Source organism: Neopelma chrysocephalum, unplaced genomic scaffold, assembly GCF_003984885.1.
Source record: "Neopelma chrysocephalum unplaced genomic scaffold, ASM398488v2 Primary Assembly neopelma1_43, whole genome shotgun sequence".
NCBI classification, from domain to species: domain Eukaryota; kingdom Metazoa; phylum Chordata; class Aves; order Passeriformes; family Pipridae; genus Neopelma; species Neopelma chrysocephalum.
Genome location: NW_020897702.1, coordinates 5,106,736 through 5,250,914, shown reverse-complemented (window position 1 = coordinate 5,250,914; position 144,179 = coordinate 5,106,736). Strand labels below are relative to the sequence as shown.

Sequence of the window (144,179 nt, the reverse complement as noted above, 5' to 3'; positions counted from 1 at the left end):
AAACAACTCTTAACTCCCCTAAGCTGTTCTTTCCTGGGCACGCAGTACCTTTATATCTTATTGACTGCACAAAACCAACCCTTTACTGAACACATATATTTTATACCTTTAAGAATACTGCTTGTGATGTAGTTGGTAAAATGGAGCAGGACTACAAGTGAATTATGTTCTTTTTCCCTAATGAGTACAATTTGCTCACTGCAAAATCCTGAGTACGGCTGAGGAAGATTACAGATAAATGCAACCAAAGTAATTCAGTCCCCAAAATTTAAAAGGTTTACAGGAATATGCACCCAGACTGCTGGCTGTTACTGACGAAAAGGCTTTTGTCAATAGTGTGTGGCTTTGTCCCATTAGTTCCAAATTTCCTGCACAGAACTGTAATTTCTGCAAAGTGCAGGGATTTGTACTGGTGATACAGCAGGGGAAGCTCAAAATTGTACTAGTCTTTCAAACATGCAAAAAAACCAATAGAGCCCTTTCCTGGTCTCATGAAAAAGTCACACCTTTCCACATTTTGAAGAAGGATTACTGTAGATAGCACTCATTGAGGCACACTTTTCTGCAGAGGCTCAGCCTCCTGAAGCCAGACAAACCCCTTTGATCAGCTCTGGCCTCACCAAAATGTGACCCTCAGCAGCCAGGATCAGGTGCTATGCAACCCCCTGTGCTCTCTGGAAGCTCCTAAAGGCTTTGATTAACTCAGGCAAAAAGCAAGGCTGCCTGGTCCGGCTGACAGGCCTGGCTGGTGCTGATGCTGGGATTGCTCTCTGTTACACTATGCTTGTGTTTGCCCATAATTCTGTGCTTTATGTAGGTGGCACATAAGACAGTGGACCATAAGATCTGGATGTATGGAGATGTGCCAAATCCAGCTGAAGCTTTACCAGGGTAATGATGGGAAATACACATCCTTCTATTTCCTAACGCCTTTTTGGTAAATGCAAAAGAATAAATCTCTCAACCTGAACAGCTTTATTACTAATCAGAATAGAGGAAACAAGCTCTTCAGAAGAGCAGACAGACTCTTGTGTTGGAGATAGATATCCATGTTCACTCCTTTCCACTCAGTGGAGGTGTCTCCTCTATAACATGGCTGGTCCCCTTTCTTAGAATTGGTGCAGAGGATTTTATTAAGTTTCTGGTACTGAGAAAAAGGAACCATTTTCTTCACTTATGCCCTCTTGGGAACAAAGAGGAACTTCCCTAAGTGACTGCGTGATCGTGCACGTATTGTAGACTCACAAACCCATAGGGTGGTTTGGTTTGGAAGGGATCTTTAAAGATCATCTATTCTATTTTCAGTAGCAAGGCTTCTGGGTTTGAACTCCTAATTCCACTTCTTTTGTGTTACTTTCGTGGGAGTTGAAGCAGATGCCTACCCTGAGAGTCACTGACCAGAAATGACGCACGGGAGTCAGCAAGATTCTGGCCAATCAAAATGATTGACAAAATGGTTCTGATTCCTCTTTGGTTTAAATTATTTACAATTTAGGAGAGCAGGAATAGAACAACATTTAAGTTCTTGAATTAATTCAAGCTTGAATGAACTTCTTGCTGAAGAAGTAAAGACTTCAGGAAAAGCTTACAGAGACCTGGAGGAAAAAAAAAAGTAGAAAGAAACGAAAGAGGAAAACAAAAACAAAAAGAAAAAAATGGACTTAAACAAAGACCTCCACAAGAAGTCTTTTCTGTATGCATGCATCTTGTAAGATTTGAGACTGAGATTTCATGTGTTCCCTGAAGATTGGGGCTCTCCTTGCACTGTTCCTTTTTACCCAACTGCTCTTCAGTCCCAAATCCATGTTCTTGCAAATACCACATTCACATGACCTCATTATTATCCAAGGGAAATTCACCTGATTGCTTCCTCCTCACCCTGTGTCCCTTGGGCTGCCCATTCCCCCTTGGATGATGGAAGCAGGAGTTGCTTCCTTTTCCCAAGAAGTCAAGAAGTACAAGTGGGCAGTCTTGCAACTCTCCGTATCACTGAGCTCTGAACCACGGCCAGCTGGCTGCCTGTCAGCACACAATCCAAACACTGGCCAAGGCTGTGCTGGCTGCAATAAACCCTTCAGGGCTGCAAAACAGGTCAGAGATCTCAAAGAGTACAGCTCTGCTTTGATAATGATTAACAGGATGGTGGCAAAAGTCCCTGAGGCTTTGGCTGGGGGTGTGTGTGTGTGTGCAGACACACATGCGCACAAGTCAATGGGAATGTTTATCTGTCCTAAGCCCAGAAAACCCTTTGCACGGGCAAAGCTTCTCTCCCAGTGGGCTGTTTGCTCAACCCATACTATGGCCCAGTATTCCTGATTTTCTCTGCACTGGAATAGAATTCCCTACTGGTGCATTTTAAACCAAAAGCAGAAATAAGCAAAAGGAATAAGTTTAGCATTTCTCTAACTTCTGTAATGAACAAATATGCAAGATCAGATTCCGGTCTCTGGTTCATGAGTGTAAATCTGAAATTGGAGACAACTGGAGTTTTTGTTTGGACCCCATGAGAGTAGAATCTGCAATACTGATCTGAATGGACGGAATGTTATCTTGAGTGTTGTTTTCTGTGCCAGTGAATGTCCTTCAAGCCAGGGGTGTCTGTTAAATTGTGACTTTCCTACGTGCATTTTTTTCCCTTGTTCCTAATTGCTGCTTGTTATTTTTTAGAATCATAAATTATATGTGGGTATTTTTTCACATGTTTTACGAAGATGGACGATTGTTGTTACAAAGAATAACACTCATAGTGAGATCTGAATCATCAGAAGTACCTATTGTCACTCTCTCTAGGCTTCATTATATTAAAAAAATTGTTCCAAAAGGTGAAACACTGGGGCTGGGTGATGGGAGCATGGTAGAGATGTAATCCCCTTCTACCCTTCCTGGTTTCCCTTTGGCCGAAGGGAGCAAGGGGACCCAGCAAGGACACTGCTGTTATTCACTATGAGCTCTCTTCTGAGTGATCAGGACCACTTTGACTGCTTTTTGCAGTTGAAATTTCCCAAGCATGGTCATAACAGACAATCTGCAAGCTACACCAGACTTCTGCTGCCAGCCCTGGGCTCCTCACTGCTGAGGCACCTAAAGCAGCCAGCAAAGTGGCAGCAAGCCTTGCAGAGGGGCAGGGAGCTCTGTGAGGAATGCCAAATCAGGTCCCTTGTAATCAAGGGCTGTTTCCTTCCTTTGTCAGGATTGACAGGCAATCTGATTTTTACATGACTTTCCCCTATCCCAATCCAGTGTTAATAGAAAAGCAAACGGATAAAGTGTAAATGGAGACCACAAAACTCCTGGGTAAAAGCAGATAACACTTCTTGACCTTCCCACTCATAAAGCTGCATTACTTCCTCCTCTACAATGAAGATTAGTTGTTGTATAGTATTTACATTACTTTATAAAGCTACATCCTCAAAGCCTTTATTCAGCTACGTAAGGCTCTGCCAGAGCCCAGGTGTGGATTTGCAGAGGCAGTGGGAGTTGTGGCCTCCAGTTTACACAGCCAGCTCTGGTTCATGCTCTCGCTCATATGCTCCCTGGAAATAAATGCCCAGCTATTGAACATTAATTGGTGAGCTGGGAGAATTCAGACCTGTGAAAGGCCACTTCATTTAGCTTAGTCAAGGTGCATGGGGTGAAGAGAATGGCAGCTGAACCCAGTTTCAGCATCAGAATATTTTTATGTGCATTGTTAAAGTTCTTTTGTATGCATATTGAAAGAGGAAGACCAGAGCTAAAGGAACAATCACTGGCATTAGGAGTCCAGCTCTCCAGGTGCTTACACCAGCTGACAAAAAACAAGCTTCTGAAAACAAGGGCTGATGGTGATGTAACATGGGAAGGAAAAACAAGCTTTCCAAATGAATGCAGCCCTTCTCTTTGTTCTGTGCTCATCAGTTGCAGAAATATAAGGAAATTTCTTTATTCTGGAGAATTAAACACTGTAATAGTTTCCCCCTTTAAATAACCATTCTACTAAAGACCTGATTTTTTTTTAACTCTACCTCCTAGTTTATCTCTGAGGAGATAAACAGTTTAATTTGATTTATGATGTTACTTAGATTAATTAGCTGGTGATTACATGGCACGCTAAATATGTAGAGTACTATAAATGCTCATACCTTTTGTAGATGTCATTGCATGCAGCTCAGAGCACCTTTGGGGTATTTGTTATGAAAGGTTACAATGTTCTGGACTCCCTTCTTTCCTTTGCTGAGGCTCAAACAGATGTTTCAATGACACTTCACTGACCTCTTCGCATTATCCAAGAATAACTCAAGAAAAAACGTAACAGTGCCTTAGAGAGACTCTGTCCCATGTTCACCCATCTGACTTCTCTCCCCCAGCCTTCCAGGAAGGTCTGAGAAGAACCTGCAGGCCCTATTGAATTGTTTCTCTCAGTTACTTGCTAGTTTCTGCTTCACTATTAAAATAGTCTTGATGATGACACCTGGCAGCTATGCCTTCAAATAAAAATGGCTCTGGGACCTTTCTAAAAGCCAGGTTTTAAACCCTGCAGTATCTGGTGCTAGGGAGCTATGAGTAACAGTTTCTTCCTTCCTTCCATAGCAGTGCTTGTGTTTTCCTTTATTGCCTGTATTTCAGCCTCTTCATTGGCTTCTTAGCAACAAATTTTCAAGACAACAGTGCCTACACTTTTGTCTCTAAGCCTCAATATTCATTACATAAAGACACAACCACACAGTTTTTGATTCAGCTGATCTTGCTGTTGCAGTAAAGGAAGCAGCCAAGGAGGAAGTAACAGCACACCAAGGTGCCAGAAGGGAGAGAGGCACGTGGCCAAGGACCAGAAAGAGTGTCCTTGGCTTGTCTGATTCCTACCAACCATCTACAGTGGTGACCTTTTCCTCTGTCTTCCTTAAAGTCAGTCCACTGGGGCTCTGGGGAAGGGCTTGCCCTGCAAGACGAGGATTCTGCAGTGCATGAAGAGAAGCAATCCCACCTGGAGTACAGCTAGGCTCTGCCCAGAGCAAACATCTGCAATGGGTCAGAAAAATCACTCCCAAAGAAAACCCTTTTCCTCTTCAAATGCTCAGATGACCTAGAACTGTATTTTACAGTCTTTTTCCTTCTTACGTACACTGGTTAGCTGCACAGCAGGCAATACAGACCTCTTCTGGCAAGATGGAGACTTGAAATGGATTGAAATGTGTTCAGGCAGGGACTGTACTCAACATTCTTGAGGCCTGTGCTACCCACAGAGCTGGGCAGGCAACGTTAGGGAAAGTGTTAGAGGAAGGTGCTGTGATGGCTTGGTCTGTAGTTCATTAATGCTGGTGTCACCAGCACATGGGGTCTGCAAAAACACCCTGAGCAGCAGATGCCACTTCTAGTTCTAGGAGGGGAGAGAAGGGCTATGGTTTGTATCAATTTTAATCACTCCTCCAAAAACCATGCTAAGAATCTGCAAGAACTCCATGTTAGGATTCAGGCTGCCACATCATATGAACAGTGAGACCAGACTCTACTTCACACACCTGGAGACTTTTCCTTGTATAACCCAAACCCTGCTGTGAATTTAAGACAAGCACTTACCTGTACCTGCCAGCACAGGCTCTTTGCATTTCATTGCACACACCTGGATACTGCAGTGGCTTAGTTCTCTCACTCAAGTAGATCTCCATTGCTTGGTTCAAGGGAGATCCCGAAGTGTGGTTTGTCAGTCTAAGGATATGCCCAACCCCTCCCATGTTTAAAACATCTCCTCCAGGGATTTAGCAGGCATTCTGCTGTGTTCAGTATAGAGAATTTTGCATTCATTATCAGCTATTTGAGGCTGTGGCAGGATGCCATGTCTCTGTAGGGATGAGAATTTCCTCACTCTCTGGTCCCTCAGATTTTCCACCCTTCCACACTCTGGCGCCCACTATGTCCTGTCGGCTCTGAATCCCCTCTCCCATCCACAGGCCCATGCTATGTGCACCTCAGTGCCATGGGGCACATACACCTCCAAAGATTTCCCTTGGGCTTAATCATTGGCATACCTTGGCTTACTTAGCATTTACACAGCGTTATTGACAGGTGACAGGGCATATTACTTTATGGCTCAAAAGATATAGAGAAAGCTGACAGAGGTGATCAAAGGTACAGAAAGTACCTTCTGTGTGTGGATAAAAACTGGTAGAGATAACTCCTTAGCCCCCCAAAAAGACAGGAGGTTATGCTAGCAGGTTATAAATTACAAACAACATGAAGAAGAAGGAACCATCCATCTAATACAGGAGCTAAGGCAACTCACACAAAATCAGCAGGCTCCAATTTCAAGAAAAAAAAATTAGATTTATTTTTATACAGTGCAGATTTTATGCAGTTGCACAATATTTAAATCTGTGATGCTCCCTGTGAGAGGACTTTATGGTAAGGTAAATGTGCATGGGTTCACATGTGTTTGGACATCCTCAAGGAGGTGAAAACCACTGAGGTGTCTTAGGCCCCCAAGCCGTGGATTACATGGATGCGGTAGAACAGATTTCTTGGAAACTTCTCGATGTACTTGCTTGGTCCTTCTATTTTCCCTTGAGCCACTTCTGTTCATTTTCTCCATTGGAAATGGGCATCAATACAATTTCACCTAGACTAAATAGCCTCCTTCTCTCTTCAGCCATCTGCTGGGGAGAGGGTGCTGGGCTGGCTTGGTGCAGCTGCTCCTATGACCTCACCATCATCCTTGTGCCATCCTGGTTTAGTGACTAGCAGTACTTTTCCAAATACTTTGAGAACTGCTCAAGAACTGAATCAGGTAACTCCCATCATACTCCAACTGCTGGATTTACACACAACTAATTGCAAATAATCACACAGTTTAACATGGAACTGAGTTGCTCTCTTGGAGCTGCTCTCCTACCAAGGGTCTGGCAGTGCTTCTTGAACTGATGATGCTGAGGATCAGAAGGAGGAATGCAACCCCCTCAACCTTCCCTTCCACCTCCTCACCCCAGGAAAAGGAAGGGTGAGTTTCTGACTATGCCATTTCATCTTTGCCACTCCATCACCTGTTTTTCTCATCCATGTTGCATTTCAAAACAGCTAGGCAACAGTGACAGACATGGCAGAGGTGGTAGCCAGAGGTAGGCTGGTTTTAGGAGCAAATGATCAGTGATTCGTATTGGGAAAGATAAAACTACTCTAACTCTTCCCAATTGACTCATCACCACAGAGCTGAGTGGTGTTTTCTTTCTTTCCCATTTCCCTTGAAAGCTGATATCTCATTACAGCACCAGCAACAGTCAGCAACCCTTTAGTATTTTACCCTCATAGCAACCCCTGAGCACAAAGTTTCCGATCATTAAGGCCACTTGAGTCTGGCCTCTGGTCCTGGCTCTACAGTCCCACTGTTTAATACAAGTGATCAGATGTAATCGCTGTGGTGCCCAAGCAATACCAGCACAGCTCTCACTGCAGCTGCACAGCAAATGATTGCAAAGCAGTATAGCAAAAGCAAGGATGACTGCTCTGAATAAAAAGAGGGGTTGTGTCACAGCAGCTACAGCACAGCTGGGAGCATGGAGGCTTACTATATCATGGAGAATTGGGCAGGAGGATGAGAGATGCTATAAGAAGGCAGTGAGATGTGCTGTGTGCTGGGTGACCAAGAGGGATGAGGCTGGAGCACAGATTGCCATGGTAGTGCAGTTTAGGGAGGCCTTGGCTGCAGTCAGTCCCCTGGCATGACAAGGTGCCTCAGCATGAATGCTGAATGCTTTGGTTGGACTGTGGTGGGCAAGGATGTGCTGAGCCAGACAGAGCCCAGACCTTCTCTCTGAAGGGGTGTAACAGCCCATTAGCCATCGGTGGTGGTATGGGACACAGCCTGGGCTGTGAAACAGCTCTTACTCATTCACTTGGGCATTATGTGGACACCTCAGCAGCAGAGAGACACAGCTATGGAGCTGAGTTTTCTTCCCTTAGGATTTGGTTATGATTTGCAACACTGGCCACCCAGCAGCCCACACGCACTGGCCAACAGAGCCATCAGCATCATTGCCTTGTTGCAGGATGATGCTACTTTCTGTTCCTCTGGACCAATAAGCTGCTTTTCACCCCAGCTGAGCTGGGGTTAACCCAGCAAAGGAGGCAAAGTGGTGGTAAGGCAGATGAGGAACTGCCTCAGGAGCTGTGCTCAGTCCTGTGTCTCCAGAAGCCTGCTTGCCTACAGACCTGCCTTGAGGCTGACTTCAGCATCAATGGCAATAAAGCCTGACTCCAGCTCTGCTTTCGTCTGGATGGTTCACAAGAGCTCTCACTTGTGTGGGTTCCTTGGTGTCTGGCAAACCACAAGGTCAGCTACAGCTGTTTGCTCAGAAAAGTTACTGAAAAGGGTCCTTGTCTCCATCTGGCTATATCCACTTTCATGACATTTATACAGACACAATTTTCTTTGAAAGCTCTGTCCCGCTGCCAGGTCAGACTGAACTTGGACAACATTTTACAGTCAACGTGGAGGGGACGTTGCCAGCTCAACCTCCCTGCATGCTCAAGCCAAACAAGGCAATAAGCAGTTACCAACAATTAGCTTCCCATCTTGGAAGACATGGGGAGAGAAGCCCAATATGGGTCTACTCTGATTAGATATAATTCCATGGGGTTGTTTATAGGGCAAGGTGTAACAGTTTTAAATTAAAAGAGGGTACATTATAAGAGGCTAGATATAAGCAAGAAATTCTTTATTGTGAGGGTGGTGAGGCACTGGAACAAGCTGCCTAAATATCTGAGTGCACATCCCCTTCATTCCCCGAGATATTAGTTTTGGAAGGATGGCCAGGTGCAAAGGACAGGGTTGGAGATGTTACATACTCCAAGGGCTCCTGTGGAGAAGGCCCTGGCCTCACTAACTCCTACCCAGCCTGGTGCACAGTGAGGCTTTTCTGCAGAGCAAGTTGCTTTTGAAAATAAGACACTTTTTCCCAAAGTACTGATAGCTACAGGGAAATTGTAGAATACCTACGTAGATCATAATAGGTTAATTTGAAAATTTTCACCTTTGAAAACCAGGCTAGACAAGATTCTGTCAGCAGGCAGACAAGCCATTCTGTCCAGGCAGACAAATTACACTAATTAATCTCCTTCAGCATATTATTTTGATCTCTGATTGATAAAAAACAGAAATCTTCACACTTTCTTTTTTTTTTTTTTTTCCAGAAAGGGACATTTTATTTATCAACATATACAAAAAAATCCAACCCCACTTCTTTCAACTTGACTTTGACTTCAGGAAATCATGATCATGCTGGGAACTTCTCTGATAATTCTGTCAGTGCTTGGAAATCAAATACCCTGGGGCCTTAAAAATGCCATAATCAGATGGGTTAAACAGGTAGGCAGACATTCATGAACCAGAGAGCTGGCAGGATGCATTGGGTAGAAAAGTCTTTAAAAGAGATTCTCTTAAATAAAAGACAATTATAACAATATGTGACCATAGCAACAGTGAAGCTGGATGCAGAATGGAAGAGGTAAATATTCCCTTTAGCAGATGGATATCTCTCCTGTCTTCCATTGAAATTATGTGCTGAAAGGCTAACATCAAAGACTTGTTCAGCAAATTGTTATCTCCAAATGCTCTGCATACACACAACTTCCCTGAGCCTTGGAAAAACCTTTTTTTTTTCATTTTACAATGCAAATGCTGTTTCATGGGATGCACTTGAATTAGTTTTTAGAGACCAAGCCTGGAAAATCTACAGAACAGCAAGGTTCTCTCCCACTGGATCCCCTTTGGCAGTGATGCGGATCTCCCTGCCATCCCTGAGGAGATCCCTGCTGTTCACTCCTTCAAGTAGTTTGGCCCCTCTAAGCTGTTGTTAAAGAATAAGGTTATGAAAACAGGGACAGAGAATTCTTTGAGAAATAAATAACATAGCTGCCTGTTTTTCTTTGTGCTGCATTAGTTCCTCTTGGAGTAACAGAGGGCACAAGAGTTTCTCTTCCTTGTGAGATCCAGAGCCACCACCCAAGAGTCTGGGTCCACCATGGCCACATAAGCAGAGAAAAACCGTCCCACTGGCAAAATGAGGTCCTGATGGTCTTTTATTTCAGTATTTACTCTTCCCTTTCGATTCCCTGCGTGGAGTATTTCCAGGTGACCCTGTGTGAGTCAATAAATAATATATCATCCCTTGATGAAAAAAAACTGGCTATGTCAAAGGCGCCTTTCAGTCTGAGGCTGGCTGTAGTTTATCTCTTACCTTCAACTGGCAGTTTAGAAACATTACGACAATCAGATAACCAGAAATGAATAAGCACTTCGATGGTTCAATATCTTACTCCACAAGTGACAATAAAAAGCTCATAACTTTTCCAATGGCATATTTGTATGTGCAGCAGGCAGGGCAGGCAGAGTTTCAGGGTCTGCTGACACCAGAGAGGTGGTATGCACTGCCCACCTGCGGGTCACACGTCTGCTGCTTAAAGAAGAAACTACAAGCACAGTTCTCCACAACGTGTTTAGGACTTCCCTGTAGAGCTTCAGACCACTCCTCTATACAGCCTAAGGTTATTTTTCCAGGGAGCTCATTAGGCTGCAGACAAAAAGCGCTCCCTTTGTCTTAACATTTTCCAGGTAGAAAAAATGAACATGATGTACAGATGTGGCAGGACAAGGTTAGAACCCACAATTTGTGAGCCCTTCCTGATGTCCCAAGCTTGTCCCTCTGTCTGACCAGCCTGAATTCCAATGGGACATACAGCAGAAGTTTTATAAAGCCTCAAGGAAAATGCATGTCTGTTTCTAATGGAAAAGGGAGGTGGTGAGGTGCAATAGGCTGCATCCCTGATATAAACAAGGCAACAGATCTGCAGCAGCTCTGCAGCGGTGATTTTAATTTGCCTCTGAGTGCAAATGTGGTGCATACAGACAGCAAGACTGGAAGCAGAGGAAGTGGTAATCTCACTGCTCTCCAAGATGCCTTCCCCAGAATTGCACAGCGTGTGACTTCAGCCAATTTTTCTGGTGGCAGAACTTAATTGATGCCAGAGGAGCCTTTCGGCTGCGTTATTGCTCATTCCATGCTAATCCTCCACTGAGCCACCTGTATGGAAGGAAACACTGTGCGTGTTCTGAAAGCAGAGACATTGTTTTCCAAGATTTTTTCAAGGTTTTCAGCCCTTTTTAGTCTTGAGGGGTGGGAGAGGTTGGTAACTGCTTGAGAGGCAATAGACCGCAGATCCAGGGAGGAATGAGCAAGCAGCAATGCAGGGCTTAATTGCCCACTGGGGGTTAAACCAGGACACCCCACAAAGCGTGCCAGGATGGGATTCATTCACCGGTGTTTGCCGGAGCGGGGAGGGCGCGGCGGGCGGTGCTGGCAGCGCCAGGCATCTCTCGGCTCCATCAGGTGGCGCTGCGGCACCGGCGGGAGCCGCTCTCCTGGGACGGGGAGAGGCGGACACCGCGCACCCCCAGAACTGCGGCTCCTGCATCGCCTGTATCCACAGCTAATGCGAACCCTCAGCTTTTGCCGAAAGGGAGAAGAGTGAGGGAGACAGAAGGAAAAAAAAAAAAGGAATTAGGAGAATGTGACCAAAGGAGACGTCAGAAAATGTTTCCCAAAAGTACGGGCTGTTGACGAGGCTAGGTGGGCACGGGGAAGCTGCAGGAAGGGCGAGAGCTGGAATTTTTGAAAAGGGGTTTCCTAGGGACTGGGGGGGGGAGGGGAGGAAGCGAGTGGCTACTGTTGGTAGATCTACCCCCTGCCAAAACTGTGATGCTTCTTTGGCAGAATGAAGTGCCAGGGTGTGGTAGTCTATAAGGGTTGTGATACTCTTCTGTTACCCTGGACAGAGGTCCCCATGCACCCATCTAGGCTGCACTGGCACAAAATTAGACCAACACAACTGCAAGTGGGAGTGCTTGAGAGCATCCGTTTTTCATTCTCAGAAACTGGAAGTCTTTTATTTGAAATTGTAAAATCTTATTGGAGAGAAGGACCATAGATGTCTTCCTGCCCGTGCTGAATTATTCTTAGTGAACATTCTTATAGCTTTATTTAGTTATATTGTATATGGCAAATAAAACAAATTCACTATCTTATCCATCTTCCAGAAAGCTCTGTGGATATACAGCTTAAACCCTCACAAACATTTCTTGTCGTCTTTGACATGGTTTAGGCTAAAGTTTAAGCAAAACAAGAACAAAAAATAGTGGGCTCATAGGTCGCAGTCAGTTTGGACTTTTAATATTGGCAGTAGACTGCTGCTGTTTAAGTTCAGTCTTGTGCAATAACTCTAGCTGACATACAGTAATATCTCTAAAAACATTCAGCGTTACAAATACAACCAATAGAAGAACAAGCAACAAACGAAATCAATCATACTCTGACTGGCAGGTTGGTGCTTCTTTGGGGACTCACCTATTAGCATAGAGATTGCCCTTTACATAGCATGTGATGTACCCCAGACTTTGAAAAGCCTGAGAATAAGTGGACTTAAAATTGATAAATTGAGGCTAGCAATCAGAATTTGAAAAGTGATGTGAGAAGTGAGAGCATGGGACAGAGTCTTCCTGGACAAGCAGTCTCAAGCTGATGACTTGAATGACTTACAGAAAGGATGAGGAGCTTGCCAGCTGTGACAGGAGGGGATGTTCTGTAAGACTTTGCTCCTGGAGCCTCTTGGTTTAGCTGATTAAAGCATAGGGTTACTCAAGTGAGGAATAAAATATGAAAGGATTGTTCCTACTCTCTGACAAATGGAGAGGAGACTGCATGGGTGGTAGCATTTCCCAGTGCTCTCAGCATTCTCAGCAATATCTACTCTGTCATTGCCGAGGGTTTGTAGGACAGCAGTGTGTATACTCCACTCCCTCCTCTGTCCCTTCCTTCCCTCTCCAGAGCACGAACAAGCAGTAATTCCCCTCCACTGAAGCCCAGGGACCTCACTCACACAAGCTTTCTTTGGGTATGTGGCAGCTGACTGCAAGGATTTGTGGCAAAAAAGCTGCTGCAGAATCCACAGGGATGCCCATGTGCCAGTGCTCGTGCATCCCGACTGCTAACCCCACACCTTCTCTACCAGCTGATGGCAGAGATGTTGCTGGTTGCAGAGGAATGTGGAGACCTGCCAGTGCTGGGTTCTGTTCCAGGTTTTAAGAAAGGAGTGTGCTGTACTGGTTACAGGATGTTCCTCATCTGCTTATCCCCTCTGAGCTAGTTTGACCTCTTCTGCCCCTGCTGTCTCTAGTCTATCTGTCTTCTAAGGCCCTCCACCTCCTCCCCACATAGCTTTTATCCTTGAATGAACTTAATTCTGTTTGGCATTCAAACAAAACACTTCCTTTCCTTCCTTGCTTCTCTGTGCCAATGGGAGAAGTATCAAAAGCAGAGGGCTGAGAGGCTTTCTGGCCTCTGTTCTGTGGCAGACAGGAGCTGAAATAAACTATTACTGAGAAATTTCTGCTGTGACATTGATCTGTGGAGGAAGCATGGGTCATTGTCCCCTAGAGATGGCCAGTGTGCAGGATGGGTAGCACACCGTAGATGGGCCAGGGCAAAGCAGGCTCAGTGCTGGCATAAAGCATCTGCAGAGATGTAGAATTTGGAGAAGTCTCTGGGGAACACATGAGATATGAGAAAGCAGAGGTTGATAAATTTCAAAAGCATTGATGACCTGTGGTGTTTTGAGACCAGAATATCTACTATTATGTCCTGCGATATATAAAACAGTGATCTGCAAAACATTTCTGCCTAATTTAGTTCTTGGAAATAGCTGAAACATCACAATCCTGTTACTAACAATGAGCTCAAGACAGAATATCTGCATGGGGAAAACTCGGTTCAAATGGTGCCTACTTGGCAAAATTGTGAAGCCACCAAAATCAGAGGGATGCCAAAAATGAAAGCCTAAGCTACAGGTGGCACCACGTGGAGCATGTTTTGAAGTGATAGCTACAGTCTGCTGGATAAGCTGGAATAAGTAACAGCAATTCTTTAAATTTAAAAATCCAAAAATTAAATCACGTTTTATTTATTAAGTCATCAAAAAAGCACATTTTCCCAAGCTGAGTCACCCCAGCATGACTGTCCCTCCGACTAAAAAGGTTTTTACGCCACAGTCCCTGCTCCACTGATTTTTCTGCTGCCTTACTCATTACTGCTTCATCCTTTGCTGGCTTTCATGTGTAAGGATGACTGAAGCAAGGCAATGATCTGCCTGCATTTAACACTAAACATGGTGTGCTTTGAGGAGGTTCTTATCAGTCAGATGAGCTGCACCCAGATTTTCTGGGTGTGACTGAGAAAGAAGCAATAGAGAGAAAATAAACCTAGTGCAAGCCTATGTCTGGATACTTCTCCAAGATGAAATGCATCACGGTTAATGACTTCAACCAAGGAGACAGCAGAGTGGCATTGCTCCATATGCATCAGTGTACTTTACTTATCTTCCTCTTGCTCATTTATGGAGAGGTGCTCCCCAGCTCAGGACAGTCCTTTTAGAGAAGGCTGAGCCTTTCCCCACTGTGTAGACATTTGTTGCAATTAAGGGGTTTTTTTATCTCTAAATTTATCATCTTTAACTCTGTGTTGACTTTTCCAGGGTAGGTATGAGATTCAGGTGGACTTGAATGGGCCAAAATTGCTGTGCTCCACTTGCAAGGATGAAATAAGGGGTACTACCACAGCTTACAGCATTAGTGGCTTCAGAGTACCTGCTTCTTGGAGAAATCTTTGCATCCCCAAGGCTGCTGGCTTATGTGACTGGCGTTTGGAGTTCTCACGATACTTTTGAACCCTGTGTAGCTTAGGCCAGATTCTAGACCTCAGTTTGCACTTACCCCTATCTCCTTCTTTTCTGAGCCAGCTATGTTCAGACACTTCCCTGTGCAAAGCATCCTCCCACATCCATTCACAGCTCCAGTCTCCATTCCACATGGCTGGGCTTGGTCTCTGAGCCAGCAACTTCTCCCTAGCCATCCATGATTCTATTAACTGCTGCTGCCAGGAGTGAACTGTCCCAACACTAAGAAGGACTGCAGGCAGGGATTAGAGGACAGCCTTGGAGACTAAGGTATAACCATTAACCCAGCTCTGCCAAGTCCACTGCTAGACTGTGTCCCAATTGCCACAACTGCATGCCTTTTAAATACCTCTAGGGATGGTAATTCAACCACTTTCCTGGGAAGCCTGTTCCAATGCTTGGTAACTGATACAGGAAATAAATTTTTCCTGATAACCCAACTGTGTGCAACTTGAGACTATTTCCTCTTGCCATATCACTTGTTATCTGGGAGGAAAGACCAACCCCCACCTCACTACAATGTCCTTTCAAGTAGTTGTAGTGAGCAACAAAGTCTCCCAAAGCCGCCTTTTTTCCAGGTTAAACACTCTCAGCTCCCTCATCTGCTCCTCATAAGACTTGTGCTCCATATACACTTGTGCTGTGGAAAACAGTGTCAAAGGCTTTACTGAAGTCCAGGCAGACAACATCCACAGCCTTTCCCGCATCCACTAAGTGAATCACCTTTTCCTAGGAGGTGGGGTTAGTGGAGCAGGACCTGCCTTTCAAAACCCCATGCTGGCTGAGCCTGATCCCCTCATTTTCCTGCATATGCTGCATGATGGCACTCAAGATGATCTGCTCCATGACTTTCCCCAGCACCGATGTCAGGTTGACAGGCCTGTAGTTCCCCTGATCCCCCCTTTGGCCCTTCTTGTAGATGGATTTCACTTTTGCTAACTTCCAGTGCTCTGCCACCACCCCAGCTAGCCAGGACTCGGACAAATGATGTCCCATCATTGGAAGTGTTCCAGGCCAGGTTGGGTAGGGCTTCGAGTCACCTGATCTAGTGGAAGATGTCCTTGCTCAAGGCAAGGGGGTTGGAACTATATGTTCTTGTAAGGTCCCTTCTAACCCAAACCATTCTGTGACTATGGTTCTGTGAAAGTGTTTCAGTGAGCACTTCTTCCTGCTTTCTCAGAACCTGAGAAGGGCAGTGGCACTGGGTATATCTGTGGGATACTGAAAAGGATTGAGAGGCACAAGGAAGAATAGGAGCTGCCAGGAGCTATTAGTATAGACAGCACTCAATGTGATGGCTGCTGACTTCTCAAGAACCTGAATGTCCTTTACCTTGAGTGGGTTTAGTACATGTTGTTTTTGCATAACAAATTTTCCCAAATGACCTCTCAGGGTATTTGCTGTCAGGCCTGAGTGTGGTGGGCTGAGTGCTCTTTAAGAGGACCAGCTTTTTAAGGGATAAGATGTACTTTCAACTAATTGCCTGTGTGTTCAGGTTCTCATTTACCAACTTCCTGAGCAGTGGCCTTAGCAGGAGGGCAGAAGTACTTGTTGGAACTTTCAAGGAAACAATACAGAGAACAGACTGAAAGTTACCATCATAGAGAACAATCTATTTAAAATAACATTACTAACTATACTTTATTAGTTGGTAGACATGAGTTTTCTGAATAAGTAGCATATGTAAAGCTACTGCTTATACCAAATCCACAGCATGAAGTGTTTCTTCCAATGTTGTGTTTTGACATGAAATATATGGCTGAAGGTGGTCAGTGGCTACTGGAAGTGTGTCCTTTTCTGAAGACAGATAAACCTTCTTGTTCTTTTTCACCATCTTTTCCCCCGTGTAGTGGAAACATCAGTAGCAGTTAAGGATACAGACACTGAGGGCTGCCTGAAGTATTGGAAAATGCTGACTGGTGCAATGGCTGGTTATTGAGCGTGCTCTGTCCTTGTATGAATTAATAGTATTTTCCATACAAGAGAGAAGTGTGCATCTTGCCTGTTGTGCAATCCCAGGCACTCACATTTGTTTGCTTAAGGTTGTGGAGGTATGGACAGGCTACATCTCACACCCTTCACGGGACCTGTGTCTGTTAGTCTGTGGGAAGACTCCTGTGTGGGGGCTGCATTCCCTGGCTGCTTGTGCAACCCTTACCTTCTCCCTGTGGGCTCATCTTGTGGGGTGATGAGTGGCAGCAGCATGGCCATAAAGGTGGCTCTGGTTCCCAGAACCTGGGAGAGCCTTATGGGAGGTTTTCCTTTCCCTGAGGGGATGAGGGAGAAGGTGGTGTGGGATGAAGAGAGATATGCCCTACCAACAGCCCGTGGAAATCCCAGCCCTTGCCCACTGAAGGCTATTCCCCATCCTCAACTCCCTCAAATATGTTCCCCAGCATGTCCCTCACACTCCTACCTCCCTACTGCCTGCCTGTTGCCTGCAATAGAAATGGGTTTACCTGTGCAGCTTTGAGCAGCTCTTGCATTTCCAAAGCTACTGAGAAACCATTTCTTACTGAATAGACGTGCTTATGAAAGCAAAATTATTACCTGGTCCCTCGAGAGCTGAGAGACACATGCACAGTTTAAAGTCCACTGGCTTGCGCATGATATACTTTGCACCCCCAAAGGATGTGACTTTAAGCTTATTTCTGAACCCAGGAAGCCCAAAGGAATATTTTCTCAAAGGAATATATTCTTGAAATATCTACCTACCCCTCCATCCTGGTCTTTGGTAAATCTCTTTCATTCTGCTGGTGAAAATCATTATTTAAAATGCAGTTCAAAAAAACCTCTAAACAGATGAATGGAAGGAAAAAGTACCCATGATGTCAGCAAAATAGATACTAATAGACAGATATCAAAGGGATACTGCCTTCAGCTACACACTTGAAATACTGATGACGTCAATCTGGGGCACATTTTAGCCTCCTATGCTTTGCCTTTAGGAGGCTGAAGTACATTACATATAATTGGTTCCACCTACATAGAATTTGTTGAGGAGAAAAGCAACAAGATTGCAGGTTCTCACCACGTCTATAGGCACAAGACATATTTCTGACACCCCAGCAGCAATCCTGCGCCCACAGGGGAGTACTGGCAGGACCTACCACAACTCCCAGCTGCCACCTCCTGGTCCTTCTCCACCTGAACTGCAGACAGGAACTGGTTATCGTATGTGCACAAGAGAGACCACAGTCCCATACCGACGTACCACATAGAGCAGATGATGAGGGGAACATAATGTTTTAGCAGTGCCTGTAGTGACAGAACAAGGGGGATTGGCTTTAAATTGAATGAGAAGAGATTTAGATTAGATATTAGGCATAAATTCTTTACTGTTGAAGGTGATGAAGCACTGGTTCAGGTTTCTCAGAGAAGCTGTGGATGCCCCATCCCTGGAAGTGTTCAAGGCCAGGTTGGATGTGGTTTTGAGCAACCTGGTCTAGTAGAAGGTATCCATGGCCTGTCAGGGACTAGGTGAGCTTCTGACCAACCCATTCTATGGCCCTGTGTACTTTCACTTGCATTTTCAGCCCAGGAGCTAGCAGCTGCTGTCCTGGATGTTATAGGTTGCACCAGAAATAGTGATACTACTGAAAAAGGTTTTTCTTCACAGCTGTCCCAGTGCTGATGGCACTGACATGCTCGCTCACCTGGGTGGCAGAAAGCATCTGCAGTGGACACAGAACCAAGAAAGCAGCAAGCCCAGAGCACTTGAGCATGGATCTCAGGTTCCTATGACTCAGCTGGCAGCATTATCAATTGAAAAAATATGTTGAAGCCCATTTCTGTGAGATGTGTGACTGCTGGCTTGATTGCTTTAATCAGAAAACAGGTTAATTGAAATAAATGATATTGGTATTGTATTTATACCTGCACTAAAGACATCCAAACTGGCAGATCAGGATCCCACATGAGCTGATGGGAGGAAAGGGAGGCAGACAGGAGCATGTTGCTCTTTAGGTGGAGAGGAGTAGGCACTGCTTCTTGGAAAGAGCCTTGCAGCAAGAGGCTTCATCTTGTCAGGGAGCTCTGGCTGGCTTGCCAGAGCCACCACTCTCCTAGAAGATCAGGGCATAGATGTTTTCGCACCCCTCTGGCACGGTGCAAAATCTCCAACCCTGATCCTCCAGCAAATTTATGTAGCAAGAATTACTGGCTTGCTGTGCTGTGCTGTCCTGTACTCCCCCATCTGGAGATGATAACATCAGGGGGTTTCCCAAAAATCTTCATGATTATCTCCAGATTTTAAAGAAGCAAACACTCGGTTCTCTGAGGCAGTCCCACCAAAGTCATTCCCCTAGGCAGGTAGGGGATGCTGAAGGGCACTGTACAGAGGTAGCACGAAGACTTTCTGTCTCCCACTGCTGTGATGCTCCTCTGAAGGAGATGTAGCAGGATATTCCACTCATGTTGTCTCATTTTAAGGCATCCCTTCTCTCTTTCCTCTTCCCAGTTGCTGTTTTTTCCCAAGAAGAAGAGCTCCCAGGGCCTCTCCAAACTCCCAACAGCAAGAGACTTTCTTGGAGAAGACACAAGCAGGGTGACTAATGGAACCCCTCAAAAGTAGCTGAACTGACCAGACAGGCCCTGGTGTCTGCATGCTGTTTCTCCAAGTTATTCTGCGATCTTCACCAGAAATAACCACAGAGGCCCATGATTGCCTCTCACAGCACCAACGGCAGCAGAGCCAGCTGCTCCTTCCCTTCTCACTCCCTTTCCAAGCAGCTGCACACAGGTGAACACTCCTCCACCCTTCATATGCTTTAGTGTGGCACATCAATAAGAGGAGGAGAACAAAGGACAGCACTGAACTGGATGAACCCTTTGCTCCATAGGGATTTCACATCACAAGTGATTTCAGGTTCTTGCAGACCTGTGTGTACGATGTGCCAGGGCTCTGATTTTTCATTCACACCAGGAGCTCCCGAACTTTGCTGGAGGCAGCAGGTGGTACAGAGAGATTGGACCTTTGGAAAACAGATCTTTCACCATTCGGCTGTATCTAAAAGGAACTTGGCCTATATCTGAGGACAGCAGGCAGAAGAGGGACAAATGAAATTATATTTGAGCTCAATGTGACCTACTAAATCAAATAGACCAATGGAAGTGTTGCAGTGTAACATCTTTGCTTCCTACAGACTTGGATTAAAAAAAAAAAAGGCATTTTGAAAATCCTCCTGTAGGTCTTGCTGAATCTTTTACTTGTCTGTGCCTTAAAATAAACATGCTGCTTTAGCTAACCCATGCTGGATCTTGCTGTGTCTTTGGGGAAATTCTAGCTGACCCTTTGGAAGGACATGTTACTGCTCCCCTGTGTGCTGGGGACATGAACATTCTTGTCCAGATTAGGCTACTGAACTGTGGACGACTGGGGCTCTGCAGAGCCACAGGGGAGATGCCAAATAGATTCACCCATGGCTGGCCCCAGCTGCCCAGCATCGAGCTCTTCAGGGCTTCTGTAGAAGCAGGCAACACCTCCTGCCCTCCCCACAGACATTGATTGCTGTACTGTCAGATCTCTCATTCTTTAATTACATCTCACATAATATACTTGAAATGAGAGTGTTTCATGTGAGGAGAGAATAACTCACTGAAAGGTCTGGTAAGTGGCTGAGACAGTTGCAATGCAGATTTCTAGCATCTGTCCCTTCTAGCATCTCACCCCCACTGGAATAAAATACACTACATGGCAGCTGGATAGAGTAGGGAAAAGACTCTCAAACACGGAGTGTTGCCCTCTGAGAGGGACCTGCAGAGAGTAAGCAAGCAGTAAATGCTGCAAAGAGCAAGTGACTTAAACCTGCTATCTCTTTTCAAAGGTCGTGTCTCCAACCTGCATGGCACGTGTCAACATGTGGATTGGCACCCACAGTGAGGCATCAGTCAAGGGATGAGAGGCTGGCTGAGCGTATGGCCAGCGCACTCCTCCTGCTGAACTGGGGCATCAAGTAGATACTGAGAAAGGGGAAATCTTCTCACACCCAGCTAGTGGTGTCCTCTAAGACAGAGAGACTGTAATCTTGTTCCTGATGTCTTTGTATAATTTATACATCATAGACTTGGGTAAAAACAAAGCTGAAAGGGAGGAAATTGTTTTCTTTAACACTGCTCCCTGCAAAAAAACTTGGCAAGGCTCTGGGCATTGGTTGGGAGCCCTTTGAGATAGAGGCCCTCTTCATGTCCACCCCCAGGGACTTTTCATTCCAGATCAGACATATCTCTGCTCAAGTTGCAGTATCTCTGTTAGGACTGATTGCAAGCAGTTTTTAGCATTATCAGTACAAGTTGATTCTCACAGAGGCCCTAACTACCATGGGAAAACACAGAGGTCAGCTGCTGTGTGTTCCATACCACCCACTGCTCATCACAGCCGCACATACCCCCACTGCTCACCACAGCCCAGAGGCCTTTTCCCACTTTCTTTCTAGTATTCCTACCTTGAATAACAGAATCATCTTTATATTCCACCAATTTGATAAACATCCATCGATTATCTAAGAGACTGGTTAACTACGTGGACCTGGGCCATCATGATGCCAGTGTGCCTGTCTACTAGGGAGACTGTTACATTGCTGCCTGGAGAACTTCTCCTCCTCTCCCTGGTATCTCCCTGCAGTCACTGATTTTCTAGAAGTATTTGCCAGAAGAACAGATTATTTTTCAGAGTTAAAGAAGGAGGAGACAGTCTGTTTTGCTAACAGCAAGTAGCACACAACCCTCAGATGCCTTGGGAAAGGGGAAAGGCCCCAGTCCCCACTCTCTGATGCACCAAGTCTCCCTCCTCCCCACTGATGACAGCGAGCTGACAGACCACTCCCCTTTCTCTTGCCTTGTCAGACATACTTGAGGGGCTGACACAAGCACATCACCAAGATGGCTGGTATAAACCATGCTGGGAGGGATCCTCAGACATGGAGAGTGAAGATTTATGCCTGGAACTCCAAGTCACTGCCTACTCCAGACAAGGAAACTGTGGCAGAGTGGGTGAATAACTCTTATTAAGTGGAAAGATATTCACAAGGCAAATACAAAACCTTTTCCATGGGTTTCTCATCAGGACTAAAAATAAGTCACTGCCTACTCAAGTTCTTTCTGCCTCTGATAACAACTGAAGTATTTGTGGGACTTCAACACACGTCTAGCCTCAGAGCTAGTGCAATTTAAGGGGTTAAAGGAACACCTGCAGAAATGTTACTAAGAACAGGAATGGCAACCATCAGGGTTTCCATCATTTAGGGATTTTCGATCCAATGGGAATCAAGCATGAAACCTTTCCCTGTCATTCATGGTTAAGTCTCTCCCAGGCTGGGAGACTCAATTAGCCAGGACAGGCCCAGGCCCTTGGGGCTGGCAGAGAGGGTCCAACACAGCAGAAGCCAAAGGCCAGAAGCCTCCTGAGCATCACCAGTGCCTCAAGGACAGACCTCATATGCTGAATGGTTTCAGTGCAACCCAGTACCTCTGTGCAGCCCTGCATTTAGTGGGTGTGCCTTCCTTCTGGAAACACAGAAGATGGGAGTGTGATCTAGAAAAGTGAGGATTTCCTAAAGCAAAGCAGTCACTTTACCTCTTTCCATGATCTCAGCAATAAATATAGTCTGCAACCTTTGCAACATGGCCTGCCAAAACCATAGGATTCCCCCTGAGATGGAAGACAGGGATGGGGAGCAGAATGAAGCCCTCATATTCCAAGGGGAAACGTTTAGTGACTTAGACCTGCTACACCATTTAGGCACAAGTCTATCGGGCTGGCCAGGATTCATCCAAGGGTGCTGAGTGGCCTGGCTGAAGTGTTCACTGAGCCATTTTCCAACAGAGGGTAGGTTTAAATTAGATACTAGGAAGAAATTCTTTGCTGTGAGGCTGATGGCGTGCTGGAGCAGGTTGTCCAGAGAGGTTGTGGATGCCCCATCCCCAAAAGAGTTCAAGGTCAGGTTGGATAGAGCTTGGAGCAAACTGGTATAGTGGAAGGTGTCCCTGCCCGTGGCAAGGGGTTGAAATGAGGTAATCTTTAAGGTCCCTTCCTACCCAAACTATTCTACAATTCTGTAATTTACCAGCAGCCTTGGCTAACTGGGGAGGCCCCAGTTGACTGGAGGTCAGCAAGTGTGATGCCCATCTAAAAGAAGGGCCAGAAGAAGGATGCAGAGAACTACAAGCCTGTCAGCCCGAGCTTGGTGCTGGGGAAGGTCATGGAGCAGATGACTTTGAGTGCCATCACACAGCATGCACAGGACAACCAGGGGATCAGGCTCAACCAACACGGGTTTGTGAAAGGCAGGTCCTGCTCAACTAACCTGGTCTCTTTTTATGACAAGTTGACTTGCTTAGTGGATAAGGGAAAGGCTGTGGATGTTGTCTGCTTTAACTTTAGTAAGGCCTTTGTTTTCCGCAGCATTCTCCTGGAGAAACTGGCTATTCATTGTTTGGATGGGTACACTGGGTAAAAAACTGTCTGGGTGGCCAGACCCAGAGAGTGGTGGGGAATAGAGATAAATCCAGCTGTGGCTGGTCACTAGAGGGGTTCCCCAAGGCTCAGTACAGGGGGCAGAGCCCTGTTTAATGTCCTCATCAAAAAGCAAACCAAAAGGCTGCTAAAGGTAGAACCAATGTCCACTATCTTCATTCTCCCTACAAATTACAAAGTGCAGTTTGCTTGTCTCTGCTTGAATTAATAGCAGGTAATTAGCACATCCCTACAGTGATGCTGCTCAGGCACCAGCTGGGGGAATAAATTACAGCTTGGGAGCTAATTTCCCAAACAAGCCATGGCAGGCACACAGCATAGACCAGGGCTGGATTCTAGCCAAGTGAGGAAGTGGCACTACTGCCATCAGCTGTGGGGAAATAACAAGTGCAATTTTCAGTAACTTAATAAAAAAGATAGCAATATATTTTCTTGTTTCAGTGTAACTGGAATGAGTCCTCTTGACTTTGCCAGAGACTGTTCTTAGCTGTGTAACAGCTTAAAGAGAATGGGGTTTGCCATAACTTTATGTGATTACAACCAAATGTCACTTTATTTATTCATCAAGGGGAATTTGGAAAGGGAGAAATGCGACATTTTAAATTATCACTGCGGACGGAGGTGCTGACAACTGTGCTCAGGTTTTTAGAGCCTAATTAGCAGCATGCTGGAACTGCACCTCCTCTCATTACTCTTGATTACGTTTTGTAAAGAATTAGTGCAATGTTTATAAAACACTTCCCCCAGAGTTTGTTTCCGCAGGTTTTTGTGTTGCTGCCAAGCTGTTCACCTCCCCTGGGGTGACAAGAGCTCATATATTGACAAGGAAAAGGAAGGAGGGTGCTGGGGAGCCATGCCCCCCAAGGCGGCAGCTACCTGTCCTGAGGGAGCCACTGGAGAGGCAGCTGCCACCGAAGGAGGGGATCAGCATCATCCCATCAGCAACCCCTGCTCAGCAAGTGGCTGGGAAACTCCATCTTTCTTCATCAAAAACCAATGTGTAAAACTGGCATGTTGTTTGGATGGATGGCTAACAACTTACTCTCCATCAGAAGCACAAAAGCACAACTTCTCAGGGGTCCATCCTGCAGCTGCTCATTACTTGTTAACAGAAAACCAGAAATTCTCAAGGCTGGTTGCACATTCTTTAAGAGGCAGAAAGCAGTCCTCCTGCAAACTTAGTTTATTGCAGTACTGATGAGACAGACCTGCTGCTAAATCCAACAGCAGTAAGACAGCTGTAAACAGAAAGCTGTTGTAACACAGAGGTTGTTTTATTGCAGCTTTTCTTCCTCTCCTTACCCAGAAACTGCTGGGTTTCAAGGTGATGCAGTTTAGGCAAGCTGCCCTGTTAAGAGGCTGGGGGTCTTTGCAGGGCAGCTGGAGCACTGCACTACACAGCTGCCTCCCTGGGATGCCCCCAATGCCCTCCACCTCCACTACCACGGTTTAATCACAGCAGCAGGAACCCCTGTCCCTGCCCACTATGCAGGACAGAAAATTAAAATGGCAATGCATTACATGCAGCTGAGAATAAGAAATCTCTTGGCAGATAGAGATCTCCACAATCAACAAAGGAAAAAAAAAGGAATTAGAAATAGTACTGAACTAAATTTATCACAAAAAAAAGTTGCTTCCATCACTATCGCAGGGAATACAAGTATAAATCTGAGTTCAAGGGTAATGAATGCCTCTTATTTGAGTGTCTAATACCCTCCATAAATAACAATTGCTATGATTGACCTTCCCCAGCACATAGGGTCCCAGCCCCACTGGACTCATGCTGCATAAACGGGTAGCAATGGCCTGGCCCCCCTAAAATTTCAGGATAACACAGTAACTCACTGAGACCTATAAATGGATATGAACGGTGCAAAATTAAAATTAGAAAATGAGACAAAATAGGATATTATTAGCAGCAGGCACAGTACATCAGATAATTTTGCAGGTGTTTCAAGGATAATTTTTCTTAAGAAGGAGATCATGAACTGAAATCACTGCTTTTAGCTTACAAATTACTAAACTTTAAGCAGAGCACTCATATTATGCGTAAATGGAAATGAAGGATAAGGTATTGTGACTCTGTCAGGAAAATTAAGCTGACATGGTTGTCCAAGCCAGAGTGCAGATAGAGATGAGGAGAAGACCACTGACAGGTAGGAGATCTTGGAACTAAAGCATGTAGCTTTGTATAGCACAACAAAAGCACTGCACAGGACAGAGTTTCCAAGCTGAAAACAGAGTAAGTGGTAGTATCCCCTCTGGCAGGCAGCGTTTCTCAGGCTCTGGTGAAGGGTAACCCTATGTTACATGGACTACCTTGAGTCAGTGAATCTGCAGCTCTCACAGGTGGAACTCATGAGTCACAAGCTAAATGCTGAGGTTAGGGTTGGGAGTTAGACTTGAACCTGCAGCAGAAGCATCCTGCTGCTGAGCTTGAGCAGGGAGAGGCCAAGACCTTCTAGTCTGAATGCAGAGGAAGCAAGTCTCAGACCCACCCCAGAGGAGGAGGGAGAGAGGGCAAGAGGAGAGCAGGACTGGAGCTGGTGGGATGAATTAGGCTGGTAGCTGAGGCTGAGGAAGGAAGAGGGAGGAACAGAGAGAGGAATCATGTGAGTGCAGACATCTGTCCCGAGATGCAGATAGAGTTCGGAAGTGGGAAGGTGGTCATATGGAAAAATGAGACTTACACACAAAGAAAGAAATTTGGATGAGAGTCAGGTAGCGTGAGATGAAGGCAAACATGGGTAAGGAGAGATTAGTCATATGGGAGGGAAGGAGATTGCTGGTTCAGACTGACCATACACGAGGTCATGAGAAAATCCTGAAGGTAGATGAATAGAAGGGTAGTGAGTTCCAGTAAGTAGCCTCATAAGAAAGCCAGCAAGAGGCACTTTAAATGAGGAGGCATGCACCACTTACAGGTGTCCCACAGGAGCAGCAGGATGAAATTTATAACTTTGTGATACATAAGGGGTCACATTAAGTAATAATAGGTCTTTGGTTTTAAAACATGGAAAATGGAAGCCAGGCTATTGTCTGTGGTATACGGTGGGAAGATGATTGATCATTGTCATAAACTGAAGAGAGGAAAGTTCAGACTCGCAAGGAGAAACTCCCATGGCAAGTACAGTTAAGCAGTGGCACAGGTTGCCCAGAGAGGCTGCAGCATCTCTGCCTTGGGCACTTTCAAGACCCAAATGGAGAAAGCCCTGAGCAACCCAGCCTGACCACAGCAACCCTGTCTGAACACAGCTTTAGGAAGGGAATAGTCTTTGCTCTTTCACTAACAAACTTTAATTCCCCAAAGTTAAAAGCAAACAAGAGGATGGCATGGGAAAGCAATTCAAAAAACTTGCCATGGGCAGGCATGAGAAAAGAGGGTAAAGTGGGAAACAATCTCGTCCAGCCTGGGGAGGCAGATCACTCCAACACCTATTTTCTTCAATAAGTCTCTGTGAAGCTCACATGCTATCTCATATGACTCATTTCTTTTTATACCAAACTCTTTAGAAGTTAACCATCCAATCTCTGGTTCTGCCCAAAAACCCTGGCATTTGAGCTAACAGAGCAAAAGTCCTTCTAGATACTGATAAATTATCAGCACAATAAACCACCTCTGCTTCTCCCTATTGCCTTTCATTGAAATCCAGAAAGCTACAGACAAAGTCAAGCATGCAAAGGGTCGAACTCGGAGGCAGCCTTAGTCCAGCCTCCTCATCATCATGGCTAGGCTTCGTGAACAAAGATTTGGGAAGGGCACTACCAATGTTTGTTGCAGGCGCATTGGTGGCTAAAAAGGCCAATACGAGATAGACACGTCCCATTGCAAAAGGCACAGAAGAAAGACTCCTTAGGAGGTATATTCTGCAAGGCACGATTCTTTCTGCGTTGTCTTTTCTCAAGAGTGAACCTGCGTGCTTTCTCAAAAGCATCAGCAGCGTTGAAGGTAGTGTGTCTCCAGACCTCCCGATTGGAGGCCAGAGTAGATCAGTGAAGATGATCAATATGGCCAAGGCTATGTTGTTTCAGCCTCCTAGTGCATACACATATCACCCAAATGCTTAGGCTGAAGCCACTCTATCCTGGGGAGAACTTAAACAATCACAGCAGTCTCAAGATATTTATGTTGTCTGAAACCCTCATGACTACCCTGTAGTGCTCCTAAAACCTGGGCTTCCCATAAACCCACCCAATGAGCTGGCAGGCAAGCAAAAACGTATTGCTGTCTTCACTCTGCAGCTGTTTCACCACAAATTGGTGAATTACATTCCCACAAATCGTTTCAGTTTTCACAAATCTGTAACAAAATTATCTTTGCTGGAAAATTCCTACCCCGTGTGTCTCTGAAGATGCAAGTGCAAAATAGGAGCAGAACCTCTTCAGAAAGTGCTGTACCCCATTAGTGGATTTCACCCTGGCCCTTGGTGGTTTGGTGATTTCAATTCCATCGACTCTCAGAGAGAGAAGGATGGACTTTGAGGAAGTTGAGACACATTCTGTTGGTGCTCTGAAGACCAGGAACAGCATGATGGATTTGAGCCAGTATCCTACTGGAAGCTAGCACAGGGCTCAGAGTGCCAGGATATTATGTTTACTGTGACAAGTGCTGCTTGATAGGTGGCCCACTGCATGCTCAACTGCATGCAAGCTGGAATTCCTTCAAAGCTCCCTTCTGCAGTCCCATTGTTTCCCAAGCAAATTGCTGGGTTTAATTTTTGACATGGAAAGAGAAACATGTTTCAACAGAACTAGATTCTCTTTTCCACAAAGCTGGTCCTGCAGCCCTGCTTTTAAAAGCGTGTATCACTGACATGAATGCAATTTCTTTTCCTCACAACAGCACTCTAAACCAAAAAATCCCTAATATACCATTAGTCATCAACAAAATTCCTGACGACAAGCAAATATTTAGCACATATCATACATGGCACTGCCTTGGGAGGACTGGTTTAACAGGAGTGTTTGAATTCTGTAGCACAGTCCAATGTTTGTCCTTCCACAATACAGCCAGAGCCAGTCTTGGAGTCCAGGTCACAGGAAATCCTAATGGGACCACCTGCTTTTTTCAGTCATAACTGAAACTGACCCCATGTATTATGCACAGTGGCCAGTATTCCTCTTTGCCTGTCAGTTCTAATCCAGCAACAGGAACACCAGATTTAGATCTTATTCTCAGGGCACAACAGAGGCATAGGATAGGTGCATATTTTTATCCACTAACCAAAGCATGACTTACAAAATAAGAAATCCAAACCCTTCAATTAGTTTGCCATTCTGTAGCTCAGAATTGCACTCTATTAGTCATCATCATCATCATCATCATCATCAATATTTATTCCAGTAGTTTATGAAAGACATACACAGTTTTACAGAATTGCATGTATATGTCTATATAACTTTGTGATTTAGTTTATCACTGGGGAGGGCTATTCTTCTCAAATACTTGGATGCCTATCAAAACAAAAGAACTTCAGGTCAACAGTATAAGAAAACAGACGAAGCACAACTCTCCACGGCTCATTAGTTCAGTTTTGAAGACTTAAAATTCTATATGAAATAAATAGGCTATTACTGACCTGTGAATGAACTAATCCTAATTATGTTTAGCTGCATACTTCACTCAGTTTTAGTTTGAAACTCATTCATTTGAATTTATAAAGGCCTCCAAATTTATTGTGAATGTTTTCTCCAAGCCCCAAATGGTATCTGAAGGAGACTAGATTAAGTTCTGGAGAAAGAATTGTCCAATTAGCTGAGCACAGTAAAGTTATGAGCAAAGACTGCTTTCCAAAGACCCTTTAAAGTTGAACTTCTCTCCAACACTTAGTATGTGAAAGCTCCTGATGTTGATATTAGTCTTTTTGCATGAATAGCATTAGTCATCCATAAACACAAACCTGTGCTCACATAGGTTTGAATATGCTATGCTGTTATGCCACACTTAGAACACTCCTAATACTTTGACCATTGTTATTACTAGCTCCAGTGATTTAAAGAAAATAAGGATTTTATAATGCAAACATTTACTTTCAGTCCTGTGGCCCTGTAGATTTTCATTACCTTCCACGAGATGGATTCTTTACTTTATGTGAATCTACTGAAAATTTATATTAATAAGTTAGGCCAAAATTGTCCACTGTATAAAAAGTTAGGCTTCCAAATGTCTACTAGGCACCCACATTGTAATGACCTTTCCAGAGACACTGAGATTATACAGCTCCTTTTCATTTCAGGAGACCTTTACTGTTAACACTGAAAAAATATTCAGAAGACAAGTAGGATTTTAAATCGTATCGGGATGATTAGTTTCAGGCACTTTCATTTCAACAGTTTTTGGTTTTTAATATGTAGTCTGATTTCCAGTATAAAAGGAGCAGCTTGAAAACATCCACATTTAGATACCACACTTTAAGCATTTGCATGTCTACATTCAGCTTACGTTTGCATGAATATGTCAAAATGTTTTTTTAATTCCTCCTCACACTTTGGGAGGAACATTCAAGAACTGACAGATTTGTGGGAAAACCCCTCAAGCTGGCCAAGAGCAAGAGTCAGTGTTTTACATTATCATTACCTTGAAATCCACAACAGAGCAATCTGCCAAAGAAATGGAATGCTAATGTGACAGCTGACTTCTAATCTCCACATCTTCCTTACTATAATTAAAAAAATAACAGCAACAATGGGAAACCAGCCATGATACCAGGAGACTTAGAACTTTAATTCAACAAGTTCAATCACCTGTAAGAAGGATTCCAGTAAATCAATCACAAAATATAAAAATAATTTTCAGTGAAAAATATCTCGAGTCTCAAAATTCCTGTAGACCTTGCCAGCAGAATGGGAAAAATGTTTCATTGCTTTCCATTTCATGAGAAAAGATAAGTTATCTGCATTGAATCAGCATCTTCAAGACAATGCTTAGACAGAGATGTTGTTTTCTATGGGTCTGTATGCTCTTAGGGAGCACTAAGGAAGGTTTCTTCTCTCAGATATTCAAGACCAAAAACTTTCAGGCACTCCTTGCTTCCACATGAATTACTACTCCTTTACACTACATGATCTGTTGTCCTTATCAACAAAAAAACATAACTCCTATTTAATTTAATAATTGGATTTTTGTAACTTTTCTGCATGCTCCCCCCTACAGTCTTACCCAGACCTTGAGGGAACTAAACAAAAAACGCAGTGTTGCTCTTAGTACTTATGCAAACAGCCATGCAACATCAGGAAACGTTTTCTATCCATGCCCTGCCAGCAATGGAAATTGGAGTCAGATCATGGTTTAATGAGATAATCTCCATGAGCAGATGCTAAATGCCCCTCAGTTAAAAACCACCAAACAGAGCAAGTTAGAACAAGGATGTCTTTACTATGAAAACCACTGAGGATACGCTCAGTCCTTGAAGCTGCTGTGCCTGTTGCACACTAGAGGAAGAGGAGGCAACCAGCTTATGCAGCTTTCTACACAAGCATACCACTAATTTGCAAGGAATGTTTTATAAGATGGAATTTTTATCTACACTTCACGTAGGTGGCTGCAACACTAGAATACAGCAGAACAAGTGGCAGGCAAGCCATGGTCCTCCTGAGATTTGTGGCAGCTCTTTGAAACACATTTTCTTGATGGGAAACACTGAAGTGGGATGGGATTACTCAGGAGTCAGCAACTCCATATAAACCCAAGATTTATCTTTTTTGGGGCGACACATGGCAGCTGTGTTTTCACATTGTTCCTTCTCAGTTTCCAAAATGGAAGTTGGTATTTGTGCAGTTAAAGAAAAATATTGACATGCTGTTATTATTATCCCAGGTATGTTCCTTATGTAAGTCTTCAGTTGAACAAACAGCTGTGTCTTCTCATGGATGTAGATGTATCTGATGTACAACGTAAACACCAGGAGATGCCGTTTTTTGGACACACAAGCTCACAGTGCAAGCCAATAATCAGTATAATACACACTGCTTCACCAGCCAGTCTGGTGGGATGGTCATTGTTCTTAGAGATTTCAAGCCTCTGAGGCTTTTTTCATCTCACTCTAAGCTTTCAGTACGCTGTTGCTTTTTAAAGTTATCAAACTTGCCCAAAAGCAACATTCCACTGTTTCACATTCTTTAGCAATTTCTATTACTCACTGAAGCACAAAATTATCATGCATTCTACTTTTTTTTAAATGCCCAAGTTATTTTTTAACCTGTTTTTTTTCCCCACAAATATATATTACTTTGCACACAATCCCATAATGAATAAAGGTAAAAGACAGCTTAGGAACTATAGTAATTTTTCTCTCTTTTCTCCTCCGGTGAGTTATGAATTCTTCTATATGCAAAATATGGAAAAAAAAGAGGGTAATTGGTGTTGTGATATACATATGGAACATACTTTTTGATCTAACCTGCAGTGCCTCCCCCAAATACTCTGCAGTTCAGTGAAAGTTACTAGAGTTATTTTGCAAGATAAAAAAAAAAAGAATGAATACATAGCCTATACACATTGAAATTGTATCTTCAAAGTGGTCTATCTCCCTTTTACCCAAAAAAAAGGGAACGAAAAAGAGCAGTGGCCAGTCTCAGAGACCTGCATATGCACAGCAAGTATAGTCCTGCTGAATGGGATTTTTCTCCTGATGTTCACTGAAGGCTCTTGATGGCTGCTCTGCAAAATTTGGGTCCTGCTAGAATACACTGGGATTGGCAATTACAGTGAGATTCCTTTGTATCTAGCTCCTAACAGCTCTTCTCATAACGTGCTTCTCATTCTGAGAGACCCCTGTGTGACATCACCATATCTTCACGCTGAACCATAAACAAACTCAAAAATAGTCTAAGGTCATCTTCTGTAAAACAAGCATTTCATTTTTCAAATATGTTTCTGATTATGTAACAACCTTAGGGAGAAACACTGCATGCCTTTTACAGTCTGCTTAAAAAGAGGAGGAAAAGGGTACACCAAGGTCGTATTTGTTCGATCCCATGATTCCAATTTTTTTTTTAAATTTTTCATATAGAAGAGTATTTTCACCACAGAGGCATGAGGATTAGGAAAGAAAAAGCTTCAGGTATTTCTGATGCAAAAATCTTAAACATTGATGTAATCTCTGAAATACAACTCAGTAATTTAGCAAACATTGTCTGAGGGTGCATATTAGTAATCTTCCTTGACATGGAAGATGCAGAGAGAAGACTGATGTGACATAACATTAGGATAATCAGCCTCTAGAAACACAAAGGAATGTGCATGCATGAAAGTAGGTAACTTGAGCTGAATGTCGTTAGCACATCTCGTCAGAGCTGATTAAAGCAGCCATTACAATGAAGAGACAGTCAGTGAAATAGAGTTGAAGTAACATAACAGTCACACCTCAAAGCAGTTAATGTCTATTAACCTGCCTTACGATGTGATGACATACAAATTCAGCTGATACTTGACAGCAGAGATTTTGAGTCATCCCTGGATATTGAATCACTTAATAACAGAGCATGCTAATAAAATATTTGGAGATCTTCAGTATTTGTTTTCTAAAATCAGTAATGGAAAATACAAAAATGAGTCCAAGTGAATAGTCAAAAATTCTTTTAGATCAGACCATTAAACGATTACATTCCCTGTGATTCACATATATACATAAATTGTTTCTGGAGGAGCACTCATCAATATAATCATATCCACCTAAAAAATCTGTGTTCAGATGTAAATTTCAAATATAGACTATAGACTAAATAGCAAATTAAACACACACACACACACAAAGGCATGAAAAAGCCTAAAATGGCAGGATGTTTTGAGCACCTCCTAAATTCTCCAAATACCATAAATCTGCATTAAATGTAGTATTTTGTCTTTTGGGAGGATGCTGCTTTCATATCTAGTGTGTTAATAAATAATTGTAAAGCTACTTCTTTCTATTTCCAGACAGATTCCTGCTGTGCACTCTCTCTCCTGGATAAGGTAAGCTGCAGAATGCAGATCAAGGACACGACTGATGTGTAATTAAAGCTCCCTAATGATGCCAACACAGGTTCTATAACAAAGAGCCAGGTACAGAGTACCTTGCTCTTTTCTGAGCCCTTGAAATCTCTTCTGCAAGCAGCAATCACAAGCCACTAGAGCAAAAGAATGTAATTTATTTGTACTTTCATGAAGAAACTAGAAGCTTTTACTCAGTTCATTTCAAAACTAGTGATGTCTGCAAATAATCTTCCTTATATATCCAACGCATTCTTACTAAAGTTACCCAAAAAACCATTTTTTAATATAAACAAAAGAAGGTTCATTTCTGCCTCACCACACTCTATCATTAAAATTGGAAACAACAGATTTCAGAGATCTCTGTATTTAAAAGATTAAGCCTGTGTTTGTTTGCATGGTAGTTGACTTGCATAGTTCATTTATAGCAATCAATCAGTAGCAAAGCTGCTGCGAAGTGAACAACCCTTGAATAGAGATTATGTAGAATATTCATTTCAGCAATAATTGAGTAGTTGGAGTCTGACATGTAAAGAGACTAATGTATTAAACATCTCACATTGTGAGAGGTTAGAGGACTTTGAAGCCTTACAAGGCCAAAAACAAAAAATGTGCATATCGCACTGTCATGAGAGAAAAAAAACCCTGAATTTCAACAGAGACAAAGATGGGGGAAGAAGTGGACATCTTATACAGTAAAGCCACTCTTTGAAAGCAAACAAGCCATACCTGGATTGTTTAAACTTTCAGAAAAGTCACAAAAGTATCTTCAATGTAATACTGCAGCCCACAGATAATTAACATGCATGATAATTAACTGAAATGAAGTTTTCTTCTCTACAGGTAAAGGTAACTGAAGAAACACATGGAGCGCTGGGTTCATCTATGGATACAATTTCAAATAAATGCTCTCAGACAACTTTAAAAAACCCAAACAAACCCAAAAATGAAAACAAAAAACCAAAACCACAAACCCAAACACCACCCAACCCTTTTTGGCATCCTCAGTTGTTAATGCATTTTCAACACTTTTTCAAAGCCCCCACTCTCCATCTTTTCAGCCCAAATTGAATTCTGTCACTGAACAAAGTCAGCAGTTAAACAGAAAAAAAGATGTCACCTCTTCATGTGTATAAGTACACAAAGCTTTGTGCATAAGAGAATTCATCCCTCTTCTTTTATAATCCACATTGTGGAGGTATAGTATGCTAAGAGACAACTATTAGTTTTGAATGAACAGTTAGAGAGCTAAAAAGAAGTAGTTACAGGGAATTTATGACATAACTGCACACAGTTAAGATCTTTCTGGTAAGGGCAAGTGGAAATTCCTGTAGGAAAAGGTAAGAAGAAACAAAGCTAAATAAGTTCTGGTAAACAAAGACTGAAGATTTCATGTATTAAAATTTCTTTTACTTACAAGGATGACCCCAATAATAAGACTATACCTTAACCTAGAGCTGAGAGACCAGATCAAACAGTGCAAGATAACGTTCCTTTAATTTTAATAAGGGAATTAGGAAAGTAACTAGAGGCCTCAGATATTTCAGGTTTTAAACATTACAAACATCACCCCCCAAAAGTAGCTAAGCAATACAGACTTTCATCTGTATATGATCCAAAAAACTGCACATGCAATAGTGCTTGTCAAACACTGAGACAGACATGGGGAACAAAGCAGGATGTCAAGCTTCAAGCTGCTGCTCCAGAAGGATGCAGATCTTCTGTGGATCTTGTGTTATACCTGCCAGTCCTATGCAGATGTCAAAGTCTGGCAGAGTATCTGAGGTGGCACCAAATCCCTACGTGCTAACACCTGAATGTCACCTAAGCAGATGCCATCTGATTTATGACTAACTTCTGAAAACACAATTCATTTTAAACCTTCATACAAGTAGCTGAACGCCTAAAAGTCACCATTTCTATGCAAAGAAAGGCCATGGATGTGGTCGTCAAATACACAAATATGTCAAGGTCTGAACTGTGTACTCCAAGTGAGGAATGATACCAAATTATACATGGATACCGTAACCAGCTGCACCTTTTTCTTCTGATGCTGGACTCCTGTTCGTTGTCAGTCTCTCTCTATGTTAGTGCTGGAAACACTCCTATTTTTCTTTCCTTCTGTTCTTCCTCCCACACAGTGGTGATCCAGGAAATCTCTTAGGTAATTTGGAGGCATATTTTGTAGCAAGATACACTTTTTTTAAAGGAAACAGAAGTGCAGAAAGAACAGTATTTCGAAACACTCCCTTCTCCTCTATCTCAGAAACCAATGACTTACTAAAAAACTAACCCTAGAGACTCACATCACCCTGCTGATGGCTGCCATTGAACGGTTTTCATAACAACACATTGAGTAAGATACATAACGCAGAGTATATAAACACACTTCGCCTTCCGTAGCTCAGGGCAGTCAGCTTAATACAGGAAGTTCCAGATACTTTTTTGGTTTGAAAACACTGCAAAGCACAAAAGGCAGCTGACTGACTATTAGGGCTCCACAAAGGATACAGTACGTATCTTTAGAGAACATACTTTATTTAATAGAAGTTTTTTGCTCCAATATACAAAATAAGGGACTGTAGTCCCAATTAACATTTACATAGTTACACAGCAAATAATTTCCACCATTTACAACAACTGACAACCTTCCCACACTCCTCACTGTATTACAGTCAAGAAAAATTCCTATAATGTTTTACATACCAATCAGTTATATTTCACATTTCTCTGTCTCTTTTAATTTATTTTTTTTTAACTTGCAGTTTCTGATACCAGTTAAATTAAGAACTTACAATTATTTCGGCTGCACTAAAAGAAAAATGAAATACATAATTTGGAATACTATCTCAAAACCCTATATAAAATAAAAGTCATTATCTTATAAAAATACATAGCAGGAGTAAAACCAGTGAAACAACAAAAATGCTTTAAATTTTGTTAGAGTATAAAATATTTAACAACTAGCCTCAGTTTCTAACTACATTAAAATAAACAAAAAAAAAGGAAAAAGAAGATAAAACATTTTAAATTAGCAAAAAGTAATATGACAGTTCTTTTGCAATACTGTACCTTAAGTATGCAAAGGACTTCATCCTTCTAACGTGCACCGTTATCCAACTGATTTACCCCCTTAACCCTTTTTCTACTGAAAGCTGAAAAAAGGTTTTAACGTTATTTGAATCCTTCAAGAAAATTCAATCATATTTTTCTGCATCTCCCACAATATTTAGGCTTTACTTTACAATGCTGGTAGATTAATCATGGTACATTATCTTCTATAAAAGAATTCTAGCCAAACCAAGGCATTAGAAACTCTGCATCTTACAAAAGCAATTTGTTACAGTATGACAGTTGCTAAATAGCCCAATTTATTTAGTGACCCTGTTAAAATTTGTTCAACTGAGTGAATAGGTGAAGTCATTTCCTGAGCTAAAAGATACAGGTAAGTAAATAGTTATAGCAGCAGACAGGAGACATTCTTTTTAAAAGTTGTAACAGTATCAATAAAATAATGTTAGAAAATTACAGTAATGTAAAAATCACAAGCTGAAGAGGGAGTGACAAGGACATCCAAGACCTGATTGCCATAATCTGGAATGCACATCCTATGACCTTCCAGAAATTACATTCAGCTACTGTCAGACAATGTACTCCTAAGTGAAGAATGTCAAATCACAACAGTTCACATTTCTTACAGATCAGGTGTTTTGTCAAGATTTAATTGTTAATGCTGTTTCACAAACCTAAAGCAAGGTAAACTGCCTAGTTTCAGAAATTTTCACTCTACAGGTCTTAAGTATAATTACTTTTAAAGGAATGTGGTATCTTCAGGCTCATGAAATTCCAAGCCTATTTCTTCTTATTACTCAGACGTAATTTAATGTTTAACAGAAGTTGATCCATTTTTTGGAGAGGAAATAATATTCTTAAAATTGTTTACTTTGATCCAAATCACTCTACTTAGTGTATGAACCATTTACAAATTATCAAAGAACTATAAAGACCAGTATACCACCACTGCACCACCATTTTCTTACAATATGCATTCTTAAAAGTCTTCTATGTCATAGCTTGATCACTTTTTTTCACCCATTAATGAAAAGAGGATATTCTAATTTTATTAAATAAAGTACCTCAGTTAGATACCAGTTCCTCCAGAAGGAAATCTCTCTCCTGTGTTATTAATTTTTTTCAGATATTGTAGGCATTGTCTTTACAATTTATATTGGCTCTTCTTAAACATAGTTATACTTAAACATAATTAGTTTTAATTCAAATTACTATATAAATTTCCAATACTCATTAGAATAAAGGACAATACACAAGATCCTAAGTTATAATAATTTATAAATAAAAATAAACTATTACAAACTAAATCCTTCCCCATACGGAGATTAAAAGCCATAATCTTGACTGATTGTTCCCGATCATACATTATAAATAATGTAAGCTTCTTCAGAGAAGCAAAACATACTTGCCTCCCCGACACCAGTTTACATCTTCAGTTAAACTACTACCATCAAGAAGGCAATTGTGTTGGGCCCAGATATATCTTCTTGCTTACATGTTAACCCTCTGATCCTCACCCTTTCAAACTTAAGCACAGGAAACTAACTTCATAAAGAATCCTTTACCTTTTATACATAAACTCTGTATAAAATACAGATTTCTTGTGCTCCTACTGCACCAATCTGGTAGTGCAGTTAGAACCTGATTCAAACTCCAATGAAGACTGTGAAAGGTTCTCCATGGCTTCAATGGGCTTTGAACTAGGATCACAGAGACAGTATTATCCAAATGAAAGTTCCTGCAAGAGTGGCTGGTATCTCTCTTTTTGCTTATGGGATGCAGTGGAGATGTGTAGTCAGCATGATACCTGAGCAAATAAAATGAAAATGATACGAAAGTTTTAAGAACCCAAACTCTTTGCTTAGTTGTGTGCAAACTGTGCTATTGCCCCTAGAGATCTCTGCTTTCTGTCTCTTCAGTGCTTGCTCCATTCCAGGATAGAGAGGATGTGAGACACAAAAATCTCTTTTCACTACCGTTCCCCCTCAGTCTCGAGACTGATAGAAGAGGATGTAACCAGACTCAGAGTTCTTTGAGATGTCTGATGTCAACCCGTAGAATTCTTCAATAGCTTGTGCATCAATTTTCTGTATGTAAAAAAAACCCAAAAATTTTAAAGTAGGAATATCTTGCATAATATATACATAAAATTAAGTTCCACCCTAAAATAATAAAATCCAAATAATTCTTAAACTTGTTATGTTTTGGCTTCCCCTCTGCCACCAACTGCACAGAGGGCAGCAGCTATATATGTCTTATATATAAATTTTTAAGTATTAAGTGACCCTACCGTAAGTGCAATCTTTACGTGCATTGCTTGCACAAATTTCACACAGAGAAATTTTAGAGACAACAATATCCCACTGAGACTTTTTATCAATATGAAGAATGCAAATACAAACTACCATTTCTAACTCTAAGCAGCATAATCCAAACAAGTGCAGAGGAAAATAAAAAGGCAGCAGAGAATGAAGGCTAACTTTTTCTATGTTTTTCACACAGACTGTTTGCTTGTGATACCGTTAGCTTAGAAAGTCTCCTATAATCAAGATTTAGAGTGAAAAATGGAAAACTTCTGTTGAGAAGGTGAAGAGTGTTGTCCGGTTCTGTTATCATTTTCAGCTATAAAAGAAACTGAAAGCAAGCTCTCTCTTGCCACATTTTAAATAAAAGGCAATTGGGCTGCAAACTATAAAAAGGTGAAGAGATAAGTTTTCTTTCACTTAGCTAGATTTTACTTAATCTCATTCCCATGACTTGAAATAAAACCTCTCTCAGGAAGGAATGAACTATGGGCCTAAATGTTAACGAGATGGTTTAGACTTAAGAACAAAAGGATTCTTTCCTTTCTCTTCAGATCGGTTATGAAAAAAAAAACCACATTACTGCCAGGTGTTACTGATTTGGAACTAGAGAGATTGTCCCTGATGTTTCTGTGCAGGGCTAAGGGTTGGACTTGATAATCTCGTGGGTCCCGTCCAACTCAGCAGTGACTCTGTGAATGATGCAATATGCTACAGCCCTCTCTCTTCACTGGAGGAAAGTGAACTTTCGACCTTATCAAGACATTTCAATTTACTGTGTATCTTGATAGGACGCAGAGGCAATCCTTTTACTTTCCCAACAGCTCTGTGTATTTCAGTGTTTGTCTTCTCCTGTGTGAAAAACTGTCCATAATGTGGCATAAGAGAAGAACTTTTCAATACCTTTGACTCATCCTGACAATTAACAATGTAAGTCCAATACCTGTTTCTTTTCTTTTTAATTATGCGGTTCTTGTGTATTGTAAGGAAAATGGAAACTATTAATTTTATAGATTTAATTAATTCAAATAAAGTCATGAAAAGCACTTGGACAGCACAATCGTACTTCTGTTCATGCACAAGCACAGATAAGGGAAAAAAAAGGAAGATGACAGAACAATACTCTCAGTAAGGAATAGAAGATAACTGATGAAACAGAAAGCCAAAATGGGTGAAGGGAATTCTGCTATTCCAAATTAGTTTTTTTTCTTTTTTTTCCTATTAAGAATAATTCCTAAAAACATGGCTAATATTAGCAAGTATACCACCAAAAGCAAAAGGCTCCTGCTTCAGGGATTAACTTTTAAATTTTAGGGTGAAATCTCAAAAATCTGCCTATTTTATATTTGTTGTACCTTTATTCTAAACAACCCAGGATACTTGATAAAACAGACTACCAGACTAATCTATTCCGTTAAATCATAAGCTCCTAGAAAGTATGAACAAAGGACTTGCTACAACAAATTGTCCTCAGAAAAAACTGCAGTAAAACTAATTTATCTGTATCTTCATTTGACATGCCTTCTGGCCACAGAATAGCTTATTAAACAAAGGTGAAAGATCATGGTCATAAACAAAGGAGCTTCTTTTAAGTATAAAACCCTAAATGCAATTCAAAGGATTGTACAGTCAAATTGTAAGGCACAGCTTTGCACTCACAGTTATTGCTCATTTAGATTGGGTTGAAACCTCTTCTCATTAGCATTCCCAGTCATTTTACTTTAAGTAAGCATATACACGAGGGGGTTACACGCACTGTGGTTGGGCTTACCTCAACAATATCATCATCAAAAAGCAACCAAAAATCATGACTCTTCACTATTGCAATATAATGTCCTCTGTTAGGGCCACTGTAAAACAAAATTAGAAAAGAACACAGACAATAACACATATGTATGTAGAAATGTATTTCATTTAATCATTTTTTTCTTGTAGAAAAGCAATACTTAACAGTAATTAAAATGGCTACCACTACAAATTCTGTTTGGATTTTCTCCCCCCCCTTTTTTTTTTACTGTCCACTTACATTATCTTCATAAGGTCTTACTTACCTCTATATTTAATACTGTGCTAAAAAAAATATTATAGTTTCAAATGAGGAATAAGCAGCACAGGCATTGAAAATACAAATGAAATTTTAAAAAAGAGACACAAGTGAAATCAAGAAAACATTCCAGTATTTCATAGAGAACAGATCCCAAACTATTTCTGATCTTCAGAAAGAAAAAGCCATAGAACTGCTGCTCATCTACATGAATCTCTTTATCTGGTCCACTGTAAGCAAAAACTGAATTAAAGTGGCAGTTTAGAAGTCTCAAGAAGCACAGCAATGAGAAGGGCTCCCAATTAAAACTATTATAATGCTCAGCTCTTCAGTTATGGCAGACAAGGAATTTCTCCACAGCTATGATAGAAAAAAAATCCACCAAAACTTTAGTGTCTTATTTCTCATCAGGTTTCAAGTAAGGAAATAATACACTTTCTGAAACAGCTGAACCTTACAACTGATAGTGGACAACTAGTTAAAGCAGTTCTGGAACTGCCCCAACTGGCTAACAGCGCTCATACAGTTTTCAACTGGCTAACAGTGCTCATACAGTTTTTATGTCCAGATCAGAGAGGGAAGGTTGCCATCTCTGAGGGACATGCCTGTGTACCAAATCACTAACACAAACAAAACCAGGGTTCATCTCCTGCCATGGCTCTGAGAATGGAGAAGTTCCCAAGACTGCAGCTTGAGTGAGGGAGACAGATAATGGTCAGAACAGTCAGAAAGAATTTTCCTTAAAATCCAGAACAAGAGTGTCCCAGGAAACCAGGGCACAAAGGCTTATTTTCCAAAACTGTCCACAATTGGCTGATTCGAGGTCTAATTATCTTTACTCTCTGCTCACTGTGAGAAAACTGATGAACTGGAGCAAATCACCCAAAGATGTAGTGAAATCAGCATTCCTAGTCATGAAACTGAGCCCCGTACAACCTAACCTAATGTCAGTTAGCCCTGCTTTGAGCTTTAAGTGGTTGACCTCACAATATAAATTATTCTGTGATTCTACATGTCAAATCGTAATTTTCAACTTCGGGGCTTTTATCTACTCAATAAGCACCTTGTAGAGCAGCCTGATTTTAAGCCTTGAAGGCACAAGAATATTTGTTGAATATAACAAAATCAAATACAAACCTAACAGTCATATTTTGAAAGCAATGAAACAAATTAATCAACAAAACTCATAATATATGGATATATTTCAGAAAATGTTGCTTTAGCCTTAAGAAAAATACCCACCCTAAAGGAAATGCTTGATAAAATAATCTTTCTACAATGCTTTCCTTCCTAAGGAACTTTTTCTTTTAGAAACTGTTTTTTTAAACATAATTAAGTTCATACAAAGATCTGTGATGTGAAATACAGTTATCACTTTTCAAAATGAACTGTCACAGCAAAAAAGATATATGTTCTGTCAGGACTGGTAGCTTCTCCCCACAACACTTTTTTTCCTAAAAAACTTTTCTTTTAAGAGTTCTTTAAATGCTATTGATTTATAGGATACTGGGTGCTTGGTGTTGTTTCTTTAAACATAGTTAGGCTTATACAAAAATCCCTTGCTTAAAACAGTTATTACCTTCCACAATGAACTACCACAGCAACAAGGTCATACATTCTGTCAGGATTGGTGGCATCTCCTGAGGTGTTAAATAAACGAAGCTCTAAAGGAAAAACTACTCTATAAGAGAGTTTTGTATATCGATGGAGCTGATCCATGTATTTAAATCTCTTCAAATGGAGAGCTAGAATCATAGGCAGCTTTTTTACTTTCATCCTGAAAAAAAAGAACCAAACAAAAAAACCAACTGTATTTTTAATATTCATCCAAAGCATTCAGTCAGTATCAACAAACAGGAAACCTATTTTACTGAAGTCTTTAAAAATTCTGCAAGCATTAAAAGAAACTCAAATAATCAGCTGTTTAAAAATAAGTCCTGTGTTGCTAAACTAAAGGGGGATTTTTAACAAATGAGAGAACTGAAAATATATTTAAAACAATGAACTACAATATATAAGAACAGCTGCGATGCATTCACATAATAATTTAGATCACATAGCACAGAATTCAATTTTTAAATGCATCTACCTATAGCTTTCCTGAGCTCCCAAAAGCCAAACCTAGATCCCACTTGCTATACAGTGGAGGTATTGCAACAGAGTTGTTTCAGAGATCCTGTTCCAGCTGAATTTCTCAGTAAACCAGCCAAGTCAAACAAGCTTTTTAAAATAAGCTTTGTTACACCGCTTTGTCACATAAGTATTACTCCAAATCTTCCTATCAAGCCATTCATTTTAAATTGCCAAGGGATACAAATAGCCCAGTGTTATACAACTACCTCCTACTACCCAAACAAGATAAGGCTGTGCTCTAGCACAACAATTTTGTACAAATGTTGCAGCAATGTTTTACAGCAGTCAAAGCCAGAAAGTGATAATCTAGTTTTACTGAGGGCTCACTGGCCCCTTTCCCTAGTTTGAGGTACTGAGATCTCACATCAGTGCTTACAAATCCTCCTCAGCCCACCATAGCTGGCCTGGCAACAGACTGCCACCCTTTGGGTAATAAATTTGCCCATACTAACAGAACCTCCAAGCTGAGTGCTCTGCTTCTTGGCACAGCCAACTGCCTTAGATCAGCACAGTGATGAATTTTTCAAAGTGCTTTCCGCCCCGACACGTAGCTCAAAAGTCTCAACAATACAGCCCCAGTTTGAGACATGTCTACTAAGACCTCATTTTCAGATAGTCAGGAAGTATGTTTGTACAATACAATCCTTTTTCAAAAGACAGTGGATTGTGAACAAATCCTTGAAAACTCACCTTTCTTCCCTTTTTCTCATTAAACTTAGACTGACAACAACCTGTAGGAAACCCTGCTACACTCAAATTTTCTCCATGCCCACAAAAGAACTAGGAAATAAAAACGACTGGAGAGGGGCAGAAAGATGACAGAAGCAACTATTTTTAGGAAGATTTACATTTTTATTATATTATGGCTATAATTTCTGCTCTAGTCCTTTTTTTCAATACTAAATCCTCTCCTTATAATGCAACTGTGTTTGATAATAGCAGCTCTTTCAATGGTGAAGAAATTTGGTACACCATCTTTGCTAGTTGAGTAGACACCAACACAGATAAACTGTGTTATAGAGATAGAAGAAAAATATGACTGTAGTGAAACTGAACTTAAGTTTCACATGAAAACCAAAATATAAACAATCAAAGCTGTGTTTTGCTAAGGAAGTGCCTACAGTACAGGTTTATGTCTACCCAACTTATATTGGTCAGGGATCACATTATCCACCACACAGAAAAAGAGCTAAAGCAACAGAAAACAACAGGTCAGACCTGGATTCCCAAGCTAATAGACACCAATTTGTAAGCTTAGGCAGCACGTTAAGGCAGACTTAGCAGATGAGATACACAAAAGCTGTGTGTTGAATCTATGGTAAACCAAATAACCAGTATCAGGGGCATAACCAGCAGAGTATGTCAGTGTTCCCACTCCTTCAACCAAATACTTCTCAGATAATAAATACCACACAGTGCACAAAATGAGAGGTTTTTCAAATGTGTGAACAGGACCAGAAGAATTATTAGGCAAACAAGAATTGTTTTTAGACATAATGAATTTCAGGCTTCAATGGAGCTTCTGATGACTTTCAGGAGCACTGTCAAGCAGAAGTTTGGCACAACTAACTAAAACACTTTTAAGAAACCAGAAACTCAGTTAACAAAAATAGTTACAAAAAGCACTATCAAAATTATTCTTTCAGCAACTGGAAAAAAATATTTTATTTTCAAGACAAAACCAGGTTTAAAAAGGTCACATACAATCTATGACTTTTCATCATTGCCAGTAGTCTTTTTTTTAGTCACTGACAGTTGAACTTGGCTTTTTAACTCATTTTTGGTCTTAAGACCATTCTTTCTCTCATTTGTAAAATAAATAATGATCAAAGGAGTCCCAAAATACTTTACATGGATTCTCATTACTCATGGAAATAGATACATTGAATTCTAGCAAGAGGAATGCAACCAAGTTATTCTTAAGTGGAAGAAGAGTGAGGAAAATTAAGGGAAAAAGGATGTTCTCTTCCTAAGACATACACATACAAAAGGAAATACAAGAGTATTTTCATGAAATGCATGGGTTATTTTTTTCCTTCCCTAAGTGCGATGTACCTTTTATGCGCTTCTTGCTTACTGCGACATTCTTCACAGTAATACTTGTATTCACTGCACAGAGTTTCTGTATTGCTGAAACCCCTGAAAAAAAAAAGCTATAAATACTAGTTTCTTATATTAGTTATTCAAATAAATGTACAATATAAACATAACTTTATACACTTAAATCTATGTAAGATAGAACTGTGAGCTTCTAGTTTTATGTCCTGCTTTCTGGGTAACAGGTAAATACAAATTACAAAAATTCAGATTTTTGTCTACCTTAAACAGTGAGTGATTGAAGTATTCTGCTCCACGTCAACTGAAAGGTCTAAGAAGTCTTCATCTTTGCTGCTTACCTGAATGAAAAGAAGAACCAGCAGAACACAGTTAAAACAAGTTATACTGATTTACCTGTTTTTCAGTGTACCATTTTCTATTGATGGAATGAATCTTCTACCTTACAACATCCTTTTAAAAATTTTTGCAAGCGGCTTTTCTATTTCAGAGATTTGCTAGATCTCTGCTTCTGATTTTGTTCACAAAGAGGGAAGTGTATATGTGTCTGTGGGTGTATACCATACTGTGATTTCAGCTCAACAATATTAATATCAAGTTTCTTCTACACCTCACTCTTTTCAAAAGAACAGAATCCCTGGGATTCTTCTATTTAGAGCACTTCCCTCAAACTGAAAGTTACGTATTTGCATATCATAGTATACCTAATAAAGAGTACAAATATTTTGAAGCCTCCTCCTGGCTAGATTCATACTCTGAAATGAACAGCAGATAGTAAATTTGGTGAATGAGAGCTTGGGGCTTGATCTGAGAGAGGCAGAATAATGCATAGTCAGTTCTCTAAAAAACGCAAGAATAACAATTAAGCAAACCAGAAAATTCTAGAAGAAGAAAATAAATTCCACCACAAATCCTGACAAATGATGAACAAAATCCACAGCTGCCCTGAAAACCAACTATGTTATTAAAGTTTCAGGAAATAATGATCTGCAACCTTAACTTTTGTCTGCTAGCATGTCCTCTCTGTGTCTAGAGATACTCAATGTCACTGATGAAATGTCTTCTGCCCAGGTACAAAAATAAATGCTTTTAGAAAAGATGCCGGACTGCAATTTCTTGATTGAAAGCAGGAAAAGTGAAACAGCTACAGGAGAACTAATGTAAGTTGATCTTTAAAACATACAAGTCTTATGTTCCCTTTTCAATTCAGAATAAAAAAAAAATTGGAAAGTTGTTCTCTGATTATCAAGAGATGAGACACACAGCTCCTTAGGTGACATACATGAAAAAAAAAAAAGGATAAAAGCAGATGGTCAAGACAACCATTTTTGAGAACTGATACCATAGGGCAAATCCAAAAACTTAAGAAATTAGGTTGAAAGCTTCTGTTAATATCTATGAGAGGACTGGCCAAGGATTCCTCCCACTGTTCTGTACCTTGTTTTTTCAAGAATAAGTGTGCATGTAAAAAAATGCCAGTATGCCAGTACACATCATATCTACTGCATCATTCACACTTTTGGAGAGATCACAAAACATATATGGAAAACTTCCAATATATTTAGAGTGGAAAAAAAAAAGCCACCTGCATCTTCAGTGTGCTGCATGTTTCCTGTCTTCAGGGATGTACTATGGTTTAGTTGTGTGGACAAGTCTTCAAAATATGCCACAACAAACCACTTTTGGAATTATCAAACCTGAATTTGTAACACTAAGAACTCTGGTGGGAATCATCTTAGCCTAGGGATTAAGAACAGCTCAGAAAAAAAAAATCAGTTATAGAAAATACTCTTGCTGCTGCAGTCTTCAGCTAGGACAGCTGGAATTAAGGAGTCATGTGATCAGTGTTATTCAGACATGCAATTAGATAATTCTTCCTCTCTTCGTCTAATCAAAGAAAATTCCATGAAACAATACAGATTTCACAGGCAGTTTTATCCCATGCAGAAGCTGTAGGGGCAGAGAGAATACGGACAAGAAGAAAGGGATGTGTTGGACCTGGTTAAAAAGAGATTGGCACTGAAAACAGAAGTTTGCAAAAGGAGTATTTCCATTCTCTGTGAAAACAGGGCCTTAAAAAACCTCTCTTAGGTTAGCCAGTCCACTGTGCACTTAGGATCATGAAGAACCATTAAAGGCTTTATTCTAAGAATAGCCAAGTGGACTTTTTTCCATTTATGTTGATAAATTATAATTTGCTTTTCTTAATTTTTAAGTTTCTTTGAACATTAGTATTTGAACAGATTTTTTTTAATATTAAATCAAAAAGTTTTAATTTTAAAAAAAAAGAGAAAAAAATATAAAAAAGCCACTTTCCACTCTTACCAGCCCCCCATTCACTCCTTCTGTAAAGGTGCTCTTTCAAATCAACATCACTAAGACTCAATCAACATCTCAGACTACAATCACCAACGCTCAGTCATCTATAGCATTAAAAAAGATGGCCATGATCAGAAAACCTCATCACTCGCAGAATCAAGCCTGATGTGTTCAAAAAGTCATCTGAGTAGTCCTAACAGGAGCATTTGAGTAACAGTGAAGAATTCAGATGTTCCAGGGTTGTGGCTAAAGGGGATGGTAACTGTTCTCACATCAAGAACATGATCTGCACTCACACAGCTCAGCTGTACTCTGATGGCCAAAGCTGTACGAAACAGAAAGCTCAGAAGGCTGACACTCATAGAATCTGCTATTTCTTACAGTTTGGAATTTTACTAGCAGTGTGAATCGGCTCACTCACAATAGAGCTTTTGCAGCTGTAGACTCCCATGTGTGCTAAGACACGAAGTAGTTTTAAAAGAAGCTGAAACAAAGGACATTATTTATCTTAGTTTTAAGAAAAAAGAGAGCAAAAGAAAATAGGGGCATAGTTAAGGTTTCTATAGTAAGAAAGAGGACTGAGATTTTCCTTATTGCCTCCTCTTAGTCCCAAATGGAATTGAGCCAAAGATTTTTATGCATTGAAGAGTTGTTTGGACATAAGAGCAAGACCATCACCTGGAGAAAAACATCACTGATATGTATGGTGCTTTTGATCCAAGACGATTTCCTATTTTTGTCTGTAGAAGTACCAGCCACATTTAGCTGGTTCAAATTTAATCTTAATGAAGTCAATTACATTATTTTCTGGCTTACTGTTATTCTTCCTTAAACTGTGAGAGAAATCTGTAAAACCAATGAACTTCTAAATAATTTTTAGCAATTAGCCACAAAATTTCCATTCACTTTAACATACTGCCTCTATCAAGGAAGGGTGAAAGCATTATAACAAGAAATCACATTAAAAGCATGTAAAGACAACTTACAATCCCTTTTGTAACATATTCATTTAATAGCATGCCTTGTCCCACAAGACAAAACTTTGTTAAAGAATTGCATCTATGTTCCTTATATTCCACTGTCCATACTTAAATAGAAGATAAATCTTTAGCCAGTTATTTTTTATCTTTAAGATAGGCTAATGAAACAATGCCTCCTGGAAAGATGCTCTTTTCTGTAATCAGTACAATTAAAATTAGAATAAAATTTTGCCATGTTCATTTAAGGAACATTGAGTAGGTTTGGCCAGTTGGAATATAATCATTGTCACTTTGAGCAAAGATATATTATGCTTTACATATTTAAGTATGCACTGAATTCCAAATTTAAATTTAAAATATGCTAAGGTTATTGTCTTATCATAAATAAGCACTAATTCATCCACCTTTGCTATGTAATCTCTTACAAGAGCTATATCCAAGTACTCCTGACATTTCAAGTTTTATTTCTAAACACAGAAAGAATCTAAGTGCCAACAGCTCTTAATAAACATTAAGAAACCCATATATATTCACTATATTTGACAATAAGACATCAATCACAGTAATATTACTTATGTAATAAGTGCTCATGTTCAGGTAGCTATGTTTTAATTAGACACAAGCTGATATACTAAATAGACAGAAGCTGATAAAATAGCTTCCAGATTATTAGGGCTTGGAAAGGCCCTAATAATCTAAGACCCAATGTATATTAAAACACTGAATTTTAAGTTCAACTGACCAAGGAGGCACAGTGGCAAACCTATATGGTGCATCTTGTTCAGCAATACCTAATAGAAACACAGAACTGAGCAATGTTAGTAAAATTCTCAAAACTGTGACAGGCCTGATAACAAATAAAATATACTGGCAAAGACCATTTTAAAATTGCATTAAGGACTGTGCCTAGATCAAAATTCTGACAGCAGTAATTCATTATGCCACAGTGAGGAAAGGTAGTGATGACAGTCATGTGAAAAGACTGAACTAAACTCATGTTTCAAGAAGAATTTAAAAAAAACAGTTCAAGAACTAAAAGAGAAGCAATTGACAGTTGCCAAGAAAAACGTATTAAGGAGGGAAAATCTACCATAAAGAAAATACGGTAGCCAGAAATCAGTACCTAAATTACTCCAAGTCTGCGGTTACATTACATATAACATTATGAACCTATTTTCTTTGAAATAAGAGGGAGGTATTTCTAGAAGACAGAAAAGACTACATGTGAAATATACAGATTCAATGAATTCCTCCTTTCCAATGTCATGCCAAAATATGTGCATTACTAATTTAGTTAAAGAAAACAGGTATGAAGAGTCATACAGAAACCACAGTTGTTTAGCTTTTTACAATCTCTAAGGTGTAGACCATGACAGAATTACTGTAATTTTCAAATTGTGCTGCTTCTACTTTTTCCCAATGGTAAAATTCAATTATAAGTTTTTATGAAATATGTTCTTTCTCTTATTGTAGAACTTCTCAAAGAAAATTTTAGTATAGCATACTCAAAGAGCATACTTATTTCTCAGGGTGTAGTATTAGAAGAATTCCTATGGACAGACATTTAGGAAAGAATTACTTTTCTTGCACATTAAATTGTGTTTTTTGAGAATCTTGATTTACTGTCTCAGTGCCAAAAGCCAACCATAGTACCTTGATTTCAATGGCTTTAAATTTAAAAATTAGAAATCAATGGAAACTGATTCAGAATACTTATTTATGGAATATATCACTAAGCATGATGTTAAGACATTAAATTTGAGACAAATTTCACACCTTCAAATAGCAGGCTTCATTGCTCTAAATAATGCATCAATTTAGAATATTCTTATCTAAGTTTTGAAGTTATGATCACACTGACAAAAATCCAATTGGGCATTTCCCTAATACTGCCCAAGTGTCTTTTCCTACAATTCATGCATCAGCTGCTGAAATGTTCTAACAAAGAAAAAAACAAAAATATTTATACAAATGTAAGATTACTAAGGAAAAAAAACCTAATCTACTCTGTTAGTCCGTTGGGATAAATGAATCATGAAACATGAAGTAGTGAAATATGTCAGAATTAATTTTATAAGGTATATACAGACTTACAGTTTCACATGTAAGACATCTGGTTTCATTAGTTAATGTTCCCTGAAAGATTTCATGAACCCAGGTTGGATCTGGTGGGCTGTTATTTTCATTGTCGATGTTGCCATTGGGCAGGCGACCATTTTGTTTCTCTTGTTTTCTTTCCTCTTGCAGGATATCCGCAATTGTATTTAATAGATAGTTTAAGAACTCATGTGCATCCTGCTGCATGTAGTTATCAAAAAGCTCTACAAGATAAAACAAAAGATTTTTTTAATTAATCAGTCAGTGCTATACTACAAAAAAGGATTTTATTAGAGTCAAATTTCAAAACCATTGCTTTATTTCATATCTTGAATCATTCATGACAATACAACACCAACCCAAAATGCATACTTGACAAACTAAGTCAAAAATATAGGGGGTGCGGAAAAGGAACAGCAAGTCAGACAGAAATAACTCAGCTGATGAGAATTAACAGAAGACTGAATCATTCTGCAAGAAAACTAGGGCACAATTCAACTACTTAAACACAGGTGTACATGTAGTGCCACCTGAAATGTTACAGTTCATCCCATCCAGCCTCCAGATGCCACTGGATCTCCTACAGGCACTATGCTATCTCTGCCAAGCTTAGGTCAATGTCTTGGATAACACCAGGCATCTCAAATAGCATTAGATGTTGATATTTCCCAGAAATTACCTGAGAACTTCCAATAAGAAGTGTTTCATTATCTGTATGATGCTTCATTGTCCATATAAGAGGGATGAGGCCCTCTGCATGTCCTCAGTTTGTCAACATTTCTAAGCACAATATTTTTCAAATTAATTCAGTGGAAAGGGATAGTTTCACTGCCACATACTTGCAATGTATAGCAATGACACAGATTAAAACATAAATCTGATCTTTCTTACAAATCTACTCTCTTGATCATGTTCAAACTGAAAACATAGTTAATTGCAGTCCCCTGGGATACCAACCTGAGAAATCCTCTGCTGGTAGAAGTTCTCACATGAGGAATGAGACTAAGAAAACCATAAAGGTATTGTATCAGCTGGAGTAATAATTAATTTACAATTCTCTCTGACCAGGAATTGTTACAAGAAATTTACCTGCCAATTTAAAAAGCATTCTATATCACTGGCTAATATCATGCAAGTCTGTTAAATGTGCAATTACTTCAACTTGCAGTTTAAGAATGTACTAAGAGACAAGCCTTCAGGACTGGAAAGATAAACGAAAAAGATACTCAGTGAAGGTTAAGTTTTGAAATGCATACAGGCACTCCATGGAAGTTCTACTGTCATTCACTTGATGACATCCAGGAGTAAACTTCAAATAGAAAAAAAAATCCTGAATTATTTTTGGAGTAGGGAAAACTTGATGCTAATCTAGATCATCTGGAGAGGTTAAGTAGCACAATAGGTCAGCCAAGAGTATGAACCATGTAGCTTACTTAGTGAACTACTACACTATTTTCAATACAGTTAGTTTCACTAAGTTCAATCCAGCCAACTGTAAGGTCTTTATTTAATTGAGTAAATCAAGGCAGAACAAGAGCTACAAGTCTCTTGAGGTAAAACACTTCAGAGGTTCTTCACAGTGTTATATCACAGGCCTCTCAGGGCTATGTGCCCAGTCAGTAAATTAGCATGAAGTACAACAGGATGAAAGCTACACATTGTTCATTTAATGATTAAAAGAAATTTATGCAAACGTAACAGTATACCTTCAAGCCAGCAGCTGCTTCCCAGCCAGTTAAACTTTACAGTCATTAATAAAGAATCATAGAATGGCTTGGGTTAGAAGGGACCTTAAAGATCAACTACTTCTTTCCCCCCAGGGACACCTTCCCCTAGACCAGGTTACTCAAAGCCCCATTTAACCTGGCCTTGAACACTTCCAAGGATGGGGTGTCCACAAGTTCTCTAGGCAACCTATTCCAGTGCCTCACCACTCTCACAGTGAAGACTTTTTTCCTAAAATCTAATCTAAACCTACCCTCTTCCAGTTCAAAGCCCTTCCCCCTTGCCTTATCACTAAATACCCTCGTAAAAAGTCTCTCTCCAGCTTAGAGATGTGTAATATATGTATATTGTATTCAGACATCAAAAATAAAGATGGAAGATCAGCTTTGTAGTCTGGAACACATTAAGACTGTCCTCAGTTATCACCCTGGTATAGCTGGATACTGACTGAAACAGACTCTAGATTGGTGTTGCATACCTACCTGGTTCTTTAACTAACTCTTCTCAAAATTATATACCTTTACAATAAGCACTCAATAGCATATATGATGCCCATGTAATTGCAGCCTGAATTTAGCTATTTATTTGTACAAAAGGTGAGAGTATCATCATTAAGAGAGACCCAAAAAGACAACAACAGTTGAACTTTCACACCTGATTTCTCTAATAAAGATTTTCCAATTGCCTTGTCCTATACAGAACTTTAGTGGTATGAGGTAATTACACATTACAAAGAATAATTCTTATCATGAACTTAATGGCTCCCATGGTTTACTTTCTGCTTTCCATTTGAATTATTCTCTGCATTTGTTACAATGAACTGTTTCTGTAAATGCATCAACATACAAGCATACTTACTCAAATATACTTGCCAAAGAATGGAATGACAGTTTTCTACTCTTCATAGATAGGTAAGTGACTGAGAGAGCTTTTTTTTAACAATATTATTACAACTTATGGTATGCATTTGTTGGAAGGGCCACCTCAAATTAGGAATGTCATTATAGTATTTTATTTCTTGTTTATACTACACATATAGTCATCATACCAGTTAAACACTTTTTCCGTCAGCATATATAGTCTCAGAAACATTACAATAGTATGAACATGTCTATTGCAGCAGCGTTAAATATGGTACCTCCTGCAGTTTATTTAAATCTACTGGTTATTTTTTGGAAAAAAAAAGTTGTATTTTTAAAAAAGTGTATCCAAATTGAATAGTAGATTATAAGGTTTTGTTTATATTTTAACATCAAATTATTTTCTAAAACATTTTGACCAATTAGCCTTGCAGACAGGAAACAAGAAACGTTAAAAATCTCTGGAAATCTCTTGAAATTTAGGATATCAATTACATTTCAAAAATATTTTGCAAAAATTACTTAGTGATTTTAAAATTCATTAATCCTTTAAAGAGCAGTTCAAGCTATGTATTGCAAAAATTCTAAATTAATTTTAAAATGTGGGGGGTTTTAAGCCAGATTCTTGCAGGGAAGTCTTAACATCCTTTCCACACACTCAGTTTGTGAGACTGATTCCTGCATTCAAAATTATTTTTTTTAACAAAGAACAAGGGTTTTACAGTGAATTTTGATTATAAATCTAAAATTCACAGAGAAGCAAAACTAGCAAGCAATTTCATAAGTGGACAGCGACAATACACTTTAGTTCTACATGAACAGAGAAAGACAAGGTTTCTCTCTCAAAATGGCTCCAGGGTTACACTTTTACTCTAGGGTCACTTCTTGTTTATACTGCAGCACCAAGAACACTTTCTCTGTGGAACAAATATGTAGGTATTTCACTATGTCAGCTTCAGAATTAAATCATAATTGCTATGATTATTACACAAGAAAAAGATAAAAGTTACCATTTTCTTTTCGCAATCTTGTTATAAATTTCTTGGGAGGTATTACTCCAACTTTTTTCTTCTGGGTTGCTATACTGTGGAAAAGATCAGCTAAGCATGTAAGGAGATTCTCTTTTTTTCTTGGTTGACTCTTGTATGCTAAGACTTTGTCTCGAAATGGTCGACAAAAATAAAGTGCCTGAAGAACTGAATTGCAGTAGCATGTATTCCCAAACTATAAAATAAGAGAGAGATCTATTAGTTTGCATTGTATTACTGTAGAAAGATAAAATCAAATCCAAAGTATAATAGGGTGCATAAGCAGGGGCCAACTTTCTGCAAGTCATTTCTTCCTGACTAAGGTAGTAAAGCATAATACCGTTTCACAAAGGATTACCTAGTAGACTGTATGTAAATACAAGAAAAACCTAGATAAACTTGAACAAGACTAATATTGGTAATATTTTGCATCTACTTGGATCAAAATGTTCAACAAATACCCCCAGTTTCACAACTCCCAAAATATGCTCAGGTAAAAATATCTGTCTATGACACATCTGCCACAACAGGAAAGAACAGGCACAGCATGACCCTGTACTGTGAAGAAATTCAGCTGTAAATGGAGAGCTTCTCATAAACTTCAGAAATTGGATTCTTCAATCTTAATAGCTGTCATCAAAGTCAGAAATAACTGCTTTAACCTGTTCCTACATTTTCAGTTCTCATTTTAGAGTGACAGGATTGGTATTCGAGAGTTTTCTTAAACCAATGTGACATGGCTTGTTTAGGATTTAAACCTATGATAGTTGGTAGTTTCAAATCAAGGCTGCAAAGAAAAGAATATCCGATTTGGATGTGTACTTTTTGAAGGAGGCAAGCCACTGAATTGAAAGGGAGCAAGAGGAGTCAGCAAGAAAAGCACCCAGAACCCCCTCTGTACCAGGACACTCCAGATGGGACACTCCAGGTGTTCCTCTTCTCCAGACTCCTTGGAGTTCTTAAGCATTGGAGTCTTGTGCTCACTGACATTGTCTCCAGCTCACCCCAATACTGTAAACCTCCCCATCACGTCTGTGAAGGCAATGTGAGCTGTTGGTGGATAAAGTCATTCTCATTTTATGCTGCCCTTCTCTAGTGAAACCTATTATTTAACACTGAAAGTGTGGAAAAAATCTTTATAAAGGCCCTCAGCAAGTAATCCAACCTTTCTGCTGCAGTCGTGCAACCTGCAAATTGAAACACAAACCTACTACACACACTCTGTAAAATGTGAAAATAATGTTCATATTTACATTGTATATAAAGATAGTAGCACATAGAAGTAGCAAATTCTGAGACTATATTGTGATGGGGAGACTTTTATAGCAAAAAGTGCATTTAGAGATATTTTAAGAGCAGGTTCTTTCAATAGGGAAAAAGAACTAAAAGCTTTTATATCTCAGGAATAACAGGGAAGTAACTATTTTTTGCTCTCTCTCAACTAAGACAATGACAAACAAGAACACCATGTGATTTAATCGCAAAACTTATAACTTAATTGCTTTCCTTTATTTTAAATTAATGAAATATGAAGAACTACTTTCTAAATAACCAAGACACACTCAAAGAATAAGTAAGAAGTGTATTTTAAAAAATATATTAAGATGTCATACAATATCCATATTAAAAAGTGAAGAAATTAACATTTATTAATTTTACTTATTTAAGCTAGGGGAATGCTTATATTAGCTTCCTTGTGGTCCAAATCTGCAATCAAGTCAATAAACTTAATAGGAAAACCAGGGCTTTTTTCTTTAAAGGCAGCAGATGAAATCACACAGTAGCCTATGTCAAAATATTTAATATTGTAAGCTATTTATGAGTTTATAATTAGAAATAGCCATAAAAAGAGAGTGTTCAGAAAGATCTTAAAATTTAATCAAATTGAAGAAGTGCTAAAATTTCTACAGCAAGTGTCAAAAGATGAAAAGGAAGCAAATCAGAAATTTCATAAAATTCAAATTTTAAAAAGGAAGAGTTTGATGATAAATTAATTAGAATGGTAACCATGCAGTGAGAGATGTCCGAAATATGAAGAACTCAGAATACGAACAAAATTCAGATTAATTTAATATGAATGTATGTTAACCTACATGCCTGTGAGTATGAAATTAAAGCAATCAGATTAAGTTCATAAAAGGTTTTCTTCAACCAAATTCAGAAAGATAGTAGGCAATAGAAGACTGAAAAAAAACTCCTGAAGAAAATCTAATTAGTTCACATTTATCTCTAAAGCATCAGTCTTTATTGCTTCAACCTTCCAAATCTTTCTAAAATAAATGCTTCCAATCATTAAAAAGTTATAATGACACCTATACTGAACAACAAGGGGGAAAAGGTAGGGAGGTTTCTAGACTAAGCAAATAGGGAATTTAATAAATTAATAAATGCTGGTCTTACCACCACTATTACTTTAGTTCGCATCTTTGACTCCATTACAGAAAAACGCCCAACACCTTGATCCAGTCTCCCCACCACCCGCTAAACACCTATACTCTGTTTTCTGATTCTGGGTCTTCAATACTTGGCTCTGCTGCAAACCTGGCAAGGGACACTTTCCTTCTACCCACTCCAACGTCAGCACTGCCTCAGTGGCACAACACTGGTGAGTGCAAGTGCTGAACTGTGTAACTTCATGCCTCAAGTTTGCCCCACAATAGCAGCAGAAAACTGTAAGAAAGACCATCATCATAATTTTGTATCTTAAATTGTTAGCCTGTATGGGATACAAAAACTCCTCTATCTCCTTTGGGAGAGAGGAGAGACCACGTACAGCAGGGTTATTTTAACCAGTGTTTTCAACTAGTTTATTGTTTGCCTCCTTGTTTCTGCGAAGACCATCTTATGTTGTGCATATCTAAGGAAAGTAAAAAAAAAAAAGACCTTTTCTCCTTTCATCACTTCATGTTGTTCTTCTGTTCTGAATTCTGAGAAATCAGATTATTTCCTTTAACAAAAATACTGCATTCTCCCTGTTTTCCACACAACTTTTTTTTCTTTTAAATTCTGAAATCAAGATTACAACACCCAAACCTTTGTGGAAATAATAGAAATGACACAATGGGGAAATTTGCAACAAAAACACTGCACATCTACGAATGCTTACAGTCTTATAGTTTACTCTTCTGATGCACATACAACTGGGAAGAAACTTGGTTGTTGAACCCCCAAATCTACAAAAACAAACAAGAAGTTTACAAGAACTCAGATCTGGTTGGAACACTGTCTTTTTGCAGCTCTAGGGTTCCTCACAGCTCTGATGCACTGGCAGCTCTGGCAACTTCTAGCTGTTGCAATGGGCCACTCCAGTAAACAGGATTTCTCCAAAACACACAGATCCATTGCAAGAGACTGAATAACCAACCTTTCTGCTCTAGAAGTCTGGTAAACTGCTAAAGAGTTACCAGAGTAGCTCTTCGAGATTAAAAATCTTATTTCATGCTCACTGGATAAAATGATTTAATTTGTGAAGCACATAGGTTTGAATAGTTTACATTACTGCACTGTAGAGGAAAACAACGACAGGCAGACTTGATGTTCCTCACTGTCCCTTATGCATGGGACATAACACTATTAACACTTTCATCTTACCACATATCTTAAATAATTCCTGCTGATTTAGTGGATGGTATTGTCCTTTCAAGTCTAAACTGAATTTTCCATTCCTATCAACCATCTGGTCTTCCATGTGTTTCCCATACTTGCCCTTTCTTAAGTCTTCTTTTACCTCAAGTTGTTCTTTCAGCACATCCTCAGAATAATCCCTAGATTCTGCCACAAGCTGGAAAAGAGATAAGATAGTGCTCCTACTTCCTCTTCTTTTACGCTACCTCTGGATAAATTGGCAGCCCTCTATTTCAGAATTGTCATCTTTACCTAAAATCCTTTTCTGTCTTCCAGACATCTCAAATGTCTAGCTATCACACAGTTAGAAGAGAGCTACTGACTTTCACATTATCTCCCTTTTTTCCATTACTGTGGACAAACTTAGAACAAACAAAATTGATAAACAAATTAGAAAAATTCAGCAGTAAATGTTAATGAACCTCTAAGAGGTTCACTTCTTGCAGTTCCTACAAAACAATTAGAGAAATCAATGAAGGCAAAAGTTGTGATTTCAATCACTTCTCAATCTAACAGTACTCAATTTATTATGTAATTATCTAGTATTCATTCTCATTCTGTCATTCTTTCTAAATGGCCATTGGCTATAGTTTGTTATTTTTCCTTTTCCTGACAGATTTACATTCTGCAAGCTTATTACACATTAAATTGTGCATATTGTGCATACATACTGTGCTAGTAAACACAACCCATAGAACAGATCTGAAAACCATTTAAGGAACAATATGACTGAATTTATTTAGCCAACTACTGTACCTGAGAAACAGCATCAGTGTACTATAAATGTAATGGGATCCCATTTTACTATTTGTTACAATTCAAAGAATTTTGGTCCATAAAACTTTATTGTTTGAAGCTAAAATAAGCAACATTCCTGTAGTACACAGAAAGTTGAAAGCACTCTGAGGTATCTTAGCTGCTTGTCCATTACATGTATGGTTGAGGGCAATGACTTAAAGGCAGATATCCTTTTGAATTTCCTACTCCCTCTTGGGTACAGAGAGCCAGAATTTGTTGATGGTCATTATATATTAGGAAGATTATCCTCTATTGAAACTTTTCTTAAGGGTACAAACTATGTAAAACTTCAAGATTTGGTATACAACACCATTTTACTGTTTTAAGTCTTAAATCCTCTCAGGACTACGACAAGAAATTAGGAAAACAGCTTATCTGTCAATAGAGTAACAGATTTGAGAAATCTGTTTGTGGAAAAATGGAAAGCCTAAGCTTTGCTGCAGAACTATCAAGTATTAACAGTTAAACTGATGTATTTCCTTTTTTGAGAGAAACAACGTCATTCTGAGGGCATTTCAATTGTCATGAGAAAGGAAAAGAAATCATTAATATAAGTCATGGTGTCTGAGAGGCATCTAAGTCAGCTTATCAGGAAGTATTTACTGACTTCACAACATATACTTGGACTGCAGACTCTTGAACAATGTCAGTGCTACGAGCCTGGAGATAGAGACATATGTTACAGTAGCAGGACAACATCTAAATAATTATTTTCATTAAGAAAAGCAGGACAATGCCACTTGTTAAATCAATTTTGCTTAAATATGTACTTTCTGAAGCCCCAATAAATAATTTTAATAGTTCTTGTCAGTATAATGCAATTTCTAAAAAGATATACTTTTCATTAGTAATACTAGAAATTAAAATTTAAATTATTCCTTAAAACTAACTGTTGAATCAAAGAATTTATTACGTTTTTTCTACCATTGCTTTTTTGGGCTCAGTATTTTCTTTTTAACCTTAATACAAATAGCAGATATAAACATTTCAGATTATCAATAGTCTTTCACAATTTTTTTTCTTGTAATGTTTTTATTTCACTTAGATTGGCATATTATGAACTACAAGCTACATATTTTAAGTAGCTTTTTCTAAGACTTATACATTTTAACAGCCTACAATAGACTTGGCTGTTTCAATATCCTAAAATTTGTAAAATGGAATAAAATATTCAATATCGAGTTCATTTCAACAATTACTTCAGCAGCATATTTCAACAAATACACTGAACACTGAAAACGTATTTCAATAGTATGATTCAATGACTGTATCTTTCAGTGTTTCACTTATTCACTCAGTCGCAATCTCGAAATTTAACAAACCCACTCCTAGCATTTTGAAGCAACGAAGTTATGGTCTGAAACTTACATTAACCAAACCAAAATAGTGCTCATTGACTGGAAATTGTTCCGGACCAATCTCTTTCTCCAAAGCTGAGGCATTGGCGCCCTAGAAAAAAATCAAAAGCAGTAAAATATGAGTATTGTAACTACATACACAGTGATATGGCATTTGTCATATCATAGTACTGCAGAACTTATGCAATCTACCTCAGTGGTTCTGAAACTGGAAACGCATGATCAAAGGCCCATTGGGAGATAACAATTTAAACTAGAATAGAGCAAAGGATAGTGTAACTTCACACTTGAGACAGTACAGTTCTGCTCCATTCACAGCACAGCCCTAGCTGCTTTCGTCAGTCACATCCCCTCCAATTATCCAATAAGTAAAGCCTCTCCTTTACTGGGGATGTAGCTGCAGAGCTTATTACTTCAGAAGCAGTTCTCAAATAGAGATGTTGGTGGTAAGGAAAAGGGTTACCCTCATTTAACATTAAATCACTCAGTGACTTCTGAATATTTAGTTTTGCAGTTTTATTGAAATGCACCTATGAGCTCTGGCAAGGGGGGTATTATTTACAAATAAACTAGGAAAAAGAAGAGACTGTGAAGGCCTTTTATCCTATTGTTAAATTCTCTACTTCTTTAAAAATAAATAAATTCAAGAGCAGGCTCTTAGGAGACACTTCCTCTTTTTGAAGCTAGGGTGGAGTAGCTGCTTTATTCTATCTTTAGAAGGAAAATATTATGATATAAACTTTGATGTTTTTGTTTTGTACAGACCTGAACACTGTAATTAGTTTTCTAGCACAATAAAGATCCTGATTTGGCAATAAGAAAGACATGCTAAGATACCCCAAAATTGTTATGGTTTGGCAATTATTCAAAGATGCTTCATTCAAGGCTTAGACTTTTACATGATTTCAAAGCACGGCATTACCTATGTTTGAATGCAGTTGTTTATGAATGTTAGTACAAACCAGCATGGATGTTTTACACCAATATAAAAACCCTCAGGCTACTCAGACTTCCCTTCACAGCTCTCTTTTTGTCTGTCATTAAGGATGTTATTCCTCCCTCTAAAGTAATCATTTACACTGTGCACAGTGTGTTGGTTGCAGAGAGCAAAAGCACTGAAATAGTACAGTAAAATGCATGTTCACATCTGACCCATAAAAGCTATTTTAAAACCTAACTACACCTTGTTGCAAAATGCTTCCCAATCATGATTACAGTATACATTATCAGTCCCAGTCTCTTATTGACTCTTATGCAAATACAGATGCAGGGGGGAGCACTGAGACACCACCATTATGGTACTATATCACCTTTTGGACAAGAGGACAGAAGAGGTTTAAGGCAGAAATGCAATGTATCTCTTTCCATCAGCCAAGATGGGTTTATTGGACTTGGGAATTGGACTTAGGAAATTTCAGGCTGTGCTGTATGCTGCAGAGTATAGAATTTATTCCTCTGCCACTTAGCTGGGATGTGGGAAGACCACAAAATAAACATCTCTTTTTTGGGGGAGTCACTGAACAACACATACATGTTCAGTCCCCACACTGCAACCTAGCTTTGATATTATACATGGGATAGAAAGGAACATCATCAAATTTGGTTAGTATATCCACTTTCGATTTCCCACGTTGTCCTGAGTGGAAGCACACAAGGTCATTACCCAGAAATGGGAAGGAACAAGATTAGTCCAAAAAGCTAATATTGGAATAGTACTGGGATTTACCAGTTTTTGCATCATATTAGTATAAAAGCTATACACACCAAGCACTGCCTTACACTACCCCCCTTCTAGCACAGAGATAATTGTACAGGTATAGAGAACACTCATTTGTCATAGTTGATGCAATATGGCTTTACAAGGTAGAAAGTTCAGCAACTAAGGTGTGTTTACAACGACACAATATGAAATCAAGATTTGCTTAACTTTTATTTTTTACTGAAAATTATCCTGGAAACAATGTTAAACTATCAGTGATTATAAAAGAATCTCCACAAACCCAGTGAAAGTTAGGTGTAAAGGTGAACTACTGTACACTTCATCCTGTGTTTAACTTCAAACTGATATGAGATAAATCAGGAGTAACCTTAACTTAATCATGTTCAAATCAGTTGAACACTTACTGTTTATCTCCCCCATCAAGTTAAAAAAAAAGCCATGCTATTGGTTTTATCAAATATCCCCTTAAATGCAAATTTCTTAATGAAGGGATAAGAATCTGTGTTTGCCACGGAAGTCCCTTAACTAAGTTTCTCAATTTTTGTTTTCAAAAGAGCTTGAGGTTTCTACAAATCAACACATTTAACATTAACCAAATGAGTGTTTGATTTTAGTTTAGTAGAATCAAAGCCCAGAAAACACACTGGGATAGCAAAGTATACTATCTTTGTATCGAGTATAGTTAGAGTTTCCTGATTTTCAAGTTTCACAGATTTTAAAAAACCCACTTATATTGTACATTTCACTGGAAAACAGGGAAAAAAAGACAGCTCAGACATATGATGCTGGTTTTTGATTGTTTAGTTTTTCACTTGCTAAAACAATAATATCATTTAAATGCCGTTTCCACTTTTATTATTGCCTTTTCTCACTGCCTCAGAGGCCACACTGTTGTGTTGTTACATGTCAAACGAGTACTCCTGAGACACACTAACAGCTAACATATGGATAAGCTAACTGGAGCCAATCTGTAAAGCAAATCATTTGGTGCTTAGGATCTGTCATACACCCTTTGGGTTTCAGAGGGGTTTTGCCAGATTAACTCTAGGCTGGCTTTGTGACTGAGCACCAGTTGCAGCTGTTTGATTTAGTTCCCTCCAAAAGCTATCTAATTTGTGCTCTCTAAAACCACTCCTGAGACACAAACCAAAGTACAGTAACTTGGGATGTCTCTCTATATTAAAAATACTGTCTAAAAACATTAACAAGCAGGGAAACAATTGCAGTTTTAAAGTGTCCTACCTTGTCATTATCATTCAACCTAGGAAGCAAAATTTCTCTTCAAACGCTTGATTCATAACCAGCCTAATGTGCTTGGAAGCTTACACTGATGTTAATCTTATTGGTGTGGGATAGGGGGGTTTGATCTATCCCCTTTCTAGAATAAATATCAGTTGATAATTTGGTGGGTCATCTTTTCAGTAGTTTACTTAACAGCTTTATCCTCTAGTTTGATTGAGTTGTAAATTTCCTAAGTAAAACCAAAATTTCACGTTTAAAACAAATTAACATAATTATTTATAATTTGCAAAAATAAATCTCCGTACAGAAGCACTCACTTACTAGTGATTTCACTTTTTTTTTTTTACTATGGGTTAGAAGATTCTTCCTTGCCCATGCCACTAGTGAAGGTATACAGAATTTCATAGATTAATGCATTAATGAAGGCACTGTAACTGATGGAATCTTCTGTTAAAGAAGAAATGTGTAACTCTACTCTTCCAGTTATGCTTTATCAGAATATGTGAATTCATACATTTCTGTGTATTTATATGAATCAGGATTAAGAGCAAAGAGAACAGCTATATTAAATCAGTTTATATCTGTTGTTTCAACTGCAACTAAAATGGAAACATAATTCATTTGATAGTGTTTCTAGCCAGGAAGCAGAAGTGAAATATAAGTGGGATTCAATAATCCTTGTTGTTCATTTCTTTGCAGAAGAACACGCATTAGTAATATACAACTTGATAATTTAACTATGAAATACCTGGATAGTTTCAGTTAATATTTTTAAAATACTTTAAAAATAGTGTTATTTTATTAACTAATTAGTTTAAGGTATAGTCCTGTATATTATTATAATGTGCAGCTAAGACAAAAGGTTTTTCATTGAGTACAAAGTGAAAACACCTGTGCCTGAGTAAGGAAAATTATACCATAACACAAAATTAATTTCTCTTCACATTTGGTATGTCTACTACACCAATTTTTTGAGCCTCACTGAGCGTGCACAACCTGTTTGCCTTCACACCAGCTAGATGTAGTCATACTTCTTTGTGTTTTGAATACTGAAGTTAAAGATAAGCTAATATTTCAGAAAAATTAAACTTACCTAACTACCCAAAAGGCAGGCCGAGTAGGCAGAACAGCTTACTCAACTTACTCAACTGCTGTTGTTGATGAACTGCATGCTGTGGTGTGTTTCAGATGCTCTTTTAACCCACATAATTCCAGTTTCAGAAAACAAATATATTTCTAACTTCCCATTTTCATGGAATCATAAAAAGAATTTGAGTTTATGAAAAATGGTAAAAATGTTTTCCAGTTTTGGTCTACACTACAAAAAAGACCTAGATTTTTTTTGCTAAACTGGAAGATCAGATAGACCTTACTGAAATAAATCATTTGTCAAAAGCATTTAACTTTGGCAATCTTCCTAAGCTAGGAAAACAAAAGTTACCCCTTACACAGGGCTTTTATACACCTCTTCCCCTCAACAAATTTGAAAGAGAAAAGCAGACAATATCATTAATGAACAGACATCCTTTTACCACATTTTTACAGAATCATTCCTAGAAATTTTAATGCAAATTAATTGCTTTGGAAATGTAAAAAGTAAATAAAAAGGACTACATAAATGACCAACCTAAATATTCAAGTCTAGTAATCAGATTAGTTGTTCCCACTGACATAGCTAAAAATTCTGCTGGCAAGACTAGAGTCCAAGTTTGCATTTCATTGTTTCTTAGTGCTCAGGACTTGCAAGATGCATATAAGCATACATGCAGGTAAAAAGAAAAAGGAACATTTATATAAATAAAATTATCCAACTAAGTAATATCTCAACTAAATAATTCCCTGTGCTGGCATAAAGACTGCTTTACAGCTACACAACCTCAGGAATTTTTTCCTTTGTGTCTCATATTTGACATTTGTTTTATACTAGAGTCAAACTCCTATTTTGGTGAAAATTTAAAACAAATTTGTCTAAATTAATTAGTATACTAGCCCATATCACAAACCTTGTATTTTAAAGAGCAAATACACAGACTCATCCTTTATTACCATATTGCAGCATGTTGCATCTACAGAAATGATGATGACAAATGTCTCAATCATGCTTGAATCTTAGTGTCATGTTTATCATGAAATATTCTCCTGATAAGAACTCCCACCAGATGAGTGAACCTCCCTAATGTGGTTTAAGCTCTTACTTCAACTGCCTAACAAATACTTCTCCAAAATTTCAAGTGCTTGCAACAGAACCACCACAAGAGAACACGTGCCTGAACACTCCAGTCCACTGATCACGGCAGATTCAGGTCATCATGCCAAAGTGAAATGCAGTGGCTGAGACATAGCACATGTTCCTTCTTGCCACCCGTGCTACATGAGCAAGTCAGACAGCTGGATAAAGGAATACCACAACACTGGTATTTATTCCGTGTTACTTTAGTCCTCTTCTCCTCTGCTTTCTTTTCTGTCACCTCCTCATTTTGAAGCTATGTTTTCCCACAACTTTTCTTTCCTTCATGTAACTCTCAATCCTCATTTCTTCCAGCATGAGTCCTCTGTATACTTTCCAGTGGAATCTGTTAACTTGATCATCAATTAATGTTTGAGTATTATAATTCGCGCTTCAGAGGAGATGGTGCAATTAGAAGGAACAGGATTGAGTACATCATAGCCATTTCTGGCTGGCTGCAGACTCTGGCAAACATCAATTTACATTAAGTGCAGATTTCACAATCAGGATTGAAAATCCCATTGTAAACTAACGATTCCTTAAGCACTAATAAAGCCCATATATGCATACTTATGTCACAGTTAGCTGTAAAATTTTCATGCAATTTAGAGTTTTAATAAAGCCTCTCTGCTATGACACCATACACTGCAACCTTCCCTCAGCTGGGTTCTTCCAGCATGTCTTTCTGCTAAGCCTTCTTCCACACATGCATGTTTGAACTTTAGTACCTCTGAAACCTCTTCACCCTTAAGCGTGACTGAAACGGGCAAAAAGGTACTACTGGTGACAGTACCCTTAGAGGAGACAGATAGGGAAAGGACAATAGCCAGCAGTTCAGCATAACTCCACATGTCTTAATCCTTTCAAAAACAGAACAAAAATTTGGATTCTAAGACACAGACAGACTTCTCAGGCAGAACACACAGCTACATCCTGCAATCAACATCTAGGCACAAACTAGGTATTTGATGTCAGTGTTGGGGGGCTGAGTCGGTCACTGAAGACAATCAGTGACACTGACCCTGCATACAAGATGCTGCTCTGGCAGATAGAGAAGGGAATACATAGACAAATACCTGAAACACAAAGAAGATTTTCACGTCTAATGCTACAGCTTCTAGATTAGCCTTGCTTTTAAATATCATCACACCTTTTCAGGTTGTGCTAACAAAATCAACCACCTTCTAGCAGAAACAATGAAAAAACAAGTACTACTACCATTACAACTTCCTTCAGTATGTCTGAGACTGACATCTTTGAGTCTTTTTGTAGCTTTTAAGCTACAAAGATAATTTATGTGTTCTCCTTCTTTCAGCTACTCTAAGACTTGATACCTTTCAGCTGCTAACAAGTGTTTCCTGTTTTCCTGAAGCAAAAGTCAGAAGTACTAGAACAATCTGTATTTATGGTGAACATAAACTAGGACACATCTCTGTTGCAGTTAGCACAGGTTACTTTATCACTCCTCAGCCATGCATAAAAGCACCACATAACTCAGTCAGGTAAGACTTTGACTGCAGTTTCATGCATCGGTAAGGGTAAAAGACCAAGTTCTACTTTTACTGTAAAGAGATTAAAAATAATTTAAAAAAAAAAGACCTCACAATTTTAACCCCATCCATTTTGCAAAAAGAACAGTGGCTAAACCACTCAAGGGCAAAGGTACTTCCAGTGCTTTTCCACAATCTCCAGCCTTGTAATTACTACAGCACAAAAGACCATGGGAGTGGTGATGTAGAGCAAAGAATTTTAAGGAAGCTTAAAGGGATACAACACTTGGACACCATCCTACAGAAAGAGCTCTGCCATCACTGGTATGAACACTAGAGTATAGATCAATAAACTAATGAAGCATACAAAGGAACCAATCCTGTAGACAGAATGTCCTTTTGGAAGATCATCCCTAAAAGGCATCATAGATAACAAACTAAAAATACTAGTTATTGACCTACACTGTACCCACACAACCTGCCAGTACTGTAAAACATAGTATATTGCTTTCTAATATTCAGGGCTTGAACAACAAGGGTAAGATGCACAAAATATAACTGAGGCAGCAGAAGAAAAACTTGAATTCGGATTAAAAAAAGAAAAACAAGTTATGAAACACAGAACCACAATGGAAGAACTTCTTCAATACAGTTCTGGACTGTTACACATTATAACTCTACATGCATACTAGGTTTGTGTAGGCACAAACTGTCTCTCGACAAAAATTGCCACTTACTGGTTTTGTACTAAGCAATCACAAGAAGAGAAGCAACAGCCTGAGAGTTTGTGTAAGGGGCATGTGAAAAGGCAAGAAAAACTTGAAAGAATTTTTAGGTAGTTGTCTGGCACTGTATCAAAGAGTGTTTTGACACAAAGAAGCATTGACAGAAAAAAAAATAGTATTACTCAGCACTTAGATTCCTTTACAGTTTTGCAAAATGTATGTCTAAACATGAGCATTTGACTCTTGTTAAAATTAAAAAGATTTGCCTTACCACAACCATACTGTTCAAACTATTCCACAGTAAACACCAAGTGCTCCTTCACACTATCTTTACTGATATATTTTTAAGCACAATCTTACATTAACTGTTGAAAAGCTTTTACAGCAGGTATCCTATACTAGGTGTCCCATATCACAGTACCATTAAAACTCACGGATCAGAAACGCCCAGGGACAATCTTATGCCTGGAGTTTATCCATTTCACTGCACACAATAATGATTGGACAGATAATATCTAATTGCCATCAGAATCTTCAGCTTTATGGATATAGACACTTTAGTTAGTCATAAGAATATTTTTAATTGAAAAATTTGTTTCAGGATTGACCTAAATCCCAGAGACATAACGTCATTTCTAATAAGCATAATCTTAAACTGTCTGCTTGGCCAGTCCAGACCTACAGTTTTTAATGTAGTCCAGAAGCAGACCAGCGAGGTCTCATACTCGACCTAAATCAAGAGGTCAGCACTGAATTTATATTGACGCAAAGGCTAGTGGTCAACTCTGGGTGAAAAGATATCAGCTAGACCTGCAATAAAATGAGATTCACCCTAGCTAAGGGATCAATCACACCGATTCCTCAACAACCTAACATAAAACCTGACTACTTCAGATAATGAAAACTCCTGAAGTACCTGGTACATTTCCTACAACATTTGGCCATATAAAGATGTTGGTATACAGCTGATTAATTCAAGAAGTCATACTTTTCAAGTCCAAACTAATAGATGTGATCTCCCACGTCACAAAAATACACTACTCCAGTGACCAGCCACCACCTGAGCAATCCCATCCTATGGCCTTACAGACATTCATTTAAAATTCTCATGGGCCACCACTGAAATGTCTGTTTGAGATGCTAAGGCCTCTTCACAACGAGATTTATGAAAACCATAAAGCAGTTCCCAATAGTAAAAAATGTAAGCATTTCCCAGTGCTTGATGTTATGAGGTATTATAATGGCAATTCAGCTTTTTCCCCCCCTAACCATCTCTTCTCTTCCCCCGTGGCAATAGATTTGGGAACAAGAACTTTCATATGGTCATGGAACAGGTAGAAGAGAGCACAAATGCAAGACCTTCTGCTATGAGCCATCAACATATCTCTTCCATGATAACTAGTAACTTCTACTAAGGGATATTTTGTTCCTTAAGTTCATCATTCCTCCATCAGCGAATCTACTGAGCTCCCCATCCCTCTTTAAAATAACCCAAGAGAGCCTTATCACATCTGTACATCTGCTTATGGCTCTAATTTATCACGAGAGGGAGTAATGAAAAAGCAATCACTGGCAGAAGCCTCCTAGCAGGACCTGGATCGATGCAAACAAGCCGGATTACATGCCAACGCGAGGAGCCGACCCGGCGGGACAGGATGCTCGCACTTGTCCGGGTAACTGGGGGAGCACTCGCCCGCCGATGGGCGATTCCTGCCCCAGCACAGGAGCGTAGCGCTCGGAGAGCCGGGGACGCTATGGAGTGTGCCGGGAGGAGGAGGGCGCTTCCAGAAACCCGACTGGGACCACTACACACCTACAAAACGCAGACTCTCACTGGAGGCGATGCCCTGGAGCTCTCGTCCCCTGTTCCGGGCGCACTTCGGGGAAGGCTGTGCTTGGTTACCCCGCACTCCTACTCCATCCAAAGCCGGGACCCCGCCTTCCCGCCCTCCCCCAGCCCAGCCCCCTCAGCGCCCGCATCCCGGCTGAGTCTCCCAAAGCCGATTAACCCCGCTCCGCTCCCGATCGCCACCCACGGCAGCGCTCCCGCTCCGCGGACACTGGCCCACGCCCCCGCACCGCCCGCCCCCGCAGCCCGCCCCCCGCACGCCTCCCGCCGCCACCGCCGCGTCCCCACCCCCGGGACCCGGCAGGGCAGCGCAGCCCCGGTCCCGCACTCACTCACTCCCTCACCATGGTACAGATGGAGGCGATTTTGGAGACTGTCATTAGGATTTCCATCCGCCCAGCGCCATCTTCCGCCCAATCACAGTGTCGAGCCGAGTGGAGCCGGGCCGGGCCGTGCGGGATCAGGAGGGGAAGGGAAGGGAAAGGAAAGGAAAGAAGGAAGGAAGGTACGCAGGCGGCGGGGGCAGCCCCCCCCCGCCCCCGCCGGCGCCGGCGCGGGGCCCCCACGGCCGGGCGCGCAGCTCCCACCGCGCCGCGCAGCCCCGCTCCCTCCGCCCGCGACCCACCGGCTCCCGGGATCCCGCCCCGCCCGGCCCCGCCTCCCGCCGGGTCAGCGCCCGGCTCCCCGCCCGCCCCTCCGCCTCCGCCCCGCCCCGACCGTGCCGGGCATGCTCGATCGGCGGCGCCGGGGGAGGAGAGCTGATGGGTGTTCCTTGTTGGCGTGGGAGTTACAAAGTCACAGGCTCATAGAATTGTCACGGTTGTAAGATTATTCAGCCCAAGCGTCAGCCCAGCAGCACTGCCACTGTAACCCGCAGTAACCCCTAAACCACTAGACACTATCATCCAGCGCCAGATTCAAACGCTTCTTAAACACCCCCATGGGTGACTCCACCACCTCCCTGGTGGTATTCCAATGTCTGACCACAGAATCCCAGAATGGGTAAGGCTAGAAGGGACCACAGCAGGGTACATATCTGGTATGGACCTCCCTGCTCAAGCAGAGTTGTCCTAGAGCACATTGCACAGGCTTGCATCCAGATGGTTCTTGAATATCTCTAGTGAGAGAGGCTCCACAGCCTCTCTGGGCAATCCGTTCCAGTGTTCGGTCACTCACACAGTAAAGTTCTTCCTGGTATTCAGGTGGAACTTCCTCTGCATCACTTTCTGCCTGTTGCCTCTTGTCCTATTGCTTGGCACCACCAAGGAGAGCCTGGCTCCATCTTCTTGGCATCCCCTGTTTAGATGCGTATAGACATTGATGAGATCCCTTCTCAGTTGTCTCTTCTCGAGGCTGAACAGGTCCAACTCCCTCAGCCTTTCCTTGTAAAAGAGATGCTCCGGTCCCTTGAAAAATTTTGTAGCCCTTCTGCTGGACCTGCTCCAGGAGCATCATGTCTCTCTTGCACTGGGGAGCCTGGAACTGGACACAGTACTCCAGATATGGCCTACCAGGCCAGAGTAGAGGGGCAGGATCACCTCCCTTAACCTGCTGGCAACACCTGCTGGCAAATACTGACCACCCTAACAGTGAAAAATTTTTTCTAATATCTGATCTGAACCTTGTCTCAGCTTTAGGCCATTTCCTCTCATTCTCTCACTGTAGGTGTGGCAGAAGAGACCTTCACCTTTCAGGTAGTTGTAGGGAATGGTGAGGTCCCCCCTGAGCCTCCTCTTCTCTAGACTAAAAAGAGACTTGAAATCCAATGGGTGAGTGCTGAGCAAGCACTGGCAGTGGGAGAGCTGGGGGGCAGGAGGGAAGTTGGTGCATGTTGGCTTAATGCAAGCGGTGATCTGTGTCCAGGGAAAGAGTTCCTGTGTGGGATGGAGAGGTGAGGAGTGTGAATAGGCATAACTCACAGCTAAACAGTAAAAGCAAGTTAGGGAATGGAATTAAGGAAACTTATGCTTCCTATCAACTCAGTCACTCATGCCAAGATAACTTCCAAGTGACTTCTTGCATCCCAACAGCAGCTGGAAAAGCTGCCCCTCCAGGGTCACTCCCAGGAAGATGGGGATGTGGAGGGGCATGTGCCTGTTAATTTCTCTCTTCTTTTTCTTGCTTTATTTCTAGATGACTGACCCACTGGTTTCTGAGAGTCTGTGATTTGCATGCCCCAGTCTTGGAAAATAAAGCTGACGTGTAGACTAGTCATATCAACTACTTGAGGGATCTGCTTGGGGAAGAGCTGAATCATGTGTTTGCCTGCAGACTGTAACAGAAATCTGGATAACTTGTTCAAGATGTCGATACCTGCATTAAAGAAGCATAAAGCTAGCCAAGATATGCAACACCCTGTCTTTTTTCATATAGAGGAAATGTCTAGCAGATTCAGATGCATTATTATTAAAAATATGTCAGTGCATATTCTGTGATCTTCAGAAGTAAAAGTTCTTTAGCAACTAAGTTAATGGAATAGGAACTTTTCCTTCAGCTGAAACATAAAGAATATGACTTAAGAAAGTATTACAACTGAACTCTACTGTACCCTGAAATATTCTGAGATATCATATAAAATTCTTCTATATGATATCTGAGGCCTAGAGTTGTATGTTTCAAAAACATAGTATCTGAGAAAATGAACACCTCTTGGATGACTACATTCTGAATTTGTTGCCACAGAAACCATGGGGGAGGACAGCATCAGGGGAATGGGAAAGAATAGAAAAAAGTATTTGATTGGCCATTTATGAGCAAAAAAAAGCAAGAACAGGTATTTAGCTGGCTAGAAGAGTCAAACCTTCATATGTCCAGCAGTTCATTTACTGAAATACAGTGCTGACCATACATCTCCAAAACAATAATTCCTTACATTATTAATCAGACATACCACAGCAGATACTCCTCTATCATCCAGAGTAGACAAAATCTTTAAAACATGACACCAGAAAAATGAGACAGCGTGCTGTCTCCCTGAAGCAAAAAACAGGAAAAGCAATTGCACTACTGCAGAAGCTGATACGGTTATCTGGGAGATAATTCAGTTTGGAACCAATTATGTGGCATCAAGTGGAACCATACAGGCCATAGAATACTGCAGGAAATCTTGAAAGGTACTTGAACGGAAAGTCAGAGATTGCCTAGAAGTTTCTTCCTGCCTGTAAATCAGAGAAAGAAGACAAAATATGCTTGTCATGATGTGCTCTTTCTGTTTGTAGTTCCAAGGGAAAATTTAGATATTGTGGAGTATTGGACCGCATTTCAAAAAGAATGGGGGATAAGTGGCTATGCTGGCTTGTATCTGTCAGATGTGGGCTAATTGTGGCTGGAGACTAAGCAAAGCAGCTGGGAAGATGCTAAATTAGTAACCTACAGAGAGACTCATTTTGTTCTAAAATGCCATGCAAACTGAGGTGCTGTGTTATAAGCAAACTAAACTCATGCCACATAGAACAAGAGGAAATGTAGAAACACTTTCTATACTCTCAACCATTGAATTAAAGTAAAATATGAGGAAATGAGGAAGAGAATCAGAAATTATCACTCAATTGTCATCATTAAGCCCCTTGGGGCTTTGGAATTATTCAAAAATTAAGTATGCCAGATGTTTGATGAGCTAAAGGAAAAAAAAGGGTGGGTAGACCAGGATTGTGCATGTGTTTGGGTATGCTTGAAGAAACAGAGCTTTGAAAACAGAGTGAGTGTAATGCATATAGATCAGTATGGTAACCAACCTTGCCTGAGAAAAGATATCAGTCATATCTTGTATCACAGACAAGATCCATCTGACAAAAGGAATAGGAGCACCTTTGCCAACTGGCCAGCCAACCTTCCGAGGAGAACTTTAATTAGGAACAAGGAAATATCTTGATCACAGACCCTGGGTTTTGGGGAAATTTCAGTCTGCTGCAAGTACAACATTACATTAGAATGCAAGCACAACATTACATTAGAATGCAAGCAAACAAGGAAATTTCTGGAAGGCATTATGAGCCTGGCTGAACCAACCAGGAGTGATTCCCAGCTGGATCTGCTCTTCAGGAACTGGGGGTGTAGTAATCAATGGCTTGGTTATCAAAGCCTGGGCTGTAGTGACTGAAGAGTGGAGTACACGATCCTATGCGGGCTGAGGAAGGAGAGCAGACCACAAACCCTGGCTTTAGGGAAACAGACAAGTTTATGCAGGAAACTGGTAGATGGGATGCACTGAACAGCAAAATGGAAGGGTGAAGTTGCTCCAGAGAGCTGGCAGGAGAGGGTAGGGATCCTAAAAGAAAAACAAATTGCTGAAAATGCTAATGCATCTATGAGAAAGCAAAACTGATGTGCTGTGAAGAGACATTGAGTAGCTAAATGGGAAATTAAATTCAGGCTGGGGTTATCATAAGATTTGTATTGTTTGGTAAATTCATCCCATTCAGATACAGTGTATTTTAATATAGACATAAGCAGAGTTACTTAAAAATACAGTAAGCGGGTCACATCTGCTGAGATAAGAGGATGTGTTGTGGAGAGCGGCAACTGAAAAGAACTTAAGAGCTAGCAGCCAGGACAGCAAAAATCAATTTCCAGTCTAATGCTATGGTATAAGCAAATAATGGAATCTTTGCCTAAAAATTCAGAGATGTAGCAAGTAGAAAAAGAAATTATTTTCCTTTTACGTATGGTATTGAAGAGATTTTTGTGGTAATACTGTGCTAGTCTCTGGTGTACTTGTCAAAAGAAAGCTGAGAAGTTATTTGAGGCTGGAGAAAATTCTTTTCATGAAGAGACTTAAAGAGCACAATCTGCTTGGCTTATCAAAAAGAAGACTGGAAGGTGGCTACAGGGATCTTTAATCTTGAACAGTGAGAGGCATACCAAGAAAAATACATATAAACTGAAATAAAACAAATTTTAATTATAAATTACAGGCATTTTTTAACAGTGGAAGACATTAATGGTTGGAATAGGCTTTCAAGAGAAATGGCACATCTAGTATCTCCTAAGGGCTTCAGTTAAATTCTTGTTCTTACACAGGTACATTACTTGAGCAGATAGGAATAATTGCCTGCCCTGGAAATCTCTCAGAGCACGTAATTGTTATTACACAGTATTTGTACTATCATAACACCTAGAAACACAAGTCAGGGGCCAGAGTGCTTCGCCTCCTGAGTCACTATGTAAGACACTGAGAGAAAACCCCATTCTATCTTCTAAAGAACTTACATTCCAAATGTACGGAGGCACCAATAGACACAGAGGAGCAAAGAGAAAATATAACAAGAGTTAACTGCTGTTGCTCTCCTGTGCCTCTCCTTGTTTCATAATCTTGTGGTTTGGCAAGCACCCAGCTTACACTAGGGTGTACGGGTAGGCTGGCTTTAGAAGTTGAAGAGTAGGCATGGTATAGGTATGTTTGTGTCTCTATCATCTATCTGCGACTGTAGATGGTTTTGCTGACTCTGGGGCATGTCAGGTTTTCATTAATGTTTCTTAACAACAGAATAAGTCCCATGAGTCTATTCACTCCTCTGATAACCAATCAAACCACTAGCTGACTGGACTATTGCTGCATTATCTGAATGCAGACACACCACACCTGATGTTGGACTAATATACAGTATGACTGCAAGATCATAGTACAATAAGATCACAGGATAATTCAGTTGGGATGGGACCTCTGGAGGTTTCCAGTCCAACCCTCTCCTCCTAGCAGAGTCAGATCTGAGGTTAGAGCAGGTTGCTTTCTGTATATAGCAGTTATGGACATGTTTTAGTGGTGGACTTGCCAAAGCTGAGTAAATGATTGGACTTGATTTTAAGAGTCTTTTCCAACCTACATGGTTCTATGATACTGTATACCTCTACTTGTTCTGGAAACTCTTCAGTTTGGATCCAGACATAATAGTGGGGGTGGAGGGAAGGCACCTTGGTCCTTACAAGAAAGCCATCTGAATTCACCATTGGTATTTTTATTGACACATATCCCAGTGAAGGTCATCCACCATTCTCATGACAGATTAACCAGCCTTGCTATGGAAATATACTTTATGGGCAAAAGGTGTTCCAGGATTTATGCAATGAGGTAATAGAGAGTAAGACATAAAAGACATTTTCTCCAACTTGTACTTCCCCTTACATTCATTTTGGAAAACCAAAGCTTTTCTCAGTAGGGGTGTTGGGTTTTTGTTGGTTGGTGGTTTTGGTGGTTTTGGTTTGGTTGCTTTTCGTTTTTTTAAGCAGAGGGTAGTATTTGTTTCTTGCAGAGTTCACACATGGAGATATTTTGATACTTTCATTTTCACAGCTCAGCCGATACTGGGCATCTGGCCATATATGTATAGCTGGCATGCAATTTACCTGTTATTATACAGGTTGTATAATATTATAATATTATATAATATTATAATATGTATACTATTATACAGATTGTATAACAATCTCAGCATCTGAGAAGTTAAAAGACAAAAGATGCGACTAAACTAAACAAAAATTTCTATAAATGTAAAATATACATCAGTTAAGAGACATGTCCAACAGACTGTAAAATATAAAAATTTAGTTGTGGTGAAAATAACAGTAAATTTCTAAACTGTTATCACTGTTTGAGTCTTTAGACTCCTACTAGAATGTGGAATTCTAACTGAAAATAAAGTTACAATTGGTAGAAAAACAGTCCATTTATAAAATGGTAATTCTTTTGAAAGATGACATTGTATTCTGCAAGAGAAGTGTGTATAGCTACGTCTCAGTGATCTTGTTATAAAAGGACATGGGCTAGGCTTGAAAACAGTAACTGTGTGCTTTTTGACATTGTTCTTAACAGAATCTTTTGGATAAATAGGGCCACAAGTATATATACAAAGAGGGCTTTTTAATACTGTAATGAAATGCTTTCAGTAATAGAAACTGTTCTTTAAAAATTAATGGCTTTGATTCTTGACACAGGCGCTAGAGAATCCATTGTTTCGGTAACTCCAGTTTCTTCTCATTGTGAAAACTTCAGAAGTCAGTGACAGTGCTCTAACACTAACTCAGAAAATCCATTATTAGAAGTGAGAAGTGCAAGACACTTCCTCAGTCTCTGTGTTCTCTGCTAGAATACCAAGCAACGCTTCCCACTGCAGTCCGCAAGATCATACTTTTGTGATCTGCGCAGCAGTTTTCCAAAAGCCAGATTAGCTGTCATGTAATAACAACACTGATGCACAATCTGATAACAGGCAGCCTCCAGGTGAAGAGTTTGTATCATTACAGTCTCCCCCACTAATCAGTTCTCTACGGTACCAAGACATAAAGGAAGCTGAGGAGGAATATGTAAACCAGCATGCAGATAGTTATGGAGTAGAAAAAATTATCAATAAGAGGTAGAAAAAATACCAGAAACAGCTGTGTGGAGATAATAAAATTGTTAAAGAGCATCTACTGTTAACAGCCTGTGTTTTTCATGACACTAATGGGTGGATAATTACTTTTGTTTTAATTGAAACATATGTCACAGCAATATGCTATGCTTCCGCTGATCTAAAGCTATTGTTCAAGTCCACATTGCAATCAGTTCTCAAACAATGCTCTGTTTGTCAGCAATACAGAAGTAGAATGATTTTGATTTCTTCTCTTGCAAGATTTAGACCCTGGAGAACCCATAGTTCCCCTACATACTTGCAGATGGTCAGTTAAATACTCCCATCTGGTTATACTTGTTTTTCTCTGGTTACACTTATTTTTTTTTCTAAAAACAAAACAGAGCAAAACAAAACAAAAAAACACACCGAAAACCCATCCCCCCCAACCCAACCCAACCAACCAAAACCCACAAAAAACCAAAAAAGACAACCCACAAAACCAAAGGGAAAAAACCCAACAAATTAAAAACCCAAATCCAACAATAAACCACAGGTTACAGCACGAGCAGCAGAATTAATAAAGCTCAATTTCATATGGGTTTGTGCCCTGTGTCTTTACACTGCAGTAATCTGGGCATCACCTCTTTATCCTGTATGGCCTCATTTCCTCCTTCCACTTCCCCTGCAATTTTGTTTCCTTCTCTCTCCCTGCAGCACTTCTTGCCATTTGCCTGTGGGATTTTTTTCCCTGTTTTGTCCCTTCACCTGCCTCACTCCCTTGTATAAGCTGTGGCTACCTTGGAGCAGCACATATTCTGATTAGCACACATTGCTATTTTGCATATTCCAGGTATTACTCCACAGCATTTCACAAATATTAATTTATTGATTCTTAACAACAACCCTGCTTTGTATATATATGCTATTGTTCCTATTACATAGACAGGAAAGTTGGTCTAGTTTGTCCTTGATTGGTCATAGCTTGGTCAAGTTTTTCCTTTGCAAATTCTCTGTTTCACTTCTCCTTGACTGACTGTTAATTTGTTCTTTTCTGGATGTAGTGTTTGTTCAGAGCAGCTATTGTTGTCTCACTGACAGAGGTTGTCAGAGCATAGCCAACTCTCATTGTTTTATCACAAACCTTGTGATATTTGATAGTTCCCTTGCAACCACAGTTCCTGGGTTCAGGTGATGAGGATTACATGAGAAATTCACCTTTTGCTTATTATAACAAGTTTGTGGCTCAATAAGGTAGAAAGCTGAAAAATGTGATGGCAGGACTGAAAATGTTCAAAACTGGGTGAAAATAAATGCACATGTACTTTTAAAAAAAACAACTATTTTAAAGCATCTATGATGTCACGGGGTCTGTCTCAGGTTCATCATTTAAGGTAATGGTATGTGTAAGACTGCAGGAGCTACAGACCATTTCCCACTTTGAAAAGGTGGCTGGCCTGCAGAAAGCAAATCACTCAGTGAAGGCTGACATTTTCTGATCACGGATTCAAACACTGCTAAAGCACCAAGGAAAAAATATATAATTGGAGTTATAAGCACATGTGAAGTGCTTTAATGCAGATAAAAGTGTGTTTTTAACTCCTGTAGTTTCTGTATGTGATCCTTCTTTTCCTTTCAAGAAGATGCTACGAAGGCAGGATAGGATTTTCTTTTAGCATCCAGAAGATATGTAGAACTAGAGTCAAGACAATAATGTTTATTGAAAGATTGTTACAATGAGTTTGCAAATACTTCATGCATTATTAAAAAGAGCATTTTGTAGCACTCTTAAAATTGTAAACATTCTACTTTGTCTTTATGTATTCATACAGAAAAACAAATTTAATCCGGCATAGTTGGGAGATAAATTTAAATTTGTGCTTACTGGAATTCAGCTAACACTAAGTAGAAAACATTCCTTTACCTGAAATAAAACTAGCAATATTTTATATAACCCTTCCAGCAAGGCTCTTTACCACTTCAAAAGCAATTAAAAACAATTATGTTAATGGCTGTGATCAAAACAATCAATGAGAAACACAAGTGGCTACCTCAGATGCCAATATGCTAATACAATGCCAAAGAGTATTTATAGAATAGAGAATAATTCCACCCACATTTTTACTTTATGCTATCAGACATGCTGCCTTTTTAAATTACAGCACCTGATGTTGAGAAGTTGGATGCATCATAGAGTCGAAACAATCTCTGCCATCTATGGAGGTCTTTAGTCCAACAAAGCAGATCCAGCTAAATCAGGTTGTTCTGGACCATGTTGAGTTTTAAACAGCTCCAAGGATGTAAATTCCATCATCTGTCTCAGCAACCTGTTTCAGTTTTTTGACTACCTTTATATTATGTTTTTATTATCTTGAGTCAGAAATTTCCCATGTTATAACTTCCGTGCATTGGCTCTTGTCTTTGTAGTCTGCACCCTGAGAGGTGTCTGTCTCCATCTTCTCTGTATGAGACAGCAGCAGAAAGATACAAGATTTCCTTTTCCTCTGCCACATGAGCAAACCCAGCTCTTTCAGCTTCTTCTCATGTGTCCCGGTCCTTTCATCCCAAGACCAATCTTATCTTGGTGGCCCTCCACCAAGCTTGCTCCAGAATGTCCATGTCTTTTGTGCCCTGAGGAGTCCAGAATAGGATGCATGTTCCATATATGGTCTCACAAGTGCCAAATGAAGAGGAAGAATCCCTTTTCCCTGCTGATTGACCTCTTGCTAACACAGACCTTTTCCCTGCTGATTGACCTCTTGCTTCAGCTGGCTGTAGCTGCCTTTGCAGAAGGGCATACTGCTGTCGGCCCACCATGATCCTCAGGTCCTTTTCAGCAAAGCCCCTTTCCATACAGCCAGCCCTCAGCCTGTCCTGATGCATGGAGTTATCCCAAGCCAAGTGCAGGACTTTGTGTTTGCCTGTCCTGAAATTCAAAGCTCCTGTCACCCCATTTCTCTAGACTCTCTCAAGACCCTCTCAATAGCAGCCCTGCCCTCCATTGATTTGACTGCTCCCAACAATTAGTTATCACCTGCAAAATCACCAAAGAGATAGCATCCAAAATTTGTTTTGTAATATAGTTTCAATGAGATTTCACCAGTTTAAACCCAGTGTGCCATTTCGATAACCTGTTCTTATCTATGATGCTTTACATCAGGCATTACATTTCAGCAGCAAAGCTCATATTCAGATCTACTTAAAGCTAAGCCGCTTTGCCCTCCAAAGTTAAGCTTGTCTTGAAAAATGCATTGGCATAGGTTAAGCTTCTGTCGAAATCATACTTTATAGTGAAAAAAATACACTCACACTAGAAATCAGATAAGGAAAGGGTCAACTAAGTCTGGCCCTCGCCAGTTTGCAGTTTTTCCTGGAGTGTATTTGTTTTGCTTTAGCATATTTTAAAGTGATTAAAGGTCAATTCTGTCCTGTTTATTACTTATAGACAAAAACTCTTTGAAGACACTGAAAGTTTTGCCTGAGCAAAATCATCAGTATATAATAACTGATTTTGTGCCACTGAAATTACTGAGGGGCCTGACTTTGCACAGGTGTTGGTCTAAAAAATTGTCTCCTAGTTCCAGGCCAGCAGGTTAAGGAAAGCACTGAAACATTTACAGCCAGAAAAAAAAATCAACCCCAGGAGCTTCATGTTTCATGGATTGTGATCATCTTCAGTAACAACAGAAAGTATCTCAGAAGTAATCAGTGCACAGTAAGAAAGTTAACTGGGACTGTTGTGTACAAACTGGATCACTGAAAATCAAGAGAGGTGTGTGGGAATGGGAGCAAATGCACAAAGCCTGCTATGTGTGTGTAGGCTCCAAGAGCATGGGTTACTTAGCTTAGTAAAATGAGGGTGTAAAGGAGGTATTATTCTGTGTAAATCATTACAGAAAAAGGGCAAGCATTGCTGTTCTTCCAGCTAGAAGTACATATAAGATCAGACATAAACAAATGAAGAGAAAATAGCATCCTAATCATTAAACCAGTTATTTCTTAAACTGTAGTTAATAGCTCCCAAGAGGTCTAGCAAAGGGCTCAAGGCTGGATTGCGGAAGATCAGATTTTTAAAAATACTTTTTAATATTAATTCTATACTTATATTCAATACATTATCAAAAGAAAATCCCCACAAAAATCCCCACATTATGCAGATTTACTGCTGGCAGCAGCTCAGGTCCTCCATGACAAAGGAGCAGAATTACCTGTAATTCCAGCTGCGTCAGCCTAACAGTGGCTGATCACCTTTAGTCAAAACAAGTAAATGTACAGTGAAGCTGATGGTGACAATATGAGGAGTTGATTGTTCCTGGCTAGATGGTTTGGACTCAGGAGAGGTTACTCAGAGACAAAAAGGCAGCTACGCAAGAAGTTTTAGAAAACACTGCATTAATGAAACCAGTTGACTGAGAAGGCACTCTGTTAGCAAGGGAGGAAAGGTACATTAATTGCTTTTGAAATGAAGTCTGATATATCTGAAGTTTGATCAATGGCTTATACTATTTGGTACCCGTGAGAAGCTGGTCACAGTAACACAACAGCTTCCTTGGAAGTTCCTGATGATTTCTGTATGGGCAGTACTGCAGTATTCACTGATGTACATATAGAAAGTAGAATGCTATGTTAACCAAATAAGCATTTGAATCACAGAACTTGTTCACCATTTCAGATTTTATGTGGCAGTCTAGATAAAGATGGAAAAAAGGCCAATTGTTTGCCTCTAGTGTCAAACTACCTGCATCTAGTAACAATTTGAATAGGCAATTAATGTCTGAATAACATTACTATAATAAAAACTTTCACTAATGTGTGACATACTGGGCCTCATCACAATTCTTGGTCTATACAGTTTTTGCCTTTTTATTTCTCTCAAAGGCTATTTTCCATTCCTTTCTCCATGATGTGCCTCACTGGCAATGCGCTTAGTACAGCCACCTGTACTGGCACTGGTGCGATTCCAGAGTCAGCCCTTTGAAGAAGTTTGTCTGTACTGTCATTTTTGGAAGGCAATTGGTTGCTTAGACACAAATTTTATTGATTTTAACTCCCATGAAACTAGGCTCAGGCTTGTATTTACAGAATGGGTTTTGTGGATGAAGAGATGAACTGACTACAGAACTAAAAATGTTGTTAGAATTAAAATCATTGGGGAGCTGAAGAGACCATGAAAGGGACAGGACCGTGACTCTGAGATGCCATATAACATGATCATTCTGGAAAGAGTGAACAATGGAATAACAGGGTCAACTGAAGAGATGACACAGATTACTTTGGTCAGTAGCTTTTTGAGCAAAAGCGCAGTGTAGACATTGTGTTTCTGTGCATAGGGTAACTTCACACTCTTGATTTTTAATTTAGATTCTTGGTTTTGCAGCATTATCACAAGAGGAGCTGGCGATTTCAGTCCTCTTTATTTAATACCTATTCTCAGTTATTTCTGTTAAAATTTTGCTCCATTCCTAATCAGCTATCTTTTTTTCCTTTTCATGTACTGAATGCAGTATGCGAGACACAGGAGACCTACACCCTACTGAAAGGGAATATTTTTCATTTTTCACCTCAAAGCCCTTTACAAACTCTCATTAATTTAAATTCCTTCCATACCTCTGCTGAATAACCCAACACAAATTGAATGTCACACTTGAGATCTCTGTGTGTATCACTTGGTCCTTTGAGCGTAGGAGCGAGCCAGATCCCACTGTGCATTAAAATTTCAGTGAAGGATTCCTGACAACCTCATGTGCAGAATCATCATAGCACATTTATTCTTTAGAGAGAGCTCTGGTCCAGGCAGAAACAAAATAGGGCTCTCCCAGAGAAGATACCAGAGTCCTGACTTGGAGACTGAAAATGGTTGTTTTTTTGGCATGATATTTTCCATTCTGAAAAACAAAATTATGTTTATCTAGTCCCCACTCCTCTGACTTCTAATGAGCTCTTCCTTTCAAGTTCCTTTCCCCAGCAACTTTTGAACTAGCTCCCCTTGAAGCTGTTTTCTGTGTCTTGCTCTACCTCCAAGTCAGGGAGAGTGGGAGGGAAACAGTCTACCACAGTGCAGTAAGATTTTCAGAGTACAATAATGGGTGGAGCACCAGGCTGGGACATTCATGGTGTTTTGGATCTTTGCGTTAAGCTGGGCGTTGCTACTCGTGTTTACCCCAGTCTTGAGTACCTGGTGTTTCTGAAGCATAACCTGACATGGTGCTTGCTCTATAGCCTAGAAGAAATTGGAATCTGGATCCTACAACTGCAGTTTGATCAGGGAAGAGTAGTTTAGGCTGGGTTTTTGAGAGGATGAGGCAGGGCAGTAAAAGGGGCACCTGCAGTCTGAAATGTAGAGGTGCAGGTCTCCCCCACATCTGCCTGGCTGCTAGCTCTGGTTTGCAGACCAGAACTCACCCCACAACTTGCGTAGCTTTATCTGCTGGAGACAGCCATTATTAAGAAATCCTTTTGTGAGCAACATACGAAGGCTCTGCAGTCTTTAACTGCTCATCAGGTCACAGTTTTGGGAAACCACGTATCAAATGTTGGTAGATAGGATGGACTGCTGGACTTTTGCATCAGATCCAGACAGCATGCCTAGGCAGTGATTCAATGGAGACAAACTGTGAAACACGATTGTTTCTTTAAAATGTGGAGCTAAAGAAGGATCCTGAGAATGTGCCAATCAGGGTAAATTTATGAATAAAAACATTACTGAAATTTTGAATCAACCTGTCATGCAATTTATTCAGGAAAAAAATATGTAGCACATCCTGAATGTCTTACTTGGCCTCAAATAAAGCAGAGTTCAATAAAGTTCACAGTTACTGCTCCCTTATGAACTACACTTTCTATATGTGTTTCCGTACATCTTCCGCATGTGGACATGAGTTTCAAGATGTGGCATTGCTTCCCCATCCCTTCCAGGTTGATGTGGAGATTTGCCCACTATGTAAATCACTAGTAAGAGTAAGGCATTCAGCTCATTGCAAATGCCTAGCTTCCTTTATCCAATAGTGCCTTTTATGATTGGGCTTCCTGTCTTGTCTTTGCTTGATATCCTTCCTGAAACCTATCTGTTGCCAATACACTTCCTTATCTAAGAGCTGTTCAGGCTCCTAACGATCATCATGCTTGGAAAAGTTTCATAGTACCTAGGCTGAATGCATAGTAAATTATATAGTTTTGCTCGGCATAGATATCAGGTGCTTTAAATTCTAGATTCTTCATGGTGCAGAGCTGGAATACAGACATGTTTTTCTAAATATAACACTTTGCTTCAAAAGATTTCGTGTGGAGACAGGGCCTGTCTGTCAGAACATGCCCTGCCAGGTAGCTCTGCAAGCAGACCCTGCAAGCAATCCTCCATATCCACTCCTTCGGTCCATAAATATTAAACTAGTTTTAAAGTGATGATGGAAAGGGCTTGAGTTTTGCAAGACATCATTAGTACAACTGTGAAGTTAGTCAAAGGATCAAGTATGTTTTTATATGCTGCTTTAAGTAATCATCCCTCCCCTAGATTAAATATGTGCTTTGTTCATTCAAAACAAAAATTTCTGCAGTAGGGCAACTCCTTGCTGAGACAAGTTTTGAACCATTCCTGCTTGTTTAGCTTGGGGGAAGGAGGCCCTCTCTTGTCTCACAGCAATCAGCTTCCCATGGTGATTCCTGTCTGCTCAGATACTGAGGATGTACAAACAAAATGAGTCACTCTGCCAGCTCTGGAAACTGCTCGCCATCCGCTTCTTTTTCAGGCACTTGTGGCCCTATAAAGGCTCTTTATGGAGAATTCATGTGTTATTTATCTGGTGGGAACATCTGCCACACAAATTGGAGATTATGGCATCATAATAAGGAGCAAACCCATTACAACAATAAGACACCCCAGATTTGCACTGCCTCTTCGCCTCTGCTGTTGGCTTGCTTCTCCCACCCCATTTCCCTGCCCGGGAATCCGGGATCTCCGGTCTGGCAACCGTGACTGGCACACAGCCGCGGTAGCAAGCTCACACTACCGCGTATTTAAATGTCGGTGTGCTACTTTAATGTCGTGAAACAACTTGCTGGCTGCTTATGTTTTACATTTCCAAACTTAACTCCTTATGGAAGGCGGTCCGGTTGCTCACCGCAGGACTCACTCTTCGGGATCCCTGATAGACACCTGGCTCGTTTTCCCACTTCCCTGCCACTCCCACTAACAAACCTCTTCCAGCCCCGTGTCACAGAATCGCAGGATCACAGGATGGGGCAGGTTGGAAGGGACCACAGTGGGTCATCTGGTCCAATTTTCCTGCTCTAGCAGGGTCATCCTAGAGCACATGGCACAGGATTGCATCCAGACGGTTCTTGGATATCTCCAGTGAGGGAGACTCCGCAACCACTCTGGGCAATCTGTTCCAGGGCACAGTCACACGCACAGCTGAGAAGCTCTTCCTCACGTTCAGGCGGAACTTCCTGGGCAGTAGTGTCTGCCCGTTGCCATGAAAACACACGCACAGACATGAAACCCCCAGCAGCTGTCCCCGCTTTAGCCCGAGTCACACTCCTATTGAGGCAGCCCTGCGACTGTTTTTGGGGATCAGCATCCCAGGGGCTGCCGCCCCTCCCAAGAGCATTCCGCCCCGGCGGGTGGGCGGGCGCGCGCCTCCGCGGCGCTTTCCGTCAGGCGCGGCGAGGGCAGCCCCTTGAGGGCCCCGCTGTTAAGGGTGGGCGCGGCGCCCCGCCTCCTTCCTTTGGAGCCGGGCGCCATTTTGTGTACGCGCAAGGTGAGCGCTGGGGCCGCTTCGCCGCTCCAGGGGGACACGGCGGGGACACGGGGACGGGGATCCGGGGGGGTGAATGTGGCCAGGAGGATCGCGGCCAGGGGGATCACGCTGCCGGGAGGGGCGGGCGGGGGCCGCTGGCTCCAGCAGGGGTGGCACGGCCTTGTTAGGGCGCAGGAGGGAGCGAGCAGGCCGCGGGCTGCGGTGCGGGCGGGTGGCCGGGCAGGCGGCTGCTGAGGGATGCAGGGAGGAAGAGAGGGAGGAAGGGGGCGCCGAGACCGGCCGTGGGTGCAGGAGTGGAGTAGCGGGGCCCCGCCGGGGCGGCAGCACGTGGCGGCGGGGCCCGGACATGGCGCGGCCGCCGGCGGGAGATGGGGACAAGGAAGGCGGCAGGAACGGCGTGTGGGCTTGGTGTCAGACTTAATACTGACCTGTAAATGTGGTAGTGGAGATCGTGCCTTTCGAGTACCTTGTGAAGAGAGGTTGAGGGAGCGGGGAGTAGCCGACCGGGGGCAGAGGTTTCACGGATTTCACAGAATATTCTGAGTAGGAAGGTGTCTTTGGCAGGGGCACGTGGCAGGAGCATGAGACAACCGGCTGAAGTGAGGATGAGAAGCTCGGACTGGATATGGATATAAGGGGAAAAATGTTCATCGTGAGAACATCCAGGCCTCCAGACAGGCTGCCCAGGGAGGCTGTGCAGTAGGGTCTAAAGGGAAAGCCATAGGAGGAGCGGCTAAGGTCACTTGGGAAGCTTAATTGAAGTTTACGACTTTCTCATGAGCGGAAGTGGGGGGGCAGACACTGATCTCTGGTGACCAGTGACAGGACGCAAGGAAATGGCATAAAGCTGTGCTAGGGGACGTTTAGGTTGGATATCAGGAAAAGGTTCTTCACCTGGAGAGTGGTTGGGCAGTGGAACAGACTCTCCCACGAAGTGGTCACAGCACCAAGCCTGACAGAGTTCAAGAAGTGTTTGGACAGTAGTCTCAAGCACATGATGTGATTCTTGGGTCGTCCAGTTCAGGGCCAGGATTTGGACTAGTGTTGGTTCCTTCCAACCCAGAATATTCTATGATCCTTTAAGGGTTTCGAGACCTGATGGGCAAAGCCCTAAGTAGCCTGGTCTGATCTCATAGTATACCTTGCTTTAAACAGGAGTTTGAGCTGGGTGACTTGCTAGCATCAATTCTAACCTGAGTTACCCTGTGGTAACTGATTGCTGGTGATGTCTTAAATGAATAACATTACTTGGAGTGATGCAGCCATTTGGGAGCAGTGTCATTCTGAGTAGGCTTAAAGACTCTATTTTTCTGAAATACTTGAGAGTGCCATCAAATTTTAGGGAGTGAACTAGTAGTTCTGAATAATTTGCCTTCACTTTTACAGTAATCGGCCAAAATGACGAACACAAAGGGAAAGAGGAGGGGGACACGTTACATGTTCTCAAGGCCATTTCGCAAGCATGGTGAGTATACTTTGCAGTAAGAACACTGCATCAGGTTACTCTGGGGAGCATTTGTGAAGCAGTGTCTTGTGCTAAAGGATTTCTGACAACTTGGGCTGAAAACTGTAGAACAGTATGCAGATAAACCCTCAGTTCTTACTGCAAATACACTGGTACTCTGACTGCTTGTCGGTAGTAACAATGCTGATTCTGTCAGTGCCTGAAAATTAATTTGAAGGTGAAGAAAATATTTCAACAGTTATTTATACATACAGTTTTTTGCGTCTGAGCAATAAACAGTGATAACATTTGCATTTATAATGAAGTAGTAAATAGTAAAATGCCTTTTCAACTTTGGCACTAGGAACACAATTAAAACTTATTTTTCTTGAGTTGGATTTTTTAAAAATTGGAAATGTGTAAAAAGGTAATTACTGCTTTAAAAAAAAATGGTTTGATCTTTGGGGTATTTAGGAAAATCAAATGCGTGATTTGTGTCCCCCATCCTTTTTTATGTGTGAATGTGAAACTCTTGGCTTTATAAGTATCCAAATGTGTATCTCTTAACAGGAGTTGTCCCTTTGGCTACCTATATGCGGATCTACAAGAAGGGTGATATAGTTGATATCAAGGTACTTTCTGCAGTGCTTCGTAGTTAAGCTAAAATAGTGTAATACTATTCAGTCTCCAGTTTCTTGAGGTGTCTTTTTTTGTTGCTTGGGTCATGTGTGTCAACACAAGTACCCCTTGCTCACTTTTGGAGCAATACTGGAATGACAGTGCTACTGATCCAGTAATGCTTCAGTATCACGTGCTGGTTTAGGTGGGGTTTTTATGTATAATTTGGCTGATGCTGTGTTCAGCTGAAAAACTTGAGTCAAAGATACCATATCTAATGCTCGGGTTGCTGTGTGGTGCCTTTTGGCACTACTTTTGTAGGAACCTCAGCTGTCCCTTCAGTAGATATTGTGTTTTGCCCAACTTGAGCCTGCTCTTCTGAAGAGGTGTGATTTATGGTGGGGAAGCTCATAGTTACATCTCTTAAAATAAATATGTACAGGGGTGGTAATTGCAAAGCCATATTAAAAGTAGAAACGAAGAAATAAATGTAGGGATACATCATATGTATTAATACAGGGGGAAAAGTGAAGCAGGTTTCCATCACTTGATATTTTTTAGAATTTGTTTTTTAAAGTCAGCTATATTTTCAAAATTAGGTTGTAGTGAATCTGAAAACGTTTCACCAAGGACTCCCACTTTGTTGAATCCTTTGGTTTTGTTTGAAATGCTTTGTTCTTGTATCAGTCACACAGAAGACGGTGTATAATTTGCTTGTTTGTTGTTTGGCTGTTGGAGAATGCACTCTTCAGAATTGACATTTCTTGATGCACTGGGGCTTGATGATGAATGTCTCTTGTGATTGCTTGCTTTTGGTGAAAGCAAAGTGATCAGTCATTTCACCGACACTGAAAGCAACCAGAATTGACATAGCAAAATTTGGTAGTCTTCAGATATAAAATGCATGGTTATAAATTCTAGCATACGGATAAAATAGGAGTATTTTTAAATGAATCTCAAATAATTTGAAACATATACTTTAAATTACTTCTGAAAGAAAAATCCTTAATACTACTACTTTTCCCTTTTTTTTTTTTCCTTTTTTTTTTCCTTTCTTATTTTACTTCTTAACAGGGTATGGGTACTGTTCAAAAAGGCATGCCCCACAAGTGTTACCATGGGAAGACTGGAAGGGTATATAATGTTACTCAGCACGCTGTGGGCATTATTGTTAACAAGCAGGTTAAGTAAGTAATCAAATTCTGTGTATTGAAACTTCGCATTTGAGAAGGTTGTTCTGTAATTGCACCCTCCTTTCACTTTGCCAGTTAGACAGTTATTGTCTTGATTGGTCATTCAAGGTGGGTAAAGTGTATTTCCTTTTAAAACCCAAGCAAATGATGCTCATTTGACTTGGATCCTGTCAGAGGAAACAGTTTTTAGTTTTCTGAGTGGCATTTTAAGTGACATTACCTAATGGGTTTTTTTCAGCCAAACTTTCATGTTGGTAGTGAAGCCCTTTTCAAATATTAGTTTGTAGCTGTATCCAGCCAGATTCAGCTGGATTTTGTACAGTTTAGTCAGAAAAAGAAAAGTTGGTATTGCGTTGCAGGAACTGGACTGGAGTACATTGGTGATAAAATTATTTGTTTGTATGCTACAAGGCTAAAATTATGTATTCTCCACTATTTTAATTTGAAATGGTCAACACATTGTTATATACTAATAGGCTTTTCATTATATCTGATGTGCATCTGCAGCTATTTGTTTTGAGGTATTGCCCTTTAAAGACAAATAATCTATAATTGAGCTTATGAAGTTTCTCATGTAAGGGCTGTAATTCTAGGTTTAAAGGGACCTGTTTTTCAAGTGCAATAAATTGAAAACTGATTGCCTTTTTTAGGGGCAAGATTCTTGCCAAGAGAATTAATGTGCGTATTGAGCACATTAAACATTCTAAGAGCAGAGACAGCTTTCTGCAGCGTGTGAAGGAAAATGAAAGGAAGAAAAAGGAAGCAAAAGAAAAAGGCATTTGGGTTCAACTGAAACGTCAGGTAATGTGTCTGTTGGGTTCGCAGTCCTTCTGAGGGAGGTTGATTGTTTGAGTAGTGTGGCAGCACACAGTGCATCTGGATCAGAGCTGTGTGATACGTTTGGTGCTGGAACAGAACTGCACTTGCCAGGATGAAAATTGTAGTCTTGGCTGTGAACAAAGGGGCAGATGCTTCCTGTTCTGTTGCTGATCTGCAGCAGCAGCTCTGGATGATTTCTAGGATCAGTAGCAGTGTCTTTGGTTTAATTGAATTTTTAGTTGCAACAGGTTCTGTTGTAACCCTTTAAGAAAAGAATTAATAACCAGACTTCAGAGAGGAGGTAGCAGCTGTTATTCTGGAACCACAGGGTACATCACTCCACGGTCATTGGGTTGGTGACTTGGTGAGAGTAAAGTGTAGGTTTTTTAATTCAGCAGTGAGAGTCAAGCACACTTTGTAGCAGATAATTTTCTTACTGCTATTCCCTGAATCAAATTTTAGAGACTAGGAGTGGTAAAATTTCTGTAATTTTTATATAATACTGTGTTAAATGGTTGTCAGAATGTATTTTCTGTAAGTTTGCTTTTGAGCTTTAGTGCCATGAGTTTTCTTTTTTATTTTTCTGTTTACAGCCTGCTCCACCAAGAGAAGCACACTTTGTGAGAACTAATGGCAAGGATCCAGAACTGCTGGAGCCAATTCCCTATGAATTCATGGCATGATGCATGTATAAAAAAATAAATTAAAGATCTGGTTTTGGACAAGTGTATGTGATTGTGGCTGATTCACTTAGGGGTTTTTTTGTGTTTGAACAGATGCTTTAGAAACCTTCTCTTTTATTGAAGGTTATTTATTTAACTTGCATTACCATGATGCTTAGTCATTTAAATAATTTGCAGCTTTTGCTGACGATTTTAGTCATTTACATAGACTATACATCATGGGAACACTGAAATCTGCTAGTGCTTAGTAATGATCATGAGGTAATATGAGAGGACATGGAATATTTCACCAGCAGACTTCAGAACATGTACCAAGAACTGTCCAGACTCACTTGAAAGTTCAGCTTTTGGCTAAGGGGCTTCACAAATACCAAGGAATTGTGGAAGCCATTTTTGAAAACAACCTTTGGAGAAATGCCCGCAGACGGATTGTGGTGGATTTGGATTTTTCATCATTGTAACTTGTAGGACGTTTAGAACATCCCCATGCCAATAAGCATTCTTATAAAATAGTGGTCATTTAGAAACAAAACTTTAATTCCAAACCTGCCAGCCGTTATATTTTGATATTTAACATTTTAATTGGCTAGCATAGCTAAACACTTGCATTTTGTATGTTTATTGCATGCCTATTGGATGCCCTAATGCATTTCCCTCATTCCAGATTTATTGATACTTCACAAAAGCCCAGTGCTACCTGTGCATTTCTGGAATGGAAGTCATCTTCAGCTGACTGTTTACTAAGTGCTGGTTTTGTGAGCTTTGTTTGAAACGGGGAGTGAAGCTTGCTAGAGACTGCTGAAGGTAACCTGCTTGGTTAGCCTTGAAAATGCATAAATTCAAGCCTAATTGTGTTGTAAATACGGCTAAATAATATTTCACCTTTAAGTGTGATGTTGGGCAGTGCTTAGCTACTTTGAGTAAGTGATGTAAAAATAATGTCCGTGTAAAGAGTAAAATACTAGAGAAGCAAGTGACCTCATTCCATTTGTAGGTATTGACTGTTGAAAGTTATTGAACAGTGAATTGCAGGGCAGCTGGTGAGTTTGGGCATAAGAAGTGGAGAAATGATGAGGTTTGTTTTTTACCTAACACACTCAATTGTGGGTGTTCCCATTCTTGTGAAATGTAGGTTTCAGACCTTGAATTCATAGTCTGGCTTGGCCTGGTGCTTAAGGGTGACAGGCTTTAGGTGCTGGAACTTCCAAGTTCCAGTGAGCAGGTGCTGTTTGAAGTTTCTCCAAGCTCCTGTCTTGGAAGATGGAGCAGGCTCTATAGATGGAATTTGGAAGTGAGTTAAAGAAGGTGGAGCAAAGCTTACCCATTAGCAGACTGATACATGACACTAGTGCTGTATTTTGACACCATATGTATTGGACGTGGAGTGCATCACCATCTCCAGATGCCCTCTGTTTCAGCTTATGCACTTAGCTTTTATGGGCTTTTCTTGGAGTAGCTAAATGTGTATTAAAACCTTCATAGCTTCTTTGGCTTTTCGGTTTCCACAGCCATTTAAAATTGGTATTTGCCTCTCAAGCAAGATAAGCATCGTTTTCCACTAGGCTTTGTGTCTGTAGGAATTAAGTGGTAGGCTTTATTGGGTACAAACTTTGGTGATGGTATTTTAAATTAGCTTCTCATTCATGCATGTCTAAGCTATTTTGGTTCTGTATTTGGTTTGTACTCGTTTTTCAAAATCACAGTGGATTAGCTGTAGCAGTATGATGAAATGATTAACGTCATAAGTGGTGCGTAGTTCTAAACTTTTGAATTTATTGTCAGCTATTTGGAATAATAAGACTGGACAGCATTACAGTGGTCTCGTTTAAAAGCCCTACTCCCAGAGGTGCTGTGCATTGCAACAGTTCTCTATTTAGTATGTGTTTTTAAGGTCACTATGCCAACAGTAGTTGGTCATAAACACGTGTTTGGAATCTGCGTGTGGGGTGGGAAGAGAAGGAGGGAATGCTTTCCATGGTCAGGATTCCCAGAAGTGACTGAAAATGAAGCTGGTTTTGTACAGGAAGAGTAGATTTTTTGAGGTTTTTTAATGTTTGGAAATGGGACAAATTAACCAAGGTGTAACCTGTCTTGGGTTTACAGACTACCTGTTAGTTGCACTCAGTGCAGCAGTGGTGGTGGTTTTCTTGGTCATCTGAGGTTTGCAGAAGCACAGCCCAGACATTTACGGATATCAGTACCTGCTGGTACCATGTGTTCAGCTGCCCTGTTTTTGCACAGTCCTGAGGAAAGAGGGAGATCTGTGAACTGGGAAAAGTTATTGAAGAACTGCCTGTCAGGACATCTTTAGTCATGAGCTGAAGCATGAAGCATGTTTCTTTGCAGGGTTTGGAGTCACAAGTTCCTACCTGCTCTGGAATGGGTTTTACACACTAGAACCATAAGCTATAACTGGTTCTCTGTGGTCATGTTCTAAGGCTATGCCTAGTAAGCAAAAGCTTGCAGTGAGTGTGCCAGCTACAGGCTAGGTGTTTCCTCTCCATGCTGTGACAGCTGAATTCTCATTCCACAGTACTTTGCAGATTTCACAACAGTTCTCCACAATTCTAAGGTGTAGGTTTTTCATATAACTGGGGACACCTTGAACTAGCAGAATTATGGAATCCTTTTTATTAGGTTCACAGTGTGTTCCAGTTCCCTTCTAACACAGAGACTTCGTTATCCCAGAGCTGGTGGACAGGCTGTCCCTGTGCAATATACGGAGAGAGGATTGCTTTCTAAGTTCAGCAAGCCGTTACACTTCAGTGTAGTGCTTTGTGTCTGTTCCAGGGAGCCTAACTGGGAGATGGGGGCTGAGCTGTCTGCTCTTCACCTCCTCCTTAACTGCCTCAAACCTTTGCAGCTGGTTTCCTGCCAAAAACCTTGCCAATCTCCTGTTGTCTCCTAGAGAAGCAGCAAGGAAGCTGCTTTCTGAGCTGCCAGCTTTGTCTTTTTTAGTGGTATGGCAACACCAGGATCTGAGGTTTGCTGAGGAGTGTGTAGGCAGTGTTGGGCTGGGAAGGTCAGTGAAAGAGTAGAAAGGACTGGGGAGGAGGAGGAACTGTGTCTGTGCAACAGGGCTGTGGGCTGAGGACCCCAGGAGGGAGCAGGTGAAGGGTGCAGACCTGAGCGGGGCAAGGGATTTGTAGGTACCTCCAGCCCTATTCCTGGGGGGAGGCAGGTGAGCAGCTGCCAGGAGGACATGTAAGCAGTTCATGCTTTTATAATCTTCCCATTGTACGTATTGGCTCAGCATATTCATGGCCCTTGTGATCAAAAAGATGGCTGGCATCCCAGACCCCGATGCTGTGCTGGGGTGTCAGAAGGGGGTTATATCTAGGGGATGCCAAGAGCTGTCCACACACCTGCAAGAGAAAGTGGCTTTCCCTATCCCAGCATAGGCAGATCAGGTTCATCCTGTCCTTGCAGAGGCTGCAAGGCACCATGGGTTCCTGTAGTTCAGGCTGTGTGGTGAAAAAGACATGGTTAAACTGGGCCCATCATTGGGTAGGACCTCATGACTCAGGTGCAGGTAGTGTCTTCCACAGGGCAGTGGCTCCCTGTTGCTGCAAACACTTGTCCTTGCATGGGAAGAAGGTACCAGCTGTTCGTGCAATGCTGAGGTTGGTGGTATGGAAGTCACGGATAATGAGCTTTTTGTGTCCATCCATCTGCCTCAGTGGATGTACTACCATGGTCTATGTAAGAATCAAGTTATAGCTGCTGGGATTTACACAGTCATAGCCATCCTTGCTCAAGCACTGGATAGGAACGTTGCTCCCACCAACACTACCCATACAGCTCAGGAACTCAGAAATATAAAAAACTGGCTGAGGTTGCTGATTCCATATTCTACTGTTTGGAAGAAGAGGCTTTGGGTGATAGCCCCTGGGCCCTCAATCACCTTTTTGTCCACGCCCACTCCAAACTGGTTAGCCGTTGATCAGCAGGAACTGGGGAATGTAAGGAATAGCTGCAATCTTGAACATGGCCTTGTGCTCCTCTTGGTTCAGAGGAGTGTGTTGAAGCCATGGCAGCTCACAGCAAAAGTTCTCACCAGTGCTTCTGCACATGGAAAAGTGTTGTGTCTTTTGCGAGTGATCTCACATGGTCCTGCTAATACTAAGCCCAGAGTTTCTAGTTGACTCCACAACATTAGCAAAGACTCCCAGGAAAACTGTACATTTGGTTTCTTAGGAGAAAAAGGAGCTCCAGAGGCTCTCAAATGTCCTCCCTGCTGCAGTCACAGAAGTAAGCCACCTACTCTCTCCCCCAAAAGTTGAATGTTACTAGAACTTGGAATAGGGAAGAGGGTCAGGCAGCAGTATGGCATACCTGGCACTGTGCACTGTTGCTGTGGGAAAGCGGATAAGTGATAGACCATTAGGATAGTGGCATGGGCCATCTGCATAGGATGGCTGGAAGTACAGCCTGACACTTCCAAGTGGGACTTGGAGAGCTGAGAAAGGAAAGGCTCCTTGGAATAGCTTTGAGGCTCATGCATCGCAGGGATGCTTAGTCTGCAGAATGGAGACAGCTAATCTGAGCCTCAACTGCTTCAATTTACTGAGCTGCTCCTGTTGCACCTGGGTAGGTGTTGATGGAAAAATAATCTGTCACACCCTGGACATTTAATTCCTTCACAGAGTGTCCTCCCTTGTACACTGTTCTCTCTGTGCTTGACTGTGAAGGAGCAAGATTCAGGATGGGAACAGTTCCAGGCATGGAGAAAAGCATACAGCAATTGGCAGGACTTTATTATATGGACCTTACAGTTATCATATGGACTTTACTGTTATTATGTGGTTTCATTGTATTCACACTACACAGTGGTCGTGCCCAGGCTTGCCATGAGTTTGCCTGCTGCCTGCTCCCTGCTTCCTCCCCTCCTCCCCCTTTTGTCCATGTCCCTATCTTGGTTTGTTCCCCTGCTTGTCTGTCTCATGCTCCGCCCTATGTTCTGGCCCTTTCCCCGCCCAAGCTGACAAAAGACAGGGTGCACACGTGAATGGGGCATTCTACTTGCACTCTTCCTCGTGTCCCATCCCCTCTTCGGACAGCGGCACTTGACCATCACCATTTGCCCTTTAGGGATGCTCTCAGGAGCAGGTGAGTCAGCATGAGTTCTACAGCTGCCCAGAAAGGGGCAGCTCCTCAAGTTTCGGGAATGGTGGTTGCTTAATACTACTGCTTTACAGCTCAATGCCTGGGAACTATCTGCCTGGAATGGACTTATTTCAGTAGCATTCTTTCAGAGGCATACTGAATGTACTCTGAGAGCTCTTTCATAAAGAAATTTATAGAAATAGCTGGTAGAGGCACTGTGAGTGAGGCCAAAGACAAAGGATCCTATGACAATAGGAGCAGAAGACAGTAGCAGGAACGTCTGGAAATCAGAAGCTTTTAGTGATACATGAAAAATCTTTTTTACGAAAGAAAAGAGGTCTCCGGCATGAAGGGGGGTGAAGTAGAAACTTTAGAGGCAATGAGTTTTTGAGGTTAAAAGGGCCCTTGATGTTACCATAGGGGTTCTTAGGCCCTAGAGTAACACAAATAATCAGTAGCCCTTCTTCCGCCCTGCTTTTCTCCAGATACTAGTTTAACTGATGTTAATTAGCATAGTTTTAGCTACTGTGGAGTGTGTGTAACCCTTCAACAAAGAGCAGTGTGGAACTGTCACTGGTACAACATTTCTGGGGCACCAGGGGCGAATCTTTAAACAAGGCAGAGCACTGGCAGGGGGGTATTTGGTCCTCTGGCTGCTGCAGGGCACAGAGCTTGAGCTATGCCTTAGCTTCCTGCATGAACTCTGCGCCCATGGGAAGCAAGTAGCAATTCCTCCTCATCCCTGTCCCCACAATGCCAAGGGTTCACTTTCCTCAGGAACATTTTCTCTCTGGTAGGCCAGAACTGGCAGTGTTATTTGGTGCTCTCGTTCTGAGTTTTCTTGTCACTGGAGGCACTGGGACTGAGGATGTCCAAAGAAGTGCATAGGAGGTCAGGTACTGGGGCTCTTGCAAGGATGCGGGGAGAAAGATGGAGGGGGAAGACAAGAGGAAAGTATGGAAAAACATGACTTGTCATTGCATGCATCTTCTGAGAACTGTATTGAAAGTGGGGGGAAGGTGACCTAGTGGAGCACCAGTGCACAGCCCCACCTCTGCCAAGATTCAGCTCAGTTGCCTGTGTGTGGGCATCCAGGGCCACCTGGGCTGCCCTTGGGCATCAACCCCACAGCCAGGGCCCAGCAGGTCCCATAGTAACTCCATCCTTCAATATTGTGAGATCACTCCTTTCAAATACCAACCACTGGCCTCTTTTGTGTTGTATCCTGCTGGCATGTGCTATCTCCTTGATAAAAATGAAAGCAGCCTTTGAATGGGTTATTTATCTTGTAAGCACTTACATGCTTACAAAGCAGTGCACAGCAGAAGCAGCTTTGCTGAAGCTTGGGCAACGGTTTGCAGAGACTGAAACATCCCCACAGCTGCTTGCAGGTTTGAGGCTCATTTAAGGGCAGCCTGCGGTGGAGAACCTTTCTTCTCTGAAATTCTTCCACTTCAAAAATCCAAAGGGCCCAATCAAGACCACTTAGGTTTCAAGGCTGTCAGTTGCTTGATCCACAAGCTGGGATTTCAAGACAGAATGGAGGAACGTGTCCGGGTGCAGGAAACAAAATAGTCTGAGGTAAAAGAATGAATAATTTTCTTTCTTTCGAGACTCGAGTTCTTTGCTGCGGCAAGGGTGGTGCATAAAGCTGGAGCCTGTTGCAGTGTTTGGGGCTGGTTTGGGGTGTGGAAGTGCACATCCCAGACCTAGTGAGGCTTCTGCTGGCATCTGTCCGCCTGCCTCGGGCGGGGGCGATGCACAGCAGGGTGCTGCAGTGCCTGCCCCAAACTTGGGCCACAGGTTGCATGGGGGCTGCCCGGGCTCTCCCCCAGCCCACTGGTGCCTGCGCCCACCGCGGCCACCCCACGCCCTGGGAACAGGGAGGGTGGTGGGGAGGAAGGGGCAGGGGTACAACCAGGGTGGGCAGCGGGGGGGTGCCACTGAGGGGCACGTGGGGGGAGCGCTGCGGGGGGCCAGCCGGAGGCTGGCGGTTCCCGGGGAGGCGGTGCCGCGGGAGCGGGGCGGTGCTGCCGCCGGAACCTTTAAAAGCCGCCCTGGGCCACCCGCGCCGGGTGCTGCCGGCTGAGCCGAGCGGAGCTGTTCCGAGCCCTCTGGAGTCGCCTCTCCCATGCGCCTGCCGAGCATGTCCCAGCCCTTCCTGCTGGCGCCCATCGCCGAGTGCCCCCCGGGGCCGCCCGGCGCCCAAGTCCGGCTGGCCGTGCTGGGCGCCCGCGGTGTCGGCAAGAGCGGTGAGTGCGGGGGGCGCGGGGCTGCCCGTCCCCTTCCCCTGTCCGTCCATCCGTCCGTCCTGCCTAACGCGGCCGCTCTGTGTTTCAGCCATGATCGTGCGGTTCCTGACGAAGCGGTTCATCGGGGACTACGAGCCCAACACAGGTGAGGCGGGGGGCAGCAGGGCGGGCGCGGCGGGGGCCCCGCGGCCGCGGCTCACGGCTCTCTGCTCCCCAGGCAACCTCTACTCCCGGCTGGTCCATCTGGAGGGGGACCACGTTGCCGTACAAATCCAAGACACGCCGGGGTGCATCCAGGTACGGAGATCGATCGGTTCTTCTCTGCCACCCAAAGGCTCAGCTTTTGAGCCCAAATTTCGTACATGCCCAGACGTAGTCTCCTGAGGCAGAGCTCAGGCTTCCCTTTGGATCTGCTTGACGGTGCTGTCTATGATATAGGCTTTATACTTCCACCACCCAATGCCTAATCTGTGTTCTCTGTTACATTGCAGGTGCAGGAGGACTGTGTGCAAGTGCTGGACTCCCTGTCCAGGTGTGTGAAGTGGGCAGAGGGCTTCCTCCTGGTCTACTCCATCACAGACTACAGCAGCTACCAGTCAGTCCAGCCGCTCTACCAGCACATACGCAAGGTCCACCCAGATGCCAGGACTCCCATCATTATTGTGGGGAACAAAGCAGACCTCCTCCATGCCAGGCAAGTACAGGCGAAAGAGGGACTACAGCTGGCAAATGAACTGGGCAGCCTGTTCTTGGAAATCTCCACGAGTGATGACTCACAAGGTGTCTGTGATGTCTTCCAGTATCTTTGCAAGGAGGTCAGCAAACTACAGCATACTGGCAGCACGGACAGGAGGCGGTCATCCATCATCCCTCGGCCCAAATCTCCCAACATGCAAGATCTAAAGAGACGTTTCAAACAGGCTTTATCTTCCAAAGTCAAATAAACCTCCCAGTGAGATCCTGTGTGACTCAATAGACTTTATTTTTGTAAACTAGTTAATAAAAATCTTTATTTTTGTACTAATGCCATCAGTATAGAAGTAAGTATGTCGAGGCTTGCAATTTCCTTGCCATTTTCTCATTTGACTGGTGGGTTAATTTTACCAAAAAAAAAAGAAAAGCTACATAGCAACTAAATAGAAGTAGTTGGAGAAGGGGAGTTTTTGCCTCGAGGTTTTGATTCCATTTCTGTTTTGGACTGGGATTTGCTGTATTATGCTACTCAAATGATTTTTTTTTGAGGCCTTGGTTTCCTGTTTGTAGAACGGGAGTGATAATGTTGTAAGTCACCTGCCTTTTTAAAGTGCTTGGAAAGCTTTGGTGGAAAACTTTTTAGGAGAAGAAAAAAAAAAGCTGTATTCAACATAAGATATGAAACTGTCTGTAAGAATGCTGATTATAACAGGACTGCTTTCCTCTCTCAGAACTGCTGTTTTGCTTGCACCTGTAATAGCCTCAATGCTGATAAGCTGTTAGGAATGAGGTCCAATTTCTGATGTGCTTTAGCGATCCGTTCCACAGAATTAATCTTTTAAGCCTCAAGCACTTAACAGGAGGGTTGAGTTTCTCCTACAGATTACCGTGGAACAAAGTGCTGAGCAATCCACAGCAGAGGAGTGTGTGGGATGGCTGTTGCTTTCTCTGGAGATGTGTGATAGGAAGGACTGATGCGTAGGTTCCCTGAACAGAAAATAGCTACATTTAAAAAATCTTTATCTTCCCCGGGGTAATTTTGTAGCTATTGGAAACAGGTCAGACTTTTTACTCTTATTTCACATAAGCTCTAAACCATACTAGAATGGGGTTTATTAACTGTTTGCTGGATGTCTGAGCACGGAATGTGGGTTTTGCTTTTCAAGTATGCCTCTGAAATATGTACGTAAAAAATAAAACTGTTCCATGCTGAGTAGAAAGTGTGGAAGTGGATTAATCTGTACAGGGCAAACTGCTGTCCCCACTTGAGCGCAACACAAGTAAAACTTTATTTTTTAAAATCTCATAGATTAGGTCCAAAGACCATTTCCTTTCATTAGAAAAGGCAGGCAGCTCCTGTGCCTGGCAGTGAGGGGGCATTCTCTATTGTTTCTACCCCCTGAGACTTGAAGCTTTCTGGGCCACCTCCACTCTTCATCTGCAGATGAAAGCCTTCCTGATGGTGGTAATTGAGGGATGGGTGACTGAGCAAGGTAAAGATTATGCTCTTAGTGGAAGCATCAGAGGCCTGTGTTAGCACTCGGTAGGGGTGTGGGATGCCAGCAGCATTATTTCTCATCCAGAGATATGTGCCTATGTGAGTCCAGGCATGTTATCTGTATGTCTCTTCCCTGAAGGCCCTGTGCTGCTCTACCAAAGGGAACAGGAGAGCTGAAAGGGAGGCAGCTCCAGACCTGCAGGAACAGACTGAAACTGGGACTTACAACTGGGTCAAAAACTTGGAGTTAATTCATGTCAAAAGCATGGTGACAGCCTGGTCAAATCAAAGTATTGTGTAAACGTGTTAGTACATGTTTTAACACATATTAAATATTTCTTTGCTGTGAGAGTTGCTCTGCCAGGCCCAGGACACTGAGCTGGGGTGTCAGAGTGGGCAAGGGGATAAGGTTGGTGAGAATGAGCACATCCCTGGCAGACTTGCACTCATCACACAGGCCACACGTTGATGGGGAAATTAGACTTTAGGTGCCCCTGGCTACCCCTGGCAAAGCAGAAGCTCAGGGCCTCACTGTGGTACATGGGGAGAGTTTGTGTAGGAGTCAGTGGGCACATGATGGACAGGGATAGGCAAGAGCAGGAGGGTAAACAGTCATTTGCCCAGTCTCTTTCTTTTATGGGGAGAGGCAAAAGCGATGGCCCTTGCTGCATAGGCACCCACATTCAGGTCAAGGTGCAAACCCTTCCGTCCTCTCCTCACATGTCTCGTGCTCTTGGGCTGTTCTGGCCACATGTCAGGGGCAGGTTGAGCCTCTTGGGGATGTGATGCGGAATCTGGCTGACTAAAGCATGCCCATGGCAGGGAGGGAGGGCTGTTCTGTCTTACCTTTAGCCTAAGGCAGCAGCTGACTTGGGCCATTCTGAATAACACTTTTGGATACAGGTACATAAATTAGACATTTATGCTATTTGTCTGAATTTGCCCTGGCTGGTGCAGATCTACCTTCACCCAGTTTTCCACCATGAGCTGACCACAAAAGCAGAGAAGGAGCCTGCTGGGTCCCAGCTCATTTTGTGCCAGCATTTTCTTCAGTCCTGAGTGAGCAGGCAAAGAGGGGCGCACCAGGGCAGGGAGGAAAAAGCATCTCTCAAGTGCTAGCAGAGGAGCTTCAAAGCCTTGTCTCTCCTGAGTCACTTATGCCCTCCCTACCGAGTACTTGCCCTCACCAGTCTCCAAGCCCTTCACACAAAGGCCAGGGTGGCTTCAGGAGGCTTAGTGGAGCATAGCCTGGCCTTTCTCTTTTATCAGAGGAAAATATGCAACTGCCTCCTTCCTCCCACCACCTCCGCTATGAAACAGAATCACAGCAATTTTCCCTGACAAGACGGATGAGTGGGTTTTCAGAAGCAGGAATATGTGCGGCATCATGCATTATTATGGCTGCTACTACATCAGCATCTCCCCCCTGTTGGACTATTTTGTCTAGTTAGCTCCAAGCTCTGAAATCATCCAGTAATGCTTTAAGACTTCATGAATTTTAAAATAGCAGCTGCCATCAACCTGTTCTGTGTGCTTCAGTTTAGGAGCTGCAGATCCCTAGACAGGGATAGGAATGTTTTCTTCAGAAAGCTTTATGGGTGTCCCTTCACTTTCTGTCCCACTCAAGCAACTGGACCCAGGCTACTTCCTCAGTGTCTCTTGACAGGCACTTGGCTCCCAGCACATGCGATCGTCAGTGCTGAAGGTTCATGCTTCATTCTGTGGTTTGTGCATATGAAGGCCCATGCATAGACAAGACAGATTGTGAACAAGGACTGTGTGCACACTAAGGGCAAGTGTGGGTTCAAGCTTCAGACAGGGAGCAAAAGTGTTCAAGGTCTGGATGGATGAATGGATGGATGAATGGATGGATGACTAGGAGCAAATCTGCATCCCATGCTGGGAGCTCCTGTAAAATGATTATATTCCTGGGGGACTTAATTAGCTTTTGGTGAATCTGCTGTTTATCTAGGAAGGTATGAAGAGGTTCCGAATAAAGTCCTTTAGGCAAAGGTGACCTTTTGTGGCAGTTGTTGCACTTGGCATTTGACTGCTGGTGATTCACACCAGTATAGAGCAAGATCTCTTCAATTTCTTCTGAAATGAGGATCACAAGTCAGTTGTCCTTCTAGAAGCAATATCTCTGGGGTGATGCTGTTGTTGGGTCACTGCACTGAAGTACATATAATGCTCCAAAGAGCTGTCTTCCTAAGGTATCTTCAGAGTGATGTTCCTGAAAAGCTTATTATGAGTTAGAGCATGGCTCTCAAAACAGCAGGTCAGCTTGGATCTGAGGTAATTAGTGACAATTCAGATTTCCAGAAAACCCTATCGATTCTCAGATTTGTTGTTCCACCACTCTCCTCATTTCACCTATCTAAAAAGAAGGAGAAAGCCAAGCCTTTTTATTGAAAATGGTTTTGAGAAAATTGGTTTATGAAGTTTTCTTCCTACATTCAATGCTTGATGCTCTTGACCGAAAGAAGTACAAATACATATTGTGACTTGTTATGCCAGTGTATATTGTGGACCATAACCAATTATATGGTATCTTCCCACACTACTAAAAGAAAAATTAGGATAGGGAGATTGAGCATTCATTCCACTGCCCTATGATATTTGATTTACAACTGAAAAGCTATATAGTGAATTTTGCATAATGATTACAGAGCTTCATAGATGTCATAGCTACTGTTTTGAAAAGTGTACTTGGTAGTTTGGTATCCATGTTTTTCTTTCGTGACTGAAAACAACCATTCCTGGAAGCAACCCAGAGACCTTCATGGTGTGAGCTGCTGTGTATAGGTGGCTGCTTTAGCCCTATCCTTCCTCCTCTGGGCTTTGCTGGACAAGTATTTGGGCAAAGGCATCTGCCTGAGCTTGAAGGGTCATGGTTCAGCAACTGTATTTTGCTCTTGATCTGTGCACAATATTGCCATTAAAATGTATCTGTCCAGGAAGTTGCGCAAGGTTATTTGTCAGCCTGCATTACTTGGAAGTGGTAATTAATTCTTAAAGCTGGAATATTTATCTTCTGAGGTATTTGGCTCTTTCCCCACTACTAAAAACATCCTCTTCTCACGTTTCAAATGGTCCTTGCAAACATTTAATAGTAATTTTATCCCTTGGGATGGTAAGCCAATATCAACAAATACTGTTGCTGGCAGCACCTCTGAGAAGAGAGGACTACATTCTCCGCCCGCTGGGGCAGTGAGGTGAACTACAAACTCTGGACCTGCAGCTGATACTTCCTTCCCCTCCTGCAAAAAAATTCCAGTGCAGGCAAAGCAATGCGCCTGTTGTCTGGGGCTCAGAGCCTGACCCCTTCCACAAGCCTTTAAGAGCAAGGTTTTATCTGAAGACCTCTCAGCAAGCAGACCTCCCACTGATATAATTTCTTTTTTTGGTATTAAGAAGTTTGAAGGTCTCTTTAACCCTAGATCTGGGAGAATCCTGACCAGTGCACGAATCATGGAGAAACCACAGCAGCAGCATGTTAATGACAGCCCCTTCGGATCTGAAGCAGCTAAGGTGATGTTGCCTACCTGTAACACAATAGCAGGCAATAAACATGGATGTGATTAGGAGTTTGGGTGAAAAGACATTGGTTGCACTCAAATGCTGGGAAAGAAAAGGCCTGGCTGTTATCCCACTATGCCCAGCACCAGTAACAACTCCATCAGCACAGGCAGGAGGAACATTTGAGGATTTTATATCAGAACCATGACTTTTCTTACCCTTTGTCTTACCCCTTTGTGTCTCAGACAGCACATAGAGGCTAAACCAGAGAGCTTTGTTTGGGTTTATTGCATTCTTTAAGGTGCCCAGTATCCTATTCAAGTGGCAATGTCCCTACATATTAGCGGTACTTAAAACACAACGTTGGTCAAGAGGGAATTTTTACATCTGCCTGAGTACTGCTCACATATGGGCTGTTAAAAAACCCCTCCTAATGGGCTGGTTTGTAACTGCTGCACAACAAGGCTTTGGCTGTAATTAAATGTGTGCAGATGAGATACAGCACCTGCTCTATTCCAGTGGCTCCCCATCCCTTGGCCACCTAGCAGGGGGAAAGGTGTCTCATCATTTTAAGGAGGGCCTCAAGAAAGCACTGATGCTTCTGCAGTGAGCACAATCAGGTGCAATTCTGCAGGTGGGTTTGACCCCATTTTCCTTCAAACAGGTACCAGGAAATTATTTACTATTAAAAAGGTTTATAAAATGTCATATCTGGATGTTTATGTTTTTTCAGCACAAAGCAAATGGATGCAGATGGAGCGTAACTTCTGGAGACCCTTTAGCATTTAAACAGTTAGTCTGAATCTCACATGCCTTTCTCATGCCAATGATCTTGGTGTAGAAGAGCCTATCTAGAATTAAGGGCTATTGATAGGAGGCTGAGGTCTGTGCTAATTTAGGCTCATATCTTGAAGATAAAATATGCATCTGATTGTTGAGGTGACTGCTAATTTTAGCTCTGGTGTTGAATAATGGAATAGCATTAATAGACTGATATAAACCTGTCCATATTTCTTACTCAAAATTGCCATCTCAGTAGTGAAACAGCCTTCTTTGATTTTGCCTAGAGGCTAAAAGAATACTGCACAATAAATATGCATGCAATTAGGTTAATGTGAGTGAACAAAGAGGTATTGCCTAATATAGATACAATTCCAAGAACTGATGCATCAAATGCAATGAATTGTTTTCTCTGGCTTTTGATTGTTTCAGGGATTTCTGAGCAAGCTTGCTTAGAAGACATTATAGTCTATTTACCTGTATTAATGAGATGTTCAGATATGAAGCTGATAAAATATAAGCAAGATATGGATACTGAGTTTTATTTTAATCTGGGCACTGAGCTGTCTTACTACCTTCATTGTCCTCTTGCACAGTAAGGAGAAAACACAGGAGGAAATTGGGATTTTCAGGGGTCCACCTTTGTGGGGGCACATTAGAGGAGAGGTAAGGAGATGTCACTTCTGCTCCCAGCCATGCCACACAGGCATGTACCTGCGAGCTGTACAATGGGAACTGACAATTATAAAAGCTTCTTGCTTATGTGGAGGCAACACAATGGGCCCCACCTCTGCTTGTGCCCTTCCCGGTCTTCAACATCCTCCCAGTAGGGAACTGAGCTGGCAGACATGACTTAGCCACAAGGGAGGTTTCTCCTGACAATTGATTGAAAGTCTCCATGGTTGTGCCTATGCTGCTAGCTGAAAGAGAGCTGGAGACTGAATTCTGGTCCCTGTGGACTGTGGACTGGTCCATACCCACTCTCCTTAAAGCTAATTGTCCCTAGATTTGGCTGGGCTACATGAAACAGCATTCAATCTTGGGACTCTTCTGGGTCCCCTGGGACACCCAGGTCCTTAATGATAATTTTTTGCCTTTTTTTCTTACCCCCTGCAGTACAAAATATCCAAAATTATTTGAAAGCTGTGTTTGAGCCCATGAGAGTGGTATTTTTAGCATGCAAAACAGGCTTTGTGTTGTCTTGTGTGAAGCTTATGGAGGCCTTTTAGAGTGCAATGCCCAATAGAGTCCTGTTAAAGGTTGTTGGGAGACAACTTGTGGGAATGAGCAGTTCCCAGGGCAGTGATGGTCACCGGCTTGGAGGGAGCTGGCTGGGCAACCCACAGAAGAGCTAGGCAGTGAGCTGTCAGCTGGAGTAGGTGGTGAGAATTCCATCACTGGGGTCCACTCCATGACCCTCCTTCAGGTCCCTTAAGAGACAAACCTGTTCATTCCAGTGAAGCCCAGGATTTTTCTGTATAGCTGCCACTAACGTAGAGAGTTTGGCTCCGTTGTCCTTGTCATTCCCCTTCATATAGATGCAGGCTGGTTTTAGACCTCTCCTAAGCCACCTCTTTGCCAGACTACCCAAACCCATGTCCCTCAGCATCTCTTTGTGGCCACTGACTATCCAGTGGACTTTCTTCAGTTTCTCAATGACCTATTGAACTGTGGGTCCTAACATGGGACAATGTTTCAGTGGCAGCTTTGGCAATGCTGAGTAGGAAGGGATTAATAACTATGCTCTGGTTGCCAGTCATATTGCTCTTAACGCATCTCCAGTGTATCATTTGCTTCACTTGCAGTGAATTCTCACTGAAGTCTCATAGCAAAACCCAGATCCTTTCCTGCACGGCTGTTATGTAGGCAGAAGTATACCATCCTACACCAAAGCATAGGGTTTGCACTGCCCTTGTTGAACTCTGAGAGGTTTCTATTGTCATAGGTCCTGAGTTTCTCAAGGTCCCTCTGGACTGACTCTCTACCAGCTCTGACAAATGTTAACAGTTGTCATTGCTTCTAATCTACTACCATCTTGCAGATGAAAGTGCCCTCTGGTCATCGGCCTGGTGACTGATGCAAATATTGAACAATATCAGCTCCCGTCTCATTCTCTGGGGTCCTCTGTTCATTACTGGCTACCAGATGGCCCATCACAACATTGATTATTATTCTTTGACCTAATGGTCCAGCTAATTTTCGGTCCATCTAACAATTAGTTTGTCCAATTCATGTTTGCTCGGGTTTTGTATGAGAATGCTGCAGGAGAGTTTCCAGTTGTCAGAACTGTTCCTGGTGATGGACAGCAGCCATGAAGTCGCATCAGCATCCTCAGATGAATCCCATCTGCTCACCTGGATCTGAATACTTACAGTTTCTCTAGGCAGACCTTCATTTGTTATTCCTCCTATTGGTTGTTCCCCTTCTTCTCAAATTATGCTGGACACGTGAAGGTGTGGGAGTAAGCATTGCTAATGAAAATGTATGCAAAAAAAGGCATTCAATGCTTTGGTCTTTTTACTTATCCTCTGTCAGTGGGTTGTCTCATGCATTTGTTGGCAGACTCACAATTTCTCCCCATTTGCTTTTGCTTCTAAGGTATGTGTAGCAACCCTCATGTTTCTCTTTGTCCCTAGGCAGCCTAAGCTCCAGCTGGGCTTTGTCCTTTCTGATTTTGTCTCAGACTGAATTAACAATGCTTGCAAGCTCTTTTTGGTTGCCTGCCCATGTTTTCAATTGTTGTTATCTCTTGTTTTGCATGTCAGTTGATTGAGAAGATACTTGCTTAGACAAACTCCTGCACGGGGGGATGGTTTGCTCCTAAACTGTCATTTTCATACTCCCTGGCCCAAGGTTACTATTCTCTGATCTCCCAGGCTTTCAGATGGGCTTAGAGTGTCAAGTCATAAGAATTCCTTCTTGGGATCCCACCTCCAGACTGCAATCCCCCATCTGTTTGCACTTTGGGCTCATGGCACCAGCTCAGATCTCACCTCATTTTTGCAAACTACAGTCTTACTGTTAAGGAGACTTCCTTCTCTCAGACATTTCCATAGCTCAGCTCCTTCTTTGTGGGGCTTGTCTTCTCTCCTTCATGTCAACTGTAGAGAAGACAGCAAGTAATTGATATAAACTCCAGCATGGGGATTTAGGCCAGAAATTAGGACATAATTTCTAAGGGTCTGGACAGTTAGATCTGGAAAAGGAGCACAGAAATCTCAGAAAATCTCACCCTTCAGAATTTTTAAGAACAGCTGAAGGCTGCCCACCAACCCATCAGCTCCTTCCTGGAGTACCCAGAGAAATGCAGGAAGTTTGCACTGCTGAACATGAAGGGGAGTTAGAAAAATAAAACATAACAAGTCTACCCCAGCATGGCTGCCCCCCACCACCACTGGGACTATCAGGGGTGGGGATGGAACTGGCACCCTTCCTCTGGATGCTGGAGCAGCTCCTATCCAGGGGGCCTACCCATGCCCTCAAACATGACCATCTGCTGTGGCTTGGACAGTGCCATGGGGCATTTTTGATTGCTTAATTTAGAGAATTACTCAACAAATACCAGCAGAAAGCTGGTATAATTGTCATAATTTCCACTCTCAGTAGTAACATCTTTTTGTCCTCCCCATGTCAAAAGGCAACAACTGTGTGCTGTGGTCCTGTGGTCAGGACACTTTCTCCATATCCCACTTAGCAGCATATCATGTAAATGTTGAACCACCTCATTAATCATTATCAAGTGCGGGATGTGGGATTCTGTACTCGCTGGAGAGGAAAGCCATGAAGCTCAGGGTGCAGCTTGACTCCACAGGGGAGCCTTCAGGGGCTGCCACTCTCACAAGAGCAGAAGCTGCTCCCACCTGTGCTGCCCACCCTCTTCTTCCCCCAAAGCTTCAGTCAAGCCTGGACTGAAGGTTCTTCACTTCAGCATGTGCATTTCCAGAAAAAACAATGACATCTATTAATCACATCCACTCTTCCCCAGCCTTCCTGCAGGTCAGGTTTACTCCATGGGAACCACAGTTAAGGACACTCACTGTCATCCCAAGTCACAAGTTAGTATTTCTGCCCCAGTCAGCTAAAATCAGATGTGATAAAAGCAAACCCAACACCAAACCTCTACATTTCCTAATGAAATCAGCTTATGCCTTGGTGAGCTTGTGCAATCTGCAGTTTCACAGCTCTTCAGAAGTGGTTTATAAAAGTTTTAACCCATGGGTGTTCACTGCTTTGTTTTAGTTCTTAGTGAAAGCTCAGAATTTGCTGTGAAACTGTAAGCAAGGTGGGATCTAGTCCTAGGATGTTATTTTGCACACTGCAAAGGGTGGGGGGAAGGATGATGATGTTTCTTTTGGGTGGCAAGTATTGTACATATAACATCATGCGCTCAAGCAAGGAAGTTATGGACTCTACAACACAACTGCTGTAACAGTTTATAGCATTTAAACAGTATTTAAAATGTGGAGGCCTCAGGAGCCCTCCTGCACTTTGACAATACCAATTTTTGTCCTAAGGACACTTTACAGCAGCAAGTTCCTTAATTCAAGATTTTTGAAAGCAAATGGAATCTCAGAAGACTTTGATATCTTATATTTCTTCTATTTCTTATGTTTCCACTTCTGACCATAAACTATATAATATATAACTATAATATATAACTATATATATATATAAAACTATATATAACTATAATATATATATTATAATAACTATATATATAGTTATAACTATTAACTATATAACTATAAATATATATATAATAATAACTATAATATATAACTATATAATCTATCCACAAGCAGATAGTCTGAGAGAAGATTTTAATACTCATGACTATTAACAGCATTTTTCCTTTCTGAATAATAAAGACAGATTCATATAATTCATTGCTGCTGTTCTCAAGAAGATGCCACTTTCCTCACCAGAAATAAAAGACAAGCCAGACTTCTTTTCTTACCAATTTTTCTAAATTATTTCTAATGTTATATATTTTTGTTTTTACAGCACAAGTCCCATGGTAAGACTTTTGGTTTAAACCCCTTGGCTCCTGGAGGCAAATCTCTCCTATCATTAAAGGCAAATTTCTAGCCTTCACACATGAAAAGAAAAGTGGTGGGCCATGATCTAATGTGACCCAAAGGCTCAGAAAATGAGAGAGCATCCTGAGATCCAAACCTTATATTTTAAATTGTATGATTTTTAAATCAATCTCCTTATTTGGAGACAGTAGAAGGAAGGAGGGAGGATGGCTTGCAGTGATTTTTCTCTCTTCTCCAGCTTTTTTGTACTTTGAGGGAATGGCCATGCAATTCATGGGAGTGAGCTGGGGAAAGTAGTGTCAGCCAAAGTCATTGGCTCATGGAAACCTGGAAGCTGCAGCTCTTAAAAAGACCCTCCTGGGAGTTCCAGACGGGGGCTGGTATGCTTTGGGAAAGGAAACACTGGTTACTGTACCTCATCTGCTTGTTCTCCTATTGTCCTCTTCCTCCAGGATTGTTGAGCACATTGATTCATCCCTTATGCTTGTCAGAAATGTTGCTCATTGGGGACTCTGACAGCTTTGTTTAATCTTTTGGGGGCTGTGCTTGGAGGCTTGAGCAAGTCATTACTTTCAACGGCTCTAATGTGAACCAGGCCCTTGTTGCTATCAATCAACATGGGTTGCGCTCAGCTGGGACAGCCAAAGCAGACAGCTGAGGGAGGAAAATTGCAGCAAGCAGAAAGCTTGTGTGCATGAGACATAGCTGGTGGCTGCTGCATGGAGCAGATTGCACTGAGAACAGGAGCTACTGACACTGCTTAACCCTGATTCAGTGAAATAAGCCTCTAAAGAGGGTGGGTTGTGGGCATTTGTCCCATCTCCTAAAATGAGCTCAGTAAGCACTATAGAGATCAATGAGATGTGAACAACCATGGGAAGCTCTTACCTCAGGGCTGGTAGGGTCCATCTCCACCAGAAATTTATAATGCTTAGAAATGTCTTTCTGAGTCTTACTTGCCTCTGGAATCTTACTTGCCCAGGAATCTCAGCGCACCTGAGCAAGAGGTATTGCTGCAGCAAGGAATACCTTTGGCTGTGTGGTGGCCCAACATGGGGATTTTGCTGGCTGTCCCCAGCCTCATAGAGACTGGCATGGGGCAGCTCAAGCTGAGCACAAAAGAGGGGGTACAAGAGAAAGTTACAGTGTCTTTTGTAAAGACTGGTTTTTCCTATTTTCAAGCATATGATAAATATATAGTCTCATCTTGTTAACATGTACTGGGTTGATGTGTATAATATTATGTTAGACCTCTGCTGAGTTCTGTGTATGCAATGTTTTCTGCTGAGCTCCTCACCAAGCAGAGGCAGTGGCTCCAGGCCTGTTGAGGACAACTCCTGGTCCTCTATGGTGGGGTGCAGAACTGCACAGCCTGCACTCTCTGCCCATCCCTGTCCCCATCACTGTTCCTGAACCCCTTGCCGGGGTGCCGGCTCCCCTTCCTGCCCCTGTTTGTGCTAGGAGGCTGGGCAGCAGCCATCCAGCCCAGGCAGGGCAGAGTACCTCGTCCTCCCGTCATTACCAAATGCGAGATATTGCAGTGGTGGTGGTATTTGCTGCATAGGTTGGTGTGGAATTCTTTTTTATCCTTAAGAAAGAGATGAATGGAGGAGCTGGTGGGTTAGCAGGTAATTGGATTTGTCTCTGCTGCAGTGGCCTGAATGGGTGATGGATGGTTCAGCCAGGCAGAAAGGAAGTGCTGTCATCCCTTGCTAACAGACCTTCTATGCTCTTTCAGAGGGAAGTGGTCTCATGAGGGCAGCCTCCAGGAGCCTTCTGGAAGAGAGAAGGACTTGTACACATCCACAGGGACATCCTGCACACTTGCTCAGCTGGGACATCAAGGTTTGGAAAGCACCAGGTTTATTCAAACCTTCATGCTCTGGCCCCCCACACCTCCCAGTTACAGTCTCCAAGTGCTGGCTGACATCTCTTTCTTCAGAAGCCTCACTTGTGTTAAGCAACCTCAAACACCATGTTTCTAACTCCTGTGTGCTTGATGCCTCTTTAGAGCCACCTCTGATATGTAGTTGCTGCCTGTTTTTGACAGGGCTGGACTCAGTACCCATGGAGCCCAGACTTGCCTCCTTCTGTCAGTAGGATATGATGGCCCATGTAGCTGGGTTGCTTCAGTTCACATTCCAGAAATTTCTGCTGGTCAGGTGAGGAGAGAATGTAATTTGCTGGTTTAACTTCCCTCAGATTACTCTGAAGACATCAGTCAAGTTGAAGCTGGCTTGTGGATTTTAAGAAAAGTGCAAGGAGATTCCTACAGCGTGGTTGCTGATGCTTGGCTGAGCCAGAGAAGCTGGGAGAGAGAGCGAGATAAACCAGGACATGATGCCTTGGGCTATTTTGCCATCACTTCCCTACAGAGGCAAACACTGTGCACCCTCCAGCCTGATTTCCTAGCATAGCTGCTCACCACCAACAGCCTGCAAGGACTCCAGGTTTGATGAGTGACATTACAAGAAACCTTTTCAGTTCTAAACTCCCCTCTGTTATCTTCTGCTGACAAAGCTGCTGACAAGAGTAACAATGACGGCACCAGTGACCACAGATGTAGGTGTGTGTTGGTTCCTGGCACTCTCCACCCTGTGCGGTCTTTTCTTACATAAGAATCAGGGAAGATGCTTGACACAAACATTTTCCACTTAAAGCAATGAAACAGTCTTGATGACATCATTTGTCAAGCAGCTGTAATAAAGAGGTTTTTTTCTTTTTTCCAAAAATGGGGCTACCAGACTGTGCTGGTTTAAAAGTTAACCAGCAAGGCAAAATGAACTCAATTCAAAAGAGAGATTTATAAGTCAGAATAACAATTTATTAAAATAATGCAATAAGTACAATTATACAGACAGACAATTAGTTTTAACCCACAAAACCCAAATGTACAACCCAGCACCCTGGGGTATGAACAAGAGTGGTGTACCTTGGCCCACCCCCGAGTCCAAAGCAAAGGGAGAGGGGATAAACCTGCTGGTGGGAGAGCTGCTGCAGTCTGGTCAGGAGTGGTGATTGCAGTCCAGTCGAGGGTGGTGGTCTCAGTCTGGTTGAACGCAGTGATCTGCAGTATAGTTGAAGGCAGTGGTCTGCAGTATTCCTCTGGATCCCACGAGAGGTGGCAAGGTTCTAAAACTCCCAGTTATATACTCTCCAGTTCAGGCGGGAGTGCTCAGTCCCTCCCTCAGAGTAGGGAATTCCATAAAAGGGCATGCGGATGCTCAGTCCCTCCTCCATAAAAGGGTATCAGAGCGGGGAATTCCATAAAAGGGTATCAGAGCGGGGAATTCCATAAAAGGGTATAGGAACATCTTCCCACCTTGCAGGTCTCTACTGACAACAGTTTCTGGGAAGTGGCATGGACGGCTATAGAATACACAGTTTTGGGTTGCACCCATCCAGTGATGAATTGGTCCTAGCCGTTCTAACCAGGACACAGACCTAAGTGAACTGCACTGCTTGGGGCACAGAAGGTGTGATCAGCACCAAAATGGCTGCGCTGTACATCTTGCCTGGCTGGTAGTGTCAGCAATAACCCAGCTGCTGTGCCAATACACCCCCATGCTGCAGGAGAATTTGGCTTCTTTCCTTCCTCGTTAGAAGTGCAAGCAACTGGTCAAACTGAGCTGTCAATCCTAATTCAGTCTGCTTCTGGTTGTAAAGCAAAACCTCCCAAACCTCCACACAATGCATGGCAAGAATATACAAATGAGAGGAATGGGCCAAGTGGTGCCAGGAAGGTACTTTGCACAGCTTTTACCTGCTGAAAACCTGATGCTTCTAAGCAGATGCTATGACTTTCCAATATCCAGGCAACTTTGGTATTTGAGCTGCTAAAATCAGAACCAAGCACTTTCCAAAATGGTAGTGAATTGCTTTGGTTGGCCCTGAGTTGCCCAGTGTTCCCCCTGCTTCATTGAGCAATTGGCCCATGAGCTGTGATGTCAAACCTTTCTGGGTGCCATGCCTTTAAACCCCAAGGCCCCTGCTGCACTTTGGAGAGAGATGTTCTGACTATGTTGCAGCATTCCTGAAAATTGTAGAAGACTTTTCTGTAATAAGAGCAGAGAGTATGAAATCTTACTGCTTCTCAAGGGGACTTGAGAGGTAAAGCGTTATTTTACTGGTTGTGGTATCTGATCTTTAGAAAGTAGAGAAGGTTGTACTGGGGGCAAGAGTCACTGTGAAGACCTAAGTGCCAAAATGAAAGTTTTATTACATTTGTATTCCTACAACTTCTGTAAAGATTTATTTTTGTATACACATAAATAAATTTTGGTTTGCACTTAATGTGCTATCTCATTTTCTTATTATTTTCAGAATACTCCCACATACAGTCTGATAGCTATGCTCTGTCTTCTTGCAGTCACTGGCTGACTGCATCATAGGCATCTCTACTGTGTAGAAGCTAACTGAAAAGTCAGTGTTTGACACAAAGAGAATGTCAGAGGGTGGATACATAGGTCAAATCTTTTTTACTTTATTTTGTTGGGGGTTAAATCTGCCTTTATTTTTCAGGGACAGCAAAATAGTACTATTTCTTTTGTGAGAGTACAAGTGAAAACAACTTCACTGATTATGGTTAAGAATGTGATCAAAGGAAAAAAACCATTTAAGTATAAATCTGGTTTTATGCTACTGCTTATTTCACAAAAGCTTGCTGAGTCAGGTACTCTGAAGATTACCCAAAGGGGAGAGGTATTACGTGTTCCACACCAAGATGACAGAAAATGCTTTAAATTTTTAGCTTGGGGTTTTTTGAGAACAACTAAATCTTCATTGATTTTTCCAGAGATCAAAGCTGAACACACGTAACTGGAAAGAATAGCCCCAAGGAGAGCAGAAAAAAGAAATGCATGACACTTTACATTGATTTAGCCACTATGCTCTACTGGACAAATGGGATAGAGCAAGAAGAGCCATTACACATAGTTGTTTCCAAAGGTGGCCTTGATATTTGCAAGTACTTACACACAATTACAGCTTTAAGTACAGTAACAAGTTGTAGAGCTCTACTCTTCCCTCTTTATCTTTTAAGTCATAGAATTACACATAGAATTCTGAGTCATCCAAAGGAGCACACAGAGGTGGGCAGAGCATCCCTATGTTCTTTTTTATAAGGGAGGCACTAAAAGGGTGGAGAGAAAAAAAACCTAAGCAGCTATGAAGAAGAAGGAGGAAGACTTTTCCATGCAGAAGGGGTGCTCCGCTGGGTTTTACTGCCTGTCAGGAGCTGAACTTTCCAAAATCCTCTAACTCCCAATTCCTCAGGAATACATTCAAGGTACTGCCTGATTATCAAAGACGAAGTGTTCAAATTGGGGTTTACCACTTTCAGCTTCACATTTTGGGCAGCGAAGCATGACCAAATCAACCAACTGCTGAAAATCTCTCCTTAACAGAAGAAATTGTTGTATGACTATTGCTTAAGATCCATTCAGTAATTTTAGAGAAGGAGTTGCCACCAAGAGATTCTCATCTCACTTTTTGTTCCCAAAGGAGAAGGGATGAACTCAAGTTGCCTTTGACTTGATAAAAATCTACTCAGGGGTCAGGGATGGGAAACACTGACCCTGAGATTAACTCAGATGGTCAGAGCGTGTAACACCGCAGTTGTGGGTTTGATCCTCGTATGGGCCATTCACTTAAGAGCTGGACTCGATGTTCCTTGTGGGTCCCTTCCAGCTCAGAATATTGTGTGACTTTCTATTTTATGAACATCTCCTTAAAGAGCAATACATTTGCTTTCAGCCCATAAAACCTGGTAAGTCCTATTTAGGACTGAATCTCTGCTTCTCAAACTTTTATGCATGTAGCCTCATCTCTTTTTTTATTTCTTGATTCCTTTATGGGCTTTCAACCCTATTCTATTTCCAGGATCATGAGCAACTTCAGATCTTACTTCCTTAATTCTCACTCACTTTTTGGATCTGGAAGTCTAAGGATGTTCTTTTGGCTGGAGGATAGATCTGCTATCTATGTACTGAATAACCAAATTCTGCATGGCTTTATCCATACTGCCAAACACAGTGAAGACTAGATGAATATTTCTGGAGACTAAATACTGCTGGAGACATAGCCCCAACCTAATTGCCATGCTGATCTGGGTGTTCACACTGCTCAGGGCTAGTCCTTCTGTTGGAGATTTCTCTTGAAAAGAGATAGTTGAAGAGATCCAAATTGAAGCCAGTGACTGAGTTCAAAGCATGGACAACTTCATGGGGGCTTCAGTACTTGAGAGCTCTCCCTGAGTCTCTTCTATTCAGTAAAGTAGGTACGTACATCCTTTAAGACTGCTTGTTTTTACACCTGTAGTCCACTTACGTGTTTTTCACATAAACAAGTGTGGGCGTTGGCCCACAGACATCTGTTTCTTAGACAAACGTAGAGAGTTCTTACTCTATGCCATGGTTTTAGAGCCCAAAATCCAATTCCTGATTCCTAGCCACCTTCCCACATCTCAACCCCATGTGAGATGGGTTTTCCAGACAAAAACACAAGACTCAATATGGGGGGAAGGGAATTATATTACAGTGACTGTACACATAAATAAATAGTATAATACATTACACACAATCTTAACTGTATCTTTACCATGACATATAATATTTACAATGGGCCAAATGTCTTCTCCCTCCAAATAAAAGTCCAGGAGGGAAGAAGAAGAAAAGACCCCTTCCAGTCTCTCAGCAGCAGGTCTCTCTAGGGCAGCAGTGTCTCTTCTTCTCTTCCATGCAGCAGTTGCTGGCTCTCTGCCAGCACACACGAGGGAGGCCTCCAAGCCTCTCTCGGCCCTCCGTCTTCAAATGAGGGTCTTTCCGTGGGCTGCATTACCCCAGACAAAGGTTGCTCCACCACGGTCATATCAACGAAGTGCAGAAGCCTTCGTGACGGTCTGGTATCTTCAGGGGATCCAAGCCCCTTTGTAGAGCTTCTGTGCTCTGTCTCAAGATGGCTGCTAGCTTCTCTGAAGCTGCAGCAAGGGGGGGCCCAAGGTCACCCCACACACACATTCCTTTGGCCGTCCTGGCTTAGCTCTCAGGAGGCCTGAGCTTCTTGCTCCTCTCTGCAGTGCATACTGCACTTTAGGACTCCTCTCAGGTGGGAGTCCACCACCCTCTCCTCTTTCTCAGAGGGGTCTCTAGGGAGTTTAGGAGTTTTGGTTATTCAGTTCTTACCCCCGAAACTCTCTCTCTGCAGTGGCTTGGTTCTCTTTCTGCTGCTGCTTTCCTTTTCTTCAGACAACTCTGTGTCTGCCTCGGCTGCATGCCGGCTTCTGCTGCTGCTTCGGTCCTTATCTGTTGGCTCTCTGCCACTGCTCTCTATGCCGCCGCTTTTTCTCCATCTGCCCACTCACGGTGGAGAAAACTCCTTCAGCTTCTCAAGTCACAGACCTCAGTCCAGTCTAACACTGTTTCCGAGTTTCTATGACCCCAGCTGGGGGCTGGGGGGCCGAGGCCCCCCAGAGGGGCTCACTGGCCCACTGCTTCGTGGCTTTCACAACATGGCTACTCTTCTTCTCACAAAAAGTACAACTTCTTTTCCGGTCTAGAGATATGTTTATATTTTGCAGGAGCACTGATTGGGTCAAACCCCAAGGGTCACCACCCCCTGGGGGTTACCACTTTCTTAGTTTCAGGGGGAAAACCTGGTTCAAACCACTACACTCTAGCTCCCTTGTACAAGGTCATGGACGTGAGCAGCCTGTGCTAAGTGTAGAGTCAAGTAAGAGTCACCTGAGCTCAAGTGAAAGTACCATGAGGTTCAATTTCTGCCTGTGTGGAAGTAGTCAGAGGACAAGGGAAGTCCCAGATGACCACCTGTCCCATCTCCTGATTGACCCAATTCAATCATGCTCTTCTCTGTAGAGTATACCTGAGAAGGAAGGGATGGATAGATAGACACAGAGATAGATAAAATGTCTTTGATGTGCTAATTACCTGAATTGCTATGTTCCCTGGGTTGCTTTCTGTCCTTCTTGTCTCCTGAGCTAAAGCTGTCAGAAATGGGGAAGAAAATGGAGAGGGCTAAGATAATGTAAAGTCATGGTCACATTGGCCACAGTTGCCTTTGAAATGAATATCACCAAATACATGGTCTAAGTACAGTAATGCCTGTACTTAGATCTAGCTTCCAGGACTTTCTGTCTTGTGAGCAAGTCCTACTGAATTCCATTTGACTCAATAAAATCAATACTTGCTGTCCACAGTAGTATCATATGTATCCATCTTTTGGCTACCAGTGGTTCCCTATAACACACCTGTATTGCACACTTGCCTCCGCCTCTTTTCCAGATAAATGAGGGCAATACCTCTGCTTCATTCTGGGAACATTCATGTGGGGTGAGCATCAGGACTCTGGATATCAACTAATGTTTGCCCAAGGACTGTATTTAAGGTCAAGGCCTTGCCCATGGTCCCTGCCTGAGCTGCTGGACAGCGAGTTCACACACACACTCAGGTGTTCAGGATATTCAGAAGAGTTCAGGATATTTTGACTGTTTGCTGATGTGAAGTATTTGCAAATCTGTGGAACAAAGGGTTATCCTACACTTTATCTCCGTAGTGGTGTTCTTCAATTATCCACTGGATTCTGTGACATCTTAGCTTATGTAATTGCCTGAAGGTGTACCTGTAGGGCTGCATGCTGCTGAGCTGCTACTCTTCTGCCACAGCTGTGGAATCCTGTTTTTCTTGAACCTCTGTGCAACAAAGATTAATTCACTCTCTAGTGCTGTTGTTCCTTTCCAAGTGGCCCTTATGTTTCCTCTCTCTCATTGCACTGCTCCAAGATCTTTATGACAGGGACATAAAAGAGAACTAATTCATTATTTGCTAAGAACTCCAGTGTTTGTGAGATGGCTGCACACATGCTCTCCATAAAATAAAGAATTCTGATCTCTGTGGGCCTGTTTTGGCCCTCTCTGGAGCCAGCAGGACTTTATTTTGATACAAATTAAGCCTTGGATACTGTGGATCATATCAGTAAGTATAAAAAGAACAAGCCAAGCATTCAGAAGTATTGTATAGAATAGACAGAAGCACACTTGCTTCAGAGCTGGGTATTAGGAATTCTGTTCAGTGGGGCTGATCTTGATGTTCACAGCCATGGGCTGCCCTCCCAGAAACGATGCTGTGAATTAGCACATGCTTTTCCTGCTGGAAGACAGCCTCTGCTGCAGAAGAGCCACAATGTGGTTCATAAGCAAGCAGTTATTTGCAATATTTTATGAAATGGTAGTAAATTTATCATCACAAGTCTGCTGAAAAGAGTATTGGGCAGGCAATGACAAATCCTGAGGAACTGGCTGATCTGATTCTGCAACCTGAACTGCTTGGCATAACTGTAACTGCAACTGATGGTTTTAGTGTCGGTTCCCTCTCCTTACAGTGGCACTAGCTGTAAGGCTCCTATGTCAAGCTATCAATCCTGGTTTATTCAAATGGCTGGCTGCTCCTTTGGGCAGTGATCTCCTCAGTTTCTAGGCTAGTTTCCCAGGCTTCCTAATGTCCATGAGTTCCAGATGAATGGCCTTTGTGCATATATAGTGAATCTGCTGCTTCCCTGACACTGGAGAGCAACCGTGCTGATGTTGGTATATGGAATGATTTGAGACAGGACTCTGGCAGTCTTGTGTGCAATTGTTTTGAATAATCTAGTAAAGCTGACCAAGTTTCGGGAAGGACGTCTAGATGATTTTTGAGGTCCCTTCCAACCAAAGCTTTTCTATGATTCTGTGATTTCCATGCAGTTTTCAATTATTTCATCAGACTTAAGTCCACTTTATTGACTGCAAAGCAAGCATGTCCACTGATTTGACTGAATTGGTCTGTTTCACCAACAACCTGTGGTTTTGGAAGGGCCTCTAGCTTTTAAGGAATGCTCTGTGTTTTATAGCTTCTCCTCCTGGGCTGTGTCCTCTGGTCACTGTTACTAGACCTGCAGCAGTTAGCACACAGCACCTGAGGAGATGACCAAATGACTCTTGGACAAGGGATCTGGTAAGGTTTTTCTTCTCTAGTGCACCTCTGCCTACACAATTTTTAATTTTTTGCTGTAATTAAGTGTAATCATAATAAACATCTGCTCAGGTATAAAACAATATCCTACCTCACAAAAGGTATCAAATTAAACTGCCCATGTTTGTGTGGGAGTGTTTTCTTTTTCACTGGCAAAGAGTCCTTATAAGGAATAATAACATTGAAGAGTCTGTTAAAGAAAAATGTGTATTGAAGGTGTACTATTTCACAGGTTTTATTGTAGAATCTTTTACGCAAAGCTGTGAGTCACAAGCTGAAGTTCAGTGTCTGAAATTGCTGGCGGAATGAATTAATTTTGTGCATGACAGAGATCAGTAATCTGCATGCATTACAGTCAATTCATAATTGCTTTAAAATCACATGGCAAATGATTATAATTAGGAGCTTCTCAAATCAAGAATAAAAGAAGGCCAGAACCTGAAGCTATTTACTGCTATATTTCTCCTCTTTGAAAGTTTATGAAAGACATCCTAACTGGAAAGCACAATAGAAATCATCAGTGCCCCTTCCAGCTGCTGCTGTGGTGTCAGTGAGTTTGGCAAAAATGCCTGTGAAGTGCAACATTTACTCATGGTACATGTCACAGGGACCTAGGCATAAAGACCTAAAATAGTCAGGTCTTGACAGCAATAACTTCATTGTCCTGCCTGGATGGTTGAGCCTACATGGCAAATTGAAATGACCTCTGTATATGGCTGTTCTGTCTCCTCTGCATCCGGGCTCTGAAATATCTATTAATACAGACCTTCCTCTGGGGGGTTTCTCTTTAGAAGCAAGGAGGAGAGTCATCTATGTATAAAGGGAATATCTCCAAGGTGAAAGATGCTTCAGGAAAGTACATGTCACTCTTGAAAGAGGTCACTATTCATCAACCCCACAGACTGCAGGAGGACCGAGACCATGGCTAAGTGACTAGAAAAAAACAGATCACAAAGAAATCTTGAAAAGAGATATTTTGGTGATAGAGGCTAAAACCAAGACACACACTACCCACTTTCACACACCACTGCCCCCCTCCCTTCAGTAGTGCAGACAGAGGTCGATTACTAGTCAATGGGTTAATACAGTGGTGATATATGAACGAGCTCAACCTACACAAGTTCCAACAGCCTGACTGGGAGTTCTTGCCACGGGCCCCTTCTCGCTGGTTGTGCAGAGGCACAGTCCCCTCCTGCTCAATGCCCCAGAACATTGTGGGAGATGGCAGATCTCTTGGCAAGGTGTGGAACTGAGTGAGACAGGGGAACAACCTCGAACACACGCAAGGGGATGATGAAGCACATCAGCATCTGAAATACTGCCCAATATTTTGAAACCATCAGAGCAAAGGCAAGGTTTTAAGAGGGACTTCATTGCAAGCTATAGCTGTTGCCTCTGGGTATCTGTGCTTCGTTCATGCACAATGGGCCGGGTGGGAGGCAGTGTCCATGCGAACGGTGGGCTGTGGGACAGCATGGCCCCATTGCTGCAGCAGACAAGCTCCCTCAGCCCCATGGGAGTGAAAAACTTTCTGAAGATGGCTGTGTGCAGGAGAAGGATGCTGACTCCAAAGTGCGTAGGCATAACTGAATCAAAGAATTGAACTCACCCAGTTTACAGCAGCTGCTACAGATCATTATTTAACTGAATCAGAACAGAGCAAATGCTTCCTACCCCATAAATCCAGATGAACCTGATTAATTCCTGTGAAATTTTATTATTTAGAGATTATATTTGCTCTTCATTTGAGGATTTGTGTGAAGGTCTTTTTTGGCAAGGCAAGCTATTTTGCCGAGCCTGCTTTCTCAGCTGTCTAGCTATCTCCAGCATTATGTGCACATTGACACAGAGCTGCTGTTTTCATGATGTCAGTCCAGGCAGTGAGGCCATGGGCCAACTCTGCCTGAGAAGAGGATCATTGCCCACCCCAATTCTAGTGTTTGCAGCTGTGGAACACCCATTGCTCTGCATCTGAGCGATGCCAAGACTCCGGAATCTCTGCTTTATTTCTGCTCTTATGACAACTTCCATTACAAACATATGCCCAGGAGAGAGATGATATTCTCTCTTCATAGATGAGAGAGAAATCATATCAGCAGGCAACTGCTGCTGCCAGGAAAACATGAGTCTTCAAGTTGTGAGGCTGCTGAAGTCCCTCAAACAAGAAAGTTTTCTCTCTTCTGACAATTCCTGGATGACACAACAACCTCTCTTACCTGATAGCCTGCAGTTTACATAAGCATTGCTTCAGGGCTCCTCTAATGTGTGCTAAGACAAGATTAATCTAAGAAAGGGCCCTTGCTTCTCTTTCTCAGCCCTGACCAAGAGGACTTTCTCCAAGTGACATATCCCAAATCACGCTATCTTTTTGCTCCCAGCAAGCCAAGGCAGGCAATGCTCCTGCCGGGTTTTTCCCTCCTTCTTCCATTCTCTCTCTAGTAAGGGAACAGGAATGGCCAATTCTTGCCTGCATGAAGCTGACCCTCTTCTTTTTCTAAAACTTGAATACTGCTCTGACGTCTTTGTGGAGAGTTTAAGAACTTTCCTGTATAGCACAAGAAGCTCCAAGGTGTGGAGACATCATATGTAATACTAACAATCAATCATGCACTCATGCCCAGATTTACCCTCCCCATCATCCACACAAGAACTAGAGAAAAGGAGCTTCAGTATGAACAGTGCATTTTTACTGATGACAAATCCAGACAAAGCAAGATCCAGACTGGTGCTCTTTCAAGAGACATATGTGAGTCACTACAGCTGTTCCCAGGATATGAAATGTTTGGAGGACATAGGTAGAGCATATGGACAAGGTGCCTATGCTCTGACACAGTTCTGCAGCAGTTCTGCAGCAGTGAGGCCATGCAATGTGCACCATCTTGGCAGATACAGCTGACAGAATGGCTGTAGACACATTGATAGTTAGGAATAAATATATGTGCTGTCAATCAGCAGAGTAAAAACAGACGTTGTGAGCTTGCATTTGTGGCTAGCTGGCTGATCAAGTGACAAATCCTTCATCTGCAGGAATAAGAGAGTTTGGTATAAAGCTGTTTCCTTTCACAGGCCAAGGAAGAAGTCTGATGTGTCTCAATTAATTGGTTAAGGGCAGGTTAAAGCCATGGGAGCAACAGACCCAAGATCAAAATCGCTAAGTACTGAGAGACAGTTTAGATTCCAAGTGCTTTGAATTTGTGCATTTGTAAATAATTTAGATGATCCTTAAGGGGTTGTGATAGTGTTTTATATGTCCCCAGATAAATATAAAAAAATCTGGCAATCAATTTAGCATTTGCACACATATCATGCTCTACAAAACTTTCAAGAGCAAGGCTGGAAGAGTCCTATACAAAGGCTTCAGAAAGTAAGTCCTCTGAACAACTCACGAGTCAAGTGGTGGTAACAGATGTGAGTGGCTGGGTACCAACTCACCCTTCTGCCACAAAGGTGATCTGTGGCCTCTGAAGTTTGAAGTCACATGTCCCAAAGAATTGTTGTTGGGCTGATTGTTCATTGCTAGGATCACATGGTTATCATTTAAGACAAGAAAGGATTTTTCCATCATGGTCTTATCAAAGTTCTTCCATGTGTTTCTCAAGCCTCCCTTACAAGCCAGGTGGTGCATCACATTATGTTACAGCTTGTATGCTTCTTTTTTCTCTCTTTTTTTCCCCAGCTCTAGAGAAAGATTAGTTTCCAACGAAGTGTAATAGTTCTGTAAGAGGGAAACAGTAGTCTAGGCAGCTTTAATCCGAAACTCACAGGCTTATATGGTCCCTGTTCATCTATTGGAGAGACCAACATCCAGCAAAACAGACACAGGCAGTGAGTTTCACCATGATGTCTATAACAGGCAGGTATTTGTGAAGTCTAGCCATGTTTCCAGCATGCACTGGAAACTGGACTTTAGTTTCCTTCTAGAAAAGAACAGTAATTTTCACTATAAATGAATGTGATGGGATATTTACATTCCATGTGACACCGGCTTAACAAAGGTTCAGAACGGCTTCTTACAGTCTCAGCTGCATCCTTCAAGTCAGTTTAGTGTGGCTTAAACAAACTTGGACAGGGTATGCCATTAGTCAGAGGGACATCAAGGCTGTGATGGACTGAGGGACAGGGAAATAGGAAGCAGCAAGAAATGCTGTGGAGCAGTCTTCAGGGGCTCTCTTCAGCAGATGAACTTTGAAGGCTGAATCTGACTTTGTTTCCTGACTTCCTTTCAAGTAGTGAGAAGATTGCTATGAAAAGGAAAGCCAAAAGCAGCCAGACTGGAGAAGGTCTAACATTGCCTATAGGACCACTGAAAGTCAGAGTGCAGTTGGATTCTTACTGACAGAGAGAGGGTGAGACATTAAACATCATGGAGATACTTGACAAGGATCACATCTCATGAAAAACTAATCTTGCAGATATTCCTAGTGCCTCTTCACACCTGGCATAAGATTCCTCAAGGATATAAATTATTAACCATTTAATGACACAGATATTAAAAAGGAAATTCCCATCCAGAGTATCATCAGTTATGGAAGAAAATGTGACTCCAGATATTTATTAAATAGGCACACCATTAGAAAAAGCACAGTGCTCAAATAGCTGGATTTCTTTATGCAACATCATGAATTATTAGTCTGAGTTATACAGACTTACAGTCAACTTCCCTATCTCCTGCCAGCAAGCTTTCCAGCCTCACATACCAAGGCAGTTCATGTGCAGGGTAGATTTATTGAATTTCTCTCAGTTAGCAACTACCCAGACTCATTTGTTTTAGTCTTAGGTTTTCTTGGGTGTTAAAGGCACAGATTTCTACATTTTTGAAGAGTTCTTAAGCAATTTCCAGAAAATAGATACGTATCTGTACATGCTCTAGTGTTACCTAAACGGTCCTTAAGAAATAGGCAGCAGATGTTTTAAGGAAGAAAAACCCAGCATTTCACAAACAGTCTCAAGTTCCATTTGTTTAAAAAAGTACTTAATAAGTCCATGGTGAGAATAATCATAAATAAAGTAAAATTAATGCGTTTGCTATGACACTGTCAGCTGGAACTCTTCTGGATTTTGTTTTCTTTGGAGTTCCACAAGAGCTGAAGATACAATAGGTGACTTTCATAATTCATTAATCATCACAAAACACTTCCTTGAGGGAAAGAGATATGAAAGGTATGTGCAGTGCTGAAAGAGGGCAGCTTGTTTCACAGTAGATTTGAGAGTCTGGGCTCTGAGCCAGAGGATGATTTTTCTTAAATCCAGCCCCTATGTGCATTGTGGGTTCATCCAGACTGGTGTGCATGGTCGTTCCCCCTCTGGCCCGCCTGCTCCTTCCACCCTGACGTGTCTTGCTAGTTCTGCAAGGATTGGGGCTCACGTCTCTTGGCAGTTCAGCTGGGATGGTGTTTGGGCTTGTAACTCCAGCTGTGGCTTAGCTCTCATGCTGTCACCTCTGCCTGAGACTGTCCTTGCCCTGCTTTTCATCTGCACAGACCATCTTCTCCTGAGCTTCCTTTTGGTTTCTGGCGGCACCTATGCAAGTAAGCTAGGAAGGGACAGGACTGGCCTGCAGCTGTCCTGGTTGGATACTTAGCAGTACACTCCCTGGCACGGTTTTGAGCCCTGGCAGCCACCCCTCTATGCAGCAAATACCTGGGCACAGTTCAACTCCCAGTAGCCTCAGTGTACATGTAGATGCAATGGACTACATGGATCTACACCACAGCTGTAGGTGTGGGCAGGTTATCCAAGCAAATGCAAGCCATGCTGTGCCACTTGTTCTCAAAAGCTGAAGGAGAGACAGTGGACATGTTCACACATATAATTGCAGTGAATGGGGTCCATCCTTCTACATTCTCCTCACACTTGGTTGCTCTACAATCTGTTCTGGATCAAAGGAAGAGTCAAAAGGAGCAATCAGGCATCCCAGAAGAAAACTTCTTTGGCCTATTGGGCTCAATAGTGCAAGACTTGTGAGATTTCAGCTCATGATAAAATAAACCTGACAGATGGAAGAGCACAGGCCTACCACCACCTTGGAGGTGAGGCTACCCTTGTGCTGTGTATGGATGTTTCAAGGATCCCAGTAAATTGTTCCACCAGTGCTGCCAGCAGCAAGCCTGGTTGTCCTCACCATGAGTAGAGCTATGGCTGCTCTGGTTCAGTGAGTCCATGTCCATCTGCAGCTGGGGCAGGATGGCAGCCCTGTCGGCCCACACCATTTTTCATCATGGGGCTGCTGGGTGCCCTTCACTCTTCCCCCACACGTCTTCCAGCTCTCTGAGCTGTGCTTGTGGCTGTTTCACCATCTGACTGGTGCAGATGAAGCATCTGGTGAGTGTTGCAATTGCTTGTGTGGCCTCCTGGAGTTCAAACATACAGATATTGTTTTTACCTCACACCGTAGGTGTCACATCTTCCAGCTTGTTCTATTTGAGGCAGTCACCAACATCTATCTGCCTTACCAGTGCGGTGTGCAGCCAGCCCTGAAGAACCTCAGCTACAGATGTGTAGGACTAGCATTACGTTGACTGAGCTCCATACTTGGGCATCTAAGTAAAGTAGATCAGTCTTTAAAAGCACTCAGCATCACAGATCTCACCGATTTTGTCAGTTGTTCACTTAAAAGGAATGAGAATGTGATTAGCACAGTACTACTCTTCATAACTCATCTGGGATAACTCCTTGTTTCCTCAAGCAAGTCTCTTTTTAGGCAGGTTTGCTACAGAAGTGAAGCTCTTACAATAGTATGGTTTAGGTAGAAGGCCATGTGAGCAGGCGTTCCTCCTTATTCCTGCAGTATCAAACTGTGATTGATGTAAGCCAATGTGTCCCAATATTTTCATAAAAATAAATGGCTAAGTACAGGAGAAAAAGAGACCCTGTGAATGTCTGCATGGGGAAGCAGGAGAAATGTTGTCTTCACAGATACCAGGGAAGCTCTGTGAGAGAGGCACATTAGGACTAACACAGCCACTAAAAAAAGTCTTGGAGTTGGCACAAAACAATCCAGTGACTCAGCAGAAATCCACCAGGAAACTAGTCCAACACTGCCTGCTAGCCACTTCTTCTGCATTACCACCATAAGTCATATTTTCTCAGAGCAAACCCATCACCAAAGCTATCTTCATCCTCTCCACTTGCCCAAGTCTCTGTTTAAGCCAGAGAGAAAATAACAAGAATGTGACTTGAATTGGAGGAATGTGAAGTTGTTCTGGAAAGATACACAGGGCCCAAATGTTTGTAGGGAGGAGAAGTGCAGCTACGAGAGCGCATCCAGAGACACTGAAGTGATAGTGGACAGCAAACTAAATACTTGCAAGAAAGCACACGCTGAACTCTATTCACACACATGCATTTTGCCATGGAAAAGTAGAGGAAAAGATCTTTTTTAATGGGCTAGATGTAGAACAGACAGAGCCTTCTGGTCCCACTCCAGCACAGCAGCTGAGCAAGGTTTTATTTTAAGGACGTGTAATCTCAGTAAAGCAAGTAGGATTACTTGTGTGCCTAAAGTTAAGCACAGGTCGAAAAATGTTTGTGGGCCAGAGCACTTACCATGCAGGTCATCCTTGCTGCCTTCACAGCTTCTGGGAGTGTACATTGGGAACCAAGACCACCGTCTTGGTGGGACAACAGAAATCAGAGGAAAGCCACAGTTTCAGGAGAAAACCATAGTGATCAGCTCATAAAAGAAAACCATAAATCTAAATAGGGTTTTTCTGACATATGTGTGTATGTGGCAGATGCAAAAATAGTCTGTAGATATCTGAGGAGAGTAAACACTGTTGATAGAGAAAAATTACTTGGGCAAACACACCAATTACATAATTAGGGTAAATAAGAGAAAATTAAGAAAAGGAAAATTCAAATTAAATACTAGGAACATATTGGTGAGAGAGTTTAGATTATGAAACTGCTGTCTACAGTGTTTGCTAACTTCTGTGGTTCTGCTTGTCACAAAGACGTCAGGTCGGAATTGAACAAATTAACATTAATATTGTGAATTTTTCGTTTGTTTTAATTTTAATTGGATTGTCTTTGCATGGTCCAATGTATCTCTATTACAATCAGATCACAACGCCACCTCTACCAGAAGGAAGATAATGAGCCAAATTATGCTGGGAATGGTACTAGTATTATTCTTCTTTACTGGTTTTGGGCAAATGATACTAGAGCAATGGAGATCAGGTACTGTTCCAGGCTGTTCAGGTTTAGGTGATGTATTTTGGGTGTCCACATATTTTTTTCCCAATATTTCAGTGTCAAAGATCCTGTCATATATTCACATAATTACTTCTATCATCTAAAAATAGTTGACATTTTATGTAGTTATTCACACAGCTCTTTTGTTTGGTGAAGCAAACACACAGTGGGATTTTAATATGAGCAGTCTGTCTGAATCTTGTGTATCAACAAAGGAGAATCAAAGACTGGTGCTGATGCCCCAGCCTGCAGTAAAGGCAGGCCTGTTGTTCCCTATGGCTTTGTGTTTCAGATGGATCGTGGCTTTGCTTTCACAGAGGTTGTGCTGCTGGTTGGTAACTGCCTGGATCCAGACCCATGGGACAATTTGGTCCTGGTGGGAGGAGTAAGCTAGACAATGACATCTAGTTTGTGAAGAAGCCACATCACCCCTTGGCAGAGTTGCATCCCGTCTTTAGGTAGGACATATCCTGCTACTGCTCCAGTCCTTGTCTTTTCATTCTGTTTCTGTTTCTACACAGAAGTACTCCATGCAGTAGGATCAAGGGTAGCCCAAATGAACATAATCCAGGGTCCAGTCCCACTGGCACAGGTGGCTGGCAGAGCAGGCTTCCACAGCACTTGCAGAAGAATTGTTCCCACTGGCAACATCATCTTCTGGCAACATCATCTCCTGTTTGTCTACAAACCAGCCCTGGATCTCTTGAAAATATTGCACCAGAACTGGGCAAGAGGGACTGGTGCAAGGACATAGTGCCCGGTCCAGTCACAGACCATGCTCTCCCTGCCTGGGAGCTGGTCTGTGAGGGGAAGGGCAGAGCCTGGCCAGCCCATGTGTGCAGTCCCCTACAGCATTCCCAGCCAGCTGCAATGGCAGAAGGACAGAGGGTCCCCACTCTGCCAACGAGGGGACAAAGCTCAGCAGATACTCCTCCTTGTCCAATGGGAGTCATAACAGTAAAACACCAAGTGCGTTTTACAGCTTGTTCCTTTGCTGTGAACAACTTTCACTGCTATTCAGGTTGCCAGAAGAATTCCATGAGAGGTTTGAGGCTCTGTTTTATTTCCATGATGATCCTTCTCTTGGCAAAAGTGCCTCCATCTACATCAGCAGCTGGTGACTAAGCAAATAATATCAGGGAAGCTCAGTTTCTGTGGAAGCCTTGCGTGTGCCCCTTACTGTAAGTCTCCATAAACACTGGTGTCACTTTGAGATCGGACGGCAGTTATGGCTCTGTTTCTTGATAAACACAGATGGTGTTTATGCTTAAATATGCCAAATGTGGTAATGACAGCAAACTTTCAGAGGATTTATTTTTATGTTGTTTCCATTCTGGCCCTCTGATAATTAAGGCTGATGTGACCTGCCTTTTGAAGGATGAAAATATATTTATGCAGTGCTATTCAAGTTTCTAAAATAACTCAGGAAGATTTTGTTTGTTGTGTTTTTTTTGCTGAGGGACACTGGGCTCCTGTTTCCCAGGTTTTATTGCCTTGTATTGAAAATTGTAGACCAAGATTTACAAGGATAACCTGGCCATTTGTTTATGTACATATTAATTGCTTCTAAAGCATTCTTTACAAAATTACTATTATTTTTTTCCTCTGCCAGAAAATTACATTTATGTAAGCATTGGAGAAGTTTTACTCTATTCTGTGTAGGTTTTTATGCCATGTTCATGCAGTAGCATAGACCACCAGTGAGGAGCGTGTTCAGTTATGTATCTGTCTTCTGGGGTGTCTCTTCTCCCATTGCCTTTGGAGGTGAGTGTGCTGGGAAGCCCTGTTTCAGATAAACACTGACACATGCAAGCAGGCAAACCAATGTTTATGCTAGAGGCAAGATCTAAGAAAGAAATCCTGCACTTTGTGAAGAAGGTGACAGTATTTCCCAGAGCTCCCTACACAGCTACAAGCATCCCTGCTCTCCTTGTCCCTGAGTAAAAAAGCTTCTTTTCCTCAGGAGAAATTTCTTCCCTGAAGGCATGGTCAGGCATTGGAACAGGCTGCCCAGGGATGGGGTAAAGTTACCATCTCTGGAGGTATTTAAAAGACATACAGATGTGGCTCTCAGGGATGTGGTTTAGTGGCGAAATTGGCGGTGCTGGGTTGATGGTTGGACTCAATGATCTTAGAGGTCTTTTCCAACCTAAATGATTCTATGATTTCATTATTCCTTGTGCAGGAACTAGTTGAGGTTGCTGCCCACGTATATTGCAGTCATCCCTCTTGGAGGAGAGCCTGCTTCTCTGCAACAAAAGCACAAAACTTCCCTCAGATTACAGTGCTAAAAACCTGGAATAAGTCCATGTGAGGCTGCTCTGAAAGGTCAATCTGACTGACCAAGCTGGAGCACAGAGCACCCCTATTTGCTTTCTGTTTTCAGGCCAATGCACGAGGAATATTTCAGAGCTATTGCAACCTTGTGCCACTAGCATTGGCACTGGATGCTTGGACTGAAATAAATGGGCTGTGACATTTCAGTGGGGTCAGCCTGGAAAAGATGCTAATGTGACATATCAAGCAAACTATGACAGACAGCTCCAGAGATGCCTTCCTCCAAGGGCCCAGCACCACTCATGCTGGCTGTGTGTCCTCAGGATTTAAATTTTGATCCTTGTTATCCCACTGTTTTATTGCACTAAAGGTCACAGACTCCCTGGCACCTCTTCTGTTATCAAATACAACCTGTAGCAGAGTCTTTTACTCCGAGTTCTTAAATAACTGTGCCTAAATGTCACTGTTAAGGGAGGAGACTGCATGCACTGAGACTATATGCTCTGTTGGCACAGAGCTCTTGCAGGGATAGCAAGCTAACAGCATAAACAAAAAAAGTATAGTTTCTTTATATTATTTTCAAGTTTTGAAATAGTCCTGAGATGACTAAATAATGTAAACAGCTTTCTAACTATTTGAACTTCCAAGAACACTGGCTTCTTTAGGGAAAGGTAGAGTCTCACTATATATTTTGTGTCTTTGAGATAAAAATAATATTTAAAATCTTTATTATCCCTTCTAATGGCTTGCAGATCCAGTGAGGAAGACACTAGGGTGTGTTTTCTTCAGCTACAATTGTTACTATTTAAATAGTGGCCAACAAAAGCTTTGTGTAATGGTACTTTCAGGAGTCTATAAGACAGCAGCTATGTTAGAGACAGCTGTTATCTGTTTTCATCTTTACTTCATCTTGGTATCTATAGCTGTATTTACAGACTTGCACAAGAGGCCTAATTTCCTGCACTGACAAGCATCTTCAGCTTCCACCTTAGAAAATGAGAGTGGATTAGGGGGCTGAACATTGGAAGCAGGAAATACTGACTTCCATGGCTACCTCAGCATCACAAGACCAATTGGCAAGACACTCAAATGCAAATCACAGAGCAGGAATTGCCAATCACACCTGTTTAGCTTTCAGTGCTACACGAAGTCTATAGGATGCTACTGGTCTATGGAGTCTGTTTCCTGTAAAAGCTGACCCAACTGAGGACATTAACTTATTCTTCCAGGGTCAATGCAAAAATTACTGTTGAAATGATGATTGGATCACCTGAAAGACAGTGGTGTAGATACAGAGGTGTTACATGTGTTGAGTGAGTAACCTAGAAAGAAAAGCTTGAGTAAAGGTTTATGTTTGCACACGTGGAAACCAATGAAAAAGGCCTGGCAAAGTGGTCACTCGCAGAAGTAAGCTTAAAATCCAAGTCCAAGTTAGTTGTTAGAGTAGCTGCTGAGCACTTTAGAAACTTGGGCTTTCATTCGTGCTGGTTCAGATCCCCCTATGACTTTCAGCTATGCACCTCATAGGAGACTGGTATCACCTTAGTTTTAGGTATTTGGGGTCCCTCTGTAATCAGAGGAGAGAGAAAAGCACTTCAGAGGTGCTCATCCTACTCACCTTCAGGAATGTGCCTTGATGACCTCTGCTGATGTCTCTGCGTGTGGTCATTATATTTCCTGTGTTGTGGAATAAAAAAATGGATACAGTATGTAGATGTGGTATAATGAGGGCTGTTTAGAGGGGGTAATCCCTTCCCTCAATCCACTTCAATGTTCCTGTTACTTCAGCTTGTATGAGCAAAGGCTGAGAAACAGTCTGTGTACCTCATCCTTATGCCCAGCTTGTGCGAGGTGATGGGGCTATAGGGTGTTTCCCTGGCCCTGTTTCCACCTCCATGGCAAGAGCAATATTACAGCTCCACTCTATATGGACCTCAAGGCTTCCCAAAAAAGTGCATATGAGTTTTAATGTTTAAGTCCAAACAGAACTTAATTTTACATCTAGATTCAAAGATGAGAAATATCCTGACAGCAGTTTAACAGGATGTGGTAACACCTGCTCAGCGGAAAAAGTCTGGTACGCCTCGTCAGGAGAGTATAAACATTTTCCTTCAAGAAGCCCATCAAGATAATGCAGAACTTAGAACAACTGTTTTTTAAAAAGAAACACTGGAATTTGGTTTGATTTTGCAATGACTAAGTAACAAAAATAGTCACAGCCAAACATTAATTCAAAAGAAATGAGGCATGAAGGATTAAAACATAGAGATCACTAGATTTTCCATGTCATTTGATTTTAAACAGTTGTTAGGAACTAGGGAAAACAACAGAAGTGCTTGTCTTTTTATAAAAAGGACATTTTTGAGGGAATGCCAACTGCCCTGCAGCATCCTGAGCTGAAACTTAAAATAGGATATTGAAGCATGGTGCAGAAGAATGAAAAATATTTTAATAGTTGGAAGACGTTGGGATTGAAGTTTCCTACTAGAAACAGAATGAAGTGGTCCCGGGAGCCGTGTTTAGCTAACCGTCCCAGCCTCAACCCAGGCCGGTTTTCCTGGGTCCGTCCAGCCCCTGTTTCCCTGACTTGCTGGCACCATCTGGTGGCATACCAAATAATGCGGTTTATCGGGAAGCTGCCAGAGCAATTTCTTCCTCTGCAAGAGTGAATAAATCAAAACCAGAGCAAACTCTCTTCCGGTGCTCAGAGCATGATTATTAGGAACTATTAATCAAAAAACTTGCCTTAATCTCCTTCCTATCCAAAGCAGTCACGATGCACTTACACCCAAATTCCTGGCAGTATCATAGCTGGGCAGATTTCCAAGATTTTCACATAACTGGTGTTTTATAGAACACCACTGACATTTATACAGCTGTAAGTTCCAAGGGACTTCAAAAGCAATAATTGTAAGGCACCATTAAAGGGCTGGAAGATGTCAGCTGGGGGCAGGTGAGCAGAACATCTAACAGGAAAAGTGAGAATTTTGCCAAAGGACATCTGAGCTAAATCATGTTGTTAAAAAAAAAAAAAAGCGGGATGTTAACATGCAGGAGCTTTCCTTACAGGAGTTTTCCTTATAGATCTGATCCAAAAGAGCAGCACAAAATGAGCCGCATTAAATTTCAGCCAGTCTAGTATTTGAGATCAGATATTAAAATTGCTAAACACTTCTCTTCCACATGGTTGACAATCTGAACAAATACTTTTCTGCATGATTTCCATTCTGTATCTCCAGAAGGAGTTTATTTTATAATTCACAAGATGAAGCATAACATTAGTCATTTGTATCACATGTAAAACAGACTCTGCTTGCTTACAGTGTTCCAATCTTCTGAGCTGACTTAAATTTGGGGAAGCAATGATTAACGGATGAATTAACACTTTCATTGGAGCGTGGGGAAGTTTTATGAGCGATCAAATGGAGACATTTAGACTAGAAAAGTTATAAAAGAAGCAATAAAAACAATTTAACCGGGTTTAACAGCAACAGTTAAACCTATTGATCTGCAGAAGACATATAATCACGGAGGACTGAGATGAGGTTACTAAGAGGGAGTGTGGGACACTGGAAAAACTATGGGCTCATTAGTTCATATGCCCATGAAGGGCTGAATAATGAAGGGCAGTGAAATGGACATGAAACAGGAATAAAAAAAAGAACATAGATCTACAAAAGATAGGTCACACCAAATAAACCTGACACCTTTCTTCATAAGAGAAAAGCAGTATGTAGTCTCCGTGGGTATCTGGAAAGCATCTCATTAGATGACCAAGGAGAAATTTTCAAGCAGCTTGTAGACAATGGGATTCAGCATGGCATATATGTGAGGGCAGGCTTTGAGGTGGCAGCAGATAACTTGCAGCATTCCTCAGGGACTGGTCATGGACAAAATTTCCTTTGTGATCAAGGCAGAGAGTAGAACCCTGGGATGGTAGGTGAAGGTGTTCAGTAAGTACATAGGAGAATTGGGGCATTGTAAGGGAAGAACTGGTGGTCTTGGAGACTGGACTAGGTGCTCAGCTGTATCAAATGGAAAGTCACAATCCTGGGAAGAGGTGCTAAGAAATTCACAGTAATTGAGTTCTTGTGCTTTAGGAATGGGTAACAGTAAAAAAAAAAGAGATGTTCATGTTTAGGGCTAAAGCTGCCTTCTCCCATCCCGAACCAGTTTCCCATCCCAAGCTCACTTATTAGAATCCCAGAATCATGGAATGGTTGGAAGGGACCTTAAAGATCATCTAACTCCACCCACCCATCCATGGGCGGGGATGCCACTCACTAATTCAGGTTGCTCAGAGCTCCAGTCAACCTGGCCTGGAACCCTCCCAGGGATGGGACATCCACAACTTCTCTGGGTGACCTGTTCCAGTGCCTTATCACCCTCACAGTAAAGAATTTCTTCCTAATATAGAGTCTAAACCTGTCCTTTTTCAGTTTAAAACCAATGCCCCTTGTCCTGTCACTATCTGCCCATATAAAAGGTTCATCTCCCTCCTTTTTATAAGCTCCCTTAAGGTACTGGAAGGTGGCTACAAGGTCTCTCTGAAGCCTTCTTTTCTCCAGTCTGAACAACCACATCTCTTAGCCTATCTTCATAGGAGAGGTGCTCCAATCCCCTGATTGTCTTCATGGCCCTCCTGTGGGCTCACTCCAAATGGTCCATGTCTTGTGTTGAGGACTCAGAGCTGGATGCAGCCCTCCAGGTGGTGTCTCATGAAGGCAGAGCAGAAGGGGAGAATCACCTCGCTTGACCTACTGGTCACGCTGCTTTTGGTGCAGCCCAGGATGTGGTTTGCCTCCTGGGCTGCAAGCACATGCTGTTGGTTGTGTCCAGCTTTTCATCCACGAAAACACCCAAGACTTCTCTGCAGGGCTGCTCTCAATTGGCCCGTATCACAGCTGGGCACATTATTCTTGCTGGTGCTTCGGTAGGACTCCTCCTGTCCTGGTCTTGTGCTTTAGGATCTGACTGTAGGTGTGAAGAGATAACATTAGAAAAGAGAACAAGCTGGATCAACATTGCATTGCAGATATTGCAGTAGCTGTGAGTGCTACTATACTGTGTGAATGCTAAAGCACTGCTTGTACAGTCTCTACCACTGCCTCAAAGCGTCTACACACTCACAAATTATATGCTAGGTGAATTTTCAATTAAAGAAACAGATCCACAATCTAATCTTAGTCACAGGGGAATAAACTACAGGGGAATAATCTCCATTTGTGTTTAAAGATTTCCTACAACTTTGCACCGCTTCATTTGAAAACCAAATCTTGGCCTTTTGTCAAACCTCAGAGAAGGTCCCTGGTGTGGGACACGCAGCCTCCATGCACTTATAAAAATAATGTATTGGCTTTGACCCTGGTGCAGTTAAACAAGCAGTTATAACAGTACGCAACCTCGAGTATCGCTTTCTTGGCACCGTTTTTTCTAGAGTCGTAAAAGCATGAAATGAAGCTGAAGACACGGTCAGTAGGTGTCACCCATGCACCAGGCACCAAGCATGCAAACCTCACCCCCATAGCCACCCAAAAAGTCACCTTCCCAATGCAGGCAGGAGCCAAGGCCAGGCAAGGAGGCTTGAAAGGAAGGTTTACTTCAAATGCAGCCTAGGGATGATACAGGGATTTTCAGCCATGCTAGCCATGCACAGTGACCCTTGCGGCCCCTGTGCATCCTCTTACCACATGCCCAGGCAAGCCATGGGCATCCTGAGTGGGGAAAACTCCTGTGACCCATGCTGCACATGGGGAGAGCACCCAAACTTCTGCCTTCAGTGCTGGCACCCGTGCAAGGGATGAGCCCTAAAGGGAGGAGATACTACTGTCAGCTCTGCTGGGCACAGGGAGACCAGCCCCAAGCAGGGTTCCAGCACCCAGGGAAGCTGGTCTCCGCCATCACTTCATCTTTATCAGCATCTTCATCTCTATCTCCTCTCACCATTCCCAGGCTGGGGATGTCCCTGGCAGAGTGTGCCCCTCTACAGCCCTGTGTGCTGAGGGTCTTGTGCTCCCCAGCGTGGCAGGTCAAGACTGCCAGCCCCTGTCGCTTCTCTTTACACCTGTGTGTCATGGAAATGAAGATTTCAGCTTGTTTTTTCCCCTCTGAAAATCAATTGAAAGCAGTTTGGTGCTATCCAGCTTAATTATTAATAAGCTCTGAGCTGGCTAATGGTGTTTGTTCAGGCTTTCCATAAAACATCTAAAACCAAAACCCCGTAATCCCACCCAAACTCTGTTCCCAAGGGTCTCGTTAATCCCAGACATACTCACACTGCTCAGTCCCTGCATTTTTACTGCAAAATGTATAGCAATACTCATGCTTACATGCAGGTCTGCTTATTGCTAGGTCATGTGGGTACAGCCCAGGGTTTTGCTGTGGCTCTATTCTGGCAGAAGGCAACTGCTTTGGCTGAGCACCCCTGCCTTGTGCTGGTGTCTGGCGCTGGCAGCAAACTTGGCTGTCTAACCAACTCTCACATCTTACTAATTAGTAATGATTCCTGAGCAAAACACTGGGAACTCCCAGCCTAAAGAAATGGAAACAAAACCAGTTGGATGTACCAGTGGTTCTAACTGGGTTTGGGTTTCATGTGCTGAGCAGAAGATTGGGGATCAGGAGTTCCCCATAACCTGTGTGGAACTCTGTGCTCTGGTGTGCCCAATTATGGGCTTTTTAATCCATCTCTCTGGTTTACAAGAGTTTAGGTGTTGAAATACAGGAAGAAAAATCTGAGTTTAGGAAAGAAAATCAGCCAAGCTGTGTGAGATGTGATCATCCCTAAATATAGCCAATGGACCAAAGAACATAATTGATGTTTCTAAGATTTTTTATGTGTCAACCAAATAGAAGATTTTCTACCCTGCTGACTCTAGCCAAATAATCCAGCATCCCTGGAGGGGATCACACATGTCGAAGGGAGCAGCCAGTTACATGTTGGCTGCAACAGGTTGCTGAATATAATTTTTTCTAGACAGAATAACAGGTTTTGGAAAAAAAAAGAAAGAAATATTACTCTTCTGAGCTGTATGGCAGAGCTAGACTTCATCTCCAAAATCAGAAGCTTTGGAAGGGGAAAAGTTCACTTTGTTTTCCTGACAGGAACAATAAATTTTTAAGAGAAATCAAATTAATCTGATGGAGCAGCTTCAATCCTGCATCTCCTTGCAAGGGTGCAGGAGCTCCCAACTGGTTGTGCTTTCTGTGGGTGCCACTAGATAATGATTTCAAAGCAGTGTACCCTTTGGTTCGATGCCACAGAACTTTCAGGGGGGCTTCTAGGAGGAGGAGGAAAATGAACAGTTGTTACTGTCACACTTTATGTATGAACAAACTTAGTGGAGACTACCTTCCTTGAGTACAGGTAGGAAAATGAGGAGAGGGCCATTTCTATATACTGAAACCCAGCAAATCCAGGGAGGTATCCAGGGTTCAAAGAGCTGCTGTCTTGCAGCCTCTTCCTTGTTGCTTGCTGAGCACCTCCCCTAGCCAGTGCTCCTGAGGTGGCTGACCCAGCTGTGGGCAATCCTGAGTCCTCAGGGCTGCTCCACCTGGTGTCTTCCCTTGGACGTTTGGTTGGACCGCTTAAAAGGTCATTTAATTGCTCTTTGCTTCAATGAAAGATTCTTGGCCTGGCCTTCAACCAGCTCTCCCATTGTCTGTAATTAATAAAATCATTTTCCTTTTCAATAGTAGAACTAATATCTTTACCATTCGTATGTACTGCACAGAATATCTTGAGCTATGGAAGAGGAAGATGCAGGCACCACCCCACACCTGTGCGGTGTGCTGTGGGCCAAAGCTGTGCTGTGACTGATATGGAGATAAAACCACTTATTAAACTAATGAATGTAGCAGCAGGCATGACGTGAGGCACAAGGTTGTGTTGGGGCTCGCAAGCCAATCCACAAAGGCCTCTGGTGAGCAGGACCTGAGGTAATTTCCACGAGGTGGGGCTCTGTCCACAAATTTTGCAGCCCTTACTGCTCTCCTGAAGGCGTGTGCAGCTTCTCCTTCTGAAGTGCTGAGGATGGTGGCAGTGGTCCTGGAGATAAGAAGGAAGAAACATGGGATGAAAATTTGATGGGCCAGTGATTCAAGGTGCTCATCATGGGGATACTCAGCATCAGCCCCCTGGAAGGTGCTGATTCCCCGTAAGTGCTCAGCATCTCCCACCCCTGCAGCATAACCCCAGGGGCAGCTCAAACCTGCACCCAAAATCTGAAGCACTTTTTGTAAATAACAGCACTGAGTTGGCCCGTGGAGGGGCCTGTGGACACCAAATCCTGCCACATGCTAAACACCTTTCCACCTCGGGTATTGAGAATGTTCGGTCACGGCAAGATGCTTTTGCAAAAAGGTTTTCCTAATAGGAATTATTTGCTTCAGGTGGCAGTCTCACAGACACAGGCATTTTCCCTATTTCCCTGGACTTGATACCAGTCATGTTAACATCCTAGTAAACGTGTTTTCGTTTCAGCTACACTGCTTGTAACAGTATTTGAATGAATTAGAGTTAGTTTGCTCTGCAAACGGCATTTACCTTTCCCAGATACAGAGCAGCTGTTCCCTGTATATTCTCGCAAGGTCCTTGTTTGCTCAGACTTTTGTCAGCAAATACACCCCCCTGAACAAGTCACTTGCTTTGACTTCCCAGCACTGATAGGGGAGTTGTAAGGCCTGCAAGACACCTTCATCCTTGCCTTCCCCTTTTATTAATAGGCACCTGCCTTCGAGACGACGCCAACAAGGCTTTGCTCATTCCATCAATCATGATGCTGGGGTTGACCCAGTCTTGCAGAAGTGTGAAAGAAAGAAGCAGATATTATTAATTCTTCCTGCAGTGAAAGCTCTTCGATAATATAGTGCTGACACTCACTATGTATCCCCACCAGCACAAACACAAAGGTCACCACCTCCCAAGTCAGTACTCAACAGAAAACATCTCCCACATGCCTCCCACATGCATAACATCATTGACTGCCACCCAGGTGAAATCATGGTCTGTGGGAAACACCAAAGTAGTGGTGCCTGCTGTGATGGTGGAGGCTCAGGGGCTGCCCTGATGCCAGCAAGAAGGGGTGAGGGAAGAGCAAGGGCAAGCTGCAAGCTCCACAATGACAGGGGTTTCCAGGTTTGTATATCAATCTGCAGGAGCCAGAACACTCTGCAGGTACACTCATTTCAATGATGCGCAAGCACATGTCCATCAGATCTGACCGTGAGATGCTGCCAGCTTGTCTTGCAGGCGGTGAAGCAGCCTGGACCCTTGGGCTCTGCTGAACCAAGGCTGTCTGTGACTTCCAGGGTTTGTGGACCTCTGTTGCAGAGCTGTAAGATGGAGCCCAGGCTACGGGGGAGACAGAGCACTGACATCCAGGAAAAACCAGCTTGAGCATGGATCCTTCGCGTGATGTGTTCGTGTCACCATGGGAGGTATGGAAATGCTAACAGGTTGGTGTGTGCTGGAGTCCTCATGGCTCGCACACGTCTTGCTGTGCACACAGGAGCCTGCATTCCTAATTCTAAAACTGGCCTTCCAGTCTCATTCATGTCTGCCAGCACTTAAGCCTGAGATACAATCTTTGAGGAATGTATTGATCCAATGGCAAGAGAAGGGATGAGTTACCAGAGGTGTCACTGGCTCCACAGAAGTGTTGTCTTCATATAGCTCCTGAAGAGAAAAAAATTTCATGGATATATGTGTGTAGGGAGGAAGATACAGAAAAGTGAACAGGGCAAAGACAACCACCAGGGGCTTTTCACCTCCATCTTTCACCATCTGACAAGTGGTCCTGAGATACATCCTGGATCTCCCAGAGAGGGCCTTCTCCTCTCTTCAACCAAGGTCAAGAATTGCTGTTCTGGGCACCTCTGTGAAGAATCACTCTGGCTTTGCTGACAAGTAAGGTAAAGTATCTAGCCACTGATTTCCTCCATTTTTCAATCTGCCATTCAATTCTGACACAGAATATTTCAGTTTTAAGGTGGGCAAAGCTGGAATACTGAGTAGGGCTTCAGATCATCTACCGTTAAACTGGAATTCAGAGCAAGTATTGGACCCTGTTTCTTACAAAGTCTGGGACACAGGCGGCTCTGAGTGGGGTGAAGCAGAGCATTGATTACCATCCGTGGCAAGAAATTTTCTTCAAACTGCTCATTAAAGATGCCATTATACCCTTGTCCCTGTGCTGACTGCAGGGAGTCTTGCAGGTCTGCAGAGTGGGTGGTCTGGCTCACACATCACCCTTGTGTGTTCATGCATGAGAGTAAAGCAGCAAACACTGCTATAAAGGACCTGCCCAAAATGTCAGAGGGAACCTGGGGTAGAGCCAGCAACTGCAGTTTCACCTCTTAAGCCCCACTCCATGCCTTGGTCTGAAGACCATCATTCCTCACAAATAGTTGTATCTGATGGTTGAATGATGTAAATGAAACCGCCTGAGAGAGGAGGTGAGATGCAGAATGGCCTCAGACTGACACAGCCCTGTTGCACAGTTTCACTGAAGTGCCACACCGGGGGCTGAGGGATCCAGGTGACTGAGGTGCATGTGCTGGAACTGACCACCTGAGCAGCACAACACATGGTTTAAATGAAGGCCTCGCCACAGTGTACTGCTCGCAAAGGACCCTGGTTTGACAGTACTGAGGACGGACACTGCCTTCTTGCAGAGAGATCAAGTGCAGGTCCTGACTGTGGCCAGCCTACCCCAGCTGGCTACAACTGGAGATTTGACTTTCATCTTCCTAGTCCTAAGGAGTCCACAACTTCTGCTCTCAGGGGCAGGTACACCTCCAAACTCACACACCTTGTAGTCCTCTGACCCCAACCAGATCTGCCAGATGCTTAGGCCAGCTCATGTTTCTTTGAACTGTATTTAAAGACTTAGTCTTCATCACAATCAAGATGTTGCCTAAAAAAAGAATGCAATTTATTACTATGTCCACATTTGCATGCCTATTGCAACTAATTTAGCTGGCCCCAGGTTCCTCAGAGAGTAAAAGCAGGTGTCCTGACAGATGAGTACTTGGGGGGATCTTCAAGGACAGGTCTAGCTTTCAGGCAGATGCAGGAGATCTACACTAAGCCTATTGGAGTTCAAGACGTGTTTGGACAATACTTTCAGGGCCATGATATGATTCTTGGGGTGTCCTGCACAGGGCCAGGAGTTGGACTCAATGATCCTGATGGATCCCTTCCAACTTGGCATATTCTGTAATTCTATGATTCTAGGTCTGCCATTCCATATAGTCAATACCCAGTGAATCTTCACAGAATGCATTATTTACCTTTCTCTGAGTTTCCTGTCACAGGAGATCTCCACTCCCTTTTAGCTGCAGGGCTGGCTGTAGCTGCCTTTAAGCTTCAGAGGGGATGAAGGCAAGATATGGTTCTCTTCCCGGAAAGTGCCTGCAGCAACTCCACCCTCTGAGCTGGCTTGATACTATCTGCAGTCATTTAAGCAGACATTGAATGAGTAAAGACTTATACATCAACCATGCACTAAAAGACAGAGCAGTAATGGTATTTTACTTCATTGCCAATGTCTTGAACTGTTGTTCCTGACTTATCCTGGTCGGGGGACACATCTCCTTGAAAACAGTCAGGCACAAAGCTGTTACATTTGTGGTTCATGCTCTCAGCTAACTCCACAGTCATGTCCAGGTCCAAGAGTATTAATCTGGACTGTTATAACTGGTCAAGGTTATCTGAGACACCTCCTCTGACAGTGATTCATTGAGAGACAGGGATGTGGTGTTTATGACAGACCTGGATGCAGATAATTTGCAGGTAAGGGCTGTGGTGCTCTCTTAAGAGTCAGGCTGAGCTCAAAAGTGCTGAGGACAGAACGATTAAGGGTTTTTTCTGCACTGATCATCCAGTGCCAGAAAGAAAACAGTGGTGACTTTGCCCCTACTCAATGGAGTGGCTGAGCTAGGTAGGTTGGGTGGAGCTTGAGCTGCTATCCAGAGCCATTTCTCATTGAATGGTCATGTTTCAAAGCAGCTGGGGTCAATAAAAAGGGATAATTTTTGCTATCTCATGGAAGCTGAGTAACTTCGATCCAATTCCTTTGGGCAAGTGTGTAGCACCACCGCTAACATCTGCAGGTGATCCAGCTGGCTTTTCACACAGGTAGAGGCTTGTAGCTTGTAGCTCAAACTTACCTGGGACCCCCTCAGGGCTGGAGCGTTTTAGCAAGGACTTACTCTGGTTCATATATCTGAATCTGTCAAAGGGTGTTTTTGAAGCAGCACAGTGAGGTTGCATAACAGTCATGTGGCATCTCTTGATGTATTGAAAGGTTATCTCAACTGGAAAGCTCTGACTTGGTGCATTTCCAATTAATATGCTTCTGCACAAGTGATACAACATTCCACTAGATGTAGTCTAACCTTCTACACACACTGGCATCTTTTCAAGGAAACTTGAGTTCAACATTAAGAGAGTGCTGCCTGTCTTTATTATCACTGCGTTCTGACTAGGCAGACTGAGCACCAGAGAGACATTAGAACCAAGTGACCATGCCAGAGAAATGGAGTCAATCATAGTTCAAGGCCATATCAGCTGAATCAAGACATCTACAGAAGAGGCACAAAACCTCTTATCATGTTATCGCTTCTTATCAGACTGGGATTTGCTTTGATGCAGCAACTCAGTTCATCACAATAGTCAGTGATGGAGAAAGCTTGGGGAACGTGGGGACAGTCACATTAGCCTCGAAAGGTCATAAAATGAACCAATGAAACCAGAAAAGGAGAATGACAAATTAAGGAAATGCAATATGGAACACAAACAGTTTGCATGGTCTTTCGGAGAATTATATTTACCGAGTAATCTTAGTTATCTAACGCACATGGGCAGGGCACATCTCTTATTATGTGTCTGCACAGCAGTTGGATAAATGACAACTAAATATCATTGATGATAATTTTATATTAATAACCGCAAGCGTAAAAGCAATAGAAGATGAGGTCTTCATGTAAGAAATCTTTTACAATAGCAACTGGCAAAGTTCAAAGCCTGTTGTTTACAAGGATTTAAGCACCATTCCACAGAATATATAAAACCTATATAAGATTGATGCTAACTTACAACATAACTGGAAAAAAGTTAAAATGTGTACCAAAAGCTTTCAATTTAAAAAGGAATAGGATCCCCCCTATAATGGAAAGGAAATAAATATTTTTCACTCATTATGGAAAAAAAATAAAGACTACTTTTTTCTAATAAAGGAAAGTTTGGTAGTTCTGGATTGTGAATGTTTACACAGAATAATTTAAGTCCAGTAAATAACTTTGATGACCAGAGAATTTCCAGATAATTTTTATCACATAAATGTGGTGGCAGAAAATATAAAAAATATGGCTATTTTTGATTATTTTCTTGGTTTTGTACAACATCATTTGTAGAGAGTGGCTATCAAAGGATACTTCAGAGACATCACAATAGCAATCTCTAAGCTCATCTGTTGATCTGTAGCAGTAAACAAGTGTGGTTATATATTTATTATGTGGTTTTCTAAATGTGGGAAAAGCTTTCCTGGGTTTTCAGTAGGTGAAGAACTGTAGTTCCTATGCATAGATTTGTCCAATCCCTTGACAGAGTTTTCCATCTTCCAAAGTAATTCCTTTCTGAAAATTTATGGTTGGTACCAAAAGGAGACAAAGACACAACTGAAGGGTTTGAGTCTTTAGTACTAAGGTTAAAAATTGAGAAATTTTATCATCCCTGTCTTTCCAAAATCTGACGTAACCACATAACAAACTGCATTGTTCTCTGATCTGCTGGTTTAAAGAGAAAAACACCAATCTGAATGCAAGATTAGGTGTAAAACACATTCTAAATAGAGCACTGTGTCTGTTGCTTTCCTGTGTAACAGAAGTAATAAAGTAGTGCTTGGGTGATCCTCTGAAGACAGTCTAGGAAGATTCTTTGTAAGAAGGAGAGCTAGATGATGGAATATCAGGCTGTTATTTCAGGATGCCATGGGCCTTCTTGGCCACCTGGGCACACTGCTGGCATATGTTCAGCCACTGTTGACCAGCACCCCCAGGTCCTTTTCTGTTGGGCAGCTTCCCAGTCAGTCTTCCCCCAGCCTGTAGCGCTGCAGGGGGTTGTTGTGACCCAAGTGCAGGACCCAGCACTTGGCCTTGTTGAACCTCATAAAACTGGCCTCAGCCCATCGATCCAGCCTATCTAGATCCCTCTGCAGACCCTCTGCCTTCCAGCAGATCAAGTCTCCCACCCAACTTGGTGTCATCTGCAAACTGTCTGAGGGTGTTCTCGATGCCCTCATCCAGATAGTCAGTGAGTGTATTAAACAGGACTGGCCGTAGTACTGATGGCTGGAGAACACAGGTTGATTGGTGCTGAGGAGCAGTGGAAAAAGACCAGTGCTCCTGCGTTAATGGCACTGGTTTCCCCCCAGGGAGATACATGAGACACCCTGGAATCAAACGCAGTGTCTTTCTGCGTCATTTAAAAACCCAGCTCAGATGATGTGATAGGCATATAGCAGTGTCTGTGTACCTGTTTCCAAGCACATGGTAATCTGTCCATCCATAGGAGCTGTAGGGAAAGCCCTCTCTCTGGCCCAGTGTCCCCTGCAGAGCAGAGGAGGGTGTCTGGTGACATGAGCAGACCTGTCTTGACCCGGCTATGAGGGCAGGGCTCACAGCAGGGGTCAGCCATCAACATGCAGCATGGCTTCTCTCCCTGCTTGCATGTCTGGATTTCTTTCAAAAGCATGTTACAGGGTGCTGGGAACCCACCTTTGGTCCTGACAGTCAGGACATCCCCCGTGTAAAACCAACCCAAGAACAAGAGAAAGGGAGCTTTGACACATGGTGGGTGGCTGCCAAACCTGCTCCAAAGCACAAAGAGGAGGTTGTACACTGGGATTTTCACAGGAGCCATCCTCAGCTTCAGGTCAAGGGAAAATCCCCAAACTCACAAAGAAGGATCTTGGATAGCTAGAATTATAATTCCACATATCTGTGCCTTAGTCACTATGAACAGTTCCAACCAATGGCTTTTCCTGGTCTTGGTATAGATGACAACTAGAGGTAATGCAGAGACATGGTTACGCTGCATGGGAGGTTCTGGAGAGAACAAC

At 42.1% G+C, this 144,179-nt stretch overlaps 3 protein-coding genes, 1 long non-coding RNA gene and 1 other non-coding gene across 9 annotated transcripts in view; 3 read left to right on the top strand and 2 right to left on the bottom strand.

Annotated features, from left to right (window-relative positions):
- The window catches only part of LOC113964741, a 22,064-nt gene extending 9,240 nt beyond the window's left edge, over nucleotides 1-12,824 (bottom strand). The window contains exon 1 of the long non-coding RNA XR_003533279.1: nucleotides 12,815-12,824. This is a non-coding gene — a long non-coding RNA (uncharacterized LOC113964741). The remainder of the gene's footprint in view (nucleotides 1-12,814) is intronic.
- Nucleotides 12,825-35,397: 22,573 nt separating this feature from the next.
- USP12 (ubiquitin specific peptidase 12) lies at nucleotides 35,398-69,399 on the bottom strand. 3 transcript variants are annotated; one of them, XM_027677834.1, is made up of 10 exons: nucleotides 69,185-69,298; nucleotides 59,598-59,678; nucleotides 56,914-56,980; nucleotides 53,790-54,003; nucleotides 50,192-50,418; nucleotides 45,063-45,139; nucleotides 44,799-44,882; nucleotides 42,190-42,387; nucleotides 40,338-40,416; nucleotides 35,398-38,350 (listed from the first exon to the last, which is right to left on the bottom strand). In XM_027677834.1, the coding sequence occupies exons 2-10, from the start codon at nucleotides 59,669-59,671 to the stop codon at nucleotides 38,249-38,251; spliced, it is 1,122 nt and encodes a 373-aa protein (XP_027533635.1). In that variant the 5' UTR covers nucleotides 59,672-59,678; nucleotides 69,185-69,298; the 3' UTR covers nucleotides 35,398-38,248. The 3 variants fall into 3 exon arrangements, with proteins under 3 accessions (XP_027533635.1, XP_027533637.1, XP_027533636.1); XM_027677836.1 differs by lacking the exon at nucleotides 56,914-56,980 and having other exon boundaries at nucleotides 69,185-69,399; XM_027677835.1 differs by lacking the exons at nucleotides 53,790-54,003; nucleotides 56,914-56,980; nucleotides 69,185-69,298 and having other exon boundaries at nucleotides 59,598-59,674.
- Nucleotides 69,400-84,828: 15,429 nt separating this feature from the next.
- On the top strand, nucleotides 84,829-89,725 carry RPL21 (ribosomal protein L21). Of its 3 annotated transcripts, none has more exons than XM_027677831.1 (6): nucleotides 84,829-84,921; nucleotides 86,308-86,386; nucleotides 86,936-86,997; nucleotides 88,058-88,170; nucleotides 88,827-88,977; nucleotides 89,589-89,725. In XM_027677831.1, exons 2-6 carry the CDS (start codon nucleotides 86,320-86,322, stop codon nucleotides 89,676-89,678), a joined length of 483 nt encoding a protein of 160 aa, XP_027533632.1. In that variant the 5' UTR covers nucleotides 84,829-84,921; nucleotides 86,308-86,319; the 3' UTR covers nucleotides 89,679-89,725. The 3 variants fall into 3 exon arrangements, with proteins under 3 accessions (XP_027533632.1, XP_027533633.1, XP_027533634.1); XM_027677832.1 differs by lacking the exon at nucleotides 84,829-84,921 and adding an exon at nucleotides 85,330-85,351; XM_027677833.1 differs by lacking the exon at nucleotides 84,829-84,921 and adding an exon at nucleotides 85,638-85,659.
- LOC113965036 lies at nucleotides 88,230-88,361 on the top strand. Its single transcript, XR_003533410.1, has one exon. It is a non-coding gene; the product is annotated as a small nucleolar RNA SNORA27 (small nucleolar RNA).
- Nucleotides 89,726-96,856: 7,131 nt separating the features above from the next.
- RASL11A (RAS like family 11 member A) lies at nucleotides 96,857-98,942 on the top strand. Its single transcript, XM_027677830.1, has 4 exons — nucleotides 96,857-97,036; nucleotides 97,125-97,181; nucleotides 97,254-97,333; nucleotides 97,528-98,942. Exons 1-4 carry the CDS (start codon nucleotides 96,916-96,918, stop codon nucleotides 97,978-97,980), a joined length of 711 nt encoding a protein of 236 aa, XP_027533631.1. The 5' UTR covers nucleotides 96,857-96,915; the 3' UTR covers nucleotides 97,981-98,942.
- The last annotated feature ends 45,237 nt before the right edge of the window (nucleotides 98,943-144,179 follow it).

Bases quoted from the DNA above. Each gene is read 5' to 3' on its own strand.
- USP12 (XM_027677834.1), bottom strand. From the start codon at position 59,671: ATGCCTCAGCTTTGGAGAAAGAGATTGGTCCGGAACAATTTCCAGTCA. The intron at 56,981-59,597 runs GTAAGTTTCAGA...TTGTTTTTGTAG, and splicing joins ACTATTTTGGTTTGGTTAAT to ATTTGGGGGTTCAACAACCA. The intron at 45,140-50,191 runs GTAAGTCTGTAT...CTTTTCATTCAG, and splicing joins GATGTCTTACATGTGAAACT to GTAAGCAGCAAAGATGAAGA.
- RPL21 (XM_027677831.1), top strand. From the start codon at position 86,320: ATGACGAACACAAAGGGAAAGAGGAGGGGGACACGTTACATGTTCTCA. The intron at 86,387-86,935 runs GTGAGTATACTT...ATCTCTTAACAG, and splicing joins AAGGCCATTTCGCAAGCATG to GAGTTGTCCCTTTGGCTACC. The intron at 86,998-88,057 runs GTACTTTCTGCA...ACTTCTTAACAG, and splicing joins GTGATATAGTTGATATCAAG to GGTATGGGTACTGTTCAAAA.
- RASL11A (XM_027677830.1), top strand. From the start codon at position 96,916: ATGCGCCTGCCGAGCATGTCCCAGCCCTTCCTGCTGGCGCCCATCGCC. The intron at 97,037-97,124 runs GTGAGTGCGGGG...TCTGTGTTTCAG, and splicing joins CCGCGGTGTCGGCAAGAGCG to CCATGATCGTGCGGTTCCTG. The intron at 97,334-97,527 runs GTACGGAGATCG...GTTACATTGCAG, and splicing joins ACACGCCGGGGTGCATCCAG to GTGCAGGAGGACTGTGTGCA.